The 144,179-nt window shown below is 39.0% G+C and overlaps 2 protein-coding genes across 5 annotated transcripts; one reads left to right on the forward strand and one right to left on the reverse strand.

Annotated features, from left to right (window-relative positions):
* Positions 1-11,695: 11,695 nt before the first annotated feature.
* On the forward strand, positions 11,696-13,285 carry POU3F2 (POU class 3 homeobox 2). Its single transcript, XM_054568871.1, has one exon. The coding sequence runs from the start codon at positions 11,696-11,698 to the stop codon at positions 13,022-13,024; it is 1,329 nt and encodes a 442-aa protein (XP_054424846.1). The 3' UTR covers positions 13,025-13,285.
* Positions 13,286-41,381: 28,096 nt separating this feature from the next.
* On the reverse strand, positions 41,382-107,830 carry FBXL4 (F-box and leucine rich repeat protein 4). Of its 4 annotated transcripts, none has more exons than XM_054569741.1 (10): positions 107,693-107,830; positions 105,268-105,346; positions 93,264-93,371; positions 92,055-92,638; positions 83,537-83,879; positions 76,567-76,811; positions 68,412-68,625; positions 50,183-50,254; positions 46,322-46,634; positions 41,382-42,873 (listed from the first exon to the last, which is right to left on the reverse strand). In XM_054569741.1, exons 4-10 carry the CDS (start codon positions 92,564-92,566, stop codon positions 42,710-42,712), a joined length of 1,863 nt encoding a protein of 620 aa, XP_054425716.1. In that variant the 5' UTR covers positions 92,567-92,638; positions 93,264-93,371; positions 105,268-105,346; positions 107,693-107,830; the 3' UTR covers positions 41,382-42,709. The 4 variants fall into 4 exon arrangements, with proteins under 4 accessions (XP_054425716.1, XP_054425713.1, XP_054425714.1 ...); XM_054569738.1 differs by having other exon boundaries at positions 83,537-83,882; XM_054569739.1 differs by lacking the exon at positions 105,268-105,346 and having other exon boundaries at positions 83,537-83,882; positions 107,693-107,813.
* Between the last annotated feature and the right edge of the window lie 36,349 nt (positions 107,831-144,179).

Raw genomic sequence — 144,179 nt, forward strand, 5'->3', positions numbered from 1 at the left:
ATATTCTTTTTACAATGAATCCTATCTCATCAGGCCTCATCTTCCTAAAACACAGTAGGGCAGTGTACCACACTAAAAATCTTCCAACACCTTTAGTAAGTAGATGGAAAGAGAGAGAAAAAGGAAAAAAGTAAGGAAGAATGAAAGAGAGAAGAGGGGAGGGAGGGGTTGGGTGGTGAGGAGAGGGGAGGAAGGGAGAAAGACACTCTTTAAACTCTTAGTAGTTAAAAAAAGAAAAAAATCTATGTATTTTATTGTTGCTTGACTTTTTCTTATAGTGATCATGTATTCATGAATCCCTTTGTAATTTATAATTTAGTAAAATTTGTAATTAATTGATTCTACAACTAAAATGACATTTGCTCTCACACTGGGGGTTAAACTTGAGGGAGACTGTGGCCTAGATAAATGCTGAACACATAGATTAAAAATATATTTTACAAATGTCGCTGCTGGCTGAATTGACCTTAAAAATAGTGTTCAAATGATATAAAGCCAAGCTGAATAAAAACACAAAATACTCCACTTCCTTTTACACCTACTTTTTTTTTTCTTTCAAAAAGAATTAAGTGCTGTTCTTGAGAGTGTCATAAAGATACAGGTCGGTTATGCTGCTCCCCTGCATAGGTTTCATTCGGTAATAAATGGTTTTCTGAGAGGCCTGAGTTAAAGCTCTTATGTAAATAGAGAGAGGCTTACATAATGCTCTTTAAGCTAGAACTTTGAAGACAATCTGCAGTAGGCATATAAAATCTGTCCATGCTGCAAATGGCATCTGAAAACTAACAGGAGACAATCCAAGACGTGGTTTAAGAAAACAGGAAGAATAAATATCCACGGTGCAAGCTTTTAATCATTTAACCAAACCTCAACCACGGCCAAAGAATAGGTAAGAGGTATGTCTAGGGCTTATAGTAACGCTATTAACCAGAGCAGCGCGCAAGTATCGTTCATTGTAAATTTCTATGTAAAACTCTCCAGGGGCTGGAGCCAGGCCTTTGGCCGTTTCCCTCCCTGTAAGGTTAGTGCATCATCTCATGGAAGAAGCTAAACTAGTATTGATTTTCCAATTTCTAAAAGAAGTAACCATTTCGAGCAAAGGCACGCTGGGGGCGTGGGGGCGGGGTGTCTGTGTAACGGAGAAACACAAGTCAAACCGAAAGAGCAACGGAGAGACGAGCTGGGGTGAGCCCGCGGCGGCTCCTCTGACAAAGTAGCGGGTCTACAAAGTTCTCGCCACAACAGCTGCGCAGTTGTAATTCTGCGGACCTGCCAGAAGAGACGTTTGTCTGCCAAAAGAGAGAGATTTCTGTATTTTTCCGGAAGGCGGGATGGACAGTGCTCTATCCGTTTCCACTTGCACATCATTTTCCCACCGCACGCCTACTCCCTCCCTGGAAAATCCACCCGAAGCGGGGGCTGGGGGGGAGTGGGCGGAGGGAGAGAGAAAGCGCTGGGTACCGAAAGTCGCCAAACTTTCCCAAAGCCCGGGTCTCCAGCCGACTGCTAGCAGGCGTCCCTGCCGCCTCCCTGCCCGGCAATCCATCCGCCACAGACTCCGTGCGGAATTGAGCGGAAATTTGCCTGCCCCAGAGAAGTAAAGGGTAGGCTAGTTTTCAAGGCAACCCAGAGACTGGATTTGCAAGGGGCTCGGAGTTCGCTCGTTACCTGCCAAGTCTGAGCGCGCGTCGGGCAGAGCGCTGGCTGCCCGCGGCGGGAGGGACCTGCTGGGCTCGGAGCTTTAGGGGGCGCCTTCCGAGGCCCCGCCCGCTGGGCGCGCCCGCGGCCCCACTCCGGTCCGCCTCCACTCTCCCTTCGCTTTTTGGTGGCCCCGGGGGAAGGGTGACCTGCAGGCAGAGCTCCCTCCTCTGCTCACATCTGCCAACTTTCCTCACACCCCCTTCCCCCGCCACTCGCACACGATTTACGACCGCGTAGACTCGCGCTTACTTTCGCCTGCCCTTTCTCGCAGAAGCCTGAAAGTGCCTGAATGGAAACACTGACACGTGAAAACTCTATTCGGAGTGATTTAGAATCCACCGCCGTGAGGTTTTAATCTTGCTGGGCTCATCCCACCGGGTGCTCAGGGCAGCTGTCCGAAAGGTCCCCGGCATTCTTTACTATCTCTAGGGAAAATGAGGCAGGGAGGAAGGGGCAGGAAGAAACGTGAGAGGTCTGGGGCCACACGGGATATCCCAGGGAAAGCGCCGCATCCTAATCCCAGGAACTGAAGTCCTAGGGCATTGTTTCCAAACCAAATGTAGATAGCAGCATTCTCCGGAGCCCTGGGACCTCCAAGTCGCCTCTTAGGAACGGAGAGAACGGACGCGCCACCACCGACCATCTGTCCTGAGAGTCGGGGCGGGGGTGGGGGACTGTGCGACCTAATCCTGCCCTTTCCCTGCCCCTTTTCATGCCCCTTTTCATCAGCAACAGGTTTTCAAATATGAGACACCCCCTACCACTCCCCACCCTGTGGCCACGCCCGCCAAGTGTTCACCCCAGCCAGGGTCAGACAGGGAACGAATTGGCCTCGCCAGCGTGGGCTCCTGTGGTTAGAATGGTGTAAGATTTCTAAACGTCAGGGCACTGCTGGGGAGATGATGGACAGACCTCTTATAAACCCCTTCACGAAGGAAATGAGTGCTCTTGTCTTAGCCTTGGCTGTTCTTTCCCTAAGAAAACCTTTTTTCCAAATACGACATTGAGGATTACTTACCCCCTTGCACTTCTAGTTCAGACGTTTCTATTCTAAAAGGGAGCGTGGTGCGTTTGGGCTGGGCTGGGTTTTCCTCCCTTCCCCGTCCCTGCAGGATTCTTACGCGCCTAGATTTCCTGGCCTGAGACAGACTGGTGGCCCAGCCTTCTTGGGGCAGCTGCAACAGGTCCCTCTGTGCTCCATTTCTATTTGGGGACCTCCCACCAAGCTTTCTCCTGTCCACTACCACAACCAGTAGAAGGGGGAGAACCAGTTTAATTCTCTATAGTATGACCTCCAACCTGAGGGCTCTTCCTGCTGAAGAGTCAATGGAACAAAGGAAAAGAAAGCCTTGGAGTTGGTGTCTGGACACCCCCAAACTCTGACCTCAGAAAAAGAAAACCCTCAACTATTGCCCCTGCCCATTTTGCATTGTATTCCTGAAAACTGGGAATGAAAATGGAAATTGTTTGATGTATGAGGAGACGTTATCTAATTAGGGCGTAAGAAATTTAATCTTTCCAGCATGCAGGTCATATAATTAATGTTAATTTAACGCTCAAATTCTCAGTCATTAATTTTTATTCTCTTAAATGCAGTTTGGCAGGGGCCCCTGATCCATGGCAATGGATTTTACTGGATGTGAGAGCACACTTGGTCTTAGGAGTGACTCACCGCAGACCTTACCATCCCAATAACAAGATCACATCATGTATGCATTATTAAGCCCTGTAATTGAACGGTCCATAGTTTGCATATCAGACTATTAAAATAATGTGTTTTGCTTTTCTCTGAACACGTATTGTTCAAGCCTCTGCGAATATGTGGTGATTCTGATAATTATCACCAAATTACTGCAAATGTTCTCTTCATTAACATGATTTCTTTCAAGCATTTTTTAAAATGTGAATATTATTATGGATTAAGGAACTTCTTACAAAGTTATATAAACTTTTTAAAAGGGATTTGTCACTGAGAAGGAAAGGATATATTTGAATGGAGGAGGAAGAGAAATGCTTTTCAATATGCCTTTCAAATGGCTTTTCTCTAGTCAAATAAAAGTTTTCTCTCTAGTTTCTCAGGAAGCTTCTAGGCAAAAGGCAGAAAAAGAAGGGGGCTGAGGGAGAGGGAGAGAAAAAGAATTTAAAAGTCACAGGAAAGTAAGAGAGAATATTTTTAAGTCCTTACTATCCAGTCCTTTTTGGTGTAGATAACTTCTCCCCACAAATAAATAACTTTTTACCTGACCTGCAGTAAACTAACATTCCCCCCTTTAAAAGTACCAACTCAAAATTTTCTAAAGGTAACAGCTCACAATTAACTAAATATTTCTGTTTCCCCCCAGTTATTCTGAGCTATACTGTTGGAGAAATTATAAGCCATAAAGAGCCTTTATTGTAACCTTCCCTTCACACACTGTTTTCAAAGTTGAATAGCAAGACATTTAAAAAAAAAAAAACTACTGCAAAATAAGAGTCTCTTTTAAATGTAGAGATTTGCATCTACACTACTTTCTAACAAGATTTCCTTTGGGTGATGTTTAAACTCGTAACAAACAGGTCATTTTGCCGCTGGTATTTTCTCTCCTTCTGGGTACAGAGTCGGCGCCGCGCGCAGGTCGCTGTCCTCCGACGGCGCTTCCAGCGCCTAAACGCAGCCATCAGCCTCGACCAGGAGGGGTTTTCATCCACCGGGAAAGTTTCTAGAGTTTGAGAAGGTTGTGAGATTTTTCCCTTAAAAAAGTATAAAATACGCCGGGAAAAGTGTGGGATTGTGGGGCCAGAGCGAATAGAGAGAGCCTGGGGTGGCTGGTGCATCTGGCCCGCTCCAGCAGTAACCGCTTGGTCGCTCCCTGCGTGGCTGGACACCCCCTCCCCTTGCTCGGTTCCGGAATCCTCTGGGCCCCTTCCTACAGCCCACACTCAGCTCTCCGGGGAAGGGGTGCCAGGCCCTGGGAGGCACTTTTATTTTGGCTGAGAGGAGGGAACGCTGCTCCCAGGCCCAGGGGAGGCGAACTGAGCTCTTCTGTTTGGATTTCCCTCCTCTCTATAGCAACCAGCAGCATCAGGACAAAAATGCGCCCTCCCTGGACAATGGCCCGGCCTCCCGCTTCTCGCCCTCGTCTTCCTCCCCCGGAACGCTACCAGGCCCTGCCTCGCAGCTCAGGGGCTCAGCGGCCGGGAGCGGCTCCACCCCCTCCCCGCTATGTTCCCTAGCAGTCCCTCGGGAGGTCAGGCCAGGGCGCGAGGGCGCCGCAAACGCGTCTCCCTACCGAGCTGATCCCCCGTGTAGGCCGAGGCCGAGACACAGAACCTCCTGGCGGAGCTCGGGGGCTCCCACAGCGGAGTTCTCTGCGGGATTGTGTGAGTGGTTGGATGGCCCCGAGTGGCACAAATTCCAGCTAGCTTTCTTCAGGGTTAAAAAAAAATTGTTAGTATAATGCACAAAGCAGACTACACCCTCTCCCCACCCCCACCCCCCACAAACACATTCATGTAAATATAAGCCTCCAAACCCAAGGTCCTAAACATGATCTCTGACTTTCTTTCATTCTCCCAAGGTTAATTAAGTTCCCTTCCACGAACTGAGCTCCGTGCCTATTCATTATTCTCTCCCTCTGACCTAGGGCGTTAATATGATCAGGCCTGTGACTTGGCCGTGTTCTGTTTTCCTATTTTGCATTTAATGCTGGGACCTGGCTGCCCTAGATTACCATCGAAAACTCGCAGGAAAGGCAAAAGGAGTGAGAGCTGGTTTCGTTGCTTCATCCTGCCTAAGGCTCCCTCTTTCTGCATCTTCTTCCCGACAATGTCAGCCTCTACATTCCCAGGACCATATTCTGGAAATCCGTCTTTTAAAAATAGTCATCTCTAACTTCAGTAAGTCCAAAGGTGCCTAGAATGACAGTTCTGAAACTCAGAGACCTAGCACAAGATTCCGGCCCACAGCTATTATCACTGTGGTTAACTGCTCTCAAGAAAATCTTTGCCGGGGTGCACCACCCCTCCCGCGCTGGCTGCTGACCCCAGGACACTAACAATTGTTAAGTGCACTTTTATACTTTAGAAGAAATTTACATCCATCCTCTGTGTAGCCGGGAAAAAGGAATCTGAAGTTCAAACTCGACCCAATGCAGCCTTGTTTCCCCCAGCGATGGAAACCAGGACCGAGCCTTGGCCACCGCACCAAGGAAATAGCTGAGGACGCCCTTCCCCCGCGTCTGCGCGCAGGTGTTTGCCGTTGCTCTTGCCCCTTCCTCCCGCTTCTTGGGTTGCTCCCGAAGTTAAGACAGGGAAGGGACTGCTGCAAGAGCTTCATCTCAGTACACTTCCAAACGCTTTAGAGCTAAGGTGGTTTCTGTTGAAATCACTTTAAATTATAAAAGAGTTTGTCATTCCCTCCTGGTGGCCAGCCATCCACCTATTTTAAAGCGGGGTAGGAGAACTGGGGTGGGGAGGAACACCTTCAGGCTCCATTGTTAGGAAGTCATTTAACTGTTATTCCTTTGAAAACGAATTTTCAGGAAGGAAACCAGAAGCCACCAATCACGTCGTGTTCTGTTCCTGATATTTCAATATAAACAAGATGTATTAACTCCAAATAGAATTTATCTTGTACATTGATGAAATGTGTCCTTTATGCTTTCTCCCCCATAAGGCCTCATATTCACCACTCAAAATTTAACAGGCTTCCTTTGATAAATTACTCAAGGTAATCCCTGAAACAGCTAGACTGCCTGGGTGATACGGTTTTAGAAGTCTTCATGCCTTGCCTGCCCATAAAATATTCACTTTTGGACTACAAAGGTGGGATCATTTTTAATGATGAGATTCAGAACTGGAATAGAAAGGGAAAGAGATTAGTATCCATGAATTCAAATAATTTCATTTTAAAAACTCAACTTAGAACATTAAATCTCACTGGTTTACACAGCAGTGAAGATAAAATAGAATCGTCTGTATGTGAGGCGTGGACAGACAGAGTTGCCAAGCATATGAAGTACGGGAGTTTTAACTTTCAGAAAACTTTTCCTTCTTCAGGACCACTTATAACATGGAAACAGATGAACATTTAGAAACTTGCAAATTGTATGAATAGATAGTAACATATAAATCTATGTAGGATTTCTTTTTAATCCAGGAGACAATGTGCTACCACATCAAGATGTTAATTTCTGTCCCTTTTAAAGGTAAATGTTGATTGTGTTTCTCACAAGAACTGGCAACTTGGAAAAGCATTTTCCATGCTTCTTATAAATGCATCCCAAGTCTGCAGTTCTTGACGCTTTAAGGAGGTTTTTATTAAAGCAGCCAGCTGCCTCTTTGTGTGGATTGGCTGTTTAAAGCTGCAGCTCTGAAGTGGGAGCCTCAGTTTTGACATTCTGTAGGCCCTTAGCAAAGAAGTTCCATTCAAATATGGGGGAGCTCTCCACCAAATCAGGCAGCTTTTGAGGGCTTACAGAGGAGAAGCAAGCACAGAAATGAATGACTGGGACTAGATAGAAGATGGAGTAGAACAAGAAGGAGAAAGGATTCAAGAAATCCTCCTCCAGGGTGGATACATTTAAAAGAAAACACCAGGAGGCAATTTTACCCATTTAAACCAGTTGCCACCTTCTAACAAAATGTCCTCCATTTCTCTATTTCTATTGTCATAGGAATACATGGATAATAAATTAAGATCTATCAAATGAATACCATCTCACCTCTGTTCTAATAGCAATGTTTTTCAGCTAATGTATAGTGGTTTTTCTTTTAAGTCCTGGTATATAGAAATAACTAAATGACATTTTACATATGGTGTGAGTGCATCTGCTAGATGGACGAGTTAATAAATTAGAGTTCGATCTGGAATGTAGGGATTGGTCTTATTGCTATTACTCAGATGAAGACTTTGGAGGCCCTGGATGAAGGTGCAGGGGGCTACTGAGACAGACCTGCCTCACTGTTTCCAGGAGTGTTACAATGTGGGGATAAATAAGGGTCTTTTGGATTAAGCTCGGATTGGCTGAGCCGTTTCCTCTGCATGCGAGCACCTGGGCAGGAGGGAGTTCTCACCACTTCTTCACAAGGTCAGGATACTGACTGAGTAGAGAGAGAGCCCCTTCCTCAGGACCTAAGAGAAGGGAATGGACTAGCACCCTTGCCAGCATCTCCTTTCTGATGCCCTGCGTTTATTCTTGAGGAAGGGGCCTAGGGGACCTCTCCCCTCCCCCACTGTCCGCCTCGCCGCCCCCCCGCCCCACACCCGCGGCAGCGAGGCCTGCGCCAGTCGAAACGTCTATTCATCCATTGTCCTAGAGAGTGATCTCCGGGAGCTGTGCTGGAGTGAGGGAGACATCGAGACACCTTGTCAGTTCAAAGCATTTTAGGGTTGTTTGAAATCCTCTCCACGTCAACGTAAGCAGCCTCTGTATTTGAACAGCTGCTTTGAACTGTGAAAGGGAATGAGCTGAATCAAAACCTGGAGGTGTCTCCCAGAGACACCTTCAACGTGCCTTTATGCGGGTGGAAAAGGACTCTGCCCTGGCGCGGTCAGAAGTACAGAAAGGCGCAAGCGAGGGGCGGGGTGGGGGGGAAGAGAACCGAGAAACCCCCATCTGCAACCAAACCCCAGGTTTCCGGAGCCCCAGGGAAACGCCGCGCGGAGAGGCAGACGGGAAGCCGAGGCTACTCAGAACTCGGCGTTCGCGCCACCCGGGCCTCTAGCAAAGGGCGGGGAGGCGGGGGTGGTCGGGGGCGGGGGGTCGTACCCAGAGCCACCGTGCGCGCCAAGCGATTGCCCTCCCGGCGATTGGCCCGGCTCTGGGGATGCGGGGTGGGATGAGGAGGCTGAGGCCCAGGGGTAGAGCATTGCTTTGTGTACTCCCAAGGATTTATTGGGTGTGTTAATCCCCTAGAACTACCAGAGCTTACCCGGTTGGGGACGTTACGACTCCGTCGCCTGCAAGTAAAAAGAGGCGTGGGTGGAGGTGGGGGTGGGAGTGGAGTGGAGACCCCAGATGTCAACGTGGGATGGATCTCGCAGCAGTAATTGCCACTGAAGTCCCCTTGCAGACAGGAAGTTTTGATGTACACGTGCAGCCCATTTTTGCCCACCCCACCTACACAGAACAGCGCCCTAAACCCGGAGTTGGGGGGCGGGGGAAGGCAGAAAGAGAGAAGGGTGGGGGAGACTTTTAAACCGACTCCTAGTCCGGCTGCCTCGCTTCCCTCAGAGATGCGTCTGGAAACCTTTTTCTTTGCTCGAGTGTATCACCCCAAGGGCTGCTGTGGGACTTGTCCCTAAAGAAATGTGAAATCAAATCCAGAGAAAGGCAGACACCTGCCCCGAAAGGGGGAGGGGAGGGAACTGCTGGCTATCCCGACACGGCGCTTCCCGACGGCTGGATTCATCCATCTGTGGGAGCTCTAAGTCTCCAAGTCCGAGGTCGGGAGGGAGGAGGAGAGGCGGGGGTGAGGGGTGGGTAGCGGGGTAAGAGGGGCGCGGTGGGCCAGGAAAAGACGCGGCTGGCAAAAGGCCTGTGCGCTCGCAAAGTCCCAGGGGAGCCGTGCCTGGCGTTTGGGACTCCGGGCCGCTGCCAGGAGGAGGCGGTCCTGCCCGCCGCGCAGGCTCTTCGCTCTTAGTTGAGGAGCCGCGGGGGCCAGCCAAGAAGTCTGCGCTCTCCGAGGCTCGGACTTTTTCCTCTTTTCCGAGCTGGGCAAAGTTACGGGATTCTTAGCAACCCTCAGGCGCATGGCCAGAGTGGCTCCGCGCTTGCGCTGGGATCAGGCACAACGCGGTGTGTGTCCTCGCCTCGCCGCGCGGGTGCGCGCGTGGGGGGGATGCAGGTCCGTCCCGCTGGCAGCCTGTGGGCTCGACCCTCCCCTAACCATTTTGCTCTCTCCCACACACACGCTCATAAACACAGGGCACGTGGAAATTCTCAGCCAAAGCGCCTTGCCCTGGCGGGTGCTCAATGTGGTGATTTATAAACAGCTCAGCCACTCCCCAAAGAGCTCCGCTCCTCGTTAGTCATGATGAATTCTCTGGCCCGCTCTACTTTGGTGTCTAGATTAAGATGCTCAGAAGCCCCAAAATGCTCCTCGTGAGCGCTGATTTGGCTTCCTTCACAAACCCACGACTGCCAACAGCGCCAGAGAGGTACAACGGGCGAGGCCAAGGGTGAAATTGAGGGACGCGATCAAGTTCCTCGGGGTCTTTTTGCCTTTTCCGGCAGCAACCTGTGATTCGCTTCTTAGTATAGGCGCCCGTAAGCTTGACCCGATGCTTCAGCCTGGGTCCGCGACCAGGCCTCTCTCCTAGCCGACTCGCAGGCTCCGAACTGCCGCAGGCACCTGCCGCTGGGCGGCTGGGAAACTGACAGTGCGCCGTGCTCGCGCGGGGTGAAGCGGCGCCGCTAGGGCACGGTCCCGCAGTTGGCTGTGGAGTTCATGGCTGAAGACTAAGTAGGCAGCTTCGCCAGAGAGCGCCTGAGAGCTGAGTTAGATCAGCCCCACCAACGGGCGTCCACAGAAGTTACTGGTTAGGAAAGTTCCCCTAGAATCAACCCATCTTCCATCACACACTCTTCATTCTCATCCAGGCAGCTAACGAGAAAAGTTGCATCAAAGAGCGCCAGAATCGCAGGGAAGCGCTCACACAGCTCCGGCAGCTCGGCTACCCGGGGCTGCCCTTGGTGCCTCCACCGCACCCGGAGGCTGAGCACTTCTTGCCTACGCTCCCGTAGCCTCGAACAAGGCAAAGGTCTGCGCGCAGTCTCCCAGTTTTCTACACTAAAAACTGTGCGCGCGCCCTAGTGTGGGAATCTGACAGAGACTTTGAGAGTTTTGTTTTGCTTTCAGTCCGGCCCGCTGCGCTGTCAAAGAAGGCAACTCCGCGCCTGAATAGGAATCTCAAGCTGATGTGCGGGCTGAGCCTGCCTCTCCTTGGGGCCTCTCGCGGAAGGTCTGGTAGACAATTGGGCCTGGCACCTAACAGGAAGAGAGCCTGCACTGGCGTCGGGGTGGAGGGGAAGAAGACCTTTATTGGGGGCAAAAGTGTCCGCACACCCTGGAGCAAGAAGCACACGTGCATTGATATTCTAACCGCGGAGGAAAAGGAGTCTTCAACAGGGGGACAAGTCTCCTTCTGGCTCTCGGTTCAAGAGACGCTGATGTGTGTGTGTCCCAAGGTGAATAAAAATCGGACGCCTCCTAGCTGGGCGCAACTCAGCCTTTCTCTTTCTCCCTCATTCTTTACCGTCCGCCCCCCCCCACCCCCCACCGCCTCAGCCCTATAAGGAAAAGGAGGTAGACCGACACCCCCACCCATCCACCCAAGTCTTCCAAGTGGCTGTGAACGTTAGTGCGCGGGGGCTGGCCCCCGCCTCCAGCCCCCCAGCCCCTCCCAGCGTGTTGGCTGGGGAGACAGATGGGGGGCGGGGCCCATCCGAGACGGTCAGAGGAGGCCGGGGGTGAGGGAAAAGGGGAGGCGAGATCTAAGAGAATCTGAATCGGGTGGCGAGGGGGCACTGGAGGAGGGCTAGGAGGACTCCGCGCCCGGGGGAAAGAGGAGGGGCAGCTCTGCACCAATCGGTGGCGCCGGCCTGGGAGGTTGCTAGTGGTATCCACGTAAATCAAAGGGCGCGGAGCCAATGGGAGGGGGCGGAGGGGGCGGGGCCCAGGCGCGTGCCGCCGCAAGCCGGCTCTGCCAAGAGAGCGGGAGAGAGCTGGAGAGAACCGGGAGAGGGGGGAGCGCAGAGCTAGTCTGAGAGTGAGCGAAGCAAGAAGGAGGGAGAGGAGGAGAAAGAGCGAGGGCGGGCGAGAGGCGGCGGCGGCAGCAGCAGCAGTAATAGAAGGAGCAGTAACAGAAGGCGTCGGAGCGGGCGTCGGAGCTGCCCGCTAGGGGAAAGGGAGAGAAGACAGAGGGCGAGCGTGGAGAGGAGCCCGAGGCGGAAAAGTAACTGTCAAATGCGCGGCTCCTTTAACCAGAGCGCTCAGTCCGGCTCCGAGAGTCATGGCGACCGCAGCGTCTAACCATTACAGCCTGCTCACCTCCAGCGCTTCCATCGTGCACGCCGAGCCGCCGGGCGGCATGCAGCAGGGCGCGGGGGGCTACCGGGAGGCGCAGAGCCTGGTGCAGGGCGACTACGGCGCGCTGCAGAGCAATGGGCACCCGCTCAGCCACGCTCACCAGTGGATCACCGCGCTGTCCCACGGCGGCGGCGGCGGGGGAGGCGGCGGCGGCGGCGGGGGCGGGGGCGGCGGCGGGGGCGGCGGCGACGGCTCCCCGTGGTCGACAAGCCCCTTGGGCCAGCCGGACATCAAGCCCTCGGTTGTGGTCCAGCAGGGCGGCCGCGGCGACGAGCTGCACGGGCCAGGCGCCCTGCAGCAGCAGCAGCACCAGCAGCAACAGCAGCAGCAACAGCAGCAGCAGCAACAACAGCAGCAGCAACAACAGCAGCGGCCACCGCATCTGGTGCACCACGCTGCCAACCACCACCCGGGGCCCGGGGCATGGCGGAGTGCGGCGGCGGCGCATCTCCCGCCCTCCATGGGAGCGTCCAACGGCGGCTTGCTCTACTCCCAGCCCAGCTTCACCGTGAACGGCATGCTGGGCGCCGGCGGGCAGCCGGCCGGGCTGCACCACCACGGCCTGCGGGACGCGCACGAGGAGCCGCACCACGCAGACCACCACCCGCACCCGCATTCGCACCCGCACCAGCAGCCGCCGCCGCCACCGCCCCCGCAGGGCCCGCCGGGCCACCCCGGCGCGCACCACGACCCGCACTCGGACGAGGACACGCCGACCTCGGATGACCTGGAGCAGTTCGCCAAGCAGTTCAAGCAGCGGCGGATCAAATTGGGATTTACCCAAGCGGACGTGGGGCTGGCGCTGGGCACCCTGTATGGCAACGTGTTCTCGCAGACCACTATCTGCAGGTTCGAGGCCCTGCAGCTGAGCTTCAAGAACATGTGCAAGCTGAAGCCTTTGTTGAACAAGTGGTTGGAGGAGGCGGACTCGTCCTCGGGCAGCCCCACCAGCATAGACAAGATCGCGGCGCAGGGGCGCAAGCGGAAAAAGCGGACCTCCATCGAGGTGAGCGTCAAGGGGGCTCTGGAGAGCCATTTCCTCAAATGCCCCAAGCCCTCGGCCCAGGAGATCACCTCCCTCGCGGACAGCTTACAGCTGGAGAAGGAGGTGGTGAGAGTTTGGTTTTGTAACAGGAGACAGAAAGAGAAAAGGATGACCCCTCCCGGAGGGACTCTGCCAGGCGCCGAGGATGTGTACGGGGGGAGTAGGGACACGCCACCACACCACGGGGTGCAGACGCCCGTCCAGTGAACTCGAGCGGGGGGAGGGGCAGAGCGTGAGGCTCCCCCTCCCCTTCGGTCCACCGCCCTTTCCCGGCCCCCTTGTTCCTTCTCTAACTTCTGATTGTTCTTTTATTTTTAATTATTATTTCCCCCTCCCTTAAAAGGAAAAAAAAAAATAAGGAAAGCAACTAAGGCACTGGACTATCCTTTAAATGGTAGCAGGTGTAATGATGTGTTTTGACCTTTACAGGCTAGTACCCAGGCAATGGAGTGGAGTGTCTCATAGAGTGAGGAGAGAATGCTAGAGAGAAAGAGAGAGAGAGAGAGAGAGTGTGTGTGTGTGTGTGTGTGTGAGAGAGAGAGAGAGAGAGAGAGAGAAAGAGAGAGGGAGAACTGAGATAATACTTGGCAAAACTAAATAAATTACCAAAAAAAAAAAATCCATCAAGCCGTGATAAACACAAAACACAGCTTCCTAATGCTCGGAGTTGGCACATGCTGCTGTGTTTACTTAATGGGATCCCCATCAGGAAAGAGGAAAAAATACACACGTTCTTTGATGTAGGCAAAATCTAACCACATAAATTTGCACTGCAAGAAAATTGAAGTTTACATGAACAAATTCATGAACACATTTTTTTTCCTCCCATCGTTAATTTTGAAATTGCCGGGGTTTGTTTTGTTTTGTTTTATTCAGAGGAGAGAGTTGAAGCCAGCTCTTGGCCACTTTCCATTTCTAACGTTCTTGTGTAGCCACTTGTTCTTACTGTTTGTGAACTTCGGTTACCTCCAGATCCCCTCTCCTCCGTTACATTGGTGTGTGTAACTTTTATTTGCTCCTTTTACCAAAGCAAAAACGATTGGCTTCATGCGAAATAATTAATTCTGTGCATTCAGGAAATGTGCATGGTCTACCCTCTGTATCCAAGGCGAGAATCCAGTTTGGAATAAAAAAATGAGAGTCAAGCATTGGTTTTTGTTACCAGACACAAAGTAAACTTCATTTTCAGGCAGTGTTTCTGGGGGAGCTTGCAGAGGGGAGAAAAAGAAAAAATCGATAGTGAGTGACTGATTGCTTCATTTTATCAAGCGGGCCCATTGTGAAAGAGCTCAGAGGATATGTGGAGGTTAAATATATTTTCAGAGTTGTCCAACAGAAAGTGGCACTTTGAAGAGAACTAGTGAAATATATGTCTTCAGACACCCCCTGTATAGTTCTCTGCCTTCAGTTTTAATAACTTCATTTAGGAGGAATTATTTGTGCTGACAGCAGCAGTTAAACTTTGTTCCTGTAATAGCTTCTTTAAGAAAAAAATATAAAGAAAATAATCTGAGAACTTAATTGTGTATGCCTAGACTGTGTTTCTTAGCACACAAATACCCACATGCATACAGAGAATATTTCTACTCTAGACTGGTTTTGTTTTCACTAGCTCATTTGTTTATCAAATTATATTTAAGGTCCCACTCTTCTCCAATAATTTATTACAGAAAATACCAGTTTGACTTGGACAGCTCTCCCCCCCTTCACTAAGGAAGCCAAATGAAATGGGGAAATATGCTATTTTCAATCCTTCCTGTTCTCCCTTTGTTAATAGTTTTAAGTGCGTTTTTTGACCTTATCTTGATGGAAAACAGTTAATTCCCATAACAAAAGAATCTACTGGGAAATGTAGGTGTACCTGTAACTGTATTGAAAATAAATGCCATTAAACTGTGATCAGTTGAAATATTTAAAAATAATCAGCACAAAAGGGCGCTAAAAGGGAAAACACTTTTTATTAATCTTAAAAGATCGGGGCTTTTTTCTGGTTAGGTATTAGGTAAGTTTTTATTTTAAAAAATTAAAATCTCAACACCATAAAATTATGGTTCAGCATCAGATTAGCATTGCACTCAGTAGTTAAGGTTTTAGGGAATATGCTTTATATTGTCTTTTCAAACACCAGTGATTGTTTCATTTTCAATGTTTTTGCAAGATAAATGATGACTTCTAATGGGCATATTTATTTGCCTGTATTTCATTTCCCCCAATGAATGTCACAAGGAGATGGGCATGGAGCTGCTTGGGGTGCATCACACTGCTTGTTCCTGAGGTGTGGGGACTGGCCTTCAGTGAAGCAATCCAGAGCAGGGCAAATAGCCAAGGGTAAAGGGAGGAAATGAATTTTCAGATTCTTATTACCAAGTGGGTAAGGTTAGAAGCTGGAGTTCAGGGGATGTGTCTTTAGCCCTCTAACTCTCAGAGGTTTATTAGATGAAAGTTACCACTGAACCTTACCACTATGTATATATGTTTAATATCTGTCTTTTGAAATGCAGAAATAGTTTAAATGTTTCTTTGTCTATTTTTCTTTTTTTTAATGCTACCCAGGGAAATATTTTCATATCATTTTTAAGTGGCCTGCCTCAATGTATATTTATTTCTTTTAAAGCAAAAAGGTTCTGGAAACTGTTTTTCTGTAGCTTTAAATGAGTAGGTGAGCAAAATCTATATGGGATGTAATTTTTTTGTTCAGTCTCTTTAAAAATACTTTGTTTTGGTACATTTGGTTGTGCTTGTGGGGAAAATAAAAACGCAGAGATCCTTATATATTTATGTTAAAGTAATATTTTATTATCTACATAAAACAGAAATGCACAATACCTTCATAGTTTGTTCTAATTATTGAAATATCTTTATTTTATTTTAAAATAGTGCCAAGTTTTGAGGGGGGAAAACCCTAGACCTTATACTGACTGAGTTGAGTTGTATTGAAAGTACTTCCCTTCCTTTATACTTCATGAAGTTTTGGAATAAATTTTATGCATATACTGCTAGATTTCACATTGATAACTTTCAGAGGCTTTTTTTTTTATAGTGAAACTACTGTTCTGATTCACTTTTCTTTGCAAAAAAAGAAAAAATCAATCCCAAACCATTCAGCTACTATGCCTAAAGCATTAAATTGAAATGGTCTTTGGGTTTGAGCTTCAATTTGTTTGCCATTTCATGGTCTGACAAAGAGATGTTTGTGCCCTTTAAATATATGCAGATATCCCTGCATCTTCTTTCCAGGTTAGCATCATCTTATCCGATTTCACTTTTTTGGAAAATATTCATGAAACTAGATGGACTTTAATCTTTACCTACATCTCCTCACATGATTCGGGATCTACAGAAAAGCAAGGCTTAGTTAAGGGAATTATTCTTTTTAGCAATTTACAAATACCTTTCAACAGAGAAAAACTCTGACAATATGCAATGTGTGTGTTTACCAAGTAGTTGAGGTAGGTCCTACATATTATTGCTGTTAGGTTTACAGAAAAAGATGGATTTTGCAGTGGTTTATACAATATTGTCTATTTCTCATCAGGCAATCAAACAGCCTCTAAAACAAGAAAAAAAATCATATTGAGCACTCAAGACTGTGGTGCTAGTAACAGATTGTTTCTGATAGTTGGAGGTGAAGATTAAACTTATCAAAATCAGTTTTAAGGTTAGTGAGAAATCCAAACAGTGTTGGGTTAGTTTACAAGTTTGCTGATGTACTTAAAATCCTCCTTGGAACGTTGGTTTTAGTATAAATGTTTATTTTGAAAGGTAGTTTTTGGGCTTATTACACCTGATCATCTTTTCTAACACCTCATCAATATTACACAGGTCCCAAACAGATTCAGCCAAATGATCTTATCAATAGTCTGAACTCAAAGTGACAGAAAGAAGAAGTGTTTTGTGACCGCAGACATGCTGATGGGTAAAATGTTTAAGCTGGGTATAGATTTGAGTTCTAGGTCAATATCCTCCCCCATTGTAGGCAGAAAACAAGCAGCATCTGCCCTCTGCAGGGCATTTTAGTGGACCTTGAGAAGGCGTTTTTGTTCTTAGCCACAGGGGCTACTGACTGGAAACCATCACGTGTTAAATGGACGCACCATGGTTTTGACCCATGCTTGCCGTTCAGTTCTAATGCTACTCAGGTGGTTTCGATGCCATTTGGGGGAATGTATTACATGCTAAGATGAAAAACACCATCACTGACACTGGGAGAAATTTGCGGGAAGTCACCCCTAAAATGTTGGCTAGACACAATGACATACCCTTTCTTTACCCTAAAGACAATAATACAGAAGACAGCCATCCTGAAAGAGCTTCTGTGTTTCCTCAAAATATGTCACTTTTTAAATTCATGGTGTAAGATGAGGGAGAAAAGATTGTGTGGGAGAGTTATGCGAAGGTCAGATGAAGGGAATGGCCACAAAAAATATTATGCTTGGCACTTCTAAACATTCTCGGTTCCCACGAAGTTACCTCCTTTACATTTCAGATGCAGCAACAAAAGCACTCTTCTCCTTGCCCTCCTGCTCCTACCAGTAGGAGCCACACACTGGTTGGCAAATTTTTCTGGTAAAATGGCTTTAATGAAGGCACTCCTCTTTCTACTTTTTCTCCAAAAACAACTAATAAAGTGATACATCAGTAACAATGGGGGAATGGCATATGAGTGCACTGGTACCTACCTGCACAAGGAGGACTTTATGTTGCATTAATTTGCCTTTCATTTGCCTTACTTTGGAAGCTGCTCAGGAGTGCTGGGCTGCTGGGTGAGAGAACTTATCTCTTTATCACTGGTCTCTGTGATTTGTCTTTGTTGATTTTTCAATCAGTTTGTACAAGTCTGTTCTAGATTCTATTGAATTCCTAGGCAAGTTAAAGAATGAGGTAAAGAATGGAGCTTGTACTGAAAAAGTCGGAAGGATGGTGAAGTGAGGGTCAAAGGTAAAAGTGTTTCTTTGGGTCTGCTTGTATATTTCAGTGAGGCAAAAGGGACAGTGTCCATTTCAAATGAAAGAAAAAGATGCATCTTTAAGTACTAGAAATGAATCTTGACAATAAGACTAAATGAGGGGTACAGCTAAATTTTATACAAACATTTTCCCTTTCCAGGAAAGTTTACTTTTTCAAAGATACATAATCTATTAACAAGGTGCAGTTGGTGGTGGGAGAGAACCAGAATTGCTAGTTTCTATCCCCACCCTTGATTCAGGATGGAAAATAATTCCAAAGTGGCAGGGGCTTGCTACTCAGCTAGCAAAACAGAATAAACTTGTCCACCCTTGTAGAACTTGGGCCAGAGTTATTTCAATGCCCTCTTATCTAGATGTGGGTACAGGAGTGCCAGAAAATGGCTTTTTTAATTTTCTTTAAGGCTTTGCTTAGTTATGGAGATAAAGAAACAATCAGAATATTTTCACGTTGTTCTTGTATTTGGTGGGAAGCTAGGAAATTTGTTTCTTTTTTTAAAGAAAAAAGTTAATTAACTTTATATGTAGTACTTTCCCTTTACCTTAATAACAACTCTGCTTGGCTTAGCCGTTAGAGGTTTTAGAGACAATATCATACCCCATCAAAACAACCCTGGCCTCTTATTGTTCCTAGAATTCTGGTTGTTGATAACATTAAGATGTATTTCTTTTTAAAAAATGTCTGAAATGTTATTTAATACACCAGTAAAAGTGCATCTATATCTTAAAGTTTATTCCTTCCATGTCTTCTGAGTTTTTACAGCTCTTTGTCTGGGATTTGGGGGGTGGGGGGGACTTCCATATGCGGTTCCTGCGGGAAGAGCCTGGGCCCTGGAGTGGTCTGTAGCTGGCGGCAAACAGCGCTCTGCTCTCAGAATGGGGAGCTGTCATCTAGAAAAAAAGAAGGGAATAAATGCCCCACAAAGATTCGCTTGTCACTGATTTTAGAAAGGGGGGGCCTTCGAACCCCGTCTGAGCAATACGAAGGGGATTTTGATTGTTATAAATTGTGCACGATTAACTCTCTGTGTGCAGAACGGCGGCGATAGAAACCTCGCTGTAGAGTAAATTTGAATCTGCATCCTTTTTGATTTGGGGCATATTCTTTTCCTCTCACCAACGTTTCTTCTGGGTTTGTTGTTTAAAAAAGAAAAAAAAAAGTCACACACAAAAGAACATGGCGAGTTTGGCCAGAGAGCAAGAAAAAGAAAGTTTCTTGTGGGTTTGTATCACAAATTAGCCAGCCACTGTAAATCACTGGGCTTTAAGGTCCAGGCAAATCCTCGTAGGAACTATTGGGAGTTCCTTCCCTCCTCCTATTAAGAAATCTCATTCTGTCAGAGGAATTTTTATGTTCCACAACACATGATTCTGAAGAGAATGACTTGGCGTGAACAACTTTTTGTTTGTTTGCTCCCATAACAAAATATTCCTTCAAAGTTGTTGGAGCCCCTGGCCCAGGCCGGTGAATGTGCTGCCGCGGCATCTGCTCAGCGCTCGGGTGCAAAAGAGACACCCCAGCCTTGCTGTGCGCCCCCACCTCAGGGAGGCCCGAGCCGCTGAAAGGAAGGCCCAGACCTCCGGCCGGCCTCGCAGGGAGGCGACACTAAGTGAGACGAGCCGGGCAGGACGCCGAACAGCTCCTGTTTGCCAAGAACACGGATTTTGGATTCTATGCCGTCCCTGCGGCTAGGACGCCCTAACCCTTAGGGGGATGCTCGACAGCCCCGATGTCTAGGGCCATTCGGTCCCTTTCCCTCTCCAGGGAGACCCCGCAGGTGGGGGGAGGACGTGGGTAAGTGGTGGGCTCTCCCACTTGAGACCGAGGGTAGAGGTGGTGCTTCGAAGGTATGGCTGCCGCCCTTGGGGAAGTTGGTTACAGTCGCGGTGAGTTGGTGGGGCCACGCTGGGTGCTCGCATGACCGTGGCAGAGACGCGCTCAGAGGTGACTAAGGGTCGCCGGGCCGGGGCGACTGAATCGCCTAGCTTTCTGTCTGCGTGGCTTTCCCCTTTGACTGCAAAGTTAGGCCCCGGACGTAGCTTGCTGCAGGAGAGAGGCAACTGTGGGAGAAGGTGCCCCAGTATGAGAGGGTAGAGGAGGCAGCTGCAGGAAAACTGGGGTGGAAAAACATCAGCTACCTGTGGTGTAATGTGGCCTTTTTCTGATTGTTAGTTTGGGGGTGGGGTGGGGGGGCGTGTAAGGAGCGAGAGCTGGAAAGCGAAGTTCTGTCGCGTGTTCTCTTCAGCTCACACCCATCAAACTTCTGGCCACTCCTGCCCTCAGCTCCCTGCCTCCGGAAGAGAGCAACCTGCTCCCCAAGTGCTGAAGCATGGAGGACAACGAACCTCGAAACCCTGGGCAGCCGACGCCTCCCTGCTGGGCCTAAAATCGCTTTTCTGTCTACACTGGAGGATAGCCAGTTCCCTAGCGAAGGGAAACCTGGGAGCCCCTCTGAACACCCCATCATCCCAAGTCAGAGCTGAGGGCAGCAAGCAGGGAGGGACGGCGGCCCACCACCCGAGGCCTAGGGCTCCCTGCGGCCTGGGCACTAGCAGCGTGGACAGGCCGCCCTCTCACCCCACTTATCCGTCCAAGGCCCCTGGGAGGAGTGCCTGGTGGGAGGGAAGCAATTCTTACAACCTTCGCTGGGAGTTCTAAGGCGGCCTTTTGCCTCCGGAGGAGGTGAGGCCCAGCGGGGGACAGGGGCTCTTGGGGACAGGGATGTGCGTCTGGGCAACCGAGGCAGGAAGCTGGCTGAGGAGGGCGGGCAGGCGGCCAGGGGCAGAAGCAGGGGCTCTGCCGGGGCGCAGGTCTGTGCTGGCGCTGGGCCCGGCCTCCGCCCGGCACGCCAGGCCTCCTGCTCGCTCCTGCCGCGCCTGCCCGCGGCCACTCACTGGGCCCCGTGGCCAACCGGGGCAGCGACGCACGCAAACAAGGATGCTTCTATTTACTCGCCTCTGCCTGTGGATTTCTAAGACATTCAGCAGGCACAATCATTAAACTAATTTGTATTTGATTGTTTGGGCGGACGGAGGGTAGTTTTATTGCGCTAAGCATTCAAGCAGGCACGCATCGCTGATTACCAGTATACATTAAATAAAGTTGTTTGTACACATTGTCTTACCACATATAGGCAGAGGCTTATTATTCTAATTACTCTAATTAGTGCATTGAAATGTTTTCTACTTGATTTGAGGAGACAGTGATTAGTTCTATTACTTCTTTTAACTCGTATTTTATGGAAAACTATTGGTGCATGTTCAAATTACTTTATTTGCCCCTGGAATATAACGATGACCCAAACTCAGTGAACTGCACGGCCCTTGTGGGGCCCCAACTTTGATGTGGGCCTGGGCTTGGAAGAGGCGCCTGTTATTTATTTCCCTCCCACCCACGCGGCTGCGTCTCCCAGCTCCAGGCCGCCACCCCCGCGCCCAGCCGGGCCCCAGATGCACGCCCTGCACTGGCCAAGTCCGAGCAGACGCAGATTCGAAACCTGCTCGGACGCCCCATCGCTGGCTCGTTGCCCCGCTCGTTCCGGGGATGCGATTACTTCTTAAAAAACGCCCTTAAGCATATTTTCTGTGAATCTGTTTCTTGAGCTTTAATGTTACTATTAATTGATAAGATCAGCTCATCAAACATACTATTTCGATAGGGAATTGTAATTAAAACCTTAATCCTGTTTGAGACTTTTTTCCCTTTAAATTCCTTTTTCTTATGGAAGGGGTGCAAAGTTCACTATAAAAAGTATTATAACAGGGAGATTAATTCGTTATCTAAATAACAATCTTTGCTATTGATCCAACGTACTTTCCGCCACCTTTTGTGTTGGTCGGGGAGGCCCTTAAAAAGGAGAATATGACAAAGCAGAAGGTTTGGACTGCGCCCTGCAGACTCCGATCGACTTGGCCAAGCGAGGGGTCCGAAGCCCTCCACCCTTAACTACAACCCGAGGAAGCTCCGGAGGTGGGTCTTGGCCTGACGGCGCTGCCACCGGGAAGCGCCTTCCCAGGGCACCGGGCCTGGGGGCCTGGCCTCCTCTGCGCGCTTCTCCCCTGGCGAAAGGAGATCTGCTCAGTTTCTAGGTAAATATTCCACCGGTTCTGCTTTTACTGTTAATATTTAAACTCGGATTATCCCGTCTCTAAATGCACGTTCCTAACCTTTGCCGGTGGCTGGGATGTAATAAACCCTGCTGGGGCCAGGACGTTCGTGAGGCCTCCTCAGTCCCGGCCGACGCTGCCCGCCTCCCGCACCCCGCCACCCCCCGCCCCGGGCCGCTCCGGCCCCGCTGGCCCCCGCTCTCAGTCCTCGCCGCCCGCCACGAAAGCCGCTCGGGGATAAAATCAGCGCCTCCTGGCAGCTGAGGGCTGAGCATCCAGGGACCTGGCATCTGGGGGAGGACGCCCTTTACCCTGCCTGAGGGGTCCTCCGGGCCTGCAGATGGAATCGGGCGACCCGGCGGCGCCCAGGAGGAGAAAGAGCCCGGCTTCCCAGAGGCAGCAGCCCCCAAATAGCGGCAGAGAGCGGGGAGGTTGGGCGGGGTAGCTGGTGTGCCTGTGGGGAGCAGAACCTCTCCTATTCCATCTCCCCCCACCCCTGATGCCCCCTTTAAGAGAGGTCAGCGCCCCAGCTGAAGAAGCCCAAGAATTTCAGAAGCCAAGAGGAGCATCTGTGCTCCTTGGTCAGCTCAGTGGTCCGAGATTGTCTTCTTTTCTAAGAGCTTTCCCCGACTCAATCCCTCCTTTCCTCCTAACAAAGTCTCCTTCCTCCCTCCACGCACAGACTTGTTATGTAATGAAGTCTCCCAGGCGACTTTAACTGGAGAATAAAGAACACCCCAGCCCCACCCCTCCTTTCCTTTCCCTTCCCTCTTTCCTCCCCCCTTTCTTCCCCCAGTACATCTGTTCCCCAGGACTTTGGTCCTGGCACCCAAGGCGGCCGCAGGCTTAAGCGGAGTAGAACTTCGGCGCCCCACAGTGGCGTCGGCTCGGAATTACTCCTGATTTTACAGCCTAATCTGTTCAAATGTTTTGTTTCAGATCCAATCCTCCTGCCCCCTCCTCCTTCTCTCTCTCCTCACTCTGCATATTTCCCCTTAACTCCTCCTAGGCAAATAGTTATGAAGGTGGCTCTACGCATATGACTCATAAAAAAGTTTTAAACATCCAGGTCCAGGTGGTTTCTGAGTAAAGATTTGAAAAGCTTTGACTGGAAAGGCCATACATTCTATACCAGAAAAGTTCTCAAAGGTAAGAGGAAAGAACAGCTCCCCCAGTCTTTGGTTCCTACATGGTTGGACTGTGATAGGTAAGTCTTCAGTCTCTCAGAGAAGCCCCAGCTTTTCATAGGCATCAAGACCAGAATAGCAGGTTGGAAACAAAGCTTTGTATCAGGTAGAATACTTCATTAGGAGAAAGGGAGCCCAGTGAATATTGTAATTCAGCACGGGTTCCACCTGTGACTTCTTCCTGTAGAGTAGGTTTTTTTTCAGTTTTAGGGTTCCAAACTGTGTTTCTAGCTGTCACTTGAACAGAGACCTATCCATGGAAGAACTTTCCAAAATAAGAAAAACATCCCCCCTCCCAACATCTGCCCAAAGTATCAACTCAGCATGTAGAGCTGAACTTTGCTTCATTCAATGCCTGGTTAATTAGTCCTTTTCCCACACTCTAGGCATTTTCCCATGAATGATCCCCCCCCCCACCTTTATCCCACCTACCATGACAAGGAGGGAGAAGAGAACAAGAACCACAGGTGGCACCCTGCAGTAGTAATGGAAGTGGAAATGGGCCTGCAATCAGAACACCTACATTTGTGTAACAGTCCCCGACTTATGTGTGAGCACCCTGGAGGGAGTCAGCTGACACCTCCAAATCTCACTTTCTCCATGTGCAGAATGTGGATAATACCACTTCTTTCTTCACAACAGGATTTAAGTAAAGCTCAAATGCAATAATGTCCATGAAAGCACACGAAGGGCAAATCCAATGTGAACTGTTGTTGTTGCCAACTCCAGTGGAGGCCTCTGCTGTGACTGTCCAGCAAGAAATGTTTTTAACCTAAAAACAATGATTCAGCCTTATGTCTACCAGCGTGCCAAAAGAGAAATGCACGCACAGCCATCCCAACTGCATTATCAAGGAAAGGCACCACAGATTCTGATTAGCTTTAAATCAGGGCTGCCAGTGCACAGGATATTTTGCATTTAGGGTGTTCAGGCCCTGGCTTGTAGCTAAAACCATCATTAGGGCCTCCTGCCCCAACGGCAATTGCAGCGGTGGCAGTGCCGCAGCGATGCGAGGGCTAGCCCGGTACTCCTGCGGACCACTGCCTTCCTTTAACATCTTACAACCTCTTGACGTTTATAGCGTCCTTCTCTGGGTGTCATTTATAGCAGCCTGCATTAGTCAAGAAGGGAATAATGGGATCATACAATTAAAAGCGATCACACACATAAAGCAGCAGCAGCAGCACTAACCACTAGCAGCTGATCATGAATCGTTCCAGGACTCCAACCTGTGGAGAGCTCCAGGGGTTGAGGGCCACATCCAGTCTCCGGCCTTGGAAATACAGTTTGGATCCAACAGCGGCTTGGCGACACACAGATTCGCCCGGAGGGGCGCTGTGGCAGAAGCTGGTCCCCCACTTCGGGGTGCCCTTCGCCACTCAGGGGGTCCTATCCCACTCAGAGCGTCATTCCAACTCTCTAAGGCCCCTTCCACCGGCTTGGGGGTCCCTGCACCGCTCTAGCGCAGGAGGAGTGGCCCCGGTCAGTCCCTCCTTTTGCTTGCGCCAGGAGGCCCCCTGGATGCGCCTAGATGGGTGCGGGTGGCGGGGGTGGGACATAGAGTTCTTCTGGGCGTTTCCCCGAAGTGCTGAAGCCGGGGACCCCTGTGAGGATAGGGTGCAAGCGATGGGGCAGCTACGTGTGAGTCCCTGAGTGGGCGCCCCGAAGGCACGGGAGGGCCGAAGAGCCGGAAATACAGGCGGAGGAAGCGTTTGCCCGGGGCAGCTCCAGGTCTGACTTCCCTCTTCTGCCGGGTGGCGAGGCGGGGCTTCTGGGGCTGTGCCAGTTTAAGTTTTACGAACACTTTTTCTTCCCAGGAGTTCTCCTAGGGAGGCGAGAGGTGGTCGGGGGCTGGAGTGTCCACACGAGCCGCGGGGCCCAAGCATCGCAGCACCATGGGAACCGCGCGGACAAGGAGGTGGCCCGGCCCGGGATGTCCTGGGGCCTACAGTCCGCTCCGCTGGCAGCCCCAGCCGCGTTCCACCTGGACGGTTTCCTTCTGACCGCGTGGAGGTCCCAGAGGCTTTCCCTGCCCTGCCGTCCCGTGGTGGGAGGAGAGGGCAGGGCTCCGGGAGCCCGGGGAAAGGACTGAGGTCAGCACCAGGACAGCCTCCGAGCTTGCCTGTCTAGTAAGAACCAAGGACTCCACACTAGGTGCACCTTCACCTGCTTCTAGGAAAAGCCCAGCCACTAGCCAAAGCACAGCGGGACTTCTGCCCAATGCGTGGAGCCCCTGACCCAAGAAGTGTGGGCATTGCTCCATGCAACAAGGCATTTGATAATGCAAGTTACATGAACGCACATGCATTTCCAAAAGGACAGACCCAAATTTAATTCATAGAGGTCTTAGTTGGAATAATCAACCTTGGAAGGGAAAGGTAATTTAGCTTTTTCTTTTCCTTCCTGCCTCCCCGCCCCTCGCCCACCCTCATTCTTTTTTAAAGATGGAGTGTGGTTTGGTAGGAAGAAGAAAGGAGTGGAATGGGCACTCTAGGTAGGAGGCGTCTGGCACGGTATGAGGCAGGGAAGCAGGAAAAGGCAGAGGGTGAGCAGGTTTGGTCCGCTGGGCCGGAGAACACAACCGCCACCAGCAGGAGAAGGCTACTGAGGGGGCCAGCGTGCAGAGTTAATTGGTAGAGGGTCTTGAAGAAGTTTTAATTAGATTCAAAGGGCAATTAGGAGCCATTGTAGAGGAGTGATCCGATGAAAATCATGCTTCAGGAAGGGAGTTGGTGCAGCGCATCCGCATCCGATAGGTTGGTGAGGATGAAAAGCTGGGAGGTTAGGAGCGGGGTGGGGTAGTCCTGACTCGGAGGGGTCAGAGTAGTCTGGAAAAGGAAGGCAGACAGTGGTGCTGGAATGGCTGTAGGGGCTAAACAGAAGACGGAAAAATGGTGAGACCATGATTATATTTGGACAGGAACAGAGATGAGAACAGAATTGTAGAAATTGTATTCCGTTTCAGATGTGCTAGTTTCACTAGTTTGTCTCTGTCTCTCTGTCTCTCTCTCTCAAACACACACACATTATCATAAAGCCATCATAATAGCAGGTTTTTCCGCAGCATTTATCTATTGAACCCAGCTGTAAGGCTGACCCTAGTAAAAATCAATTTAATTTCAATTCAGGAAATTGTTACTAAATACCTACCACGTCCTAGGCCCTTTCCTCATTGGTGTTTCTGTAACAAAGATGGAGAAAATAGGAAGAAAGAAAAAATGAACACAAATCAGAGGCATCAGAGTTTTCATGTGAGGTAGGCACTATCCACAGTGCCCAGAATCCTCTAGAAGGGCTGCAGCCAGGTTTCTTGAAACTTCCCAAAAGAGGCCTGCTTGAGCCATATCACTCCTCCTTTCTTGTGTCTCCTACCACATATCTTTATCCCAATCTTTTTTTGCTTCTAAGGGAGTTAGAGGAAGGAGTCTCTTTTAAAGAAATTTAGACATAAACTAAACTTTCCTTACTTAACATGTCAACTAAAACTACTAGGGTTTAGATTTTGGGATATTTCTTTATATGAATACTACTTCCCAACTAAAGTGCAAAAGCCACTCTTTAGTATGTTCTAGCGTTCAAAAGATCCAAATGGTATATATACTGGATTACCTTGAGTTAGGAAAAAAAAGGAAGGCAATGTGAATGGAGGCCAAAAGAATACAAGTATGTCAATATTCTCTTGAATATAGTATGAAGTAACTGAGGCTGTCTTAAAAGACAGAACAGACTTCCACATACTTTCTCCTCTTTTGTATACCACAGATAGCTAGCTGCCTTACGTTGGTTCTATTTTCCACTTCCCATTTAAACTCAAGCTAACCAGCAGACCTTGTTTTTTGTTGGTTTTTTTTAGCTTCCTGAGTAATATTCAAAACATAACTTTTCACCTGAAAATGTTTGTTAGAAATTAATACTTTGTGGATGCTGGGGGAAAAAGAGAAACTATTTTCTGCAATATTTGTCAGAATAAGAGTTAGCTCTAGTTAAGGGAATTAAACTTTTCTGGCATCCTTTTGCAAGCATTTTTTTTTCCCCCACATATAGATATACTCCCGCCAGCCCACCTCACCCCCTGCCATATTTTACAAAATGCACCACATAAAAATCCTTTTGCATGCAACTAAGTGGGCTGGAGAGGCTGCTGGCTCCGAATCAGAAGATGTATGTGAATAGTTGAGGAGCTGCTGCATGCTGCCTATCTCTGTGCTTGTCATTATTGTAATTAATTTGGAAAGAAGAGGAAAAAAGTTTTGTGAAATGGTCTTGCATGGCGACTGAATTATCGGAATTATCTGTGTAGTAAGGCAACCTTTTAGAAACCATTAAAATTATTTCTGAAACAGTCCCAGGTCCCATGGATTATGTTATCTTAATCAAGTATAAAATTCTGTTCATAATTTTGCAGTATTTCATCTAAAGGAGAATATAACAAGTAGCTGCATTCCTACCACACCATAAGAAATAAAACACTGTCAATATGTTCTTTGCTCCTCCTTTATGCTTCTTGATGACTTCTCTCTGCCCCACCAGACATAACCAACATTCTGAATTCGGTATTTCCCACCCATGAATTTCTTTGTATTTTTATACACTTTTATTCTTAAGAGATTTTAATGGTTTAAATCTCTGTGTAGAACTGATGAATAAACCACATGTCATAGAAAAAAATGTTAAATATCTCAAATGCAAAAGTCAGGCATCTTGGATACACTGCTACACTTTTCAAGTTGTATAATGCAATATACACATCCCAAGGCATGTATGGCTCTTCCAAACAGTTATGTTTTCAAACACCAAAGATCTATAGAGGAGATTAAAAGACAGAATGGATAATTACAATATTTATGTTTTCCCTTTTTAAAAAAGAATTTATTTTTAGAAAGAGGAAAAGAGACAGAGAAAAATACCAGTATGAGAGAGAAACATCAACTGGTCACCTCTTGTACAGACCTTGGCCAGGGGCCAAGCCTACAACCAGCATGTGCCCCAACTGGGAATCAAACCTGTGACCCTCCAGTTTGCAGGATAACACCCAACCTCCTGAGTCACACTAGTCAGGACTGTTTTTTACCTTTTTCAACAAGAGCAAAACCTATACAATTTCCAGCTTATTTCTGTATATAATCCAAAAAAAATAGCCTGGCATATGTGTGTACTTAACTGTGTGTCCTAATACTTGTCATTTCAGAAATACTTAGTTCCAATGAAAAGCATTTATTTTTCATTTTGAGTACTTTTACAAGTATTAAATGGTTCAGGAAGCATGGCTACTGTATGCATCATAAGAATTTTGAAATAAAAGCCATGCTAGTTTTACTCTCCAGTTATAAATAAAAACAACAGTGAAATAGATCGTTTCCAAAGACGGCCACAAAGGACCTGTCCTGCACACTTTCAGCAATGAGATTTTGCCATTCCTGTCCTTGAGGGGTAGAGTTATCAGCCAACACCCCCCTACCAACCAGTTCTATGGAGGAGTGGGCAAAAGTAGGTTAGTGATAATGAATAATACTACAAGAATAAACTGTTTTGTACTTTTGTCCTGCTATAAACTGGGTTGGTCCTCACTTTGATCAGGAAAATGCAGTCACAGAAATAACTACATGGCTTGCAAGACTAAGCTTTAAGAAACCTTAAAACTCTTATTTTTGCACTCATTGAATCGCTGAAGGAAAAGGAGAGACATGCCTCAAACAACCACCTCACTGAAACTCAGCCCAACCAACCAGCTAGCTGAATGCAATCAGCAGTGAGCTTTTGCAAGAACAGCATTGCCCAATCTGCAGAATCATGGGGAATAATAATGCATTATTATTTTAAACTAAACATTGTGAAGTGGTTCGAATGCAATAAATAACTAAAAAAAAAAAAAAAAATACAAGATGGGTCTGTGCTTTAGGTCTGGTATATTTGAACTGTTATGGTAAAGTCCTAAGAAAATCCTTACAAAAGGAAGTCTTACCAGCTCTGCATCATAGTAAAATTCTTGGGGTGCCATTCCTGCTAGACTCACAGCCCCCTGAGGTATATAAAATGTCAATGAAGCACTTTACATTAAATGAAAAATTTCCAACAACCAATCCAGTTGTTGCTGAGTGTGTGGGGAACCCCGAGCTACTCTGATACCAGTATTATTTATAATTGCCACAGTTTATAATCCAAGCATACAGATACATATCAATTTATAGCACAACTAAACCATATGAATATTATGTGTAAGCTGACTCAATTAGAATTCTTAGTTGGGGAATTCAAAGCTAGAAAGAGTAACAGAAGAAAATGTTTTAGCATTGTTTAATGAAGTGAGATGCTGTGATCTGGCAGGAACAAGAGGATGGTACTACTAAGAGGGGACACTGGAAAAGACTAAGGAAACCTGCCCTTTATAGGAAATGAGCAAATTAGTTCGTAAGAACTTAAAAAGTTTTATATGACTAGTAGGACTCTTTCATTTGCAAATAACTGAATCTAACAGGCTTAACAAAAACAAAACAAAACATAAAAGGAATTCATTGGCTCCTGCAACATAAACTTCTGAAATGACTTGACCTGGGGGACAGATGGCATCATCAAGACTACCAGGCTGTCTTGATCTCCTGGCAGCTGAGCTCCCTCTGGTGACTGGAGCTGCTGGCCTGGTCATGTTAGGTTTGTATTCTGTACTGTAAGGTTCCCCAATTTGAAGAGTTCCACCTGAGGTCCAGAATTAGTCTTATTGCCCTTCCTTTTTAAACTAAGATCAGGATGTGTGCGTGCATGTGTGCCTGTGTGTAAGGACTGCGGTGCTTTGATTGATTAGTCCGGAGTTCACATGCCACCTTTTGAAACCAAGGAATCCGCTCCAGCTGAACTATGTCCTGAGAGCCCGAGAGGGGTTTTTCCCAAAGAAAGTCAGGGTGGTGGTTCCAGAAGGGTTAAAACGTGGCTGAATAGGCAAAAAATAATTTAAAAAATTTTTTAAATAGAAAAATGTTGACTATAATTAATGTACTTTTAATACAGTAATGCTTGTTATTTTACACACATCTAGTCTAAGAACTAAAAAGGGTAAGTGGAGAGCTCTCTTTTCCATCTTGACTTAGCAACTTAAAGAAATAGGTTATATCAATTTTTTATTGTCACTCAGTGACAGTTGTCCCACCTTTTCCCCCATTGCTCACCCCTGCCCCAATGCCCCCCACTCCCACAGTCAGTCCGCCCCCCCCCCATTGTCTGTGCCATGAGTCCTCTATTTGAGTTCCTTGGCCTGCTCCTTCCCCTTCTTTCCCATTATTCCCCTCCCCCTCCCCTCCAGTCACCAGTCACCAGTCACCGTCAGGTTGTTCTTTATTTCCCTGTCTCTATTTTGTCATTTGTTTGTTTTGTTGATTAGGTTCCACTTACAGGTGAGATATGGTATTTGTTTTTCACTGCCTGGCTTATTCCACTTAGCATAATACTCTCCAGTTCCCTCCATGATGTCAAAAAGTGTAGAAATAACAAAAGTGAAGATTGTTAGTCTCAACCTACAGTTCCCCTATTTTTTTTTAACTGTAGAGGTAATAGACCTTTATAGGAAACTACTCTTAGAAGATTAAAAGATTTCATCTAAAAATGTACTTATTTGAAATTCCACAACATTCTTAATGAAAAAAATATTATCTGCATAATTATATTAAATGGCTTCTGGAATACATTACCACTAATGATGCTAATAGAGTTAGTCCAGATGCAAACTATAAAAACATCCATTATCTTTTGTCCTTGAAAGAACTTCAAAAGTTGCTTTTTTTTCCTTGCAAGGAAGCCTACTAATGCTATATTTTAATTCCTTGTATGTTGTTTTGTAAACTGCTCTACAGAGCTTCAATATCTCATAGAAGTTTCTAAAATGATTCTGAGAGTGTATCTCATAATTTTGTACTTCTGAGGCCCAATTTCATATGTAATTGATTTAATGTAGTAGCCAACATATTTGATTTTAATTTTTCTTCCTAGCTTATAGTCAGGCTACAGATATTAGGTAGCACCATAAACAAATATATTTTGTACTATAAGAAAAACATTTACAATTATTAGTAATATATGAAGTTGAAAATAAATTTCATTGTGCATCAGTGTTATGTTAACTAGTAGAGTTTACAAATATTGTCTGTAGTGATAAAGTATTTAATTGAAATTTTCTGGGTCTCAAGTTTATAAAAAAGCGAAAGTTTTATAGAAGTGATGTTAATTAGAAAACAAAGCAGATGTTTGTAATGTAGGCAACAAGATGTTGATAGAAAAGTGTAAACACTTAAAACCCAATGAATGACTAGATCTCTCCAATAAAGTATATGTAACGCAAACTTCGGTAGCTTTGACATTTTGAATCCAGTTAGTAAAATATCTTTATTTCCTCCTTCATAACTGATAGGTCACAAATGTATTGGCCTTGTTCAGGAGTGTATTAGGGTTCTCCAGAGAGACAGAACCAATAGGATGTGTATGTATGCATGTGTATGTGTATAAATATATATTTATATTGTACAATATTATAAGGAATTGGCTCACGAGATCATGGAGATTGGAAAATCCAAAATCTGGACGGTAGGCTGACAGGCTGAACCAGGAGACCAGGAGAACCAATGTTCCAGTTTGAGTCCAAAGGCAGTCTGCAGTAGGACCAAAAGGAGCCAATGTTGCAGATGAAGTGTGAACATAGTCTGCTGGAAAATTCTCTCCTGCTGGGAGGAAGGCCAAGCTTTTTGTTCTATTCAGGTCTTCAACTGATTGAGTAAGGCCCACCTACATTAGGGAGGGCATTCTTTTACTTGAAGTCCACCAATTTAACTGTTACCCAGACCCAGAATACACCGAAAATAATGTTAGACCAGATATCTGAGCAGTCTGTGGGGCTAAGTTGACACATAGTTAACCATCTCAAGTGCACTCCTTGTCAACTTGGCCTCCATATGCATCTCCTGAATCCATGTTAATTCCCAAATAATCTCCATTATTAATCTCCAAGTAAAGAGAATAAGAGGGTTATAATTCCACCTACCTAACATGATACAACCAAAAACCACACTAACCCTTTCCCCAGAAGAGGATGCAAAAAGTTCTTAGGTGATATTTATTCTTCTTGATGTCCCTTAAATATTGTGATGTAAAGAATACTTAAATACTATATGGTAATACATCTGATTTACATAATGAAATGAGAAGAAAAAGATATTTGCTATACACACATTCATAACAAAATAAGTAAATATTCATGCCAATCACAGTCCTTGTTTTTGTAACTTGTCACCTGAGCAGAGCTGGTATTCATACTACTGCCTTCCTCCCATCCCAAATTCCCTTTGCCTGCAGCCAACACTTCAGCTGGTCCCCATTCCTTAGCTGGTGAGGTGACCCAAATTGTTATATCTGACAGTATCCTGACACACAGGACATTTCTAGGCACCACCCCAGGTAGTAAGTAACAAGCAGAGAAGTCCAGGTCATGGAGGAGAAAATGTCCAAATAAGTGCGCTGTTCTAATGTGGTCTAATTTTATTTTACTAAAAAATGTTGTAAACATTGCAACAGCCACTTTTTTCCTTTAGTTTTCAAAGTGTGTTGGATCTATTGTCTAAATAACCTCAGTTCTGTTAGTCAGGCATACTTATATGGGATAAAAACCTCTACCAGTACATATGTTGGTGTTAGAGGGCATGTATCAGAGGATGCTGAGGAATAAATTACCTTTTAGCTTTGTTTTTAATAAAGATTTCTAGTTTGCAGAGGAAATTGTATACTTACCCCATATATGTATCACATGAAGGTAAGTGTTCCATTTTATGGGGATGTAAATCTGGTTCCTTTCACCAACACTGAATTCATAGTTGGAGTTTCATATTTCAATTAAGTAATTAAAACATGTTGAACTAAAATATCAACTTTAAATTGCCATAATTCAAAATAAAGTATCACACATAATTTAAAAATAGACTACAAAAAGATGGAGTTTGCAAAAGGGATGATGAATTTGAAATGCATTAAAGTGACTTTCAAAATAGATGAGAAATTCAGAGAAAATAAAACTGCCTCTAAAAGCTTACTTATTTTATATCATAAAGCCAAGCCAAGCTGTAGATAATCTAAAAAAAAAATACTTCAAGTGTTTACTGAGTACCTACTATGTGCCAGGTATTATTGTGCTTATATAACTAAAAATTATAAAGGGGTAGATATAAATCAATACAAAATATGTCAATTTGTCCTAAGTGCTGTAAAAAAATTAAAGCAGAGTACAAAGGCTAGTGATTGATGGGTGGAAGGCTAGTGATTTATTTTGGATGGATAAGGGTCTCTCTGAATAGGCAGTATTTGAGCAGGGACCTGAAGACAGTGAGAGCTGATGTGGTGAAGACAGAACATTTCAGGGAGGAGCAAGCTGCAGAGGGTGGGGGCGGCGGGGGGGGGGGGGTCAGTTAGGGAGGTAAGATCCTACAGGTAGCCGGGATAAGAGCATTGGTTTTTATTCTGGAACATTTCAAGCTGAGAAATGACATCTAAGTATGTTTCGTAAGGTATATTAAGGCTGTGGAGCTTAGATGGTAAGAAACAAGGAAAGCAGCAGGGAGGCTGGGTGTGTTAATCCAACAGTTCGCTTTGTGGTATTTCATTTTGTGGTAAATCCACCCATCAAGGCACTTTCACTTCAAAGGAATATTAAGATATTTTGGTTTCCACATTTCTAAAATTTATATATGACCATCCAATATACTAAATGTGGTAACAAAAAAAATTGTTTATGAAGACAACATACAAACTCCATATAAAGAATGTGTAATTGAGAAACACGGTATTAACAACTAATTTTAAATTATCATACTAACTATAAAATATCCCAGTATGTGGTATTTTAAACTATTATTACCAAAATAATCTATGGGGCTTGTACTGCTCAAACTAGTTTAGACACCTGGGTGCTTGTTAAAAATGCAGTTTTCTGGGTTCTATCTAAGTCTCAAAATCTCTAGGGGCTTGGGGACTAGAAATTTACGTTTTAAACAAGCTCCCAGTTCATTCTAACATATAATGTTTAAACCAGCAAATCTCAGAGTAACTGAAAAGTATTCATTTGAATACTAAGATTAAAAACAAAGACGACTGTAGTCTATTACTTTATCTCAGACCTGTTTTTGAAGAGGGTTGGATATGAATAAAGAAAAATTAAAATTCCACTGTTCTGTGATACTTCTAAGAAAAACAAAGAGTTAAACTATAATAAAAATTGCAGAATATGCTTTGTTAATTAGATGGCAATAATGTTAAAGAATGACTGTAGGAAGCTGGTGGAACAAGTTCCTTACTTTACAAATGAGTAAACTGAGACTCCAAAAAGTTAATTAAGCAACAGCCAAACAGGTAGCACAGTCCTGACTGTGGACTCTCCGTGGCTCCCACCTCCCCGCCATTGTTTCCACTACCACACCATGTTATCCAGGAACGTTCTCATTAGTTTATCCTGTTTTTTTTTATTTTCCACAGAATCATGTATAGTGGTATTTGAGAAAATTCTCTATTTTCCAAAAAGTGAAATACAGAGAGTGAAGATCCTTCTAAAAATTCTGAACCAAACTATTAAGTAGGTTTATATTTTAAAACCTAATATTAAACTAGGTTTCTATTTGTCATTTTTAAAAATTAGGATATTTCCTTTCATATGATTTTGATATACTCTGGCTCCTCAGAGTGCGTGCACATATTTGTGGCACCTGGGGTATTACTGTTCAGAATTAGTTCTTCCAACACCTTTGGCTACAACTTATATTGGCTCCCTGTATGAAGGGTAGTCTTAATTGCTTAGTGACTGTGCTTGGCCCATGATTTGCTTTGACCAACAGAATGTGACAGGCTGAATGAGTAGTATACCCACTTAAATACTTCGAGAGCCATTTCACACTGCTACCAATTCTCTTGCACCTGCACTAGAAGAACATAACCCAGGTAGGGCCTTCTCTTTCAGCCTGGATCCTAGATGGAGCAGCCTGAACCCGACCCGCTGCCTGGAGGACAGCCACAGCATCCAACCTACAGTAGCCAACATGCCACATGAGTGAGAAATACACACTATGGAAAGCTATTGAAGGTTTGGAGGTTTATTATTCATTGTAGCCTGATTACATACATGCTCTCAAATTTGAACCAAAAACTTGGTACCTGAGTCAGAAAGATATCAAAAGTAAAAATCCTGAGGTCCCCAAAGAATCTGTGTCATAAAGATGTGTACGTATCTTGTCAATGTGCCTGTATAAACATTAGTGATAGAATGTTTTCATGCAGTTTAGATTTTGGTATATGACAGGTATGTATTTGAGTTATGGTCATTTGTGTTTGGAAAATAGGTGTAATGAATCTACATGACAATTTCATAATGTAAAATTGCACTGACGTGCAGAAAGGAAATGTCACAATTTATCTGGGGATGTAATTTCAAAGTCCACAGAAATATATGGGAATGTGTTTTAAAATTACAATCCCACACACACACAATGCTCTATCAATTTATATGACCAATGTCAGATTTACATTAGCAAAAATAATTTGCTTATTAGTTTTGTTCAAAGTTTTCCTTCTTACTGTTCTTAAATCTACTAGTGATTATTGGCTATTTGTTTAGAAAATTTTAATTTATTCTTTTAATGTATTCAGTGGCAAGAAATAATTCCATAGATTTTGAGGGACAACTTTACTACAGATAACATGAACTCTGGGAGATATCTAGCTAAAGATTATTATTCCTATTTTTTTCAGAGATATTGAGAGCCATGTTTAATAATTTCATCTGGTAATGAACTAGAGCCAGTTTATATCAACTCAAAAGACTGAAGTGTGTGCATCTCATCCCAACTCAGCACTGAGTGACTTCACATTGGAAGCTTGAAATCAGTCACTGGGGGAGAATTTACAAGACAAAATTAGAAGGCACTACAAACCAGGGTTTTCCCCTCCACCAGAGTGAGTGGTTAAGCATTGCTCCCTGCACCACTACAATACACCTTCTTTAACATTTGCTACATAATATTCAAAGCATACAAAAAAAATATGGCCTAATTTGACTTCTGAGGGAGTACTTAAGGCTACAGACTTTACACTGAGGCCAGTGTCTTCTTACAGGGGCTTAGAAGGACCGAAGGCACTGAGGGAGGAGGTCCGAGGATGATCCAGGAACGCTGTTGGCTCGCACGCTAGGCCCTGCTAAAGCCAATGCACAAGCACTAGGGAGTAAGACCCTGCACTTCAGCAGGAGTGTACGGAGAGGGGATATCAGAGGACATTTTGGAAGAGAGAAGCAGAACAGTCGTCCTTGAACAATGTTTCTCTTTTCTGGGTAGTTACATGTGGTCAGACACACTGCAGACAAGCTGTTAAGGATAACATATGCTAGGTGCTACATAGATTTAAGACTTGTAAACCAAGTGAACGGCTTCAACACTATCAATTCTTTATTTGGGTTATCTATCAGCAGAAACATCTCAAGTAAGAAAACTGGTGTACCAGTATTAACAATTCTCTAGCTTTTGTTGTAATCTTAGCAGCAATTTATAAATACTCAATAGAACATAATAATAAGACAGAAATATAATTGCCCCCTAGAAAGTTTAACAAAATAATTCAACAAGTATTTTCTTGAGACTGAAATAAATATATGTGTATATGTGACTACGCATATAATACGGTTCACATGACAGTATCCATTTGGCAATCATTCTTGTAATAACTTACCGCCTTCCTTCATTCTCAGACTTAAGAAAAACAAATCCTAGTAGTAAATTGTTGTTACTATACCTAATTTAAAAAAATACATATTAAATTTACAAGTCACTGATCAGAAGTTAATCTAAAATTTCTACATTTTAAAATTCATACACAATTTAGTTTATGGACTAGCACAACATATAAAAATTAAAGCAACTTGAGAATGGAATCCCACATACAAATATTAAAACTCATCAGATGGTACAGAAGTTGCTTTATGCATTCCCAATGACTTTATGCATTTCCAAACTATAGTTCATATTTCACAGAAAGGTAAAGACAAATTCTAAAAGTCTAATATATGAATAAAAATTGAGTTTTAGAAATTATGCGCCAAAATGAAAAGTAATCATGCTCAGAAATACTTTTCTTAACTACATCGCCAAAGTATTAGTGAACTTTCTAGTCTTCTTAAATTATAAATTAAAAATATCTTTGTTAGAAATGAATTACAATGTATAATCTTTAGAAAGTATATTAAAAGTTACTGTAGTGAATACCTTTCATAATATACCATATGATACTAGAAGCATTTTACAAACTGTGGTCTGAAACTAAGTTTTTAAAATATGTTGACAAGCATCCCACCAAAAATTAGGAAACACTACAGACCTTAACTCACCCCACCTTCACAGTGTCCATTAGATGTTAAAGGTTCTGAAATTCAGCAGTAAAGAAACCTGCCTTGGTTGAGTCCATTGTATCCCATACTTATTTCACCACAGAATTTTTTCTTGGCACATAACAATTTCTGAAAATTGCTCTGCGGTTATTGATATGCATTCTGTAAACCCACCCCCACCCCAACCTGCACATAGCATACAGATGTCAATACATCTTTGTCGTCAGTATATAGTGGACGGATGAATGCGTCTTATCTGTTGTTATTTATTCCATTCTAGCTCACCAAATGTAGTCTGGGCATGACTAAGAACTATAGGACAACTTAGGAGCTAATTAGTAATGCAGGAATTGGCTTCTAACAAAAAGCAAATAAATACCACAGTACATGATACATTACAAGTAAAAGTGGGAAAACACTGCATCAGACTTTGGTTTGTTTTATGTGACAAACCAAACTTTCAAGTAAATAAATCCCATTTGGCGGAATTACAGAGAAAGCAGAAAGAATAAATTACAGTATGAAGTCAGTTTATAGTTTAATTGCAGACTTGTGTAATTTTAGAGTCGAAAATGCATCTGAGCTGATGTCATTTCATAGCATGAGGATGGACTGCTGGTGTTCAGCACACAGATGACGGCTCATCTCCCCGGCTGATCCTCATCTTATTTCACAGAGGCTGTGACACAAACCTATTTACCCAAAGCTTCCATTATGTACAGCAGTGTCCTGACATGATCAATTTTCAAAGTGAGCTAATGAGATACGCAAGCTTATCTTATTATTCTAAAGTACAGAATACATCAAACAATAAAAACCATTAGATATTGAACAGCATTTTTCTACAAACAAAATTTAAAACATCTCAGTTGTCTGTACAGATTCTCACTTGAAACAGAAAGAGCTATCTACTCAATTTATCTGATTATATGACTGCTTTGCTTTTAAATTTTTCTTTAAAATTTTCTTAGCTAAGACTGCACTAATTTACTTTACCAAATACATTGATAATAATCTTCCTTCCTCCTAAAACATCAGTTTGGACATAATTACCTTTTTCCTTTCAAACTATTAATAGTATTCACATGTACTAAAATTCAAGCCAAATAACTCATTTATCGGCAAAAATCTTTATTATTTCCATGTGTCAAAAGAAAAATCTTGGCCTCTATCCATATTTATAAAAAATATATAATAAATCACTATCTTTCATTAAAGTATCTTTTACCTTTTGACCTGTAGCTATTGCTGCCAATCATCACCTCATTTGTTTATTGACATTAATGTACCGCTAGAGAACTAGGCTCCAAGTATAAAATGATAGCTGCTAGAACAGTGCTTTGGCAATAGTAATATTCTGTTAAGGGTCATTGACAAAACTTTCACAGTGGCCAAAAGAAAAGCTCTTCTGAAGTACCAATATTAAGTGTGCTAAAAGTGGGGAACTAGATGCAGCACTGATAAATGTGATAAATGGCTTTGAGAATGAAAATTACTGTCATTAATAACATCCTTTTAATACCTTAAAGTAAAAAAATGAAAAGCCAAACATTCATTACTAATATATATGGTAACCAAATGTAATTTTTATTGACTCCTTGGTTAGTATTATTATGCTTGTAAATACAAGTTTTCAGTCTTTAGTTTATTCCTGGGAAGCACCAAAAAATAATCCTTCTGCAAAGAAATCAGTTTATCTTTCTCACGTATTGGCTCAAAGCAAGTCACTCCAAGGGAAAGGAAGAATGTTTTCTGCTATATGTTGTGTACTTTTAGGGCCTTATTTCAAGCAATTTAAATTGAGAGTATCCTGTAATTATGCTCACAGTGTCAGGGACATGTCATCTATTACTAGCCACTGAAAAGATAATTTTACTTTACCAAAATGCTAAGACAAATAATTATTAAAAAATTTATGTCAGCTGACAATACTAATAACAATGGGTCATTTGGCTTCAAATTTGAATGGAGAGGCTGTACATTCACTCTTGTGAAGGAAACCCTGGTACACGGTGGGTGGGAATGTAAACACCAATTAGGAAAAATATTATGGAAGTTCCTCAAAAAATTAAAGCTAAAAGTATCATATGAGCCAGCAATCCCACTTCTGGGAATATATGGAAAGAATCAGGATCTCAAAGAAATATGTGCACTCCTACATTCATTTTAGCATTATTTTGCAATAGCCAAAATATGTAAACATATAGCCTAAATGTCAACAGATGAATGGATATAGAAAATGTGGTCTGTGTCTCTGTGTGTACATGTGTATGTTTACCATTTTATATACTCCATCATAATGGATTATTATTCAGCCTTAAAAAGGAGATATTGGACATTTGTAACAATACAAAAGAACCTGGAGAACACTATGCCAAGTGAAATAAACCAGACACAGAAAGACAAAGCATGATCTCATTTTATGTGGAATCTCAAATAGTCAAATGCTTAGAAGCAGAGAGTATAATGGTGGTTACAAGGGACTGGAGGAGGAGAAAATGGGGAGATGCTGGTCAAAAGGTACAAAACTTCAGTTATGTAAGATGAGTAAGTTCTGGACTTCTAATGGATAACAACGTTGCTAAGGTTAATAATACTTTATTGTATACTTAAACTTTGCTAAGAGGGTAGAGCTTAAGTGTCACCACCAAAAAAAAATGGTAACTATCTGAAGAAATAAACGTTAACTAGCTTGAATGTGGTGATTATTTCACAATGTAAATGTATATCAAAGCGTTAAATTGCACACCTTAGTGTATACAATTCTTAGTATAAATGTATATAATATATACAATTGTCAAATATACCTCAATAAAGAAAATATTCAAAACTTTCTTTTGTTATGGTAACAAGTCTGATTTTCTCTACGTCAATAAAATTCTTCATTTTAAAATATAAATAGTAAAATGAGAAAGATAAAGGCTGAAAACAGGTTTGAAGTGGATTATAAAATTAGGAATGGGCAAATCTGGGTCTACTAATTGATTTGAAAATATTCTAGAACAGAAGTTACAAATCTGTCCACAACCCAAATCCAGTCTATACGGTGTTTCTTTTTTAACATTTTCTAATGGTTAAACAAAAAATTGAATCAAAGGAAGGCTATTTTGTGACACATAAAAATTATACAAAATGCAACTTTTAGTGTCTGTAAGTGAATAGACTTTTATTGGAACATGGCCGCACTCATTCATTTTCTGTATCATCTATGGGTGCTTCGATACTACAAAGGCAGAGTTGAGTAACAGCAACAGAGACCAGCGTGGTGCTTTCATTGTTTTGCACTGCTGCTTATTAGCACATTGCAAATTACAGTGAGGCAGTTATAACTACCAGCATTTTGAATGTCACAGATTGTCATACCACAATATTTTTAAGTTTTTGATTACCAGTGCATACTCATAATGTCAGAACACGAGAGTGAGAGAACAAACTTCAAGTGACACGTGTTTAAGGCACAGCGAGGTATGGATTATTCTCATTGAGTTAGATGGCAAAACATTGTGTTTAACATGCAGTGACACTGTAGCTGTTCTGAAAGAATACTGTATTTACACTGGAATTACCAAGCTAAGTACTCTTCACAATATTCTCAATTTATAGAATGCAGTGGCCAGAGAAATTAGAAAATTTAAAACAAGGTATATCATCACAGCAAAATTTCTTTACAAATATAAAACTAAAGCTGCAAAGTAAATTTCTGAGTGGCTCATTTGTCAGCCAAGCAAAGAAAGCCAATTTTACCAATGGGGAATTAATTAAATTGTTTTTGATTCATTAGCTGAAGAGATTTGTCCAAAGTAAACTTGCTTAAGACTATTAGCCTTTTGGCAAGAACAGTTGCTTGAAAGAATTGAGAACATTGGGGACCATCAACTCAAAAAAAAAAAAAAAAAAAGGCAAATGATTCTGAGTGGTTTTCCTTGGCTCTTGATGAGTCAACAGATGTTACTTATACTGCCTAGTGATTGTTGTTTATTTGATAAGTCAATGCCAAGGCGGAAGCATCTGAAGAGTTCGTTTGTATGACTAGTATATGTGGAGCAATTACAGGTAAGAATATTTTCTAAAAAGTTAAGCAAGCACGATTTCAGCACAAACTGAAGTAGAATCTGCTAAAATGTGTTAGAACTGGTGATGGAAAAAAATGTGTGGAACAAAAAGTAGGCTTAGTTAGTCAAATTTACAAAGCTTGTACAAATGTGAAGTGTTAATATCTATGGTTATATACTGTATTACTCATCAGTGGATACTTTGTGGCATATATTTGACTCAATCTTGTGTTGTTGAACCAGTAGTGTCAACTAGCAGTTTGTTGGTTTAGAAGTGGTAGTTTCATTGTTTTTGAGCTCAGAGCTGATATTTAAATTCTTCTGAATGAGATATACACTCAGCCCCTGAAGCGCTTTAGAATTCAGCTTTTGTTGCAGACTTAATTATGCTTTGTGATGAATTCAACCAAAAATTGAAACAGCGCAAAATAAGGAAAACAGTCCCACTGTATGTGGGATTCACTGGGATTCAGGAAAAGCTTCCAGACTCAAGGAGAGGTCCAAACCAGCAGCAGCAGCAGCATCACCTGTCTGGCTACTTATTTGAAATGCAAATTCTACTGAATCAGAAGCCCTGTAAGTGGAGCAAAACAGTGTTTATATATGAAACATAGGTACTTTTGATGACAAGTAACATCGTTTGAATTATGAAGTGACATCAAGCTGCTTTATATACTTCTTGTGCTATCTTACCTCTTGGTGAGGTAGCACCTTTTGGTAAGACGAAATAAGCAAGATCTCCATTCTCACATAAATTTGCAATGGATTTTTTGAGCTCTGAGTTCAAACTATAGGTCCAACAGCATTTTTTGGACACTGATGCAAGTATAAAGGAAATTGCCATTTTCCATAATCCATTCAGTTGTGCAGCCTCCACCTAATCTTCAACTGGAAGTGATTAATCTGCAATGTAATAACATGCTAAACGGAAATTACCAAGGGAGTTCTATCAATGCCATCCAAGTGATAAATATGCTCAATGAAAATCATATTCTTATGGATTAACACATGTATTTGGCAATACCTATCTGTATTTCATAATATTTCATATTTTTCTTTAAAACCTACAAATGTCTTAATGGGTTAAGACATTCCCACCATTATAGAAACTACACAAAACACAAACAAAACCAACCCTAAGATAAAATCCTACAAAAGCACATTAATTTTATTATAGAACATATAGTAAGTCACTGAGTAAAGCTCTTTTTTATGAACACTTTGGGAAAGCTCATGTTGAATTCTAGCACAGCTCTATTATCAATCTGAGAACAGAAGGACACATCAAGTAAGGAAAGCTCTTTACATGATTCCAGGAGTTTTCTTAAGGATGCCGGACTTACCATTCTTGTTCCTGTTTAAAAAAACAAAACCACATAAAACACTTTAAATAATATTTATATAATGATCTGATAAAGAGTCCCTTTATTATTTATTGTTTAAAATAAACTTAAAATAAATTGCCTTTTAAAAATTAAAAAATATTTCTTAAAAACAAAAGACTTCATATTGAAACAGTCCTGTAAACAAACGCAAACTGAATTCTCCCAGGCAATTTGGCATCTTCTGTCAATACTCTACCCACTATCTTCATTCCTACCTCCTGCCGCTTCCAATCAGTTCCTCCAGACGTTTCTATTTCTGTCGCCCCAGTTCAAAGCTGTTTGAATCTTTTCCCATAATCCGTGGGTCAAATCGGGCAGCAATGCTTACAATGATTCAACCTCTAATTCCATGCAATGCAATTACTGAGCAACTACCCTGTATAAACTTCTGTTTTTAGCACTAGAGATGCAAGGAGCTCAGTGACCAGGGATGAAAGCAAATAACTTCAACACAACCTGGTAAGTCCTACAGTATATAGTGGGTAAAAAGCGGCAGTAGTGGAAGCCAGATGATAGGTGATGAGCACTACTTAGTCCATGTTAAATCTGAAGCGATTATGGGACATTCAGATGGAAGCTAAATTATCACTAGGCTTTAAGATGTCATCTGTTGTCACATACCTTTCTTTAACCACAGCTTTCCCTAGGGGGAAAAGTCACAATTGTACTACCTATTTAACTCTACTGAGATGGGGATGAACGTTCCTGAAATGGTAACTCATGTCTTCTCTCTAAGAAATCCTTTCTACGCCCCTCCCTGGCATGGGCTCCGGACGCTGTAACTCTAGGGCTACTGAGGCTGTGACTGGCCCCTCACCAAACCAATGCAGATTCTCCTGAAAATCCTTAACTGGAATTCAGTAAAGCCTTCAGTGTCCCCAGACCTCCTGCACTAGAGACACGGAAAACTGGGTTGGGTCTGTTATATTTGGCCACGTGTACCCAGAGAAGCAGAGATGACAAGCATGACAAAAGAACAAGGCATACAACTGCAGAGCGCAGAGGCAAGAGCAGGACAGGAAGTGGAAGAAAAACAGAAAAGAGCTTTCTTGCCTTTCGATGGTTTCCCAGTGCCTCCTGAGGTCTGACCATAACTAGCTCCTACCCACGGGATCTGAGACACCTGTATCTTCTCAATAGTTTTCTTTTTCTTATGCTTACCTCGAGTGGGTTTCTGTTATATAAGACCATAGAATCTCAACTAAGACGCTTGGCCATGTGGTGTTTTCCACCTAGACTTGTGATTATTTTCTAATTGCCCGTCTTGGTCATCACAATCTGAGTTTCCTGACAAAATAGGAGTTCCTAGGAGGATGCCTGGAAGGAAGTTAGAGACTGAAGACTGAACGAGGTTAGGCTCCTTTTTCCAGGGCACTTTGTGCTTTTGTTTTATTATTCACTTAAATCACACAATTATGTTTTCAGTTTGCTTGGTTTAACTAAGAATTCTTTAAAAAAAAATAAAGATTCTAATAATTAAGTATGAAAGGAAACCAAAACAACAGTAAAAGTATATGAAATGTAGTACAATGGTTAGAAGCATAGACTCAGGTTCAAACCCAGATTCTCATTAGCCAGGAGACCCAGGGGCGGTCACTGAAACTGCTCCAGCCTGTTTACTCATTTGTGGATAATACTAATAATTACCTCATAAGGCTGTTGTGAGGATTAAGACAGTTAATATACAGTATGCTCAGAAAAATATGAAAACATACAATAAATTGCAGTTTACATTATTATTAATGTAATTAATGTGATTTTCCAACATATTTGCATGATGGCTATCTTCCATCTGTAATTAGTTTTGGCATAACAGATAATGTTCCTTCTTCTTATGCCCATGAAAGTTACAAATATTTTCAAAAAGTCATTATACCTCTTACCTATTTTTCTTTTATATCTCAATCAAGTACTATATACAAGCCAAAGTGAGGCCACCTGGCAACCAATCCCTTGTTCATCACAACTGTGCTGTTGTCTTAGGATCAGTGTTAAAGACTTCTTTGTGGTTCTCCAGCACCTACTTCAGACTAGCTTCTCTTCACCCCTCGTGGGTGAGGTCTTCTCTTCCCTCCTCTCCCCTCCCTCCCTCCCTTCCTTCCTGGGGAGAGTTGTAAAACAGGTTTTAAGCAACAAATAGCACTATTCCTCTGAAGTGAGGCCTGCTGCAATCAATCCATTTTAAAAGGCCCTGGTCATCTTCATTCTCCCTGTGAATTCATGACTTTTTCTTTAACTTTTCAAAATATTTCTCTTATAAACATTTCTCTAGGCTAACTCAAGGGTTAAGGTGGATAGGAAGGAAAAGAAACAAGCAAGGTAAGTGGATTCAATGTTACGAAAAAATGGTACTGACTGGAGCCAATAACCATGAATTTGAATTCTTGCTCTGCTATATATTAACTGCCCTCATCTAGAAAAAGACAATGATGTCCAACTCCCTGAGCTAGGAAAATTAACAAAAATATATGACCTAGATGAAGTATCTGGCCCAAAGTGTGCATAACATAATAGGTAAGAATTTCTCCCTAAGTTTTTAGGCAGAATTTTTGCCTACATGTATCTTAAATAAGTAACATGCAACTATATAAGAAACATACAAATGTTATCATAAACCTGGACTGTGAAGAGATTTAAATTAAAATCTCAAACACAGGTGCTGAAAATCTTCAGGTTTTCCTTTTGTTGAATGTTTAATAAACAGGAAAAAATGCAATTAGAATTTCACGGACGAATCTCTTAGTACTAACAGATTACCAGACAACACAGGGCAAGTGCTAGGTAGGTTCACAAAGTAACAGTTGTCTGGGCGGTTACAGCTGTGGCATTGCTAGTGGTTCTGGCGAAGGTAAGAAGTAGTAACAAAAATTCACAGGGTTCCTGACTGAGAAATTGTATTAAAGACACAAAAAAATCCCAGAACTGGAATGGATTTTCCTTAGATTTGCCTTGGGGTAGCACTATTTCTAAAAACTAGAATTATTAGGAATGGAGATTTTACACTATTTCTAAATCAAGAGTTCAACATCAAGAAGTGGGGTGGGGTGGGGGTGGGGTGGGCAGTGTGTGTGTGTGTGTGTGTATCTTGAATTCATTATAAAAATGGATTAATTTCTTAAATGTCCTTAATAAAAATGGAGAACATAGCTCATATAAATTCACTCTTCTTACTAGGCCAAAAATTAATGGTTAGTTAAGAGTTTTCTGATGGGTTCAACAATAAAATCCTGTGACTCAAGTACAGATATAATTAATCTCCATATCAATGAACCTATCTTGCCCTTCATATCAAACCAAGCGCTCTTATCAAGACAAAATTTTTATTGTATCCAATAAGGTTCTTTTTTTTCCTTGCAAAAAGTCTGAGTTTGGCTTTTATGTCAAGGCTTAAAAAAAATTTATATATTGTATCCTTACCTAATATGTCCAGTTGCCGTAATCTGGTACAATTACATGCTAGTTCTTCAATGTCTGTGTCACACACAGACCTGTTGGCTGTAAGAAAGAGTTTCTGCAAGTTTGGGAGCTGGCGTGCCAGTTTGGTGAAGCAGCCGGTGCTGCTCTGCAGAGTAGGGCACCAGCCGAGGTCAAGTTCCTCCAGAAGCTGACACCCAGAAGCCAGTTCTGCTATCCCATTCTCAGTGATATTCTTACATCTCCACAGATCCAGGGTACGCAGTTTTTTACACTTGGCTCCTATCATGCTAGCTATCACATCATAGTCTTCAATCTGAAAATCAAATAATTCCAATCTTTTACATATTATGCTCAGAAACACTGTTTAGAGCAAGTTAAAACATTCTTAATCATCTCCTATTGTTTGCTCCCATGTAGACATACCCACATTCTCATTAATATAGATCTGCGTACTCATCTCATAGACCTGCCACTGTTTCATGAGACAGCAAGAGTAATCACTTACTTAAAAATCTATTTAACAGAACTCCAGACAGAGGACGTTAATGAATGAAATCCCAAAGCAGTCTGAAATCCTCAGTCTCTCACGAAGAATTTGAGGATTCCCTGTTGTTCCTGTATGCCTACCATTTTGACCTTGCTGCTGCTATTTGCTGACAAGCCTAGCTTCTTCTATTTTACATATAATTAATCAATCATGCTAGATATGTAAGATCTCCCGGTAAAGGCGCACCCTTTACTAGGCTCTAAAACAGTTTGTGACTATGCTGATAGTACCAATGAGGATATTTAAAATTTGGGGGTTAAAGGAGGCATTTAAGGGCTGAATATACAACACAAAAATAATTTAGATTATGGTAATGTTAATCACTGTCAGTTATAGGAGGTGTCCAATGATTTAATTCAAGATCACAGGATAAGCCTTTACTAACCAAGGATTAAACATTTTTTTAAACAAATCTTTAACAAGGATTAAGTTCACAGACTTTGTATGCTTCAATAATGTTTCTTTAAACAGGTTTCTAAATTTTAAGAGGTTCATTTGATTTTGTTATAATCAGGTATCAAAATTATCACCAGAAGTCAAAAGGAAACAAAACAGCAAACACTTCCAGATTATTGCCTTTTGTTTTTTGCTTAATCATATTCTCAGCTCCTACGTGCCAACACGACTCCAGATGCTAGGAACAACAGTGAACCAACAGAGACTTTGTTCACATTTTTGGGAAGGACCTACAGACAAATAAATGAGCAAAATAAATTCAGAGAGTGATTAGGTCGTGAGAAAATAATAAAACAGGGTTATGTGAGAGCAGCTGGAGTGTCAGGGGTTGAGGGGAGGAGCGGGGTTGCTGGGCTCTCCAGGATGAGCTCAGCGCATTCAAGGAACTAGAAGTAAGACCAGTGTGAGCCAGGGTGGTAAGGGAGCGGACAGCTGCGAGGGCAGAGAGTTATGCCAGGGCTAGGCCACTAAGCCAAGAAAGAGTCTGATTTTTATTTGAAGTGCTAAGGAAATCAATGGAGGGTTAGAAACAATTATGATCTCTATTGAAACAAAACAAAACTCCTCTTAATTCTACCTGGAAGACAGTCCATGGTGGGAAAGAATGGAGCAGGGGGCCCAGTGAAGGGGCCTGCACTGGCCTTGAGGAGAGAGGGCAGAGGCTTGGATGAAGGACGCAGCAGTGAAACTGGAGAAAGGGACAGATATGGGGCTCTATTTTGAGTCAGAACCAAAGGCTTAGGGACTAGACAGAGCAGTGATGATTTCTAAGGTTCTGGTCTTTAGAAACTGTGTGTAGTAGAATCATGCAGAAGCCATGAGAAACAGATTGGGGGAAATAAAACTATTTAACGTTAGTGAGCACACCTGAATAACACAAAAGTGGAGCTTTAATAGTGCAGCCAATTTGCTTCTTTAGAAAGAAACAATTTTAAACCTTTCCAAAACCCATGATTTCTGATTGCTATTATTTTGATAGTCAAAAATAAAATAACAAGTTGACATTTTGGTCATTTGACAGAAAAGAAACTGAAATAACAAAGTATCACCCAAGAGCTATCTTACTGTCCTGGTAAACTCTGGACTCACTGTGAAGTAAGAACGGTATTTCTATGACAAGTATGAAATGTTTCAAGCATGACAGTAGTAGTAGTTTTAGCAATATTGGCATTATTTCTGAACCTTAATGTCAAGTCTTTAATATTTCATTTCCTGACAACAAATATCAATAGTAACAATATGTTACTAGTAACTACATACTTCAATTTTAAAATAGCTTATCTTTCTAAAGCAGCATTTACTACAGTATATTACATATTAACAGATGTAATATGAAAAAATGGGTTTGGTAGTCAGGTAAAGTTGGAAAACACTGGTTGAAGCAAAGGAAAAATATGTATTCGACAATAAATATTTTGGGGCCCATCCAGAAGAGCCACTAGAGGGACCTCACAGAAGCTCATGAAATGGCTTGCTAAGGCAAGAATCTGGCCAGAAGTAAGGAAAATCTAATGCTGAATTAGTGGGCTCCCAGCCAGTGACCAAGATGGCCTGAGCCCATGGATGGGGTTTAATCGGGCCTAACCATCAGGAATAAAACTGATGAGGACGTGGAAACAAAGATGTCATTATAATGGGCCTCTCCAGCCTACATTGCCGAACCTGGGGGTATTGCATTTAGAAGCCATTGCTGAATTTTAAAAAATGTCCAACTGGGACTATTTTAGGTCAGTGACTGTGCCTATTGACTCCAAGTCTAAGACACCTGGAGAACCTCCCTGAAATCTTGCAACCATCCTGCTTATTCTGGTCTTCCTAATAAGTGGAGGCAAAACTGGAATGGTTGCAGACTTCTAAATCTCCCTTGAAGAGGAACAGACTGCTCACAACTATGTTGGAAGACACATTTCCTGTGAGTGTGCACACACGCCCACCACACACACACACACGCGCACACACACACACACACACACACACAGAAAGTTCTGCTGTCCCTTCAGTGTCAGTATTATTTATAAGTCATGTAATTTAGATGAAAAAGATTTAATTTATCCCATGACTTCTTTCAATGGCACATAAAAATCATAATTTTAAATATGGAAGGACTTTAAAGGCTATCTAGTCAGACAGTTCATAGGCTTTTGGATTTCATGGACCAGTAAACTTCAAAAAAATTTGAGTTCCAACACAGAATAGCCATCTTTTTATCTCACTCAGCAAGGCCAGTAAAACAAAAAACAAAAATAAATCTATGTACTATCATCAGCATTCCCAGAAATAATCTCAGAACTTAAAAACTAAATTCAGCTTTGTGAAAAACTTACTGAACTATTGGCATTTGGTACGCTGGATAATTTATAAAGAAATGCAGAGCTCTAGCTGGTGTGGCTCAGTGGACCCTGTGAACCAAAGGGTCGCTGATTCGATTCCCAGTGTAGGGCATGTGTCTGCGTTGCAGGCTAGGCCTCCAGTGCGGGGCACGCAAAATGCAACCACACATTGATATTTGTCTCTCTTTCTCCCTCCCTTCCCTTCCCTAAAAATAAATAAATAAAATCATTAAAAAAAAAAAAAAGAAATAGATGTAAATAACTTGTCTGAGGTAACATCTGACTTCAGGCAGAACCAAACTCTTTCTACCACACTGTATTTCTCCTTTTGCTCTCATGGCTAAATATCAATGTTTCAAAGACACACTCTCCAATTTAAGAAAAACATCTGAAAGTGGGTCCAATAGTTAACCATTTATCCGAAAAGCAGTGAGTGGGTGTGGGTGGGATGAGTCAGGATAAAATTCACCCGTGGGAAGAGAGAGAGAGAATGAGCAACTGAGTATAAAAAAATTTTCAAATACTTACCATTACACAACTACCCAAACTGAGGTGCTGAAGCTCTGAACAGAAGTTCAAAATGCTGAGCAGCGCTGTTTGCTGCCATCAGGGACCACATCAGAGGCAAATATGGAATGTGAAACAAAGAGAAGAGGTCAATTAGACATTAAAGGCTGTCACTATTTCTCCTGAAATAGAGCTCAAAGCCTAGGTTACAGACACCACAAATGCCATTTAATGAGTCCCCAGGTGCTCCCATCATTGATTGGCTTGGAGTCAAGGTAATCATTACCAGTCTCCATGTAAGTCTTCACTCGGGATATGGTTTTGTGTGCCCTAAAGATATCCATATTCCCTCTGACCCCTCATTTCATTTCCCAAAGGTAAGCAATTTGAAAGTCTGGTTAAGACTGAACAAGACAAGCTAAACAACGCCTCCCTCCAAACCGCCACCCCCCCACCCCGCAGTGGGCTGGTGACACTCTGAAGAACAGAGCTGCCGCTCTGACATTCACCGATCAGTTGCAGACTGATGGAACTGCCAATAGTCACCTGAAATCAGGATTGAGCTGGTGCCTTTAATGTCAAAGGATTCTCTTTGCTGACAAGGACCCCAACAACCATTGAGCACCTGTCACTAGCAACATGCTGACGGAAACATATATGACGTGCACTTTCTAGTCATGTTGCTGCCATTTCAGCCCATCTATCCTGTGCAATGCAATGAAAACGGTCTCACCACTAAAGAAACCCAAAGAAATGCTAGACTGGGACATAATCCCGGTACCTAAAATATCTCTAAATAGTCACAGCTTCATTTGGTGACATGTCTCCTAGGAAAACTTGTGAAAAACAATGCAAAACATTCAAATTTCTAATTTTTATTTTGTCAATTAAGAAAAAAGTTACTCCAACTTCCATGGCAGAATTCTTTCTAAACATTTGAATTCAATCATATCTAACAAAATTAAGATATTATACAACTTATGTTTAATCTGTTTGAAGTGTTCAGAAACTGACAAATATCAGTTGGGAAGGGATGACAAATATGTCAATGACAATACAAAACATCTGTTCAAACGCAGATAAAATTCTCACTAAGAAAATGCAGTAATGAAGTATTCAAGATAAAATAAATTTAAGGCAAAAATAAAATAACAAGAGTTATAATAGGCCCTAGAGAGATACTAAACTTAAGACTGTTTCACTTCTGGGCATTTCTTTAAAAGTTTACATTGAGTTTATGCTTAAGTTTTAACACAACTTATATACAAGGCAATCGCATGTAGCTCTCAAAATGTTGACATTAGAAGAGATATGTGAAGATGAGTTAATTTTCAGATTCTCCATAATACTTAGCTATTTTAACTTACTAATAGATGGGAAAATGACATGAGGTTTGTTTTAACTGAAGTACCAGAAGCTTACAAGGTTTTTTGCAAGATTTTCCCATGAGCAAGATCCAAAACATATTGGAGAATTTTTAGAGAGGATCCCACATATTCTTGTGCTTAAGAAATTCTCAATTAACACACAAAAGACACTCAAATACACACATACTTCATCAAGGAATTTGTATGGTAATATATTTTTAATTACAATGAAGAATCTCAAATATATAGATTAGTATAGAGTCCAGTATAACAAACATCCACTTTGCCTTCTTTGCTTATCTTTATATATTTGTGTATCCCTCCGTCCAGTCACATACTTCGTCAGAGGTAACCTTTATCATGATTCAGTGTTTAAAAACATGCCTGAAGTTTATATAATTTTATTATACATTTTGTGTCCATAAATAGCATATAATATTGTTCTCCATGATTTATATATAAATGGTATTCTATTGTGCATATACTTCTGCATCTTCCTTAACAGTGCATGTGAGGGATTTGTCCATGCTGATACTCACAGCTTTAGTTCAGTGACTTTTTAACTGTTCTGTATTATTCCATTATGTACATATACTAAAGCAAGTACTTTCACTCGATGAATATTTGGTTTGCTTATAAGTTTTACCGCCATAACAAAGAATGTTAGAATAAATATTCTTATAATGCTTCCTGTGCATATTTAGAATATTTCTCTAGAACTCATACTAGAAGGAGAATTTCCAGGTGTTTCTGTATGCTGACTTTATTAGATTTTCCAAAGTAGCATTCCTGAGTGACTCAATCAATTGATACTTGACCACCTGTGTAGAGTGTGGGGTCCCCACATCTTTGCCAGCATGTAATCTTCTCATCTTTTTTATTTTCTGCCTATCTGATGAGTATGGAATGTTATAATTTGAATTAGTATAATTCCCAGTGAGGCTGAAAATCTATTTATATGTGTATGGGCCACTCATATTTCCTGTTCTGTAAATTGCTTAATCATATCCTTTGCTGATTTTTTTCATTAGGTTGTTTCTTCCTTCTTGACTTGAAGGAATTCTTTATTTTTATGCTGAATACCAATCTTTGTCAGTTTCATGCATTACAAATATCTTCCCTAAATCTAATACTTGTCATTTTGCTTTGTTTATAGAATCTTCTGAGACATGAAATTTTAAATTTTAATACAGTCACATCAATCTTTATGTGTGTACTGTTTTTTCTAAAAAGTCCCTCTTTACCCAAGGAAGAATATTCTTCTATTATTTTTTTTAATGACAACTTTAAATTTTTCTTTTTTGCACTTACATTTTAGCCCAACTGAAATTGATTTTTATACATGGTAAGATATCAAATTTCATGATTGTCTCCTTAGGAATAATTACTTGTCCCAGTTCAATTTATTGAAGATTCTACCTTATCCACTGATTTGTGATACTTTCTGTCTTATATAAAGTTCCTTTATATGTGTGAGTCTATTTCTGGGTCATTTTGTTTCACTGGTCTATTGGCCTTTCCCTGCACTAATACTTCAGTCTTAATAATTACAGCTTTTAATAAGCTGTAATTCTATGCTTATAAATCTATAGATTTATAAGCTTATAAATCCAGTAAGGAAAATACCCTTTCTTCATTCTTTAAAACTCTAATGTTTTTGGCCTTTGGCTCTTTCTTATTTTAGAATCACCTTAAAGATTTTAGTTTACTTTTAAAAAATAATATAAAAGATTAGTTTTTCTTTCTTCCCCCATGATCATCATTTAATTTACTGGTACTTTATCAACTTCTTTGTCATAATTGTTTATTGTATCTTACACCCTCTTCCTGAATTTTTCTTCTTGTTGAAAATTACTTTTTTTTAAAGATTTTACTTATTTATTTAATTTTTAGAGAGGGAGAGAAACACATGCCTCTCACAAGCCTCCAATTGTGACCCAAGCATGTGTCCTGACCGGGAATCAAACCTGTGACACTTTGCTTTATGGGAGGATGCCCAATCCACTGAGCCATGCTGGTCAGGGAAAGAAATATTTTTAATAGTTCTTTTAGCAAGCACTCATGAGTGGTAAAATCCGAACAAACATTTTTAATTGAGTAGCATGTTGACATTGCTGTAAATTCTTTATATATATTAATCCTCACAACACCCTATTCGTTCACTTAATAAATATTTATTGAACGCCTACTATGTGTTAGGCTCTGTTTAGGCCCTTGGGCTAAGTCAGTAAACACAGCAGAAAATAACCTATAAGGTAGATACCAATATTCCCATTTATAGACAAGGAATCTGAGTCACAGAAAGTTAAGTAACATATTTAGCCTTTATATATCTCCTCAATCTTTTTAAAAAAGATTTTATTTATTTATTTTTAGAAAGGAGAAGGGAAGGAGAAAGAGAGCGAGAGAAACATCAATGTGTGTTTGCCTCTCAGTCGCCCACTACTGAGGACCTGGCCTACAACCTAGGCATGAGCCCTGACAGGAACTGAGCCAGCGACCCTTTGGTATGCAAGCCGGCACCCAGTCTACTGAGCCATACCAGCCAGGGCTATCTCCTCAATTTTGAATAAAAGTTTATCCAGGTTTATCATTTTAGGATTATAGCTACATTCTTTCATCATTTTGAAAGTATTACTCCATTACCTATCAGCCTCTATTATTTTGATAAGAAGTCTACTGTCAGTCTAATTGTCCTCCACTGTCAGTCTAATTGTCCTCCACTGTAAGTAATATGTCTTTTGTCTTTGACAGCTCTTGTCCCTTTATCATTTATATTCTGCAATTTCATCACAGTACGTCTAGATAAAAATTTACTTTCATTTATTCTGTTTGGTATCTTGAGTGAACATTGATTTGAAGACATATCTTTTTTCATGAACAATCAAGATTCTTAACAATTCTCTCTTCAAATATTGCTTCTCCATCATTTCTTACATTTTTTTTCTTCTGAAACTCCTATTAAATGAATATTGGAGTCTCCCAAGTACCAGTGCCTACAGTAGTTTAAAAAATATGTTCACAAATTATTCTATACTCCTTCCTCCTAGAGGTGGAACTTAATTCCTCCCTCTTTAAGTATGGGCCGGACTTAGTGACTTACTTCTAACAAACAGAACACAGCAGAAGTGACGGTATGTTAGGTTATTGTGATGGTTAATACTATGTATCAACTTCACTAGGCCACAGGGTGGCCAGGTATTTAGTCCAACATTATTATGGGTGTTTCTGTGAGGGTGTTTTTGGATAAAGTTAATATTTAATCAGTATACCAAGTAAAGCAGATTATTCTCTAATGAGAGTGGGCCTCATCCAATCAGACTAAGACCTGAATAGACAAAAGATTGACTCTCCCCCAGGTGAGGGAGAATTCTTCCAGCCAGATGGCCTTTGAATTGGGACATCCTTATTCCTGATTTCAGACTCAAACTGAAACATCAGCTCTTCCTGGGTCTCAAGTCTGTAGGCCTTTAGGCTAAACTGCACCGTTGGCTCTCCTGAGCCTCCAGCTTTCTGACTCATATAGGACTTGTTAGGCTCCATAATCACATGAGCTAATTCCTTATAATAAAACCACATACATATACTCCCTCTTATTTCTGTTTTCCTGGAAAACTCTGACTAATACAGTTATAAAAGAGCTGCGGCTCCTGTTGGGTTCCTTCCTCCCCCATTGCTCACTTGGGAAAAGCCAGCTGTCATGTCATAAGAACACTCAGGCAGGAGAGGCCCAAGAAGAGAGAAACAAAGGCCTCTGGCCAACAGCTAAAGAGGAACTCTGCTAATAGACCCACGTGCGAGCTGGAAGCTGATCTTCAAATGCAGTCCAACCCTCAGATGACTGCAGACTGCAACCTTGTTGGAAACGCACAGACAAAACTGCTCAGCCAAACTACTCCCAGATTCTGGACCTACAGAAACTGTGTGAGATCATGAACACAGGTTTTTTTAAGCCACTAAGTTTGGGGGTAATTGATAGACAGCAACAGACAAATGAACAGAGAAACTACTTAGAGCAGTGTCTGACATTCAAGGCTTTTACAAATTTAAGTACAAGCCTCAGCATTCTCTTTCAACTTAGCAATTCTTTGTGTCTAATTTAGAATTTATCAACTTACTTTTTTAATACAATGACTATCGTTTATTTTTTAGATTTCTAATCAGATCTTTGCAACAACTACTTATTCTTGCTGTTTTAGGCTACCTGTGGTTCGTAATTTTTCTTTTTAAAAATATTTTTCCTTGTTCTGTTTAATATGTGCTTTCATTTACTTCTTTGACCTCCAATCCCCTGCCCTCAGTCTTTATTCTTCCCCATCGAAGGGTCCTGCAGATTGCCCTCACCCAGAACCAAGACTTCTACTGAAAGTGCGACGGCCCTGCTCTGCATAGCTGTGGGGGATACTGCAGGACCGGTGGGGGGGGGGGGGCCTGGCTCAGCTATGACCGTGAGGCATGGCCCATGAGGCATGGTCATTGCATGGTTTTTGGTATATCTACCGAGGCCCAAATACTCTCCTTTCTCTAACATTCCTACCCAACACCCAACCCTTGGAGTGGCCTGGGTAGCCATGTAAACACAGTCACCTAGCTCTGACTAACCACCCCCATGCTGAGATATGATTCTTTTGATATAGTTTGAAATGAATTCCCTGTAGAATGGTTCTTCTAATTAAAAATGAGTAAGACAAAAAATACTGTTGTCAAGAATACCATGTTAACCTATCTGGACTGTTCCTTACAGGAGCTCTATCTATTGCTTATTGTCTATTTTAAAGATTATAACTTTAAGACACAAACAACTGTGAAATTAAGATTCTAATAATTATATATTTAGAAAACATCTTGTGTAAGGGTAGATGCATTCTGGAGAAATTTCATGTCATAGAAGAAGGACTCATGGCACACTATAAATCAGGCAAATATTTACAATAACTTAAACAGTCTGAACATTAAATTGGGAATTAAAAATTCATTTAATAGCATAGAAAACTACCATTTTTCATTACTACTTTTAAAAAGAAATAACATAGAATAAAAAAGGTATATGTTGAATGATATCACACATCTTTGCTAAATAAAAGATGTGAGATCAAATGCTGAGACCAAGAAATGAGGGGACAGAGGTGACAGCTAAAGAAAAAAGCAAGGTTGACCTTGGAAAAGATGCTGTAAGGTCTGTAGCAAGGAGTCCAGTAGAGATAAATCAAAGGGCTGACAGGCAGCACCAAGGTGAGCAAGCGCAAGTGAACAGTTTCACGGCTCTGTCCAGCAGTGCTCATGACGAGCCAGAGACTGTGGGGTTACTGAAGTTTAAAAAACACATCTATAGACCAATTTGCATTGTCTCTAAATCCAGTTAGATAGTTTTCCTCCTAGCATATCTTTAGAATAGTCTTTCAGTATGCTGTTAGCGTTCGGAATTAAAGTACTGCTATTCATGTTAAAGCAAACAGGAGAAACTAATTCTTCATTTCCAGATATAAAAGGGCTTGATTTTGTAGACCAGGCTCAATAGTTTAGAACAGGAGTTGGCAAACTACTGCCCGCAGGCCAAATCCAGTCACTAGCTGTTTCGTAAATAAAGTTTCACTGGAACACAGTCACACTCATTCATTGATTTATTGTCTGCGTATTTTCATACTACAACAGCAGGGCTGAGCAGTTATGACAGAGACCCTACGCAGCTACAAGGCCTAAGATATTTACTACTTTGCCCTTCACAGGAAAAGTTTGCCAACTCCTACTTAAAAGAACAATTCTACTGTAATGAGTACTTGCAGCACTTCTAGAACACATAAATGGATGGATTAAAGCTACATTAAGTGTTTTGTGAAAAGGCATTCAGATATAAAAGTGAAAATTTTTAAGACTTCCCTATTTAAACTTAAGTTATCTTTTAGGTCCCCAAGTCCCAGATTCTGCTATGGTTGGTTCTCTCAAATTCATTCAAGAGAAGTATAAGAGTAGCTCTATAAATTTAAAATACAATTTAAAGAGACAGTAACTTGTGTAATGCAAGGCAGCTTTCATTTTCAAATGAGTTCTCAATTTTTAAACCAAGGCCAATGCTCTTTAAATCACTGCAGAATGAAATTCACTAAGAAATGACTGATCATATTTATTTCTTCTATAGAATTATCAAAGCATACCTTAGGTGAATGCTGGCATCTGGTACTAAAATATATGTTCATAAAGAAAGAATCCTTTTGCATTCCACCTAAAATCTACCTACTAACCCAGTGCATCAGCTTTAAAATCCAATGGTTAACTATAAATTAAAGATAATTATTATTAGTGCCTCTACTTGTTACAAGGAAATTTATTAAGAGGTAAAAGAAGGCAGGACTTGAAATGTTCATTGACAGCCTTTTAAGAGATGCTACCCATAAAGAACAAACTGACAGTAACCAGAGGGGAGGGGGAGGGAGATAACGGGGGGGAAAGAAGGGAGTCATCCAGGAACATGTGTAAGGGACCCATGGACAAAGACAACAGGGTGCGGGGGAGGACTGAATGCGGGAGGTGGGGGTGAGTAGGGTGGGGGAGAGTGAGGGAAAATGGGGACAACTGTAATTGAACAACAATTAAAAAAAAAAAGAGATGCTACCCATAAAGTTCATTATATCCCATCCTCCAGACTTCTAAAGAGCTAAGTAAAAATAGTTAATAAAATGATAACTGATGTTTATTATAGTCACTTATAACTTTTACACAGGCCATATTTATGGCTTAGAAGAGTTATATTATGTATATTACGTACATTTTATAATATCATGAGACAGTATATAATCAATGCATACACTGCTATTAACTATTCTATATTTATACTTGCTATAAATAGTTTATAACTTTTGTTCAAAGTTTTCTGCATATTTTTAAAAAAGATTTCATCAATTTATTTTTAGACAGAGGGAAAAAGAGAGGAAGAGAAACATCAATGTATGGTTGACTCTCACACACCCCCAATGGGGACCTGGCCCGCAACCCAGGCATGTGCCCTGACTGGGAATCGAACCAGCGACCCTTTGGTTCACAGGCCGGTACTCAGTCCACTAAACCACACCAGCTAGGGTGCTTATCTTAAATAAAGAACGCAACCCTTAATTATAACACTCTTAGGTAGGATTCCAATTCAATATTCTCCACTTTAATACATGATTCCTAGAAAGCATATGAAAGGAACATATACCAAGTTTTATATATTACAGCTATATAGTAGCTAAAATATAGAGACTAGTAGCATCACCTGATCACAAACATGACACATTTCAAACATATCAGAGCAATATCTGCATGTAATGAGATGGGTTGTATAAATGTATATTCACTAAATAAAAATTCATAAGCTTGCATAATGAATACAACCAAAGAAATCCTAATACCAAATCACTTAATTATTGGAATTTAAAATACACATATTGTGAATTTCTTTCTCTTAATTTTTTTGCCTCCAAGTTCCAATCTCAATAAATCTGGATAAGGAAAATATAAAAGTTGAAGTATTTTGAGGACTACTTAAAATACTTGAAACTAACTATATGTAGAAATAAATATCATCATTCCAGAAATATTTTAATTCAATTATTTTACACAGTTTAGATATGCAATGTGGTATAGGTTATATACTGATACATAATCACAACTTGAAAATAATAGTCTTCTACAAGTTAAACTTTAAGATCAATGTTTTGGTAGAAACCCTAGACTTCCGATTAGTCTCCAAAAAGAAGCCGTTAAAGACCACATGTGACATAATAAAGCTCTTACATTGCCTTCAAGGGAGGGAAAAAAAAGGAAACTTCTTTAAACTAACTGTAGATAGTGAAAGCTACAGGCTCAGAAATTTGGCTCTATAGTATGTGATTAAGTATAAGGTTCAAATTATTTGTTAAATTCCAGAAATGCATGTGTATAATAGACAAAAATCTAAGACTAAGTCACACATATCTTCCTTATCCTATAGTCTTATTTCAGAACCTATGTTTACCATTGTGGTGGATCTCTCCCATAACAATACAGAATAATAATAACAACATCTTTGCTCACAGATAACTGGACTGATCAATTGCCATAGCAACCCATAGTAAATGATGGCAGAGATATGCTGCCAAAAAGTCATGGCCGTATGCACACCAGCTGGACTTGGCAGTAACCTTATTGATTACATGAAGAAAGAGTGTTTCAATCAAAGGTGTAAGGGTTAGAGACTGACGGAAGCATGCAAGAGGAATCTCAGGCATATGTTTGTTGACACTGCTTGTCTAAATGATGCCCAGTTAAGAGTAAACTGGTCCAAAAACCTTCTCTATCTTCTTCCAAAAGTACTTCTTTTCTTCCTGATATGGCTGTCAATCCATTCTGTGATGATGCCCTTAAGCATTTGTCACATAATTCTCAGTGTTCTCATTCTAAACTCACCACATAAGTCTTACTACTATAATTTGGTTTCCCTTGTGACATGCCCACAGTGACAGAATATGGTAATCAGCTCTGTCATTTCCAAATAGATTTCTTTTTTTAAGGACTTTTATTTTTATTCTATTAACAGTTACCCCAATTTTTCCCCCTTTGCCCTCCTCCACCCATCCTACCCCCCCAACAGTCAATTCCCACAATGTTGCCCATGTCCATGGGTCACTCATACATGTTCTTTAAGTAGTCCCTTCCCCTTCTTTCCACCAATGTCCAAGTAGATTTCTTCTAACCTGGTTTAATGGTCACTGTTATGAATGTGTTTGTTAATAAGTCTGACCCTCCCCGGTAAGAGCCATCCTCCTACCCCTGCTATACTGACAAGTCGGACTTCTTGACCCTGGCTGAACCACAGCCCATTCCTTAGATCACATTCACCCAAATCCCATCAAAAGCCTCATATTCCTATTGGAACTTCTATTAAGCCAATCAGGAGAGAGAGAAGTATAGATATATCCTTGCCTGGAAACACACAGACTTTTTATAAGTTTGTTCATTCTAGTGTATGATAAGTTAAATACAAGTTTTCTTAAAATCTTTAACCCTTGATTCTGTTTAAGAACAAAATAATTAATATCCTTTTGTTTTACATGTTACCTAGTTAACCTGTTTGAATTATACTGCATTTTAGGAGACAGTTAGCTAAAGACAGCCTGTATTAGTCAATTTAGGTGACCAAAGTGGGTTGTTCCTATTTCAATTTCTCCTCATGGTCTTGTTTAGTTACCAGAACTGGCTCTGTGAAATGAAAAACCATCCCTTTCATTTGCCACCCAGTTTGACCTTACGGTCTGAGTTTGTTAGCTGCACTGGCTCTATTAGAAGAGAGGCCACCCCTATTTCTACTTACCAATGTACAATAATGTGTCCTTCAAATCAAATAAGATTGCAGTTAAGAAGACCACTATATTTATGTATCAGAAAGCAAATTCGTGGCACTAAACCAAATCATACGTTTTTCAAAAGACAGTTTATGTATCATTCATAGGACTAGATGCTTTTCATCAACAGACAGGGTGGTATGTATTTTTACTTGTATTTCCATTGTGCCAAATAAACTGGCACAGAAAGAAGAAAATAGGAGGAGAGTGTTGATATGCAACAGAAGTAAAGATCAACTACTTTTGTTGTCTTCCGGTTCATGAAGATGAAGGCAGCAGGGTCCTTGAAACTGCTGTCCCAGCCCAGTAGGCCAAGTAAACAGATGCTGAACCATACTTATGGATTACTGTCATACACTAGTCCCCCACAATACCTATAATCAGTTTTTTCACTTCTTCAGATTCTTTCAATTTATGCTCTATCATTCTTGAAGTGAGGCAATCAAAACTGGATGCAGGTGTTCCATTTATAACTTCAACTTTTAAAAACCACTCTCAGTTTTCTTGTCTGCTGCTAAGCAACAGAATGACATTCTTACTGAGCTACCTGTCATGCCCCATCTCACCCCTACACCAGATACTTTTTTTTCCCCAAAGAAAAGGTAAACAGGCTCAAATTTCTAACACTAATCCAGACTGTTTTAGTAAAAGCACAGGACTTCACTTAAAGATACTTTTTATGCAATATGTTAAAAAGTTATTCTTACGCCATCCTTTACAAGTTGTACGAGGGGTGACCCCCATAAAAACCCTGGAATTATCTTCCGGAAGGCAGGCCCCTTTGTAGTACAGGCTTCTCCCACTAGGTGAGTGTTCCAGTAACCCAACTGTATCAGTGTACTAGCTGACACTGTTGTGAGAAGCTGCTTTTGGCTTCAGTGAATTCTCTTTTGAAGACTCTTGCAACACGTTTGCCTATTTCATGATGGGTGATTTATGAGCACACCTGCCCACACTGTGCTGAGTGTTCAGCAGCGTTTGATGAGAGGCATGACCCTGTGCCACCCTCCCTATCCACCCGATCTTGCCCCGGGTGACTCTTTGTTTGTTTCCCTGGATGAAAAAAGTCCTCAAAGGGAAAAAAACATATTGCCAATGTGGAAGAGGTAAACAGCGGAAGCACTAAAAGGCACCAAAATCGACAAGTTTAAAAACTGTTCTGAGCAGTGGCAAAAAGGTTTTGATAGGTGTATTGAATCAAGTGGAGAGTAGTTTGAAGGGTACTGAAGTTTAAACATGTAAGAATAAATACACAATTTTTCAAAAATAAATTCTGTTTTTTGGGAGTCCCCTCTTGTACAACTTTGCTTGCTCTGCTAGAACAAAGTACCATAGGCTATGTAGTTTAAACAACAGAATTTAATTTTTTCATAATTCTGGAGTCTAGAAGTCTGAGATCAAGGCGTCAGCAGGGCTGGTTTCTTCTAAGGCCTCACTTCTTGGCTTGAAACTGGCCATCTTCTTCCAGGGTGTTCATATGATTTTCCCTCTGCATGTGTCTCTGTGCTAATCTCTTCTTATTAAAGACAACAGAGATTTTGGATTAGGGCCCACCTTAATGGCCTCACTTAACCCTAGTTACCTCTTTAAAGACCTTACCTCCAATATATTATGAGGTAGTAGCAGTTAAAACTTCAACATAAGAATTTTGGCGTTGACACAATTCAGCCTATAACACAGTAAGAGTCTTTTGCAGACATATGCCCCTATTGGGGTAAAGGAGAATTGTATCTTCTACTTATTTTCAAATGGTTCAGGGGAGGAAAATGCATACGGTAGGGAAATTTACTATTTATGCAACTTTTTGCGTAAAACTTTTTTTTACTTTTTAAGTCAAATTATTTCAAAATAAAAGTTTTTCCTTTAAGTACTTAAAAGTCTACTTAATGAATTAAATTTTCACAGCACTCCTCTCATGAAAATACATCATCACATGTCGCTAAAGAAGTGCTTGCAATCAACGTTTATCATACATAATAAGAATCTTACGAATAGAGAAGGACCAAAGCAACTGAAACAAAGTTACTCCAATCATTATACATTGGATATCTAACTCTACTATAATTATTTCTTTGTCACAGATAGAAGGAAAAACTAGGTACAGTTAAAGTTTCTTTCCTGTCTGTTCTAAGTTCCCATCTTTTACCTGAAGTGTTGCCTACATGACCCCCAAAGATCCCCCAAATTCAGTAAAAATGAAACTACCCAATTTACCAACCCATCGCACTAATTATTCTGGGATCATACAGTAAACGTGATATAAATCTCAACTCATACCATATGATCTCACCTATAAGCGGAACCTAACCAACAATGCAAAGAAGCAAGGAAAATATGACCAGCAACACTGAAAGGAAAAGAAATCAACAGAGACAAGAGGGAAGGGGGGGGCAGGGAAAGGGAAGGGAAGGGGAAAGTGAAGGAACATATAGCAAGGACTCATGGACAAAACCAAAGGGGAAGAGCTGAGGGAAGGAAGGTGGGAGGGGGCAAGGGAAAGAGGTGGGGGGAAGGCAGAGACAAATGTATTTAAAAAGTAAATAAATTAACTAATAATTTAAAAAAATATAGTAAAAAAAAATAAATAAATCTCAACTCTACGGTTATTTCTTCTAACAAGGTTTCCCAACGCGGACCATTCTCCAAGAAAGTACAAACACGTGACATTGTTAGCATACACTGGGCTTCTTGTAAAGACAGTTACTCTGTCTCTCTTTAATGTAGTAATAGCTTGTTCTTTACTAGGCATATATTTACTGCTTTGAGTCTACTGAAATTCTACAAATGTATACCACTAAATTGCAAATAGCTTATTTAAAGATTATATTTTGTTTTTGTTGATGTTATAAGACAGTTGTTATTTCTCTGACAAAGCGATTTTTCATCGCAATCTTAAACACATCTAAAGAAAGAAAAAGATCTCATGAAGTAAATTAAAACAAATTGAACTATATTTCACTATTTATTAGGGCTAAAAATTCTGAATAAATACAGTTCAAATATTTTTTTTACAAGAGTTTCAAGTTGCTGATCCACCCACCCATCTACTCAGTAGATGTGGTTATTCAGTAGAAAGGCAAACTTATGCTAACTTATCTAATAATGAAAAAACGGATTGATAAAAGATAGCTATTGCTCATTCATTCAACACAAATTTACTAAGTAGTTACTATATACTACGGTGAATACCAGATACTATTCTAGGTACTAGTTGTAAAGAACAGTCAAACATGTCCCTCCCATTACGGAGTTTACAATTTTGGAATGAATATTCCTTTTACCAGAAACAAATCTTATGGGTGAAAAGAGATAATGCAGATTAAATCTCTCTTAGCACTTGGTAGAAAAAATAATCCTATTGAGGAAGATCTGTAAGAATACTTCATGGAGGTAGGGATAATTGTGTAGGAATATACTCAGTAAGTCTATACTATCACTTCATATCTACACAAATCCATTTAACTTATAAAGAGTTTTTTTTTTAACATGTATGACCTAATATGGTCTTCTTAAAAGCTTATGTAGTTGGGTAAGTTTTTTTTTAAAGATTAAAAAAACACAAAAACTTAGTGTAAGTAACTTACCCAAGCACACAAATCTTTCTCATGACAAAGCCAAAATAAGGACAGTTTTATGACTTGAGACTTTGATACAGACTAAATAATAAATATCTCCCCAGTTTTTAAATTACCAAATAATATGTGAATCAAACAGATATTCAAACCTCAGTGCTAAACAGTTTAATAATGGCTAAAGTCTCAACAAGATCCTATTGCTGCTTTCTCTCACTGTGGAGTGCTAGCCATAGTACTAGCCAAAACAGTGGAGCTGGGACAGAAAAATCTTAATGATCTAGGCCACCATAAAATGTTGAGCTCAAAAGTTAGTGACGATGCCACCTGGGATTTGTTTTAAGGTTGCTCTCATTTTACTTTATTACTAAAGCAGCAATCAAGCAGTACAAAGGATATGCACTGGGACACACCCTTGGTTCTTGACAAGGTTATACATGAGGCTACGTGGTCAATGCAGCAGCCATGTTGGTAGAATCTATCAGGTAGAGAGAAGGCCAGTCCCCTGGGCCCACTTCCTATTTCACCACTGGCTCATAAAGAAGCCACATTAGCATGCCAGGTCCTACCTACCAGCATATGAGGCAATTCTGACCCTACTACTACAGGTTCACTCACATTGGGTCATCAGACCTGCAACATGCCTCAGCGTTCCTAACCACTTAAAGAATACACCACCTAGACATCAACAATACATTATTTTACAGACCAATAAAAACATGGGCTAACATTATCTTTACACTGGCATTCACAGACTATATAGTCTTCTCATTTTACAAACAGTTTAGGAACTTGAGAGACAATGTGACTTAACCTGGATTATTAAGCCTGTTACTGGTAGGGCCGTAACTATAATCAAAGTCTTCTTTCCATCATACCAGGTCACCAGTTAAACTCTAGCTAAACATTTTCCCCAAACCCAGGAAGGCTGCATTAAACAGAAGCTCTCATACTCACATACTTTCAGGCTTCCATAGATTAGAAAAAAAGCTATGTCTAGAAAAAGGTACCTACTCTGATTCACCAATTTAAAAAAAGCTATACACCCAAGTGGTTTTATAGGTAAATGTTATCTAACAGATAATTTCCATTTCTTCAAGTTATTTCAGATCAGAGAAAAAGATGGGCATTTCCCAAATCCCTTTGCTATGCTGTCACAATCCTAGCCCTGTGCCTAGTAAGACAGCATGAAAAGGAAAATTTTGGTTCAATCTCACTTAAAGAAGCAGACGCAAAAGTTATTTAAAGAATATTTTCTATTAACCAGACACTGTTGTAGACAAATCATGTAATCCTCACAACAACTCTCTGAGATGCATACTATTCTTATTTCCTTTACATACTTTATAAAATGGAAAGCTAGAGCATGGTGGGTGAGGAAACTTCTGCAAGGTACACAATTAGTAAACGATAAAACTAGAATCTAAACCCAAGGAGTTTAACTTTAAAGTGTTAGGAAATTAACCTAGCTACGTATTAAATTAAAAACATGTACAGATTACTCCAGGAAAGCAAAGACTATTCAGCATAAGCCATTATGTTAATAAATAAAAGAAAACAGATGAGTGTTAATAGAGGCTTTAAAAACTTAAAATATATATTTTTTGATAAAATATTCTTAAACAAGAATGATAAAGACTGCTTATCATAAAACACCATCAAACAACAAATAAAATTAGTAAGCTACATGAGGAATTGCCTGTTTTGTTGACTACTAAAGTCCCAGGGCCTAGTAGTGCCGGGCACAAAATATGTACTAAATGTTTTTTTGTATAAATATAAAAAACATAAATCATTGAAGACATCCCATTATATTAGAAATGAAATAAGACTGGTATGCCCCCGGCTAGTGTGACTCAGCTGGTTGGTGCAGTGTCCCACAAACCAAAATGTTAACCAGTTCAATTCCTGACCAGGGCACATGTGGGGTTATGGGTTCGGTCCCCAGGCAGGGTGCATTATGAGGCAACCAATCATTGTTCCTGTCTTACACAGATGTTTCTCTCCCTCTTTTTCTCCCTCCCTTCCCTTCTCTCTAAAATAAAAAGGGAAAGAGGGAGGGAGGGAGGAGAAATTAGACTGGTATACCTGTTGTGACTCTATTATTCCACGTTATTTATTAAGTTCTATCTAGTGTAGTAATGCTTTAAATATTGGAAAAGAAAGAAAAAGTATTATTTCTGGATAATAACTCTATCATTAAAATCCAAAAGACTAAGTAAAAACTTATTATAACAATTATGAGCATGTAGTAAGGTTAGCAGATATAAAATAAATATACAAAAACCTAATTTTCCTTTATACTAACAATAACTAAAATTAAATAGAAAATAATATCTGAGACTGTAAGATGGAAGAAATAAATTTAACCAGAAAGATATAAAACTTAAGTGAAGAAAACTATAACATATTCTTGGACATAAAGCAAGAAGCTACATGAACAGATGACAAGCCTTATTAAAGAGCAAAATGAATTATAATGAATGTACTTTCTAATAAAATCCTTGATGAAAGATACATCTGGAAGAATAATATACAAGGATTTATGGAAAAAAAAAACATTAAAAAAGACTAGAGAAGTGACTTGCCTTACCACATGGCAAAACATACTACAAAACTGTCATGATGATATTATCACTACTACTACTGTTATTAAAAGCTAATACATCTTGAGAGTTTACTATGTTCTAGGCATCCTTCAAGCACTTTACATGTAATTTAATTCCTACAATGACAATATGAGATCTGTGTTTTTATTATTTTAGAGATGAAGAAACTGAAATACTGAGAGGTTGAATACCTCGATCAAGGTAAGTATTTACTGAATGGGTAACCTTTACCAAGTCTATTCTAGATGCCGGAAACACGGCAATGAAAAAGACAGATTAAGGCTCTTACATTCACGAAATTTATCTCCCAGTGAAAGCAGATAGATAATAGCAAGAAAAACAGCAATTTCAGAGTCATAAAGATGCTGAGAAAAAAGAAAAAACTGGGTGACATGAAAACTAGAAGCAGGGGGTCACCTTTTACCAATGTCTAAGAATCCATCTCTGAAAATTAAGTTGAACATCAAGCTAAGAAGGAGGCAACCGTGTAATAGAGCTGGAAGAATACTACAGATAGGCAGAAGAGAAAAAGCCATGAGCTGAGGCCAAATCAGAATGTTCAAGGCACAGAAAGAAGGCCAGCGTGACTGGAGTGGAGGAAGCAAGGACGGGACAATGAATGGGTGTTTACTACAGGGGCCCAGCACATACTCTGACCTGGCAACACCAGCTACAGGACTCCATCCCACAGCAATAATGGCATGCCAATGTAAAATTTTGTGGTAGTTTGTAAAAGAAAAACGACCGGAGAAACCCAAATGTTGATCATTTGGGGAATGGTTGAATAGAGCATTGAATAACATACACTAGCCAGTTAATGAAAACAGTCAGGTGGTATATGTAATGACCTGGAAAGATGTCATAGAGATATTACATGGAAACAGCCCATAGATCAATATATGAGACATAATTCCGTTTTTCTTTACCGAGACTTGTAAAACAGTATCAGAAATTTTAACGCCTAAATCTGGTCCTGGAAAAATTCCACTTTGCTTCTTCCTGCTCCAAGCAAATGGCCTCCTGCATGCCATGCTCCTACTCTTTTCTCTAATTCATTCCCTATCAGCATTTCAGCTCACTTCAGCCCACTGCTTGTTTATTTACCTGGAAACACGAAGAGCATTACACAAATTTTAAGAGCACAGAGAACATCTTCCTATAACTAAAACAACAACAAAAAAAGACTCTAAATAGTCTTGAAATGACTGAATCAGTTCTAATGAATTTTGAATAGCCAGGTGCACCATAAACTTAATCTATATAAAAACCAGAAATCACATTATTATGAGCAACTAAATATTCAGTTGGCTATTACATTAGCAAATATGTAAATGAGTTATTCTTACCTCTACTTTTGTTCGATAGAGAGTAAGTCGTTTAAGGCCACATAATTTAGCAATGTGGTTGAAAGCTTGAGGTGGCAGTTTATCACAGGATGAGAGATTTAACTCCTGTAGGTTTGGACACATCTCTGAAATAATCTCCAAGCAAGTTTCATTTAGGAAGTGGCTGCACGATAATTCAAGGCGGACTAATTCGGATCCACAAACCTTCAGAAACCTGTAAAAATAATGATCAACATCTAGGTTTTTCCTGTGAATTTTGTAAAACTACAAGTATTTTTTTTTTGCAAGTATTTTGGAATTGTATCAGCTCTGGCCAGACACCTTCTGAAGAATGGATTTCTATTAAGGAAAATGTAAAACTTGCTTCACTTAAATACTCATTTACTACATACTAAAATAGGCATGGTTAAACTAAAAGAAATCAACCTAAGAAGAAAAAATGAACTCACATCACAAAAAAAGTCAACTAAATGGAAATTAAGAAAGCAGAGCATGTGTTTCTCCTATGTACACAAAATTCTCATCTACATTAGTAGAGCCAAAAAACAAAATGCAACGAAACTCAAAACTCTGGGAAGACATTACCTCCTAAATAGTACCCATTTAATACTGGATAATTTGCTTTCACATGGTACGCAAAGTGACAGCTTTAATTAAATGACCTCAAAGCAAATCAAACTAGCTTCCTCTCAACTCAGTATATTTCTGGGTTGGCTTAACTGTACTGTTGTGATATGTTCCTTGTAACTTACTATTTAGCAGTTGGACTAATGTTGAAATTACTACAAAATATTCCATTGCAGCCTCACATAAAATACAGAGAAATAATTCAGTGTGGAGGACATAAAATTCCTTCTCATAATAAAAATAACAATATTTATCTTAGCTACCTTAAAGATGGGGAAAGACATTTCTGTCCAAAATCATCATCTGAAAATAATCTAAAAGTAAACACGATCTAGGAGTATCTGAATTCACGGAACTATCAACTAAGCAAACTGAACCTTAAACAAGTGCACCAGCCACCCCTGTGCAGGTCTTTTGACATTCTCTTGCTCATCTGAGGGTCACAGCAGTAACGTGCTTTCAGTTCATGGCAAGTCTTTCTCCTAAAAAAATTTAATTAGCTTACAAATACACACACAAAATAAAATTAACAAATCACTTGAGTAAATAATGGAAGTAACACTGGACTTCTAAGTCCAAAGTTGGAATTTTTGCTCTGTTCCGCCACTTCCTAGCATATGACCTCGGGAAAGGCAGCCAAGTCTCAGCATTTCCTTGGCTGTATAAGGCCGACCAGGATCACGTAACAGTGCTCAACACACTACCTCATGGTTTTGAACATCAAACAATATGTGAAAGCAGTTTCAAAAGATCAAAGCACCCCACAAACACTGAAATAAAAGTTAAATCTTCGCCAACTCACACTCAAACAATAAAAAAGAGTTGCTACAAATTTATTTTAAATATTGCAAATAAATCTGTAGCCTACACATCTTAACACTTGAACACACATTTATTCTTAATCCATTGCAAAATGTGTCTACTCTCCCTAAATTCAGCCTTTCTTTTTAACAGGCAAGTTCAATGGCCTTTCTTTTCAGTCTTTGTACTACTTGACTTCCTGTGGCATTTCAAACAGCTGCCCACACTTCCTTAAAATTCTCTGACACCTCTCAAGCTACTCTCTCTCTTGGATTTCTTCCTACTGCCTGACTACTGTTACCTCTGCTGGTTGTATAAACTAAGTTGCAGTTTGCATCAAGCACATTCATTCATTCAACAAATACTTACTGAACTCCTACTATGACCTAGCATTACTCTAGGCACTGAGGAGTTAGGAGTGGATGAAACAAAGCCTCTGCTCTCATTGAGCTTACTTATGTTTGGGTAGGAGAGGTAGACTATAAACAAATAAATGAGTAAATACTATATTAAAGAGTGAAAAGTGCCAAGGACGAAATAAAAGCAGGGAAGGGCGATAGGAAATATTGCCCAGGGTACAAAGGATAGTCAGAGAAGCCTCAATGAGAAGGTGAGTTGAGACGCAAAGGAAGTGAGGGGGTGAGTGACGCAGGTATCCAGCAAAGAGAGGGGCAAGCACAGAGACTCAGGGACAGGTAACACTTCCGAGTAAGAAATGTAAGGAGGCTGATGCAGGAGGCACAAAGTAAAGGGGAGATGAAGAACAGATCAGAGGTAAAGGGTAGTTCATACAGTGTGTCCTATAAACACTTTGGCTTTTATCTTGAGGGAGATGGGATTCTCAATCATAGGAGGGATGTGAGCAAAGGAGTGACATGACCTGCTTGCATTTTAACATGATAACTCTGGTTTCTGTGGGGATAAAAAACTGAAGGAAATGGGTAAAACAGAGGGACCTTCAGGACACCACTACAATATTCAGGGAAGAAGGATGGGGCACTGGATGCAAGTGGTGGCACTGAATGTGGCTTTCAGTATTGAGATTACAGATCTACTCCAAACATAGACAATGTATGAGGTCTGCCCAGAAGGTATCCAGCCATGTACTATGAAAAAGAGGCATTTATTGAAGAAGAAACAAGATACAAGAAACAGTGTACACAGGACAATGACACCTCAGTCCCCTTCAAAGTAGGCACCTTTGGACCTGATGCAGTTCTCCCAGTCACCATCAGCTGCCCCATCGTATTTTCTTGAATCTCATTAATGGTCTGAAATCTCTTCCGTTTCAAAGGTGATTTTAGTTTTGGGAAAAGCCACAAGTTGCAGGGTGCCAAATCTAGGCGGTAGTGGGGCTGAGTCACCTGGGTGATCTCATGTTTTGCCAAAAAGTCTGCAAGAGACTAGATGAATGAGTGGGCACACTGTCGTGATAAAGCTCTCAACACCAGTTGCCTATAGCTGCGACCTTCTGAATCATCTGAATAGTTTCCGCGGAGGAATGTTCAGGTTTAACGCAAAATGTGATGCAGATCTGTTGCTCTATTCACTCAGTCATTTTGAATGCGATGACCACACAGCACACATGCTGACACAATGATGTCTACCACCCACACTGACTAGTACAGTGAAGTTGTTATTGTTCACACATGTGCATTCCAGTCCACTCTCCTTGGCCCCAGGATACATCTATGTCCCGCAAACTATTCTAATTATATTAATAATGGCCGGACTCTTTCCAGACAAACCTCATATACTAAATTAGGCTATATCTTCTAAATACTGAATTGAATTCTGAGTCATCTATTTCTCAACAACTATTATTCTTCTCTTAATGATAATTTCCTTACTGACTAATTTGTTTATATTGAGTTTTATAAGCTGCCTAAATCATTTGGCATTTGAAACAGATTCTTGGTGTACCCAGGACTTAGCACAGTATCAGACACGCAGAAAACATTTGATGAGAGCTTGGCGAATGAATCTTCCAATTATGAAAATTCACTTGAAGAATTTAGCCTTGGCTGAGGTGGCTCAGTGGATTGAGTGCCAGCTTGTGAACCAAAGGGTCACTGGTCTCACTCAGTCTCACTCAGGGCACATGTCTGGGCTGCAGGCCAGATCCACAGTTAGGGGTACATGAGAGGCAACCACACATTGATGGTTCTCTCCCTCTCCTTCTCCCTCTCTTACCCTCTCTCTAAAAATAAATAAAATCTTTTAAAAAAAATTTAAAAAAAGTATTTAAGTTCCCTCTATTCTGGAACAAAGTTCAACAGACTCGGGATATTATTCCCTTAATAGAGTCAAACTATTCCCAAGGAATATGACAAAATTAACATTTTTACCATACTTTGAATATACACAGTAGTTATAGCTGGTTCATTATTTATAAGCTAGCAATCTAGAAATAACTAGACATAAAATTTCCGGGAACTAAAGATACCTCATTTTGACTGATACTTCTGAAATGAACTGTAGATCATGGAAGTTAAGTGAGTATATTAACTCTCTTAAAATTAAAATGTTTAAGCATCTTATCTCTTAAAGGTCTTCATTATTTGACAAAGCACTTTGTTCTACCATTCTTTTTCATATTGGACTTGGGATACTTTAACATTACTTTTCTCCTCACTCTCATTACTGAACTTTTCCCCTCTAAAGGGTTTACAGAGTGACATCAAGCCAATCACCAACAAGCCAACCGTTAACAGACTAGAAAGCTTCCCAAAGGGATTTAAAGAATGACAGAATTTGAAAGCACAATAAAGATAACAATCATGTCTATACTGCCTCTGAGCAGATTATTTAGTCAATATCCCTATATTCTCTCTTCTTAAACTTACAGGATCTACATTACCTTCTTTTTCATAACATGTCTATTCTAAGAATGCAGAAGTAGCAGCAGACCCAATTAGCTGAATACAACTCTTGTTTCCTTCCTTAATGCTGCTCATGTCACTTTTATTTTAATGCATAATTACATAGTGCTTTTGTCTTGATCATGTATTTATTCATGGCAATTGTGTTACTGGTATTCCTTATTTCCTACAGCCTATTCATTCCATGTTATGAATTCTCATAATTTCTTGATATTGAAGGTATTATGAGAAGACCTAAGTTCAGACAAACAATCCCAAACTAGGTCTCCTGCTATGAGAAAAGGAGTCTCTAGAGAGAGAAATAAATTGCTTATCCTTATGAGGTGAATTAATTTGTCCAGAGTAATATAAGTATATAAGAAGTAATTTACTAAATGGTAACTTGCACCCTAAAATAATTAACATCACATGAATGAATGATTTAATCTGAGTTTACTCATCACAAAATAAAAGACACTAATCCTCACAATCTGCCTGACACATAAAGGTAAGGAATTAGATATAAATAAATATCCATCACTCTAATTCCTAATCTTACATTTTGTTAGCTAAACCTGAATTTTATAAAACAGTATATTTAAGATAATTTTTAACCCCAAATAACTTGGAACATTATTTATTAAATCTGGTCCAAAATAAAGCCATTAAAAACAAAACTTCCTGCTTAACTCTGTATGGTGCTATCCAGCAATTGTAAAAGGAAGTCTAAATTGTCTCTAATCTCTAGGTATTGACAATCTGAAAGAGACAACTATATGAAGTACAGGCAAGCAAATGAATAAACTAACTTATGAATAGGTAATAAGCTCTTTATCCCATAAAACTATAACTCTGTGTCAAAATATCTAATATAAAGTTCTTAAATCTAGAAAGCATCCAAGAATGTTTTCAGAAGGCAATAAGTGGAGGGTTTAGGGGTAAAAAATCTCTACATAACTAATGTGGAGATCAAGGTAATTAGTTTGGGTAACTATCTAAAGAAAATAGTGGTGGAAAAATAAACCTAAGGCTCTCGAACATCGGAATGATATGATTAAGGAATAGCTAAGACTTTAGGGAACTGTATTATAAAAGAAAAGTAGAAATATAATAGATGTAATTTTAATGAGTAATAATATACCTGAGCAGTATTTGAAGTTGCAAATCACAAATCTGCAGACAGGATTTTAATAACTGATTAAAATTTTAAAATACTTGTTATTCCAATTTAACCGATTTTCTTACTATTTTGGATAATAAAAAGTCCTAAAAAATTCTTTAAAATCCACTTAAACAGTTCCAACTTGTGAGAATAAGGTTTTTAGGCAACAAAAACAAACTGTATCAAACTTTTCCCAAAGACCTGCTCAAAAAGTAGCTCATCGTCACTGGTCTCTAGTTTAAAAGTATACTTTTTTTCTTTATTATAAATAAGTCTTCTTCACAGTAATGAGCACAAATAGACCATACTTATTCATAGATTATTCATTAATAATCAAGCCATGAATATTTATTGTTTATTCTGGGAAAGCTGCCTACCAGCCATAATGACTGTCAATTCAGCAGGCATGTCAGGGGGCCAACAGCAATCAGGAGGCAAAACTCCAGTGTCTCCCACCCCAAAAAAGATTCTTTCCCTGTTATTTAAACTTTTGCTTTTCTTAATGGGAACAATGGCTATGCTGAAAAGGATGCTATGAAGATTTATGGTTTTACTGGCTGAAAACTACAGTAAAATATGAAAAACTTAAATTTATGTATGTGTACTTCTGTGATTATTCAAACAGTCCCACAGCAACTAACATGGCTGAATGAAAATGAAAGAGGAATTGCTAGTAAGAAAGTAGATTGGAGCTTTAACCTTGCAAAAGATCTTTATTCATTATGAGTCTAGAATTTAAAAAATAGCATTGCTAAGTTTTCTTCTTTCACCTTACATTTCTGTTCATGCACCAGAATGAGTTACAGAGTTTTAAAATATTGATTTAATATTACCTTTACATTTTACTCATTATATCATTATTATAGGTAATATATTGCCAAAGAAGCTGGACTTCAGCCATTCATTATCAATGTTTCCTTTGCTGTCTATATTCATTAATTGCCACCCTGTTATTTTTAAAAATGTAGAAAGGATATATTTTTATGTTTATCTTTATCTTTTCTGCAGCCTGATGGCAGAAACTACGTTATACATCTCTTTACATGGTCTCAACAACACTTATTAAAATGTCTTTACACATAAAGGGTTGAAAACAAACAATAAATTCCTAATAGTGTGAAAGAGCTATGAGGGTAACTAAAATACCAGAAAGGTTGTTATAATGTCAGATAATACTTACTGACACCAACTGTTCTATTTGCTCTCGGTTTGTCAGTTTATAATCCAAAGTGTATGCTCTAAATACCCATAGTCGTCATTAGCTTCAGTTCTCCCTGATCCCATTAGCAGGGAAGATTTGCGAATGAAGTGCATGTTTGGGGAAGTAGAAAGAACTAAATCCTGCTCCACTAGATAGTAGTCATATGTCCAGCAATTTTAAAAAATTCACCAAAATCACACTGCTAAAAGGAATGCCTTATTTTTTTCTACTATATATATCCTCTCTTAAGCAAATTTACATGATGAAAAGGAATTTTGTGTACAGAGCATAGTATAAAATCTTTAGACCCTCTGACTGACAATACTGCAAAGTTTTATGGAAGAACTCCTCTCCTCCCCCCGCCCCCCAATTTCCATTTCTAGCAGAAAAGAAAGACAGTCAGTGCATGCATGGCTTCAACATGTGCTATAAGCAAGTGCCTGCTTATGTGTATATATTTTACTTTATTGCATAAACTGTCAATATTAGCATTTTGAACACATTTTTCCTGTTTCAAACACTTATTTCATCTGAATCTAGTGCTATCAAATATTTGTTTTGTTTTCTGTAATTGCATGTTTATTTTTTGTAATGTAAGTTGAGGGAAAACAAGGCTCAATATACAAATTTCTAATTCATAAACCACCATTCAAGAATGTAGCCACTAGGGATGTGTGTACGGAGAGCTGGAGTTCATTTTAACTTCTAAAAACAGGATAGAAGATTATTCATTAATCAAAAATAATAGGTAATTTTCCCAAAGTTTCTACTCTTTCATTATTTAACTTAATGAAATGATGGGGGTAGATTTTAACATACATTGAAAATAACCATCATCAAGGTTAAGAGAAAAACATCTGTTTGTAGCCTAAGAAAAATTACTATGGCATTACTAAATGAATATGCACTGGTGCAAGCTTTCCCATGTTTAACAGGTGACATTTAATAGTAAGGAAACTAAATGCTTAAATAGAAAGGAGCAGAAACACCTGGGCAGGTCTGCAAGTGTGGTCGCCTGTTTAGCATGCAATTGCATTTTCAACGTAATTAGTTTAAATATGCTTCTAAATTTGGGTGATGTATTGCATACGTAATTAAGATTTAATTAAAAATGCTCTATAATAAATTGTTTTCCATTTCTGGCAAATCACATTAGAGAGGTAGATTTTGATTTGAAAATAGTTTTTTAAATGTGTTAATCATCTGTGCTGAAAATATGAGAAATAAAAAAAGGAGCTCTGTTGAAAGTTACTTGGGATTTTAAAAATATGAGGTAAAGGGCATATAGTTTCCCTTCATATTATCATGAAGTTTAACTCAAGAGGATAGTGAAACTCATTCACTTTTATAAGCCGAAGCATTCTGAACAGGACGATGCACAAAATATATTTCTTCTTTATTTCTGTAAAGTACATGGTATATGATTTAAAACTTCATTTTGGACACTACTACAAAATAAGTACAGCCTGCTGGTGAAATAACCTCAACAAGCTTGGTACTAACCTGCTAAATCCTGCAACGGAGATGAAGCCCCTATTGCCAGTCCAAGATAAATTAAGCCACTGGACGAGAGTGCAGCGAGTCTGCAGAAACTCCAGTGAAGTGTCATTTAGTTTTGCCCAGTAAGGCTGCAGATTGAGATGGATGTACTGGAGAGGATCATAGCAATGCTGGTTCAGCAGTTTGCAAGTCTGTGCTAATCTACACAGGTCTGGTAGCGTAAGATGATTCAGAATCAGTTGAATGAGCTACATAAAACAGAGAAACCAAGATCATCAAGATTGAAAAACAGAACAGTATCATATATTTTATAACACTTTTTTCACATACTAAGAAAAAGAAAATCAACATTCCACCAAATTATCCAAAGCAGAAGACACCATACCTCCTTAAGGCTCTATTACATTTCAAAATTGCTCAAAACACACTCAGCTCACTCTAATTTTTTATAGGGCCGATATATTTTAGTAATCTATTGAATAATACAATTTTTCACAGATTCAATATTTACTACCCATCAAACACTGATGATAGAAAAGAGTTCCCACTTTTCAAGTTTGCAGAGTCCAGTGGGGCTTGATGAGTACAATGCTATGTTTTAATAGCCTTGAGAGAGAGCAGCACAGACTGCCACCAGAACCTAACACAAGACGTGGGCCTAACATTAGCAGGGTGAAAGGACTTGTAACAGGAAGGCTCAGCTTTAAAGGGTGGAAAGCAAACTAGGAGAAAGGAAAGAGAGGTTACAAAAAGCCTCACAGAGCAGCTGGGATTTATTCTGAAAGCAATGAGGAGCCTTCAAGGGATTTAAACGGCAGAGTGACATGGTCAGATTTGTGTTTTAGAAGGATTATTGCAGGGGGTCCTCCTGGGGACAGGGAGGCAGGTAGGGAAAGCAGCCAGGGTGCTACTGCAGAATTCTGCAGAATACTGCAGAGTAGAGAGAAAAGAGGAGCCAGACTCAGGAAGCTGGCAGCAATGACAGAGTGGCAGACAGATACAAACAAAACAAAACAAAACAAAAAAAAACCCAGAGAGAGAGATATCAAAAAGATTTTTATCTCTAATTAAAAAGTTTCCTTGAGCTAGCCCAAAATTTTGTTTTTCTCTTAAGGATGAACAGTTGGGGGCTTCTAAACTAATATTCAAAGAACTACTGCTAAATAGCCTATTCTGAACCAAGCAACATTAAGGGGGAAAAAAAAGATAAAATATTTGCTAAATGGTAAAAATCGTTAGATGAGAGAGAAGATTGAGGGTTTTCTTTGCTTTTCTTTTTGTTTTTACTTAATGAAGCATATTTATCCAGCTACACTTTCTTTTTGCCAAATATGCCCATTAACATAAATGTTCTTTTTCAATTTATTAAATTCAGATCAGAATTTCACTTTTAGGCCAAAATATTATAAAATAATGATAACATGATATTTAAAATCAGTTTAAAGAGTATATACAAAACCTTAGCATTGCTGACAAATTAAATTTATTGAGTATGGTAAAGCTTAGGGTATTTTTGCTACTTATTTTTGACATTTCAACAGGGCTTTTAAAAAATAAGATTAAGGGTGTGTGCGTATGTGTAATAAAAACAGGGAAATATAAGAAAAGTAAAAATTAGTCTGAAATCTCATCGTTCAGATAACATATAAACTATTGATATGTAAAATATTACACAAAACAAAAAAAGAAAATTCAGGTAAAACATAGAAAACCCAAACACTGTGAAAGGTAGAAAATAAAGTTTCTAACAATCCCTTTCCCCATTGGTGTTAACAGTGTTCCTGATCTCTTCCAGATAAATACGTAAGAAATTCTATCCTTGGATTTACACTAGAAGAATGATACTATATATACTGTTCTGGACCTCACTTTTCTCATTTAATGATAGATCCTGTAGATATTTTTATAACTGCACATGCGAATCCAACCCATTCCATTTTCTATTATGTGATATACTAATTTAACTCATTTCTTATTAATATATTCCTGTTTTTTTCCTCACTGCAAATATTACTTCAATTTCATTGTGTATATGTATATCTTGGCAAATTCTACAAATATACCTTAGGGTAAATTTCATGCATGTTAAAGTTTGATGTAAGCACAAAACTGTCCTTCAGAATGTTTGCATCAATTTACCACAAATAGTGTATAAAAGTAATCACTCACATATCCTAGACAGCAGTGGCATCAATTCTTTAATTTTTATCACTCTGAAAAGCCGAAAAAGGAAAAAAAAAAAAAAAAAAAAAAAAAAACAGTTCGGCACTGCTTGTTGTTGTATTGTTTTACATTCCAGCTCCTTTTTTAAAAAACTACAGAAATCTAACCCTTGGACAATGTTTCTTTCTTGCTTGCTGGTTTGTTTCTAGACCCTCTTCTGTTCTATTTATTTATTTCTCTATTATCTTTCCCATATCAATAGCTCTCTGGGTCTAATAAGTGTATAGGTACCATAGTTATTTTATGCTAAGTGAAATAAGCCAGTCAGAGAAAGACAAATACCATATGATTTCACTCATGTGTGGAATCTAATGAACAAACAGAACTAAACAAGCAAAATAGAGACAGACTCATAGTTGGAGAGCAGGATGACAGCTGGCACGGAGGGTAGGAGGCGGAGGGGTTGAGCAAAAAGGAAAAAGGACTCATGGACATGGACAACAGTGTGGTGATTGCTGGGGAGAGGGGGGTATAAGGGAACTAACTGGTAATGGAAAAAATGCAATAAAGATTAAATTTTAAAAAATTAATAAATATCCAAGAATTCGAAAATAATTCTATTACCAAATAAATAATAAAAACATATCACTTGAGGTATTTAAATGTGTTTTTTCCCCTTGAAATAATTTGTATTAGCTTTAAATAATTTGGGTAACTTTTTTTTTAACAAAGTTTCTCTTTTTACTCACTGTGAGATCATTCAGTGTTTTGCAAACTTAACTCTTTGCATGTGCTATTCTGCTTTCATCCTGGCTAGTAAACGTCCTCCAGAACTGATACTGATTCTACCTCCTGGTTTCTTCTACATGACTTTGTTGTATTGATTAAACCCCTTGCATGTTTTGGGAACTTTCCCTCTCTACTGGCTCCTTCCCTTCAGCATATAAACATGCTTAAATCTCTCCCAACCTGCATCACAAACGGAAACTTTCCCACTTGGCTGCATCTTCCACACCACTCGTCTTTTCTCCCTTTGAAATGTTAAGTTAGAAGAGATGTACCTGTAATAACTTCATACGCTCCCTCATTTTGACATGCCCCTTTTTTGAGTGCAACACAAAGGGATGAAGTGTTAGTCAGCATGCCAGTATTATTCATTATTGGTAGATAGTCTTACCCATGTTACAGCCCATATTAGAGTATATTACCAGAATTATTTTTCTGCTTAAACTGGGAGATTAAGCCCTTTTTGTCTCTGCTCTTTCCCCACTTGATGCCTTAACCAAATATGGTAAAGTTTTCTCATCTCTCATCCTATGGTCATGGTTCCACTGAACAGATAATGGTAAAGGAATATCAAAGACCAAAACCAGCGGGCACTGTAACTTACTCTCTGCAGCAACGCCACTAACTACATCCTTTTAATGCTTTCTATACATTAGATTCCTACCACTTTGCTTTTAAAACTATCTCATATTTGTCCTGAGTGCCTTTCATAACTTGTGTTCCTCCGTGCAATTCTTAGATGTTAGTATTCCCAAGATTCTATTCTCGGTCCTTTATTCACACTTCACAGTTTCAATGGTCAATTTCATCTACCACGGTGTCCCTCCTCTCTCTCAAGTAGACTCTCTCAAATGTAAAATCAGACCTTCCTCCTGAGTTTCAAACTCAGATAGCAACTGCCTACTATCCTTAATCAGACAAGCCTGCTTTGATAAATCACAGGCACCTCAAAGTCAACGTACCCTTCCCAGCTTCACCCACTGTTTTATGATAATGGCATGTCCATCCACTGAGTCATTCCAACCAGAAATTTAAAGTCCCTCTGATGTTCTGTTTCACCTCCATATTCACTAGTTGCCTTTGATTTCTACCTTCTGCATCTCTAGAGTACTTCTCCCACTCATCTCCTTTTCAAAACTTCCAATACTCAGGGCTTCATCATTTCTTGCTCTAATTACTGCAGCACCTTCCCAACTTGTTTTGCTGCCTCCCACCCGATCTCCTTTTGGTCTATTCTTCATTTACCAACAGAGTACTCTATAACAGAAGTCTCTTGTTATTCCCTTTTTAAAATAAATAAAATAAAGACTTCAGTGTTTCCCTACATATGAAAGACAAAATTTACATGATGCCAAACACCTGGGCAATTTTCTAATTGTGGGCCAAAGCATGTGCAAAAATGCCTGCACGTTACGGATAGTTCCTGGAATGCTAGCTATTATTCCCCACGTTCTCTCCCATTTAAAAAAAAAAAAAAAAGCCTAGGAGGAGTACAAAAGAACACAAGAAAGTGAGTGTGAAATTATTACAGGTATAATCCTGGACCTGCTCTCATTTTTTTTAACCAGAAGTGAATTATTTATAATATCTGAAGTACGTATGACTCTCCCAACTGACTTTGCTGTGTATTGGAGAAACACAGAAGCTTGAGGACACTGGCTGAAGGGACAGAATGCAAACCTCTTGGTAAAGCCCACAGAGACCTCTGTGAATGAAAAAGTGGAAAAGGATGAATTTTGTTTCCAGCTGAAGGATGAGATGACAATGGCAGGAATCACAGATAACATTCACAGTGTTTCTCTGCTACTGTATCCTCATTTGAACCCTGAAAGTGAAGGGTGGGAACCAAAGGCCTTCTCTTGTCTGTCAGAGTCTCTCCAGATGCGGTCTCAGGTAGAACTTAAGAAATGAGTGTTTAAAGGTCTTCCCCACATTCCTTACTTGTGTCTCTGCAGTGAGTTCTTAACAGGGACTCTTGAATTTGAAAAAAACGCTGAAGGCTTTCCATATTCCCCAGATTCGTAAGATTTCTCTCCAGTGTAAGAAGAAATGTCTCCTAAAGACAAAGGTTACAAGCTTTCCACAGATCTTCTCTTCACAAGGCTTTCTTGCCCATAGGAATTTTCCCATTTCTGTAAGATAGAGTGTTCAAAGAAGAGGTCCCTTCCCATATGGCCTCTTTAGGCATTCAGTATTTTGAGAATAAAGTTTTATGATACAGCAGAGTAGGCTGTGCACTGACATGGGTAGGATGTCCCAGTCATTGCCATCTACGTGAATAGAGTCCTGTGGAGTTCTGAACGGAGGCAGCCCTGAGCTTGCATCCAATTTCATCTCTTGCAGCTTCTGCGATCGAATCCTGTTCCAGCCATACTGAAATGCTGCACTTCCCAAACTGGCCACTCAGTTTCACTTCTTACCTTTGCACATTCTCTTCCCTCTCCTGAACTTCCTCTCAGTTGCTCATTTAAATACTATGTGTCAAGTATTTTGACAGGTCTGGACAAAATTCAATAAACTGTTTAAAATATATTTGCTGAATTTAAATTTCTATTTTGTAGTTTTAGGATATGGGTAAGAATCAAGGAAGTGATTTAGTTTCCTCCAGATGTACTGCTCTCTCTTGGGAACCCCTGGGGAACAACTGTCACTACCCCATGCTCCTTCTTCCCCAAGTCAACTCTTCCTACATCTTCCTTCTTCCTCCTTCTTCCCTCCTCCCTCCTCCCGCTAAGGGCCAGAGGGTCTTGTCTATTCTGTGAAGCTTCCTTTCCATAACACAAAACTGGACCTAGAAAGCCTGGGATGGATCCTGGTCCCATGGCTTATTGACTGAATTATCTTGGATTCTTTAATTAATCTTTATGTGGCAACTTTAGCTACTTCATAGGATGTACCATAGCATTTTAACTGTAAAATGTTGTACAGGCATTATGGTTACTGATTAGCATTGGAGAGGCTATCTTACTGTTCCATGCATGGTAAGCTACTTGTTTTTACGATGAAAACTGAAATACCCACCAATTTGGAAGGAATATAGTCTGAATTGGTTAAAATTTGAGGTTGTAAATTTTTCCTTTAAATTTTTTATTATTCTTTTTTAAAGATTTTATTTATTTTTAGAGAGAGGGGAAGGGAGAGGGGAAGAGAGGGAGAAAGGGAGGGGAAAGAGAGGGAAATACACATCAACGTGTGAGAGACAGGTGGAATGGATCCATTGCTCCTACATGCCTTGTTATCAGATGCTCCCAGCTGGGGACAAGGCCCACAACCCAGGTATATGCCCTGACTGGGAATCAAACTGGAGACCTTTCAGTTCCCAGGTCAGCACTCAATACTCCAAGCTACACCAGCCAGGGCAATTATATTATTTTCAGCTCTCAGCAGGGGACAGGAATGCCAGGCCCCACCCCTACCCCAGAGGGAATGCTACTGGCATCAGATGTCTGGGAGCCATGGATGTTAAATATATACAGAAATGCCCCTGTAGAGGCTCACTGAAAACAAGACTTTATGTAAAGGCACTCTGTGCCTGCCTCGAGCAAAAATTAGAGCTACTTAAAAGAATAAGAATAGAGTTGGTACAGAAAAATAAACGACATTGAGAGAAACTGTGGACTATTAAATAGAACAAGTATTCCTCTTGAAACCTTATTAATCCTCTTATTTTTAATAGCAAATCATCTTTAGCATAAAGTTAAGCACATATTACTCATATTTACATTGTGTAATTATGAATTAGAGTATAATTTTTGGTTTAGGTATTTCAGTTATTGTTAATCAGTGATATAAAAACATATATTTAATAGTTTATTAAACTATTATTAAAATTAATCCAAAACCAAAGTGGTGAAATTACTCAACATAATTTTGTCTAGTTTTTCCAAAATGAAAATATACATCAGGTTATGTACACCTTACCAATGCTTCTATTTCTTCAGTATCTAGGAAAACAAATATTAACATGTAAACTTTTAAAAATTAGTGTTATATCCAATATTGCTACTGAATATATTTGGCTTACCTCATAAGGTAGTTTGTCAAAATATCCATTATTTGGCCCAGCCCTGAGGGCAGTGCTAAGCTTTTTGTTAAGATTGTCCATTCCACAACCATCCTTTTCTTCATAGTCTTCTTCTTCTAGATCATTCATGTCAATAACTGAAGTCTTGAGAGAAAGCACTGGCTTGTCCTTCGTACCATGTAACACAACTGCATCTAATTCAGTGTAATAATCCAGAAGAGAACTATTTACTTCCAGCCGTATAAGATTTGTGGGAAAATTTATCTGCTTAATACAAGGTTTAAACTGGCGAGCCTGGGAAGCATTCACCTTCGTAGGTCTCTCTGACCAAAGAATCTCCCATCTGCTAAAGAAAGAAACTTCCCTATAATACAGTTTAGAATGAGTTTCACTGTTACCTTAAGGCTATGTCCCATGCCCAATATGTTACAGTGTGAAGCAAAGGCATTAAACAAGGCGAAGAGAACCAAACACAAGTATAGTTTCCAGAACATGAAAAAAAACCTTAAGAACTAAATGGCATAGACCTTATTACAATACTTTAATATTTTTACTACTTCAATTACTTTTACAATTCCCAAGAAAGTCCTTCCTGGCAGATTTCATATTAAAAACTAGAAAGGTAGTTAGCTATATAGGAAGGACAACACTCAGTTTTACTTAAAAAAAAAAAGGCAAACCCAAACTAAGAATAAAGCACATAGGATAAAGCTCTGCTGTGTGCATGTCTTCAGTCAACTGAAAACTACACTGATATCTTGCCTCACAAAGGTCTACTTTTCTAGCTTTTCCATTTCTGTTATTACTGTCATACAAAATCAAAATTTCACTTTGATTTTTAACCCACTCATTGTTTTTTCAAAATTTTCATGAAATTGTCTCTTGTCTATGTCCTTCTTCTAAATTTCCATTATTGTCCCCTTTTAGTCATCCTTGTACCCTCGGTACCTAACAAAAATCTAATACATAACAGGTAAATAACATTTTCTCCTATTCCTCAAAAATGAACTCCTCTTTTCCAGCCAAATTAAACATTACTTTCCAAAAAATAAACTTATTTCTACTTCTGTGTCTTTGTTCATGTTGTCTCCCCTGACTGAAATACCCAACCTACAAATCATCCTATTCTTCAAGACCCAACTCATATTCTATCTCTTCCTGTATCTTCTTATAAAACAATTTTTCAAATTTATTTAAAGATTCCACATAACATAGCATCATTAGGCGTATATAATATTTTCACATATATGCCGTAAGTACTCATTTCTTTAAGGCTGTTTCTTAACATATCAAAGAAATTAGAAAAACAGAAAAAAATGCTCCAATAAACACCTTTCCTCTATTTCTAATTTAGATACTGTAGGTAGCAGAATTTTTTAACAAAGATTCTATGTCAAAGACTAAGAATATTTTTAAGTCTCTTAGTACATACAACAAACTACTTTGCCAATAGTATATAAAAATGACCACTGAAACAATTACTTTTAAAAATAATCTCTAATTTCATAGTGAGCCATGCTTCTCTGTATGACCTAATTTATAATTCACTGATCACTAATAACACTTAAAATGTTTTATACACTTATTAACCACATGAGGATTTTCCCCTACAATATATTACCATTTCATTTCCTTGGCCCAAAGATCTATTGAGATCTAAGTAAAAACTGATTATGGCAAGTGTTTAGGAAACTGAAAAAGACAAAAGAAAGTGAAACTGAGGGAAGAAATCTGAGCCCAAACTATGGAAGTCATCAACACACAGGTATCCTGATGATCTTTAGGCTAAGATGGGATCAAAAAGGGCATACAGCACCAATCTCAGGAGAATGGAGAAGGTAAGTATGGTAATTTCCACCTTAACGAATAAAAGCACAAGGCAGAAGCTCAATGGGGATTTTAGTAAACATATCATTAATCATAACAGTAGGAACTTCTGCAGTTTCTAGAACCTTTATAGTCACCCCACATTTGCTGGTTTCATTGATTTCCTACTGAAAATTAAGAATAAAACTAATCAAACATTAGAGCTTCTAAGTATTTGTATTTGGAGACAACATGAAAGTAGGAAGAGATTGTTCCCACTCTAAAACCAATCTTGGGAGGCAGAGGTAGAATTCTAAGGCATAGAGTAGGTTGTGGCAGGTTTAAAGAGGAAAGGAAAGCAGACTGGGTATCTTCCTCTTCCTGTGACAAAGTAGAAAAGCAAACGTGGAATGCTAGTCTAGACCTAAAGTGATCCTAAAGTTTAACTGCAAAAGTCTTGAGGGTTCTTAACAATGGAATTGATTTGAACACTCTAATGTAAATCCATGCAGGTAAATAGAGATAACCATATAGGTACAAGGGAACAGAAGTATCAAACATTTAAAACCATGTTAGTGGGAAAATGCATTCCTAATTCTGGACAGTATAGTTCCAAGAATCATGAAGTAAATGGCAGAATGCATGAGAAAATTCAAACATTGGTTTTACTCATCCTTTTTTTGGCTACAGCAAAATGACATCAGATGATGCTGGAAGAACGACTCATGTCCAAGAAACAAGGACCATAACTGCCTATACTGGCTCACAGTACATGTGGACTAAATCGGCCTATTTTTCAGCTTCAATGAGTTTTTATGAGGCTTATCAGAAACACTGAAACTGTAATATAGAAATTACCTCTGCCAGGTCCTCTGCAATAAATAAACACATGAACATGTTCTTCAGGTATAGCTTGATTTGCAGTATAACATAAATTACATTATAAAATCACAAATATAAGCCTAAAGAAAAGCACTGATTAGAGCAGAAATAAGTTATTTTAATAATGTATTAATCAAAATAGTCACAGTGACTAAAACAGTCACTATATTGTGACAATAGTCACAATACTGTCAATAATATTGTAATAACTATGTATTATGCCAAGTGGGTATTAGCAATATCAGGGGAAAGCTCTGTAAAGTATATGATTGTCAAACCACTATGTTGTACACCTGAAACTAATACAAAATAATATTGAATGTAAACTGTAATTGAAAAATAAAATTTAAATAAAAAAATAATGTATTAGTTCTCTCTATCTACCTTGTAGAATATACAAGGTTAAAATGATGCTTTACTTTTATTTTTTTTAATATTTAAAAAATTGATTTGGGGGTATCTGAATCAAAGTGAATTTTTGCTTAAAAGTCCATGGTAGAACTAGAATATATTATTTCTTTTTAATTTATTCTTATTGTTGTTCAAGTACAGTTGTCTTCATTTTCCTGCCACCACTTTCCCCTGCCCCACCCACCCCCACCTCCGACCCTGAGTCTTTCCCCACTTTGGCTTTGTCCATGCATGGGTCCTTTATACATGCTCCTTGACTTGACTTTTAGAATATATTATTTCAAAGTTAGAAAGAGAAAGGTATCTATTTTAGCAAACAAGAATATGACAATATCTTTCTATTCTAGAGAAAGAACGCCAGAATCTTAAAAACTAGTGAGAACAAGCAAACAACTGTAAACAAATGTGCGTATGTGCACACACAGATACACATATACACTTTTCTATGAGAAAGACCAATTTTTTAAATCCTCTAGCCCCGGGACAGAGTTGATGTGTGATTAAGCTGCTTGAAGCCATGGCCTTTGTAGTCTGTGCATTAATGTACTACATATGCTCATACACTGTATTTATCTACTGGACAAATTTGCCAAACTCTAATGTTCTATGTAAGTATTCTTAGTGTTCTAAGTCAGTATCACACATGCAAAGCCAGCTTGGAATCCCTCTTCAGGCTCTGCTTCGTTCTGCACCTGGAGCATTAATCCTTGGATGATAACCATCAGACTCTCTCCACCGGAACACTCATTTCTCCTTGTGTCGGCTTGTGCAACATGCCTTCTATGTGTCCAGTGGCTGGAAACAAAGCAACAAGCCACTCTGCAACTGCTGACCTGTTGTTACCCCAGTGAGAATGTCTACAGCTTACTGAAAGCAGCAGGTAGGTAAGAGAGGAAAAGAGATGTTAATCAATGGAAACCCAAGAAAACAAGTTTTCTAATGTAGGTTGGAAGCCAGGCACATAAATGCAAAAAGTTTCCCTGTAATCAAAATTTCTCCTGGTTAGTAAGCATATCTAGTAGCCAGCACAAAGAAAGTTCTCTTACCAACACCATTCTATTTCACCACATGAACAGTAAAGCAACGAGAATAAGGAAAAAGTATTCTGATGGGTGTACCTACTCACTTCCCTGCTTCCCCAGCCCTTCTCTAATTGGAACTAACAAACTGGCATCCGCTTTAACAAAAATCAACCAGTAAAGGGTCTGGTCAATTGTGACTTAAATGGCCAAATCATGCTTGCTGGCCCACAAAGTCAAGGGGACCAGACCATGACCAATTTGTGAAATTGTTGCTTAATTAGGCAACTCCTTTTGGCAACAAATTCTCCCTACAACAGCCACTTTCTTTTCTCCTTGCTTTTTAAACTTCAGTATTATATGGTTAAAATGCTTTAAACACACACACACAAAAAAAACACAAACAAAAAAAAACCTGAAAGAGATCCATACCACTAAATTTTAGCCCCAAATAACTTTATTCCAGTTTCTTCAATATGACAATTTGTCATTTTCTTACCTCCTCTGTATCTCTCTTCCCATGTGTAACTTTGTGCTAGCCTATTTTCTGCCTCTTACCCAAGTGCCCATTAAGATCTTATCCTCCTGGCCAGGACACTCTCTACTACCTTTTTAAAAATTTTCCCTTAATAGGGTACTCGGCAAGAAGTCAGAAGACACTGAGATCTTATAGAACTACCTATAACTTTCTACTTCACTCCTTGAACAAAGAAATGCAGGCAGATGAAATGGGGAAAGTTTCCTTCCAATTCTGAATGTTCTGGACTACAAGTCCATTTTCTGCAAACAAATTTCGGAGCTACTCCAATACACATTCCCATTTGCTAACTCCTAAGGTGGGCGTAAAACTGTGTGCTCAATTAATTATAGGCAGAATAGTCCAGTGCTACCCGAACAATAGTGAGTGATGAAGGTTTCCATGGCTAAATGTAAAAAATAAGGAATATATTAATATATACATAAAAGTATGCACATAAACACGTGTAAAATTGCCAACTGTTCTTTTTTTGAGATTCTGATCATCCTAACTTCTCAGTATTAACTGAGGTCTTAATATGAGATGAGAGTGATAATAAATGATGTTGGTATTTCATTTGCTTGCCTTTTTAATGTATGTTTATTTAGCAAATAATCTGACAACCCTGTATCAGTTCTCTAATTTTTATTATCATTACTATTATGTTCACTGATTTATCGTAGCTGACTTTTCCAACCTGTGCTCCATTTAGATCTACTGGTCAGTTCTTTGGGCCCATCCTTCAGATCTGCTTGCTTCACTAAGGGCTTCCACCTGCAGCCTTATTCAGAGAACTACCTCTTCATCCAGAGTGCGGCATGTGCCTGAAAGATTTCCATGCCCATAGCCCATAGCCCATAGCCCATAAGCCCATAGCCACGGCAGAGAGCTGCAGGAGTGTAAGAGCCCACCTCTCTAGCAACTCTGCCTTCAGGCAGACTGGGACTACACACAGAAAACTGCATCCTTGCCTGACTTCCTCCCTTCCCCAAAGTACTTTCCCCACTCTCATACAGGTCTCTCCAAGGAGCATTCCCATAACAAATCATTTACATAGGAACAGTCTTCTCAAGGTCTGCTTCTGGGAAACTGGATCCAAGGGCTCTATGGATCCCAAAGTCTGGAAACCACTACTTTAGATCTTAACAATAGCATTCCTGTGCTAGTAGCCCTTCAATAGTCTGTTTTCTACACTCTTGGACTTTCACTTCTTCAGACACCAAGATCTCAGCTCATGATTTCATCTTTGCATGTGCTCTTCTCCCTCTACCTTTCCTATCCAAACTAAACCCTCCCTGAACCCTCAGGTCTCAAAGTCACTTCCTCAGGGAAAACTTCTCTGAGCCCCTTAAGTTATTAGGTTCTTCCCTCCACCAACATACGTTCCCTATAATCTCACAGTTCCTTTCCAGGCTGGCCTATAAAACTCAAAGAACACAAGTCAAGTTTGTCTGACTCTGTTTTGTTCCCAACATGAACTGGCAGAACAATCAATGTTTCTGTCTGTCCAAAGAAATTGCAAAATGTTAACAGTTACTGAATCTGGGCAGAAGAAATGTAAAGTTTTTTTTCCCTGTATATTTTCTTTTTTGGTATTTCTTAACAAGCTTTTTAAACAATGAAACATCTACTGATTTCATAATCAGTAAAATTTAAAAAGGTCCTTTTTTATTCTGCAATAATAAATGTTGACTAGATTCTTTCTCTCCTAAAATATAATGGTATTTTCTGTAAAATAAAGCTAAACATCAGTTAGGCGCATTAGAGATCACTGTAAATAAAGTTGTTACTTTAGTCACAATCATGCACTAGAGCTCTCACCTAGGAACCGAAGAGCATAACTTATACTCAAAATCAGTTATGCACACATTAAGTTTTAAATTAGAGGAAAGACATTACATGTTTCATAGATTTCATCCCCAAATTTGTTCAGCATTTAATGAAGAAAGTGCGTAACTTTGTAGGAAAGAAGCAAAGAATGACAGCCCAATAAATCAATTCTCAAACAAGAAAGGATCCTGCTCAAAGCACTTTTTTTCCTCTCAGAAAAAAATCTGTATATTAAAAGGTGCTGGTTTTCCATGTTTAAAGTAATTTGATTCATTAATAACATTGCTCACAATGAATTATCAAGGTAGTTCTGAGAAGAACAAGTAAAAATTACACCAGCAGTCTCCAGCTTGAGTTAAGCTCTGTATTTGTTTCCTGGTGGGCTGGGCGGTGTCCCTTAGAGTTGAGGGAACTGGGACTTCAGGGAAGCACCATGTTAGGTGGCAGCCGATCACTGCCCCACTACTCCTCCACTGGCAGCTGGGCTCCTACAGTTTAACGGGTGACAACCAACTGCTCTGGGGCCAGAATAGACTCCTAAGGGCAGGGTTTTTTTGTCTGTTTTGTTCACTATTGTATCCCCAGTACCTAGAACAATGCTTAGCACATGGTAGACACACAAATATTTGATGAATAAAATAATAATGCTATAAAGATCTAAAAAGTTATAAATCAATAAGTAATAGAAAATGGGCAAATAATATGTTCAGATAGCTGAAGGAGAAGAAAATATCAACAGCTTTTGAACATGTAAAAATATTCAACCTCAGAAATAAAATAATTTTAACTTAAAATTAGCATGAGATAACATTTTTTATTTACCAAATTGACAAAAATATTAAAATGTATTAATACACTCTATTGGTGGAGCTTTGGCAAAACATGTGTACACATTCATTGTTATTAGAAATACAAATAGGCAGAGCCTCTTTGGAGGGAGAGTTGACACTATACTGAAATTACAAATACACAGACCCTTGGCTCAACAATCCGGAGAATTTATTGTGCATGTGCACACAAGTACGCTTATAACAGCAGAAGTATGGAAACAATTAAGTATTCATCGATAGGGGCATTGTTAGTAAGTTGAGGTACATATACACTGTGCATTACCTGCAAATGTAGAAAAGAATGAGTAAGTGTTCTTTGCACTTATGTGAAAAGGTCCAATATAGTCCATTAAATGACACAAATAAGGTACAGAACAATATAAATAGTGTGCTTATATATGTGTATAAAGAAAATAAGAATAAATTTGTATTTGTTTGTCTTTGTATAAATAAACTCTAGAAAAAACAAGGGATGTGGATAAAAGTGGGGTGTTTTGTTTTGTTTTGTTTTTTAGGGAGGGAGAAGTCGGTCTCCCCCGTTCTGTGCCTACAGTAGGCACAAGGAGGACAAGATACATGCAAGACTACATTACACACTTTTAGGTTACTGAAATGTTAATATAGTGGTCAAATAACTGTATTTTAAAAAATAAGCAGGCTGAACTACACAAACAGGAGAGAGTGAGAGAGAAAGAAAGCGGGGCACTGCTGTGCAAACTAATGATGTAAATAAAGAGGCTTTTAAGGGGAATGCATGAGTTACTTAAAGCGTATTTATTTTTAAATGAATGTGTTTGTTATAAAAAACATTCACCTAATATTAAAGCTAATCTCCTAAGGACCTCCTAAAAGTATTTAAAAGCAGTAACATGATGCCTGTCTGAAAATGTTAGAAATCATATTTCCTCCTAACTTCTCAGATTTGCCCACATCCCAATTAGTTCAAATCATTCTTTTTGTTTATAGTAAATTCTGGGACACACAAATTTCACAATCTATGAGTATTATGGTGTGAGGTGTTATAGGTATGAAAAATGTTTTAAATCTTCATATGTGTAATCTTTTTTTCCTATCAGAAAAACTAAGAAAAATTTTAAAAATCAGACTTGTTTAAATTAAAAGAATGCTTCTAATAATAATAATAATTTTTAAAAAGCCCTGCAATATTAAAACAACCAAAACCTTTCAGGGATGTAACATAATCATTAAAAAATGAGTCTTACCTTACTTCAGCTAGTGGACTTGGGGAATAGGGGTTTGCAGAGCAAGCTAGAATTCTAATGACTGCTCCAGGATGATACGTCTCCAGAACATGAACAGCTGTAGGATACACCTGTTGTTCAAAAGTAAGTTCCACATAATCTTGGCTCTGAAAATTAGGCGGTGTCCTCTTGAAAGGCGAGGAAGCACTAGGACACTGATCCCACCATGTCCCGTAAGTTCGAAACACAGCTGTCTGAGTGAAGTCACCAGAACTTGGGAATACATTAGGTACACCTGCCAAATTCCACATTGTGTAGGACATACTATTCTCGCTTCCATAATGGGAACTAAAATCCACTACTTCTTTGGCATACTGGACCACCTCTGCATTCAGAGGGGAAGTCCGGCTGTTTGATTCTATAGTTCTATGGCTGTTCATCATTTCTCCTCTTGTAGCTGTCCTGGCTCGGCGCCGAAGGCATAGATAATAAAACATGGTCAGAACTGTTAACATGGGGAACACTGGTGACATCTAGATGTGAATTATGAAGCTTCAAAAGGTCAGGTGTCCTCTGTAAGATGCATGAACTCTTTGAAGGATGTTCTAAAAAATTGAATGACTCGATAAAGTAAAATAATTTAAATAAACAGAAAAATGCATGAAAATAAGATAATAAACAGGTTTTTTGCCCAATGTAATTTCCCAGAATGAAACAATATAATATGAATCTTTGGTATAATCTCCATAAGGTATTCTTAAGAAATCTAACTATTACAAGTGTATACAATTTTATGCTCTATCAAAAGCAAAACTAATATTATAAGGCAATAGAAGATGTATGACCCCAGACCTATTTTACACAAAATTATAATTATCCTTCGAGAAATAGCAAGTCCTTCAACTTTTAAAATTATTTAAAATATATAGTGAACTGTTAAAATACTGCTGTAAATCCAAGACTCTTAGGCATTTTATAATTTCACTTTTTAACCAAAGATTCCCTATTGTTAATTATTCATTATGTCCAAACATGCTAAGTACAGATTTCACATTATGGGAATACAGTTTTCTGGAGCTGACAGTTAATTCAGACCAACTAAATTAACTGCCTTACACATTACAGATGACCAGAGAGTGTTTAATTTATAACCCTTAGCATTATTTGTTAGGGCAGTCCACGGCTGGCTGGCATCTGGTGTGCTGCCAGCTATTCTTAGAAATCACTCACCCCCAGATAGAAAGGTCATAGGAAACGCAAAATTTGGCACTCATCCATGCGGCCTGAAAATTGCATGCTGATTTCAGGTACAGATGTTGATATGTGACATTCTTTTACCTGTAAGATAAAAATTTTAGAAAATATTCTGACTTCCAAATTAGGAAGCCAACTATCCCAAAAGATTTATCAGAGATAGACACAGAACTTTCAAACTGAACAAGTTACACTTTACTTTGTGGACCATTATGAAGAACTAATATATTGTGAATTTGATGAAAAAATATAAAAATATAATACTGAACCCTCTCTATATAGAGGTTGTAAACCCAGAGCTTATAGTTAAACTATACCAACAGATATTTTATTGGCACCATATAGTGTTTTTTAAAATTTGGACTAGTTTGCAACTTTTAACCGTCAAGAAGACCCCAGTTAGGAGAGGCCTGAGCTCTCTGGGTGGCTGCCACGGTTCCTGGCCAGCTCTACCAGTTTACAACCCCGGTCTGACCCCTGTCCACATGCAGTAGTTAGCCTCTTGTCTACACAAATAAGGAATCAAACATACTTATTTTTGTACCTGTAAAGTCTTAAGCTTAACTTCTCCTAAGTAAAATAAGAGGAATATACCAACTTTTCTTTAGTAGAGCAATGTGCTAGCCTTTCAAAACTTTAGGATAAGATTATAAATCATTATAACTTATGAAACACATAAGTAGGCTTATTTTTTGGTATCTGCTGGCATCACCTTTATATCAAATATATACCCTAGCTCCACCAGGGTCCACATAGGACGAAGTTTCTTGAAAAAGGGAATCTAGCCAAAGATCTTCATTTCTTTTCTTTTTTTAAGATTTTATTTATTTATTTTTAGAGAGAGGGGAAGGGAACGAAAAAGAGAGGGAGAGAAACATCAATGTGTGGTTGCCTCTTGCGCGCCCCTAACCGCGGACCTGGCCTGCAGCCCAGGCATGTGCCCTGGCTGGGAATCAAACCAGTGGACCTTTGTTTCACAGGCCAGCACTCAATCCACTGAGCCACACCAGCCTAGGCATAAGTCTAAAATAATTTAAAATTACCTAACAGCATTCTTTCTGCCTCTCAATCAATCCCAGGAAGACCCAAATACACTGAAATGCCTGAAAAATGTAACAAGTAAAACAGTAAATTAACAGCTGAGCTTGAAACAAGTGAAAAAAAATTCAGAGTTCAGAGAACAAAGAGGAAGTCAAAGAGCACAGCATAGGAGCTAAAGCTAATGTGGCTTATGGAACCAGCTACAGGCCCTAATAGTAGAATTTCTAACGCCCATGCAGAAATGTTATTTCAAGCTACAGATCACAGTTGGAAGTACCTTCATAAAGCTGAAACTCAGGAAAGATCACCCTATCCATGAAACCAGGGATATGAAAACAGCTCACTGGCCAGGAAGCCCAAAGAGACGTGACATGGACTTAGGCAATGAGGGGAAAAGTCACCAGAGTAAAATCAGAACCTTTTTAGGCACATACCATGCAAAAGAATGTGAGCCTAAATTCATAATACCTTCATGGTTTAGAATCCATACTCCATCCCCCAGTCAAAAAATTTAAAAAGAAGTAGTCCTGAACTGGTAGAACATTAGGAACCATTAGGGGCAGATGGTAAACCTTTTTGCAGGGAGGCTTCCACAACACAGTACAAAGAGTAAACACTTTTAAAAGATGTATCACAACAAAAACCTACAGACCACAAGAGAAAATGAGCCACAGTGAAGGCCAGTCCATAGGTAGACTCACTAAATGGAAGAACCTTTAACCTAAGAACAAGAAATACAGAACAATCCAAACAAGACTTTTCCTGGAGTAACAAAGCATTTATTAAAATGACTAAGGTGTTTCCATGATACATCAGCACATGTTCCTAGTGCTGATGTATCATGAATCAAATCAGATTCACCTCAGGACATAGAACACCAAGTGCAGAAGTATATATAGGTCATACAAATGTGGGGAAAAGTAATTAACTAGTATCACTTGCTTATGTAAGCATTTCATCCACAAGTATAAATCTGTCAAGAAAAGCATTTTTTTACAGCTGCACAAATCTCAAATCTTACACCAAAATTTCAAAGGATATGGCTCTCTCTTTCACCATATGTATTTTATTACAAAGGAGGCCCCCCCAGGTAAATTAAGAATGATAATTTGCCAAAGAAGTTACTTGGTCTCTTTCTTAAAAGAATGAAATAAATTTAAACTATAAAAATGAAATTTAGGAAATGAACAACAATGTATATGTATCCAAGTCAACTGACTGATCAGCTAATTTGGAAGACTGGATGTTTTATTCCCGTAAATCTTCAAGACGAGGACAGAATACCATCTGCCAAGGTGGGATGGATGAATTTGACCGTATGATCTTTGGATATTACCTCTCACTCTACAGTCTATAAATTGCTTCAATCAAGCTCTTTTCACTTTCTTTATAAAACTACATTAGAAAGTAAAAGTTTTACAAAACCAAAAAAATCTGCCAAATAAGATATCATCATTTACATGTACGTTCATAACTCTTGGCAAAAAAATTAAGACAAATTGTGAAAGTCAAATTCTATTTGACATACAAACCACAAACTTCTGAACTGTTTCCAGCCAGCTTTTACCATGTGGATTATGGGATAATATCAAGAGCTGCAAGAGTGTCATATCGGCAGTATCATTTTTAGGCTGTGTTAAAGTTAAATAAAATTTTGCTTTGAGGCAACATATATAAAAATGAGTTATAAACTGTCAATATATGCATTATATGTTCAAATATCTTCATTGTACAAGAGAAATGTAAATGAATGCTTTATTTTTTCCAACTACAAATAATAATCTTTCATTTTTTGTAAGATAGTTAAAAATGACAAAGAATTTTGTGAAAGCAAATATATTTATTCTTTTACAGCAACACTATTCCAAAAAACCTGATAAAATTAAAAATTTTTGAAAATAAACAAGGCACAGAAATTTTAATAGAAAATGTGTTAACTCATTGTTATTAACATCTTTAGCTGATTCTAAAGCCCCTTCCAGTCAACGAGGATGACACATAAACGAGTTTCGGAGTGGGGAAGAATACATGGAGAAGAAGGAAAATGCATAGCACTTTTCCTTGGGAAATGAGGCTGAGAAAGGAAGTGGAGGCATAACCTCAGCAATGACCAATGCTGAAGCCCAAACAGTCCATGTACTGTTTGGACTTCTGCCAAGGTGTGGAGGTGATTTGTGATAACCAACGAATATCCTAATGGGCAATAAACCAGTGCAAAGGATACAATAACTCTATTTTGTAAGGAGGATGGGATTCAAAAACAAAATTACTTTCCCCTCCTGGTGCAAATAAATAAATATTAGCCTGGTACACTAAATTTTTCCAAAACGGTGATTATGAAAATATACCTTTTGGGAGACATCTTCCTTTCCAGTTCATTCAAAACACTCCTTTAAAGATTCTTGTAACATATACAAATACTACATTCCATTTATCAAAATATCGTAATTAGGAATAGGGCGACCTTTACTTTATTAGCTGTTTAATCCAATCACTTATCTGCAATGATTATGTGGTGAAAAATTCTCGGCAACACACTGAACTTTTATATTAGCATAATCAAGGAAATAAAAACAATAGTCATTTTAACTTGTATCATGAGACTTTCATACTCTTTGGGAAACAACGTGCTTTATAGGACATGATTTTATTATAATACAACTTTGTCTTCAACTATGTCTTTCATATTACAAAATGCTTAACAAAGTTTAATACAATTACAGAGAAGGCAGTAACAGTGGAAAAGAGAAATTAAGAGGTACAGACAAGGGAGAACATATGTTTACTACTGAGATTTGAAGTGAGATGGGGAGTCGATGAGGCGGAGAGAAGCAGGATGGCAGGAACTGCAGAGAAGGTGGTTTGTGTTCGGCAGAGGAAAAGGAAGGAATGGACTTTTCATGAAATAAACAAAAGGAGGCAATGGGAGTGAACCTGAGCCAGGGCCACACAAAGGCTAGGTTCATAGTGTGATGAAGGAATCTGGAAAACGAGTTTAAAACTCAAAAGAGAATTCTCAACTTAAAGTGAAAAGACACAGAAAAGGACCAGCAATCAGGCAATGTCATATATTGAAGGCATCATAACACAATACTTACCTGCAAAATATCCCACAGAAACATGTCAATGAAGTGAAAGGAAAAAAAAGCATTTAGGCAGCTTTGCAGCACCGTACCAAAAGGTCATAGAGTGAATAATGTGGTACCAAATTAAAAAAACGACCAAACCTTATATGTTATTTCTGAATTCTGCTGCAACTGATCAAGAGACACTGTTTCGAGGAAAGGACTTTGCTCGTTGCGTCCAGAAATCAGGACATGGGAGAATGGAGGAAATGATCAATCAAGAAGAGTGGAATTACAGTTGAATTTAGTCCACAGCTGATGCTCATAAGCAACCATCTTTCCAGTCCCGCCCCCTCTGGGTTTCCACAGCAGCACAAGCTATTAAATCTCCTTCTACCTCTCGGCTGCTTCTCAGTCTCCTCCTGGGTCTTCTTCTCCATCATTCAAATGTATAGAGGCGCCAGTAAAGGAAGGCTGTCTTTCTGATGAAATGATACACCAGAACATTTCGCCAATCTTGGCACAAGCCTTCTCCCACCACACTTGCTGTATACCCACCAGAACTGCACCTGTGCTTTTCCACCGAGGCCGGGCTCCTCTGGAATGCCCTCGTATCCCCCAGTGTGGCATCCTCTCATCCATCCTTTAAGGTCAGGTTTAGACCTTATCCGCCACCTCCTTCTTTGCTCTTACATGTTGTGTGTCATTTCCTACATGTTGAGGTCATTTTCAACCCTAACAGACAATCCCCCAAGTTCAGAGAATGTGTCTTAATTATAACTACACCCTAGTACATGCCAATATATGCTCAATAAACATTTGTTCTGTTTTTTTAAAATTGTCAGAGTAGATGGTAGAAGATAATTAAAATAAGCACAGAAATAAAACCAGTGACTCTTCAAAATAAGGCACATGTAGTACAAAAAATGAAGCAAAAAAAGTTCCATATCTTGATACAGTGGAAAAGAGGGGAAAATGGATAATAAAAAATGAAACACAATAGGTGAGAATCAAATGTACGAACTTCTTTGAAGCCATTCGATAAGGAATCGTATACATATTGAAATTTTACTGTTCAAAGAGAAGGTAAAAAAAGTAGTAACTTCTCTCAGTATAAGAGCAGCCCCTGAATATGTAAAAGACTAGATTTTGGCCACAAAGAAACTCTGATTGAAATTAAAGAAAGATTCATAGAAGAGATGGTTGGAGAGTTAAAAGAAAACTATTTTCTCAAATACAATGATTTTTTTAACACTTCAAAACTGTGCTAAGACCATAGGGTGATTATGGGGAACTGGAAAAACTATGGATGAAAAAGAAATTCATCCACAGAACAAGAGAAAAGAGACAGCACAAGAAAAGCAATAATATAAGAGCAAGGATAACAAGACTGGTTGATACTGTTATTAGCAAAAGCATCTTTTTCCTTCATCATAATTATTTACATTTCAATGTACTATATCAGTGACTTTCAACCTTTTTCACCTCAGCACACACATAAACTAATTATTAAAATTGTGTCATACCAAAAACAACTTTTTGCCAATCTGACCAAAAATAGATATAATTTTGATTCACTCACACAGGACAGCTATTGTATTAGCTGTTGTCATTTTTTATTAAACAATCTAAAGAAAAAAGGTCAGTGCCTCTGACTAAATAGTCAGGCATTACCTGTTTTAAAAATTCTTGCTGCACACCAGTTGAAAATTGCTGTATTATATTGAAAAAATGTAACAGTGTCTGGGATGGAATGTATGATGACTTTATGTGCCTCTCTTCCTGTAAGCAAATTCTCCTCCAGTTGAAACATTTTTATTATGATTATAGTTTTTAATCAACAAGTTTCCAATATAGAATAAATAGGTAGACTCCTTAACTGAACCAGCAGGATGAACAGAGAACAGGGGTGAACAGAAGAATACAGCCTCCCATCCAGCTTTAAAGCTTCCTGGAATCCAGGTAAGTAAAGCAGAAGGAGGCGGCAGGGGGAAAAAAAAACTGTAAAGGCCGAGGAAAAAGCTTGAAAACCAGAGGCAAACAATACCTCTCTTCCAGGAATATACAAGAAGTATTGAAACACAGAGGGCACTTCAAAACGTCTGTTGACTTAATGAACAAATGGCGAGGACTTAGCAAGAAGTGCTAAAAAGTCAAACTAGGAATGGACTTGTCAGAAACAAGAGATAAGATTTAGAATTAATTTAAACTAGAAATTAATAATGGTTTCTGCAGAATGTTTTCTCTCTTTCCTAGACTTTCTTAAGCATATTTAAATTTATGAAACAGTACAGGGGCACTTTTAGAGCTGGCAGGGATGTTAATAATCTTTAGTAGCGAGAAAAAAGAATTGTCAATTTTTTTTTTTTTAAAACAAAGCAGAGCTGTAGGATAAGTGGATTGTGATTTTCTGATATAATAGATCTGGAAGCCTTCTTCCTGCCCAAGGTACTATATCACAAAGTGACAAGGAAGGGCATGTTTCTAATTACACAGTTATGATAATATGAAATACTTTTGATACAAATGTCACTATGATCTGACTAAATATGCTCTGACTATATATTTACCCTTTTCTTCACTGTTTAATGATGAGTAGAAATAAACCATCCAAATGGGAAGAACCGTGCAACTGGAATAATCCTAAATCATCAGCAGATATACAATTTATATTTAACTAAAACCTGGATTATTAAAAATTAGGGAGTCCTGGCTGGTGAGGCTCAGTGGATTGAGTGCCAGACTGAACCAAAGGGTCGCTGGTTCAATTCCCAGTCAGGGCATGTGCCTGGGTTGTGGGCCATGTCCCCAGTAAGGGGCGTGTGAAAGGCAACCACTCATTGATGTTTTTCTCCCCCTCTTTCTCCCTCCCTTCCCCTCTAAAAATAAATAAATAAAATCTTTTAAAAAAGAAAATAAAAATAAGGGATACTTGGTTGAGGATAATTTTAATGGACTCACTGAAGAGAGAAAAATATCTCCCTCTACCTACTAAAATTATAAAATATAAATTTACTTTAGCCCAATACTAGCCATACATTTGTGTACATTAAAATAAAGAGCATTTTACCTAATAAAAGTATACTAAATTTAGCTTTCCTAAGAAAAGTCCAAGCACAAGATCATAGGTATGTTGCTGCTAGCCATTCGAACTAAAAGAGTAATTAACTAAAACAGCACGTAATATTATTAAATTAGCTTTGGGGTATAATTTATGTTCCAAAAAATGTACTCCATTTTAAGTGTATGCTTCAGTGACTTTTGACAAAGGCATACACCAATGTAACCACCACCAGAACCAAGATACAGAACATTTCTATCAGCCCAAAAGCTGTCCTGGTGTCCCCTCCCAGTCACCCATCCACTCTCTGCGCCTAGTATAAGCTAATCTCCTTCCTGTCACTATAAATCAGACTGCCCTTTATTCTAGAGTTAGATATTAGTGAAATATGTATTCTTTCATGTCTAGTTTATTTTGCTCAGTGTACCTTTGAGATTTATCTCTGTTATGTATATCAGCCATTTGTTCCTTTTTACTGCTGAACCATATCCATTATATGGACATATCCATTCACCTGTTAATAAACATTTTAGTTGTTATTAGTGCCAAAATGTCTCCAAAATGACTGCAGCATTTCACATTTCTACCAGCAATATACAAGAGCCCTTTCTAGTTGTTCCACAACCTCACCAATAGTTAATATTGTCATGCATTAGCCATTGCAGAGGGTGGGTGTTGATATGTTGTGGTTTTAATTAGCAGTTATCAGTTGACTAGTAACGCTATGGAACATGTTTTCATCACCTTATTTACCATTTGTACCTTCTTTAGTGAAATGTCTATTTTGCCCATTTTTAAAATCAGATTTTTTTATTATTGATTTGTAAGAGTTCTTTATACATTTTAATTACAATCTTTATCAGATATACGGTTCACAACTATTTCCTTCCAGTCTGTGCTTGCCTTTTCATCTATCTGATAATATCTTATAAAAAGTTTTTAACTTTTATTAAGACCAATATACCTTTTTTAAAAATTTTATGGCATATTTTTGTATGTCCATTTTACTTAAGTAGGAAACATCAAGCATAGTTTCAAAAGGGGAACTCTGGAACAGGCAGTATTTAATATCTGACATCTGAAAACAGTTAATTACAGTTTAATAAAATTTTAAGATGATATCAAATTGCATGCTGCAAGCACTTCCAGCAGAAATGCAAAATGACAAAGCCACTCCTAGATGTTTACCCAAGTGTGTTGAAAACCTACATTCAACCAAAAATCTGTATACAAAAGGTTATAGTATATTTATTCATAATCACTCCAACCTGAGAACATTCGAGATGTACTTCAACAGGCAAATAGATAAACAGTGGTACAACCACATAATGAAATACTACTCAGTAATAAGGAATGAACATTGATTCAGGCAAACAGTATAGATGAATCTTAAAGCATATTTTGTAAGTGAAAGACAGACCCAAAGCCTTCTTTGTTCAATTTCATTTATATGGCACTCTTGAAAAAGCAGAGCTATGGGGAAGGGAAACAAATCAGTGGTTCCCAGGAAGTCAGGGGAAAGATAGTTGACTATGACAACTAAAAAAGGGGCCACACAAAGGAACTCCTAGGGTGATGGAAATGTTCTATATGCTTTTGTTTTCCATCTTCGTTTTACACTAAAACAAGTCAAGTTGGAGATTTGATACCCCATATTGGTTTGTTTATGGGCCTGGTTTATCAGTCTGTTCTGACCAGCACACCCTGAAAGATATCTGCTAGTTGCTGTGTCCTGCCCATTCATTATGCCCAAGGCAAAAACTGATCTCAGAGCCTCAACCACTTACCTGGCCTTAGGAAACTACCAGTTTGGAAAAGAAAACACTGACTTTCATGACTTCAGAAAGCTTCCTGACCAGAACCAAATCAGTTATTATAGATGTGCACTGATATACATACATATGTGTGCATGTGTACGGAATTAGCCATCTTAAAGACGGGGGAAAAAAGTTGGGCAATTAAAGCAAATGGTCTCTAATTAAGGTTAATGCAAAAAATAGGAGAATGGTTTTAAAATAATAACTCTTTATCTTCAGAGTGAATTAACAAGGAAGGTCCACATATAAGAGCAAGGTAATTAAAAAAATTTTTTAATTTCTTAGAAATTATAGACATGATGGTCAAAAAAAACCCTGAAAATTAAAATTGAAAAAATGTGACCTAGAACACAAAAGCAAGAAACCTAGTATCTATAAAAAAAAATTCAAGAAGAGTGAAACTGACCAAAATTCAAGAAAATGCTGGATCATGTAATACTTTAGAAATTCTAAAGGGAAAAAGTTGACTAAAACTCTTATTCACATAGAAGACAAAAAGTATTTCTGGACATGCTGGTATACTTCCCATCACTCTTCTTAAAAACATTAGTCAAAAAAGTATTCCAGTCAACAAAAAAATTTAAATAAATCATATTTAAAAGGGGAATACAGAATACAAAAGTAACTAGTTACCTTGTAGTTAAATCTAAATCGTTACAGATACAGTACTGGTAAAGTTGAAAGGGATCGTTAGGGAAAAACAGAAGTAACGTAAAAAGGAAATAAAATCAAACCAAGAATGGGGGGGAAGGCAAGGAATCGAGATTTCATCTTATTAAATGGAAGTGAGAGAGTAACAGAAAATCAATTATACATGGTTCTAGAATTTGCAAACTTTCAGGGGAGGAAAAAATAGTATGAATAAGTTAAATTTTTCTGTTAAAAGATAAACCCTTTCCTACAAGGAATCCTTGTGATGCAACAGTTTGTATTTTGGCTAAGGTGGTAGTAACAAAATCTACAGAAAATTGCAGAGAACTAAACAAACACATGTACATATAAAACTCATGAAATCTGAGTATGGTCTGTAGATTATATCAATGTCAATTTCCTAGGTATAATGTTATAGCTATGCGAGATGCTACCATACGAGGAAACTGGATGAACTGCACATAGGGTCTCTCTGTACCATTTCTCATAATTAATTGCATGCAAATTTGTAATTATCTTTTTTTAAAAGAGAGTTTTTTTACAGTGCAAAAAAATAATGACAAACTTTCGGACTGAGAGGAGTGAAGACTGAAAAGAGAATCAAAGTCCAGCTGTATGAAGTTTGATGTATAAGAGAGGTAAAGCAAAATGATGTAAAAAGGCTGAAAATCAACATATGGGCAATAAAGATCTATCTGGTACACAAAATACTGACAGAGATGGTAATAGTAATATCAGACAATGTAGACTTCACGGCAAAAGTCATTAAACAGGGCAAAAAAGATATATTTTGAAAGACTAAAATCCACTAAGAACAAACAACTACATACAGTAATCTATAAGAATGAATTCAAACAAATTAATAGTCGCTGTAAGAGACAAACATATTTTGCTTACTGATTTGTCAGTTTTGAGAAAACAATTAATAAGAATATAGTATGTTATAATGAATGTGCCAAATCAAAACAATAGGGAAAGGATAGCTTATCAAAAATGTTTTAGGACAATGCCCAGATATTTAGAAAAGTAAACACAGATTTTCATTGCAACCATTTTTTAAAAATCTAAATGCAAAATACAAACTATTCAATAAGAGAATATGTACAAAAAATATTTTAATAATCTTGGGGTGGAAATTCAGAGGTCATAAAGGAAGAGAATAGCAGAACTGACAACATACATATTAAAGATTTCCATACAGCAAAAGCTTCCAGAAACAGAATAAACTATAAGAAATACTAGCAAATGATATGCCAAGTCATTAATAGCCACTATATGTAAAGACCTATTATAAATCAATTAGAAAAAGAGTAACACTTCAACAGAAAATTACATAAACATAAACAGGTAACAAAAGAATACAAATGGCTAATAAACACAGATATTCAACTCTGTCAATAAGCAAAGAAATGCACAATTAAAGCAGTAATAAAATAGTATTTTTCATTCATAAAACTATATAAATGTAAAAAAATGATTGTATGATTTAGCAACGGTTTTGAGACAACTCCTCACAGGTCTCTCACATTTCTCCATGTCCTATAAGCAGAGCTTTTTTTCCAAACTATCTTTTCAAGGGTGTTTCTATAGCAAACATCCTTCATAAAAAAGGTCTCCTTTTGGAGGAGAGGGCAGGTTTATTTCCTATCTAGCATAATAATAGCTAATGTCTCTATCTAGGACAAAGGTTAGGCAGGTTTACTTGCAGCCTATTATGAAAGATTCAGGTTCCCTGAGCTGAGGTTTCCTCTCCTGTAATGTAATCTACTGTGCATGCTAGAATCATCTGGCCCTCATCACATCACCCACTGTAAATTAGAGTTCAAGGAAGCAGCACAAGAAAATGATGATCCTCTGGCTACTTTTATAGCTGTGATTTGTCTCTGACGCAGGAGTCTCATGTCTTCTGCCAGCTTCCATTAAGACTGTTAGCTAGCAAGAAACATAAAATCTCAGTCTTGACAATTCTTGGCAATGACATGGAAATAGAAGCATTGTCATAAATTGTATAAATTTGCTCTTTCAACAATCTTCTGAAGAGCAATATGGAACAATCCATCGAAATTTAAAACATAGCTATCCTTTGACCCAGCATTTCATGTTTAAATTTTTACACTAAAGAAATAATGAACGTGCAAATATATATGTACACAAAAATGATCCCTGTAGTTTTGTTTGTAACAGAAATAAATTTGGAATTGGCTAAATGTCAATAGGGGATTGGTTATATAAAAATTATATATAAGGAGATTAAAATTTTTGGTTATTCCTACAATGAAATACCAAAAAGTTTAAAAAGATATTGTTATATGCACTCACATAGACTGTCATCAATTATGACTTACTGGAAGTTATAGTTAGTTATATGTAGTCCACCACCATTTATGAAATGACTGTAGGCTTACACACATTTATTTCTAATGTCTGAAAGGAGAGAAAACAAATGATTAAACAGTGATAATCTCTAGGGAATGGGGTTATTGGGTAAGTGGGCACATACTTTCTCTTTTGGCTATTTCTGTATATATTATTTAACTTATTTTTTAAAAAAAGAATGTATACATTTATTTTATGATCTCATAAAGTTTCTAGGTATCTATTATAGCAACACATGAAAATTCATTATATTTAAGATGCCCAGTTGGGATGACAAAAATACAGACAGACATGGGGCTGTTCCAGGGATCACTCTATAGGCATTTACCCCTTAGAGCTGCTGAAACCAGGTGCATACAGTCCTGAGCTGATGAGGGGAGAAACACCACACTTCAAATACACAGTGAAAATCAAAAGACATACAGATTTTGAATTGAGCTGCTTCTCCATGTATAACTCTGAGGAGCAACTCCACGTGGAGAGCTGTGAGTTAGCCAGGGCAAGGATTTAACAACAGTTAATGATTCAACTGACCATGAGAAAAGCAAGCTAAAAAAATTATCTCAAGAACAGGCAAGAAGCTTCAAAAGGAGGCAGGGTTAAAAAAGGAAATCAACTTACCTGACTAAATGTATTCATTCCAAAAATATTTAGTGATATTAACAATATGCCAAGTATCGTTACAATCTCTACACATTAAAACACATTATAAATCTAGAATAATAAGAGCTGCATGGTATAAGCAAAGGAAGCCAGACAAAAGTTCAGAAGTGCCAAGGATAAATAAGAAATAGGGCCTAGGATAAATATAGTATTTGTTATCAGCTGGGAAAAACTGAATTCAACATATAATGATGGAGTCACTAGTTAACAATTAACAAACGGTAGAGCCTTACTTCCTTTCTTACCCTAAATACTGTGGAGGTAGGTTAAAGATTTAAATAGGAAGAATAAGACGACTGAAAAATATTAGAAGAAAACAGAGGTGGATATACACAATCCATGTTAACAAATGGTCTAAGAAGATACCAGAGTTAGAACCATTAAGTTAAAATGGATTATATAAGGGGATGGGCAATGAGACTAACACAATAAAGAAAGGACAGTTTTTGTTCAATGACCATAGTTCGAAACAAAAGATAGGCCGTTAGCAACATTTTAAGATGCCATTACACAGATGGCTATAATTGCATTAAGGGATCGTGGCATTAGTAAAAAGAAATTAACCTTCTTACATTGAGCTGACCTGATTTTCAAGTCCAGAACAAAAAAGAAGAGCATGAAAATGCACGATTCAGAGAAGCCAATACTTGGCACAACGGTTAAAAATTTTTTAAAGTTGGTGCCCAAGAAAGAGGTGTAGGAAGAAGCGTCCAATTCAACGAATGATTTAAAGAGTGCCTATTATTGGGTGATGCACCTTGCCACTGGAAATGTAAGTGCTGACCCTTTTCCCCGAGAACTTAATCTGTAGGAGCGTTTGATGTATCAGAAAAATCTCCCTCTACTCAACCAACAGGCGCAATACGTAATACTGCCAAAGGAAGCATGAAGTGAGCTTTAAGGGCGGGGGTGGGGGGGAATGTACCTATAATCTGAATTTTAGAAACCAAGGAATGCACACCAGAAAACAGTAAGAAGGCAGCCTGTGTCCTGGAACAAACCAGAACAAGCAAGATCCAGCACCTGTTTGAGTCGTCCAGGGCTTAAAATCTACGCAACTGCCTGACCACAAATGTGTATGGTCTTGACTTTCTAATCATTTGTGTATTTCAATTAGTGAGTGCAACCCGAGACTACGGCAGTAAGTACTTGGGATACCATCAAGGAAATGTGCAAAACCACTCCCCTTGCTAACATGTTGACAGGGACGCAAAGTGGATGTTCATCATTACTCTAAGGACACTACTAAACATAGAAACAAGGCTGCTGCAGGGCATCTCGTGGCAGTCCTGAACGAAGACACGGGCCTGGCCAGGCAAAAATCATCGGACGCCACAGGAATATCAAAGAAGCACACACAGGAGCAACACACACAGACGCGCAGGGGGCCAACGCTGGGCTGCAGGGCCACAGAGGGGCTGCGGAGTCACCAGAACCCGCTGACGCCGCAGTGTAAACACTGTACACCGCTCGCTAGCCGAGGCAACACCTCACGTCCTGCGGGCAGACTAGTGGGCAGAGAAGAAGCGCCCGAGGGCTGAAACTGTTTTCAGGGTCCCCAACAAACCCCGCAAGCGCGGCGTGGGCGGCAGGGGAGGGGAGACGAGCAAGGGACCTCTATAGCGCACCCAGGCTCCCAAAGCGCGGCGCTCCACCAAGGCCCGGCCCGCCCCAGCGCCGAAGGAGGAAGACGGAGACTGGCGTGAGGGAGAAATAAAAAAAGGGCCGTACCCTGGAGGGTCCGGGAGAGCGCGCCGTGAGCTTCACCAGCGACCGGGCGGCGCCGGGAAGCCAGGGCGCAACGGTGGCCCCCGAAATCCCGCACTGCTGCGCAAGCCCGCCGAGCCCGGCCCTGCGCGACCCGGAAGCGTGACGCGGTGGCTGCAAGGTGGGCGGGACCAGAAGGAGGCGGGGCGGGGCGCTGCTCCTGCTAGAGGCCCTCGGAGGCGTAGGGACCGCCCTCTCCCAGGACGAGGGTTCCCCGTCCCGAGCGTACCCTTTAAATTGCCCAGTTACTTCCGGCGGAGAGTGGTTGCAAGCGCTCTGCCGGAATGTTTCTTTTTGGAACCGCCGTGCCGCCTGTAGTGTAGTCCTGCTAGGTAGGGCTTCTTCAGTTCAGAGTTGGTGGATCAGGTGATGCCTAGGGCTTGCGGTTGGTAAGATCTTCAGAAGAAAAGTGAGACAAAGTCCTGTCTTCTAAAGGCATAATTCACCAAGTTTGCAAGCCTTTTCTGCCCCAGATACATATCCTTCCTGCACGCTCACGTCGTTCCCAGCCTTCAGAAGCCCGTGATCATTACCTCCAGTGGAGAAGATACTCTCAGGATCTCCCTTACTCAGTTGTTTTTTTCAGTATATATCTCACCTTTTTTAAAAGTTTACATCATATTTATCTTATTACAAGGTTTCCACTGATAGAAAAACATTTAATAATGATATGTTGAACTACACATACCTGCTATCTGTTTGCTCCTAAAGAGGTAAAATAATGATATTTATATATATGAACTGAGCTCATATATGATGTGCAGTATAGATTGCATACAAAACGGGAAATTATACGGGAATTGAAACCTAATCCTCAACTCCCCCTGAGTGTAGGCAGCACTTAATGACTTACTTCCAAACAATATGAAGGAGTGGGAAGTAGCTTTATTGTGGAGAAACCTGGTAAACTCTACGTTGACCAGATGAAAGTTAATACCATTAGTGATAAACCAAGTTGATAGCTTGTACCCTGATATGGTGTTATGAGAAGGGCCCGTCATCCCTGTGATATTCTTCCTCCAAACCCATAAACGCAGTCAACTTTGAGATAATATCAGAATACCCAGATATCCTACAAAATGCCTGAACAAACTGTCAAGTTAATGGGGAAAAAAAGGAAAAATTGAAAAATTGTCAGACCAGAGGGTGTCTTAGGAGACAGGACCAGAAAAATGTGAATGGTGTTTTGAATGGGATCCTGGAAGGTGAAAAGGACATTAGTGGGAAAAGTAGTGAAATTGAAATAAAAAAGTGGAAATTAGAGAATAGTAAAGTATGTACCAATGTTGGTTTCTTAGTTGTAACAAATGCGCTATTATAATGAAGTGAATGAGTGGTATATAGGAATGCTTTGTACTCTCATTGCAACTTTTCTGTAAATCTCAGTCTATTCTAAAATCAAAAATGTTTTACAAATAATAAATGAATGTATTAATAAGTAAATAAGCCTGATCCTTTTATGGTTGCCAGTGAATCTTAATTGAGTTGATGCCTTCAAGGCACTCAGACCCAATCTAAAGCAGTTTCTCATTTATAACATAATTCCAAATAAACTTTTTATTGAAATATATATTTAGAAAATCTGAGCAGTTTCACATATTCACCACTCAGATAAAAATAAAAACGACAACAGCACCCATTTATGATAAAAAAAAAAAACACTCAGCAAAGTGGGAATAAAGGGGGCATACCTCAACATAATAAAGGCCATATATGAAAAACCTACAGCCAACCTCATACTCAATGGTCAAAAACTAAAAGCTTTCCCACTAAGATCAGGAACAAGACAAGGATGTCTGCTTTCACCACGTCTATTCAACATATTATTGGAAGTCCTAGCCGCAGAGATCAGACAAGAAAAAGAAATAAAGCCATCCAAATTGGAAAGGAGGAAGTAAAACTATCATTGTTTGCAGATGACATGATAGTGTACATAGAAAACCCTATAGTCTCCACTAAAAAACTACTCGACCTAATAAGTGAATTTGGTGAAACAGCAGGATACAAAGTCAATATTCAGAAATCGAAGGCATTTTTGTACACCAAAAATGAAATATCAGAAGCAGAAATCAGGAAAAAAAAAAAAAACCTTTGCTATAGCAACAAGAAAAACAAAGTATCTAGGAATTAACTTAACCAAGGAGGTAAAAGACCTATATTCAGAGAACTATACAACACTGAAGAAAGAAATTAAGAAAGACACAAATAAATGGAAGCATATACCGTGTTCATGGATTGGAAGAATTAGTATCATCAAAATGTCCATACTAACCAAAGCAATTTTTAGATTCAATGCAATCCCTATTAAAATACCAATGACATATTTCACAGATATAGAACAAACATTTCAAAAATTTATATGGAACCATAAATGACCCCAAATAGCCGCAGCAATTCTGAGAAAGAAAAACAAAGCAGGAGGGATCACAATACCTGACATCAAAGTATATCACAAGGCCACTGTAATAAAAACACTCTGGTACTGTCATAAGAACAGACACATAAATCAATGGAGCAGAATAGAGAGCCCAGAAATAAACCCATGTCTTTATGGTCAATTAATATTTAAAAAGGGGGGCAGAAACATAAAATGGAGTAAAAATAGCCTCTTTGACAATTGGTAATGGGAGAGCTGGACAGCTACATACAAAAAATTGAAATTTGACCACCAACTTACACCATACACAAAAATAAACTCAAGATGGATAAAAGACTTAAATATAAGTCATGACACCATAAAAGTCCTAGAGGAGAACAGTGGCAGGAAACTCTCAGATATCCCACGCAACAATATTTTCATCAATATGTCCCCTAAAGCAAGGGAAATAAAGGAAAGAATAAACAAATGGGACTTCATCAAAATAAGAATCTTTTGCACAGCTAAAGAAAACATAAGCAAAATGAGAAAGGAGCCAACCATATGGGAAAATATATTTGCCAATGTTACATCAGACAGGGATTTGATCTCCAAAATATATATGACTCTACTCCAGGAAGATAAACAATCCAATTAAAAAAATGGGCCAAGGGCCTGAACAGACACTTCTCCAAGGAGGACATAAACAACCCAGAGACGTATGAAAGGATGCTCAGCATCACTAGCCATCAGAGAACTGCCAGTTAAAACCACAATGAGATACCACTTCACACCAGTCAGAATGGCCATCATAAATAAATCAACAAACACCGGTTGCTGGTGAGGTTGTAGAAAAAAGAGAACCCTAGTCCACTGTTGGTGGAAATGCAGACTGGTGCTGCCACTGTGGAAAACAGTATGAATTTTCCTCAAAAAGCTAAAAATGTAACTGCCTTTTGACCCAGCAATTCCACTGCTGGGATTATACCCTAAGAATCCCAAAACACCAATTCAAAAGAATCTGTGCACCCCAATGTTCATAGCAGCACAGTTTACAATAGCCAAGAGCTGGAAGCAACCAAAGTGCCCATCAGTAAATGAGTGGATAAAAAAACTATGGGACATTTATATAATGGAATACTATGCAGCAGAAAGAAAGAAAGAGCTACTAACCTTTGTGACAACATGGATGGAACTGGAGAGCATTATGCTAAGCAAAATAAGCCAGGCAATGAAAGACAAATATCATACAATCTCACCTATATGTGGAACCTAATCAGCAAAGCAAGCAGGCAAGGAAAATATAACCAGCAACATTGAAAGAAAGAAGAAACCGACAGGGACAGGAGGGAGGGAGGGAGGGAGGGAGGGGGGTAGCAGGGAGAGGAAGGGGAAGGGTCAGATCAAGGAACAGGTGTGAAGGACACATGGACGAAGCCAAGGTGTGGAAGGATTGCGGGGGCGGGGGGAGGAGGGGAGGGGAAAGTGGTGGCGGGTAAATGGAGACAAATGTATTTGAAAAATTTAAAAAAAGAAATACATTTAAAAGAAAAAAGAAAAAAAAAACTACTAGCACTCAGTAGCTCCTCATATGCTATCCTAAACGTCCACCCTTTACTCCTCCCCAAAGGCAACCTGACATTGTCCTGACTTTTATTACCAGAGATTAATTTTGCTAAGTTTTGCTTTTATACATATAGATGGATTCATACTTTATACACTCCTTTGAGTCTGGCTTCTTTCTCTCAACATTAGGTTTGTGAGAAGTATTTACGTAATTGAGTGTAGTTGTAGCTTCTTGAGTTTTTATTGTATAAATATACCATAATTTCTTTATCTATTCTAGCTCTGATGAGCACTGAGCTGTTTTTAATTTTGATTATTACAAACAATGCTACTGTGAACATTCTTATAACTTTTGGTACATGACCCTCTATACATTTTTCTTTTTATTGATTCTGGATAGAGGGGAAGAGAGGGAGAAGAGAGAGAGAGAAACATTGATGTGCTGCCTCCTGCATGCATCCTGACTGGAGACCAAATCAAAACCCCGGCATGTGCCCTGACTGGGATTTGAACCTGCTACCTTTAAGTTTTCAGGACAATGCCCAACCACCTGAGCCATACTAACCAGGACTACCCTCCATACATATTCATGTCTCTGGTGTTAAATAGATGTAGTAGTTGGTGCTGTTATTTTATTTATTGTTTTTATTTCATTTGCTTAGTTGTGTTTTTAAAGGCACTTAAAGTGCTTCTTGGAAAGTATGCAAGTTTATATTTAAGGAAAGGAAAAGACTATAGCAAAGTTGCATTTTTGTGACTAGATGGAATTTTGGTCATCGTTGCTCAATCTACCCTCCCTCCAATCCTATTGTCTCAAGAGCCATGCCATTGCCATTCTTTGTTTGCTGGGCAGAAGAGCCAAGTGAGGCCAAGGAAAAGGGCAATACTTATCAGTTAGTGATGGTGCTGATTTAATGGGTGAACTAATGCCTAGTTATTAAATGGAATGTTGTTTGCAGCTGAATAGCATCCCACGCCATAACAGCACTATTACAAATAAAGAAAGTCCCAACAAAGCTTAATTGTGCATAAAGCCACCAGCTCAGCAAGCTGGTTATGATCCATTCTGTGCTAGCTTCAAAAGTTACAATGTTCTACTCAGACGGGGAGGCAGGCAAAGAAGGAGCAGGTACAAAACTCTTCTTTGTCTCTAATCTTGAAACACTCATCATCATAACCCTTCACTATTTTCAAGTGATTTTTTTTATTTTAAAATGAAACGTCTACTGATTATAAACTTTCGGGATGAGGAGTATGCATGACAATAAGATGCTATATCAGAGAAGTAGAGATATCATTCAGCACACTGCAGAAAGGGCCAAAAATGTCTTCACAATGAGTTCCCTTAGGTTTTCTATCTTTGGTTCCCAAGTAGATTTTTCTATTAAGACAAGATGTCTCAGAAAAATGCAACTCCATGCATTCTCAAATAACTCAGCTGAAATTATTTACCCCGCTAAGAAATCTTCACGAGTTTGTTGGAAAGTGGTGTTCAGTCAGTAATGTTAGTTCAAGGTTTTTAATATGCTGGTGGCCAAAAAAGCATGACTAATATTCAGTAGAAGTTGTCCCTTAGCGTACTTTTTAAAATTTTTCAAATAAAGTCAAAAAAATTTCATTTTCATATTAATTTATCAAAATATTAATCTATAAACAGTTATAGTCATGAAGAAGAAAATAAAAATTTTAAGCAAGAAATAAACCCAAAAGTCATGTAGTCCAAACCCCTTCTTTACAGATGAGAAAAATGAGGCTCAGAGAGGTTAAGTGTCTTCTCAAAATCATAGTGTCAGAACTGTCAATGAAACAGTTCTGGCTTTAAATCCAGTGGGTTTTTAAAAATTACATCACATTTCTTTATGATTTAACAAAAAGTTAACTAATCATACTCCCTTACCACCATCACCTTGAAGTAGCCGAATACGGTAGAGAGAAAATTGAGCTTGGGAGTAGGAAGACCTGTCTATCCAGCTTTGCCGTGTATGTACCTCTGTGATCTTGGCTTAGTTACAACTTCTTTGAGCTTGTTCTCACTTCTGTGAACTATGCCTGACTCACAGGCAACTGGAGAGACTTAAAAGAGACCATATATGTGGAAAGCACTTTGTGAGCTATAAAGTAGTATGCAAATGTATGAATATTATTAATATTTATTAAAACGCGTTCAAGTTCAGAAATTGAGTCTTTCCAGTACAAATTGACAGAATAGAACTTTCACATTTATTCTAGTCTAATCCTTTCCATTGTTGCCAGAGGAGAGAAAAGCTTAGAGAGACTAGATAGACTAGATAATTTACTCAAAAATTTATGGCAAGTTGCTGGCAAAGCCAAGTCTTGAATGTAGGTCTCTTAACTTATGGTTTCCAATAAACAATTTCTAATATCTCTGATAAAAAGAAACCAGCAATATGTTTCAAAATAATCTGATAAGACTTTAGACGGAATTTGCACAGGCCTAGGGGGAATATCTTTAAATATTTTGTAAAAATGTTTTTTAAATAAAACCTTATTTAACTAGTATTGACCGGTGTGGCTCAGTTGATTGGGCATCATCTTGCAAAGGGAAAGGTCGCCAGTTTGATTCCCAGTCAAAGCACATACCTGGGTTGCAGGTTCGGTCACCAGTTGGGACACGTACAGGAGGCAACCAATCCATGTTTCTCTTCTCACGTCTGTTTCTCTCCCTCTCTTTCTCCCTCCCTTTGCCTCTCTCTAAAAATAAATAAATAAAATCTTTTAAAAAACTTGTCTAACTTATGCTGTTTGTGTTGTTTTGACTCATACTTTGCCTTTTTATATAACTTGGGTCATTTTCTTTAAAACTTAGCATTAATGAAAAATTGTCAGTGGTAAAGGATAATGTAGGAGAAATAGCACCTGGAGACAGAATAGACCTCTTCCTGAAGTAATTTCATGCCTATGGTTCTTGCCGGATGAACACACAGCCGTGAAAATGAAGCCTGTGGCCATTGCCCCAGGTAGTCCCTCTTCTCCCTATTTTTTCCATTTTTAAGTGAACTTTTGAAAGAGTTCCTGTGTATCTGTAGTAGGCAGATCCCTTGTCTATACAAGTAAAGAAGAAGTGATATGTGTTTATCTGAAAGTTTCAATATTAACATTTCATAATTCAAAGTCTTCAATCTCTCACAATTATTTTGTCCTCAGTGGAAGATTTGAGGGGACTACATTGTCCAGATAAACAAGCAATACTCATCCATTTATTTGTGCCCTTGCACAACTGTGAATTCCCTTCCCTATTGTAACATAATCTGTGTATTTAAAACAAAAAATTGATAATAGGATTTTCTGGGTTACCGATATTTTTGGAGCATAAAAAAAGTGTATCCAGACAAGACCTTTATATATGCTGTCTATAAGAGACTCACTTCAGATTGAAAAACACACACAAACTGAAAAGTAAAGGGATGGAAAATGATATTTAATGAAAATGGAAAAACAAACAAACAATAAAACGCTCAGGTAGCAATACTTACACCAGACAAAATAGACTTGAAAACAAAGGCTATATATAACAGGAGACAAAGAAGGACACAGAAATTCCTCTTCTGGGTATTTATCCAAAGAAAGTCAAAACACTAACTCAAAAAGACATGCATCTATATGTTCATTTCGGCATTATTTACAATAGCCAAGATATGGAAGCAACCTGAGTGTCCATCGAGAGATGAATAGATAAAGAAGTGGTGCATATGTACAATGGAATATGACTCAGCCATAAAAAAGAATGAAATCTTGTCATCTGCAACAACATGCATGGACCTAGAGGGCATTGTGCTGAGTGAAATAAGTCAGATGGAGGAAGACAAATGCCATATTATTTGACTTCTATGTGGAATCTAAAGAACAAAATAAACAAATAAGCAGAACAGAAACAGACTCATAGATACAGACAACATTTTGATGGTGCCAGATGGGAGGGGGGTTGGAGGGATGGGTGGAAAAGGTAAAAGAATTAAGATGAACAAATTATTAGTTAAAGAATAGTCACAGGGGTGTAAAGAACAGCATAGGGAATATAGTCAATAATATTGTAATAATTATGTGTGATGTCAGATGGGTACTAGATTTATTGGAGAGACTAGTTAGTAAGTCATATAATGTCTAATCACTGGGTTGTATACCTGAAACTAATAGAATATTGTATTTCAAATGTAATTGAAATGTAAAAACACTAAAGTGAAAAAAGAAGTGTATCCTATTTTTTGAGCTATAAAAATATTTTTTATACTATAAAAGTATTTTCCCATCCAGTTAATATGAGTAATAAAACATATATAGTATATAAAATTGACTCTGGTATAATTTATTAAGCATCATTTAAAATGAAATCTTTATAATGATTGATGAACTTTTGTTATAAACCTTTCCCCAAACCCAGTACGCTTTTGTGATGCATTTCCTTCATCTAGCAGTTCTGTATCTCTCATGGATAGTGTGAAAAAGGACAAACATAATCTGGCAGAAACATAATTTTGCTCCCCAAACTGCATCTTAAAATGCCATCTTTTGTGACACTATAACTGTTTAGGGGGGTTTGGTTGAGTACTAAACATCTAATTGGGAAAAATTCCTCTATTTCAAAGTTACTTAGAAAGAGATATAAAAAACATATAAAACAAGGCTTGCCTTCCCCCGCCCCTAGTTATACATTAATAGAAGGGATTCTGAATTTTGAGGAGAGCTTGACTTTCCACTCTAATGGTTTCTCAAAATGTTACCAAAGATAAAGCTCCCTATTCTATACTATTGCTATTTTTTCTTGCTTATCATTTCAGCCTTTAATGTTGAGATATTTAATTGCTTTAGAGGAGGGGTCTTTTCCTCCAAATCAAATGACTCACGAAGTCACTAAAAGAAGAGGGTGAGAAGCCAGGATGGGCTGCTGGCAGCGTTCCCCCTTCCGGCCGCCTCCTGGCCTCCTGCCCCCTGAGAAGGCCTGCGGCTGCGAGGACAGCACAAACTACTTGGAGGTGGGCCAGGCAAGATTTAACAGTGGCCTGTTGGGACCGATCAGTTATGGAACTGGGCACTTTATTTACTATTTACTAAATAGATTGCTATTCATATGGTGTTGGACTATTTTATAGGATGAGAGGCCTTGAGCCAATTTCATATTTGTGTATCCTATTTCCCTAATAATGAATATTTTTCCATATCCTTTAGTGCAGCTACAAAGTGAGCTTAATGCAATCGCTCAAAAATAGCTCTTTAGGGAACCAACACAAGTATTTGAAATTCAGAAGAGTGGGTGTTTTAGCTACTTTCTTTGAAGGTCATATTTTGAGGATGAGAGGGGCCCATTTTTTTGTAAAGACAATATCAGTATTTTACGCTCCCACTAATAAGAATTTATGTTCATTTAGACCAAGAGTTGGACTTCACATACAAATTGTGTTTGGTGGTTTTTTTTCTATTCCAGTTTTGCCTGTACCTCCAACTATAGATGGGACTCTAAGCAGGTATTGTTTTATGTGGAATGCCTGACAAATACAATTTACAGTAAAAATAATAAAAGTCCTATAGACCAATGCTTCCCAAACTTTAATGTACAATGATATATTATTCAGCCATGAGAAAGGAAGAAAGTTTCCAATTTGTGACACCATAGGTGGACCTTGAGCACATTATGCTAAGTGAGATAAGTTAGAGAAAGACCATTACTGTATATCATTTATATGTGGAATCTAATAAAGTTAAATCTGTAAAAAATAAAGAGTAAAACAGTAGTTACAAAGGGATGCGGGAGGGAGAATGAAAGTGATAGTGTTTAAGGGTACACACATATAACAAGTAGTAAATAAGACATAGAGACTTAATTCACAGTATAATAAATATAAACAATAATATTGTACTATAATCATGTAATTCAATAAATATTGCTACATGTAATGCAATCATATTATAATATATAAATGCATCATATAATACATTGTATCAATAAATACATTGTATACTTTAAACTTAAACAATGTGATATGTCAAATTTATTCAATTAAAAACACAACTTTAATATACACATGAGTCTCCTGGGAATTACATTAAAATACAATTTCTGATTCTGGATTGGAGCCTGAGTTTTGAACTTATAACAAGGTCCCAGATGATCTGTAGGCTACTGAATTCTTAACTATACTTTCAGTAAAAAGATTTAGGCCATTTTACTTGCAGAATGTTGTATCTGAACTATGCAGATTTACCATGAACGGGTACTAATATTTCAAAGCAATACCTCAACTCTAACTGGAGACTTGAAAAAAGTAAATAGATAGACTCTTATAAACATTTGTGTTGACTCCTTCAGATAGTTTTAGAATTCCCTGGGAATAGAGGAAGCTAATCCATATTCTATTTTGCCTTTACTGAAAAGGCAGGTAGGTGCAAGAGAAAAATCTATGCAGCGATGGCACAAGTGGGCACCCCTTTAGTCTCAGAAGACTATGGCTGGCTCATCTTTCAAGAGAAGCCAATAGTCAATATTAGAAGAGTTTGGGGAATAGAATTTTAAGCATATACCAAGACTACATGACCAATTTACCTTTCTATATCAAAGTTCTCAACCAATGTGTCACATCTCCAGCTGCTATTCTGCACCAGCCTGCCTTTGTTTTCACCAAGTGAAACTGCAGCACAGAAATGAGGGCATGAGAAAAACATCAGATTTTATATTCACAGCAACAGCTCCAAGCCCAGACAGCTCCAAAGTAAATCTGAACAAGGTCTTGCTGTGACTTTGTGACCAAAAACTTAATGTTCTCATACCATTAGTGGGCTCTGGCACTTTATCAAACCTGTGATATTGACTAACCACCAGTAATTGCTGATTTATGGGCAGAATTTTCTCAGCCTTGTTTTCTTCAGGACTCTAATATAGCTTCATCTTCTGGAAACGTGTTGAATCAGTCTGTTCACGTGCTCTGTGAGCTTTGCTGTTGACTTATCTAAATAGAGGACATCTTGCTCTTTTACCTGTTGCTGTTAAGATGACCTTGTAATACTTTGCTTGCCTTAAGTTATCTCTTTAAAAAAAACTACCACACTTCTCTGCTTTCAGGGAGGGCAATTAACAGGATATAGTATGTGGGAAATAATTTTATTGTTCTATAATTTTCAAAAGCTTTTTATTTAAGAAAGATAAGATAATGCTATAACTAGATGGATTTATAAAGAGGACCTAGCCCAGGATGACAAATGGGTGTCACTTCCAGTGCCCTCTGACAGAGGAATGAGGGTGGATGTGCCTTTGATTTTCCAGCACAGATATAGTATCAACCCTAGATTCTAGTCCATTTATTTATTTATTTATTTATTTATTTTCTTCCTTCCTTCTCTTCCTTCCTTCCTTTCTTTTTCTTTCTTTTCTTTCTTCCCCTCTTTCTTTCTTTCTTTCTTTCTTCCTTCCTTCCTTCCTTCCTTCCTTCCTTCCTTCCTTCCTTCCTTCCTTTCTTTTCTTCCTTCTTTCTTTCTTTCTTCTTTATCTGCCACCACCTGCATAGGTACAAGTATCAACCAGGCTTCAAAATTACATCTAAGGAAGGATTAAGGTCATATCAAGAGACTAGGACAACTCTAGGAATTTCAACATGCTTTCAAATCTCCTCTACCCCTATTCCACAATTAAGCAATATCTGGTTAATCACATACGTGCCAATCTTGGCCCTCAAGCACTTCCAAAGGGGTTAGTGTTACTACTGGGTGCTTTGTGCCTGATTCCATGCTCATGAATGATCATGCTACAGCACCTCTTCAAACCATTCTACAGAATGTGTATGACCAAGCCACAGTTCATAATCGTTGGATACATAAGTGTGTCTTTGGTTTCCATTTATATCATTTTCCAGAATCAAGGCCTCCAAACCCTTGTCAGGTGACTCCTCCCCCTCTTCTATACTTCCTTGTTCATTGGAAACAGCTTTGGGAGGGAGGCAGAGGCTGATGACAGCACCATTTGAGACCATATAATGTCTTCCAAGTATCCAAGAATAGAAACATATTTTGCCCTGTTTATTTCTGGATTTAGAAGAGCACTAATTGCAGACAAAACATTGAGACCTGATTTAGATTTCTTTCTGGCAGTGTGACCTTGGTTGAGCTGCTTTGCCTTCTTGATATTTCATGGATAATGGCATCTGCTCTGAAATGTGGTTAATCAAAGAAGAAATGCAAAAGAACTTTGCTCTCTCCACAGGAAGGGTTCAAGTCTACATAAACACAAGGAATTATTAATACTGATATTTTCAGGCCAAGTTAGGTGTGATTGAATTTTACACCATTAAATGTGTATGTTCAGTGATGTTGTTATTCGTGGGCTGATTCTTGGTATGTTAATGAAGACCTATGTATAGTTTTCTTGATTAACTCATGGCTTAGAACTTGTTACTTCAAGCACCCGACAAGATTCAATTTTTGAGGCATTACATCCAATATCTCAATTATTTATCTTAGGAATTAGTGTAAAATTAACACAGATCCTTGTTCATGTGGAAATAGATGGGTATGTTAATTGAAATGCTGTAGCTGGAAAAAATCTTGCATAATGAAAAGATTCATACAAATATATTTGAATGAAAAATGTAGATCATATTGTTAATAAGGTGTGATTCATTCATGTGTACTTGCTGTAAACAATAATTTTATGTAGGTTACCTCAATTCCAAAGAGAGAACTATTCAATATACCTAGCAAATATTTTGAAACAGAAATATGCTAACATACTTTTTAATTTAAAGTAAAGCTATGGTTAAAACACTTAAATTTCTTTCTTACTCCTTTTTACCATATTTTCTATCACTTTCCATGTTCAAATTTTCACATTCAGTTGCGGTAAGAGTTTATTAATTCTTAATTATAACTGAATAATTAGGGTATACTTCCACTAACTATCCAGATTAAACACTACATGTGTGATAGCTTGCCATCACTAAAACTCTCTGGTTCTCCCAGGTAGGTCCCTTGAGCCTTTTCTGAGTTTGTAAACAAAGTTAAGCCTAAATAGTGGGAACAAGGATTTATTGAAATGCTGAAGGAAATGAAATACCACATCACATATAAATATGTATATACATATATATGTGCATACACACACTCATGCACCCTGAACTCCAGTTGAGTCTTCTAATCAGTTTTAAATTTTTGAAGCTTATTATAATATGATATAACAAAATATAGAAATCTTATTATAATATTATATTCTTTTTATGATTTTCACCATTAATTTTCATTTAGAAATTTAATTCAGAAATTTAACACAATAGCCCTGGCTGGTGTGGCTCAGTGAATTGAGTACCAGCCTGCAAAACAAAGAGTGGACAGCGTGATTCCCAGCCAGGGCACACGCCTGGGTTGAGGGCCAGGTCCCCAGTAGAAGGTGCTTGAGAGGTAACCACACACTGATGTTTCTCTCCCTTTCTTTCTCCCTCCTACCCCTTTAAAAATAAATTTAAAAAATATTTTTAAAAATTCTTTTAACAAACAGGTATTAAGGGTCTATTAGGGGGAAAGCATTCTGCTAAATGTTGTAAAGGAAATAAAAACCAGTGAGGACCTCACTATGTGTGTGTACAAATGTCCGTGGGTATAGATATCTTAATCAAAAGAAGATTTGAAAGCATTATAAACAAATGGTGTGTGAGCATAAAGCTGAACAAGATTGCCACTGAGCATGACTACTGAAAGGAGTCAGCATGTTTAACTGAGCTAAAAAGGTAACAACTTTTGGGACTATCAGGCAAAGGCAAGGGCCTGAAGAAAAGCCTGTGGTGGGGGGCGGGGGGCGGGGAAGCGGGGAAGGGCAGACAATGTTCTGGGACTGGCGATAAGAGAGCTGCAAAGAGTACAGCAAAGTATCTCCTACCCCTTTTCCACCCACAGCACTTTATTATAATTTTACCTCCTTTTCATCAATGTTGTGAAAATATTATTTTAATACAGACTGATACGTGAAGAAATTCCAAAGCAGAACGTGATTTTCCATAGAGAACACATACAATAATTTCACTGCTTCAAACTGCCCAAGATAGCTGAGGATGAAATTAACTAACATTTATACATTCACCAAGGCCTAAGGAGTTCCCAAAAGGAAAAAAGAATCATCTGGTAGTACAATGTTGGCATCCATCTGACAGGCCCAGCGCACAGTGAAGACAGCTGCCAAGGCATAAGAGGCCAGCGGGTGAGAGTCCTCAGCTGAGACTGCAAATTCAGGCATGAAGCATCACTTCATACTCCCTGTAGTGAAGGGGGTAGGGGGCTTGGGAAAAAAATATTGAGTAAGTAATCATAACATGGAGGGGCTTCTGCAACCATTCTAACTCAAAATTAAGGAAGGAAGACCCCTACACACGCAATATATCTACTTTTTACCCAAAGAGCTTGATCCACTTACTATGACTGCATAATAAATTACTCCAAAACTTTGTGGAGAAAACAACAGTTGACTATGCTCAGATTCTGTGGATCTCATTTCTGACACAACCCAGAGGGATCTGCCTGCCTCTGCTCTAACCTGTCTGGGCCTCAGCTGGGAGACTCGGAAGAGGAGGGCTGGCGTCATCTGAAGGCTCATTCACTCACTCACGTGTCTTGCAGTTAACACTGGCGTGGTCAGCTGGGGCCAAAGTTCCTCAGTAGTTGGGCTTCTGCATGGGGTCTCTCTGCAAAAAGGCTTGTTTGACTTCATCACATTGTGGTGGCCGAGTTCAAAGGGCAAGGGTCCTGACAGAGAGAGCCAAATGCAGGCTACATTATCTTTTGTACACCCTCGCTTTGGAAGTCATAGAGCATCACTTCTGTCATATTTTACTTGTGGAAGTGGTTATAAGCTCCTGCCCAAATTCAAGTGAGAAAACAGAGACCTCACCTCTGGGGAAAAGGTATGGCCAGGTTCCAAAGACCATGTCAGGCCAGAAATACTGCCATAGCAATTTTGGAAAATACAATCTGCCACAGGGCCCTGGAGAGTTCATAGACCAAACACTGCTGCCCCTCTCTCCTTCCCTTTCCTATACCCTTCGTAACTGTTGCAGTTTCTTCAATTGAGAGAGAAGGCAGAGGGCTTAACAAGAAGCCTGGACTCTGTTAATGGAATTATTAACAAAGTTTATTATGGGTTTTCAATATTTAAGCTCAATATAGATTAATATATTTCTGAAGCATGAAAAAGATAAAAGTATTTGGAGAAGTGGTTTGGTATAAATCCTTGAGGACTTTAAATGCCATACTGAGAATTTAGGTTTAATGCCAGATGCAGGACTTTGTTCTGTGGCAATGGAGAAATGGTTACATGTTTTTGATCAGAGGAGTGACGTAATCATTTAGGAAGATGCACTTTTTGAAAGTCCTAGGCAGGGTAGCAAGAGATTGAAAACTAAGAGAAAACAGAAATTCTCTTAAATGACCTCCTCTTAACTGAAATGCCTTATTAATTTCTGCTCTTACTGTTGTCTCTAAAATCCACGGACTGATTGGCACCCTGGAGGCTGAGGCCAGTCAGACACTCTCCGACACTCCCCTCTATTCCTGCTCCCTCAGATGAGCTGCTTGCTTACCAACAGTCAGGGTGTTGGCTCCTAAATCAGCTTATGAACTTTAGTTACATGATTTCATTGAATATTTTTAAACAGAATTAATTATGAGGGCAAAAGAAATGACGGTGGTTATTTCAATAAAACCAAACTACCTGCTTTCAGAGAAACTAAATAAGGATTTAATAAGTGCTGCAGGAATAAGGGTGGGTAGGACAAGGGTAAAAAATTGGGAACAAATGAAAATATAGAGGGATGCTATAGGCAGGTTATTTTGGAAGAATCTTTTCAAGTAGCAGAATGGTTGTGAGCCGAAGAGCTAAACTTAATGAATTCCATGCCAGGTCTACCATTTGCTATCTATGTGACTTTGGATAATTCACTTAGTTTTTATGTGCCTCAGTTTCCTTATCTGTAATATAGGTGTACTAATATTCTCTCCCTCATGGCTTACAGTGAGGATTAATAGAGTTAAAACTTTTGAAGTGCATAAAAGAGCATCTGCTACATAGAAAGTGTTAAAGGTGAACTATTATTACTATTATTATTATGCACTATAATATAGCTTTTAAAAGAAGGACAGTGCAGAAGGTCAATAAATAAATTAATAGGAAAAGGCTATGACCGCATCAGAAGATACTGAGTGACTGTATGAGGTCTGTCCAGAAAGTATCCATCCACATAATATGAAAAATAGAGACATTTATTGAAGAAGAGACAAGATACAAGAAACATTGTACATAGGACAATGACACCTCACTCTCCTTGAAAGCAGGCACCTTGGGACCTCACACAATTTTCCCAATCACCGTCAGCTTCCTCGTCATATTTTCCTGAATTTCACTGATGGTCTGAAATCTCTTCCATTTCAAAGGTGGTTTTAGTTTTGGGAAAAGCCAGAAGTCACAAGGTGCCCAATCTGGGCTTTTAAGGGGCTGAGCCATTTGGGTGATTTGAAGTTTCTCAAAAAAACTCTGCATGAGATGTGATGCATGAGTGTTGTGATGAGCTTGCCAGTCACCAGTTGCCCATAGCTACAGCCTTCTGAATCATCCCAACAGTTTCCATGGAGGAATGTTCCAAGTAATGCAAAATGTGATGCAGATTCATTGCTCTACTCACTCAGTCATTTTGAATGCCATGGCCATACAGTACACATGCTCACTCAACGGCATCTATCATCCCCCACTAACTAGTACAGTAAAATCATTATTCACACATGTGCATTCTAGTCTATTCTCCTTGGCTGCCAGGTTATCTCAATGTCATCCAAACTGTTCTCATCTTATTAACAATGGCTGGACTACTTCTGGACAGACTTCATAACACTTGTCTTTTCATAAGGTATGTGTGTCATAATTTTTATAATTCCCTGTTTACACAGACTTAAATATAATATCGACAAGTCATTGGTCCCATTGATTTCAGACAAGAGAGCCTTCTATGCCTGGAGGGCTCTTGTCAGATGGGTGATGTTAGAGGTCTAGGGCAGAGACAGGGAGAATGAAGAGCGAGGGGCAGGGAGGAGAGACCTGCTGAAAGGGAACGCAACCGGGTCTAAAAATTGTTTGTGCACAAAAGGAGAGCCAGGAATGTGACCCCAAGTCTTGAGCCTGAGTACTTGAGAATGTATTTATCAGAAGAGAAGATGCAGTTTGGCAAGGAAATGATGAAAACACTTTATTTAAAAATAATTGCTTTTTGTGGGGGGTAGGCAGAGAATAATATATTTGAATAAATAAATAAATAAATAAATAAATAAAAAGAAAAAAAATTTAAAAAAATAATTGCTTTTTAACTTTGGTATTCCCCAGGATGTGATCCTGAGCTCTCTTTATTTCTTCTCTGAAATTCTCTCTCTAGGCCAATGCATCTCATGGTTTCAGCTGACATATTCTAACCATGCCAAAATTCATAACCAACCTCAAACCTCTTCGCTGAACTTTAGACTCATATAGACATCTGGTTCCCAAACACAGCTCTTCTTGAATGTTCCATAGAATATTCATTGAACATTCAATATGTGCAAAGTAATTTATCATCTTCCTGCTAACACCTGTTTCTTCTCCAAATTACCTTAACTAATGATGTCATTATTTACCCAATTATTCAGGCCATGGATGATCTGAAAATGAATCTAAATGTCTTCCCCCTACCTTACCTCTTGCATATAATTGCTCTCTAAAACTTGCTATTTCATTTTTTTGAATGATAATTGAATCTGTCCCTTCTGCCATTCCAACTCACTTCCCTGCCTTTGTAACTGGTATCTTATCCTTCATGTTTTCTCCCTTCTAACTCATGCTTCACATTGGTACCAGAGATAGATTTATAAGATGCAATATTACCATATTATATAAATGGTTAGAACCTCAATAGTTCCCCATTGTCTAGAGAATTGGGTCCAAAATTCTACAAATGGTACATAACATACATGATATGTGGTCTGTTTTCTGTCTTTCTCTTCAGATTCATCTCTACTCCTTGTATCCTATAATCAGCCATGCGGAATTGTCATGAAAATAACCCCACCTTCCAGAATTTACCGTTCAAAAACCACACAATGAAATTTCCAAGGAGATCTTAACTGAATCGGTGAAGAGCATCTCTAATTGCTTCAAGGAAACTTTCAAGAAACAGAAAAAGACAAACTCAATCCAAACTTTCTGAATTCATTTTAAGAAGCCTACCTAGTATAATTCCACAGGAAAAAAGTCCTCAAAAAGGGATGTTTGCAACCTAAATTTTATTCCAAATATGTGTTTTATGAACCTATAAATATGTGTTTCTAGTTACCAACTATATTTTGTATTTTGCTTGCATTTACTTCTATGATTAATTTTGGTATTTTTATAGTATTAATGGGTCAGAACTCTGATTTTGTTAAATTTTATCTGTAGAAAAAAGAATTCATCTAATAATGATTTAACGTCTAACAATCATAGAAGAGCCAATTATGCTGTCGGAAGTGCCCTATACACAAAGTTAGAAATGAAAAAGAGATCAGAGAGGATATTAAAAGAACTCCAAGAAAATAATTTACATAGCTCTATAATAATAAAATCTACAAGAAATGAACAGTAGTCTAAGAAAATATAAATTGCCCAATTTGGCCCTTGAAGAGATAGAAAATCTAAGTAAGTCATTTTTTATGGAAAAAAGTAAAGTTATTGTAGAACTGCTCCTCAAAAATGTGTAAGACCCAGATGGTTTTACAGATGAATGATTTCAAACTTTCCAGGAACAAATTGTTTCTATGTTATATAAACTGGTCCAGAACACAGATAAAGAAAGAATTATCTCTTTTATATGAAGTTAGTTAGCATCATCTAACAAGGACAGCACAAACTTCAGACCAACAGCCATTAAAAGCACTGACAAAAACTTCCAAGTAAAAGATAAGCCTGTTTACTTTAAATATTTAAGAATATTTACTTTAAATCTTTAAGAATGACTTAGCAAAGTTAATTTCAAAAATGCAAAGATAGCTCAACAGTAGAAAATGTATTAATAGGTTCCAAGGGGAAAATCTTGTATTGAAAAATGTTGAGGGCAGGGTGGGAATTTATTTTGATAAACTTAAACTGGGAAAATGCACGGATGCTCCAAGTTTGGTATGACTATCACCTACTATTGCAAGAGGAATGAAATGGTTAAACAATGAAATGTTCAGAGTTTATGATACCTTGATGACACATACGAAGTGTTGCCAAACAAACCACTCACCTAAGTCCCAGCGTCCAGGGTTTTTACTGGAGATCGGTTATGCAGGCTTACAGAACTGAATGAACAATCACAGCTACTCAGAGTCTACCACCTGCCCAGGCATTCTCCATAAATCACATTTTATTTTTTAAAAAATAGACCTATTTTTTAGAGTAGTTTTAGGCATACAGCAATATTAAGGAGAAGGTACGGAGATGTCCCATATACCTCCCGGTCACATACACACACAAAGCCTCTCTTCTTATCAATACTTTCCACCAGGCCGGTGGTACCTTTGTTACAACTGATAAACCTACATTGAAAAATTAACATTCGTGGTGTTGTACATTCTATAGGTTTGAACAAATTTGTAATAACATATATCTAGCATTATAGTATCACACAAAGTAGTTTCACTGCCCTAAATAATATCTGTGCCTAGCCTATTCATTCCTTCCTTTCCCCGGCCCCTGGAAACTACAGAAATTTATATTGTTTCCAGAGTTTTGCCTTTTCCAGAATGTCATATAGTTGAAATCATTCCGCAATCTTTTTAGATTGGCTTCTTTCACTTAATAATATGCATTTAACTTTCCTCCATGTCTTGATAGCTCATTTCTATTTATCTATTTAATAGAAATAGATAAATATCCATGAAGGATATCTTAGTGGATTCCAAGTTTTGACAATTACAAACAAAGCAGTTTATAGACATCATGTCCGGATTTTTGTTTGGACATATGTTTTCAGCTCCTTTGGGTAAATACCAAGCAGCATGTTTGCTGGGTCAAAGGCAAGAGTATGTTTACTTTAGTAAGAAACCAGCAAACTGTCTTCCAATGTGCCTGAACCATCTTGCATTCCCACCAACAGTGTATGAGAGTTCCTGTTGCTCCACACATACATTACATTTTTTAAGGTAATTATATCTGGTAAACAGATGCAGCATGGCCCAAGGCCTCAGGCACAAAAACAACTTTTATTACACAGAATATTCCAAGGTCTCAGAGGTTATCTCCCAGGAGTTGGCCAAGGGCCAGCCCTGAAAATGGGCCTTGAATTTGAGCAACCAAGGCCTGCTGGGTTAACCCTAACCCCAGAGCCCAAGTCCTGAGAGCCCAGCTGCTCTCAGTACGAAGCCGATTTACACACTGCACCATAAGAGGCAGTGCACTTTGACTTGCCCCCAAGCAGCCTACACAGGGAACACCACTAGCTGAAATGCTGATCCTTCTCTGCTGAGAAGGGGTGTTTCCATTATGCCTCGTGTGACAGGACTCCAATCCCCAATTCTCACTTTTATTTCTAACTAATCCTGTACCCTCTAATGCCCTCGGACCAGAAATGCAACCTCTCCTTATCCACATGTCCAAGAGAGGCTGGAGGGAAGCATTAAAGCTTTCCTAAGTTTGATTTCAAATTAGTGTGTCAGAGTTCTTGGGAAGGGAACCATTTAATTAGAGGAAAAGAACCTGACCTCACTTCCTTCTTTGGAACTAAGCAAAATAATAATCTTCAATTGACTACTTTAGAGGCAATCCTATGCAAGGCTGAGATGTAACCGCACTGAATGAAGCATGTACTCTGAGCTGGCAATGCTCCATCTCTCTCATGCTCAGAAGGTTTGGATCTGGGACACGAAGGGTCCCAGAGGTGAGAATGATACCATTCATAATGACATCTATGCACCCCCTCTTGACATTTCAGGTTTGACAAGATCAGATAAAAAAAAAAGTGCATTCCATGTTAAGAAAGTTAGATTTATCCTGATGGTAATAGGAAGCTATTAAAAGAATTTACAGGTCCATCAGACTAAGATTTATATTTTATTTTTTATTGGCAAAGAACTTTCTTTTTCAATTTTAATTATATTTTGTTTATTCTATTACAGTTGTTCCAATTTTTCCCTCTTTGCTGCTCTCCACCCAGCCCCCTTACACTACCTCAGGGGGCTGACCATGTCCATGGGTCAGGCATGTATGTTCTTTGGCTACTATTCCCTATGCTGCGTATTACATCCCCATGACTATTCTGTAACTACCAATTTGTATTTCTTAATTCCTTCACCTCTTTTGCCTATCCTCCTGACCCCCCTTCCCATCTGGCAGCCATCAAAACATGCTCTGTATCAATGATTCTGTTTTTGTTCTGTTTGTTTGTTTATGTATTCTTTAGAATCAATTGTCGGTATGTACTTATTGCCATTTATTGTTCATATTTTTGATCTTCTTCTTATTAAGGAAGACCCTTTAACATTTCTTATAATATTGGTTTGGTGGTAATGAACTCCTTTAGATTTCTCTTGTTTGGGAAGCTCTTTATCTGTCCTTCAATTCTAAATGATAACTTTGCTGGGTAGTTATATTTTCAAAACATTGCTCTGAACACAATGAGTACTGAGAGGAACAAGAATGGATGCCAATTTAACAGGCGATTACTGCATTAATTACAGCAAAAACGGACTGAACTAAGACTCTATCCATGGAACAGAAATAATTTGGGTAAGAGATATTCAGAAAGTAAAAATGGCATGCCAGAAAGAAGATGGCATGAAGCCCATGTTCTGGGTTGGATAAGAGGACAGAGAATCCACCAGTCCAGGGCCTCCAGCAGAGAATATAGAGGAAGGAGGACCACCTAACATGGTGGACCACATATAGCGGGGTTAGTACATTTTTAGTAAGCTGAATGTTAGAGGAGGAATTGTAGGAAGATTATCCTGAAATTAATAAGTCACAGGCTCTGCATAAGAAAAAACAAAAGCCAGAGAGATCTCAATTAGGGAGTGACAGTGAAATAGAAAAGATACAAGCATCCGTGAACTTGCAAAAGAAAAATCCATAAGCTCTGATGTTTGATTAATAGAATACACTGTATGAGGGAGAAAAAAATGAGTTAAAGATGACTGCTGTTTTCCAACTTTTCATTCCTCGTTAAAGTACCAAAGTCACATGACTGAAGTCTCATGGAAAAATAACATTATTAATTCTAATAAGAAACTTCAATGTGAATTTTTATTGTATGGCTAAATTATTTTTCTCCAGTTGGCACAAAAGTCTCATTTTACTTAACAACCATTATCCCACTGGGAAAAGAAGTTTTCTTGTCTAGAATTAGACTGATTTCCAAATTACCATTTGTGCTGACGATGTTGAAGTGCCATAGCTTTTGTTTCTACCTGACTCTTGCTCCCTGATGAATGGTGATTTAGTTTGTGTAACTGTTTAATACACCAAGTTTTAAAGACTGATTGTAACTTTTAGTTTGAAATGTTTGACCTTTTATCCACATTTAAATATCTGAAAAACATTTGGAAACCTCAGCTAGAAGATCAAACAAAATTCTGTCACAAAAGTTCCTGACCTTTCTATATTCCCAAGTAAAGGAATTAAGACGTCAAGCTTTCTTAATACACATTTGAAACCAAGTTCATTGATTGAGAGCTTTCTGTTCTGCATTTGTCTCCTTGGCTTTACCTAATGTCAGTGTGAAGTCTGTGGAGCTCCATCCATTATTTTCTCTTTTTCTCTTCTAATCTCTACAACGTTCAAATGACTTGCAGTTGAGTGACTACAATTTCAGATTCTGTTTAGGTTTGAGTATGTATTAACAAAGTGGTCAGAATCTTATACTAGGAAGCTAAAGCTAGAACCCTAATACTGGTTGGCAGAGGATTTACTTAAATTTGGAAACTCAGTATTGTTTTCATTTTGCTAAAACTGAATATTTTCCACTTCTTAATTTATCCATTTAATGACCCTTATGGAGGCATACTGTGTGCCAAGTGCTTGGGGTACAATAGTGAATTAAGACCTTGCATTCAGAAAGCTAATAGTTGAATGGAGGTATAAAACAATTTATAAGCATTACAAATAAGTGAACTTGTGACATGTGAGGAGGTAATTAGTGCTCCAAGAAAAAGAGCAGGTAGAGGAGGTAGAGCAGGCCGAGGAGGAAGTGGAGTACAGGAGTTGCTGTATTAAATATGGAGATCAAGGTAGACCTCGTGAAGGAGGTGATATAGGAACACAAACCTGAAGCATATGAGGGAAATAAACCAAAAGATATATGGGGAAGAGCATTCCAAGCAAAAGAAACAGAAAAAGCAAAGACCCTAAGGCAAGATGGTGCCTAGAATGTTCCAGAAATATCAAGGAGTTGGAGCTCAGGGGTGGTTAGTAGAGGATGCAGGCTGTTGCAAGCATAGGCATATGTAAGTACTCAGAAATGCCTGCTGACAAACTCAAGGCTCCATTTGATCTAGTCATAAATGTGCAATCTTCTGTCATCTCCCCACAGTAAATTTTCCACTTAGTAAGGTCATATTTTCACCATGCCTCCAAGTCATTCATGTCTACTTCTGCCTCTATGCTTTGGTAGATTCCTCTCGCACCACACTTTGTATCTTACTCCTGGTGGCAAAGACCTCTCCTTTGCTCAGGTCTACCTCATGGTTCATCCATCCTTGGTGATGATTTTTCTAGCTTCACTTATACATTATTTTTAATTTACTCAGTGCCACACCTTCCATCCCTTATGTATTTTCTGTCTTGTGTCATTCCTTTATTACATTATGTATGGTACTCTTTTCTTAGAGTATATGTTTCATGAAGCCTGAGATCACATGTCATACTTCATCTGTATTTAGGCTTTGGAGAGTGTTTATGTCATATCAGGCACTGGTTATACAGAGATGAGTAAGACCCCATCACTATTCTGGTGGAGTTCAATCTGGAGAAAAAATGACTGGCAAATCAATAACAAGATACTATAGCATCAATGTGCAGCTATGATTCTGAGTAACAGCACTCTGAACAGAGGGGAAACAAGGAACCAAAATGTATTTCCTGCTGCATGTTATATAGCTGAGTTCCTACAATAGTCTGGTAGATACAGGTTATAAACCTCATTCTAGAAAATGAAGAACTTGAGGTCAAGGTAGGTGAAGTTTCTTGACCATAGTTACTCAGGTAGATAAGATCAGTCTTGGGACAGGAAGTAGGCCTTTGATTGTCATTTGACTACCCAATTCTTCCACTTGCCTGCTATCCTGTACCAATCCAAAGAATACAGGAACTAGAAAAATGAAAATAAACAAGTCAAATAAAATAGCGATTTATTTATCAAATAAAATAGTGATATCTTTATTTGGTCTTATGGTTCCCTTCCAAATATCAGAGGATGCCCATGGTAAACAAACTTTTTTAAAAATTTGGAAACTTCAATCTTGTCTTTCCACAGAGCTTAATTTAAAAAAAAAAAAATCTAGCTCTAGATAAATTTTTCTCTTACAATTCCTATTATGTTTAAAGAACAGTTGTGAAACGAAAATGTCACGTTAGAATTTTAACTCATCCTTTCGTTTATTATATGTTGCTCAATTTAGTGGTTTTGGGTCATTCCATTTGTAACACAGAGATATCAATATGAGGACCTTGGTAGAATTAATTACTATTTTAAAAACATCTGATACTATGCAACTAAAAAATACTAAGTGAACAAAATTACAGTTTTCTTTGCATGTATAGAAAAGACTGTGGGATACATGCACTAGACAGTTGGTTTCTCAAATAACTTGTGAAAAAAAAACAAAGGCCATCCAAATGAGAACAGAGACTTTTTATTCAGAAATTGCTGTACCAAGGGAGTCAGCCACCATTTGCACTTTGGCAGAAACTCAAAAGCAGGTGAAGGAGTGGGAAAGCCTAGTAGTAGATAAAAGAAAACTTTTGGGTATGCCCTGATTGGATACTGTTAGCATGGGGAAGCTGTAGAGAGGATAGTTAGAAGTGTGGTATCCTAAGTGATTGGTTAAGAGTTCATATTTGGTTTTCTCTGGTTGATCCTTTGTTGGGAATGGGGATAAGTATTAGGGAAGCTGTCAGTTATCAATCAAGTCATGGCCATTTTGTTACAGAGGCTATTGTTTGGGTTTTTGGGTCAGTTTCTAGGGATAGTGATCTGACTTTCTACAAGTCTGATTTAGCAGGTTGCACCTTCCGGGCTGGTTATTGTAGATAATGGGTTGATTTCCTGGTCTGGTTGCTGTAGGTTATGGATCAAAGTTCTATTTTTACATATGACCTGACAATTGTCTGTTTGTATATTCAGTCTATCACTGTATATCTATCAACAGTTGATTTAGTAAGTCTCAATGATTTATAGGATTCTATATATGCTTTAACAAATTGGCAATTATTTAAAACTTTAGGTCCAGAACCATCTAGTGTATATGTACCAATTTTTCTAAGCATTAACTTCATCAAATTTGACATAGTAATAATTTGAGTGTTTCCTTCTCCTGTCAAAACTTTAAGCTAAATATTCCAAATGTGACCTAAAATTTCTATTGTGATTAATTAGACACTATTTATAGGCTAGAGATGTCATTGTTAGATCCTAAAAAGTTTATTACCACTGTTAACAAACATTGCTGATTAGCTCTCCAAAAAAAAGCTAGGCTGCCTATATATGTGTACATATTTTTCAAAGCTTACAAGAAATTTTTTTTAAATCCCTAAACTGGGACTTAAGTGCTACACATTAAACAATATAAATTTTCTAGAAAATTAAATCATTTTTATAACTCTCCACAACAAAAATCATAGTAGCCAACATAGAAAAGGTAATTCAGATATATGCAGAGAGAGTCATAAGACTACTACTATCAACATCATGGCTATTCTCTTGGTCACTTCACATGAAGGTGGCCAGAAAGACAGAGTGGACATTTGTTGTCTGCCTATTTGGATAATTTTTAATTAGCAATGCACCCCTCATCTTCTCTCAGTTCTCATTGTGGGGTGAGATGAGACTCCTCTCCTTCCTTTAGGGGGTAGACCCAGGCCTAAGTTAATCAATAAGTCAAATTTCATAACTGTGGTCATTGGTTCAAAGATGGGCTTATGGCCAGAACTGGTCCTATCAGAGTAAATGTCGGAACTTTTAATGAGAAAGCTGGAACACATACTCTCATATATTCCTGGCAGGCATGAGCCAAGAAGACCTTACCCCAAGGGCAGTTGACAGCAATCTTGCACACCCGGAAGAGTGCAAGTCTGAGAATAAGGTCAACAGAGATAAAGCCCATCCCAGCAATGTAATAATAATTTTTAAAAACCCTCAGTTTTCTAGCTTCCTATGTATGGAAAACCCCAGATCTTCCCTACTGTTTCTTTCCTGTGAGTTTCCTTTATTACTCCACAGAACACTTTACTTCTGACACTTCTGGACACTTCTGGAAAATGTTTGGACATTTTCCCCCTACAACAGGCAATTCTCTCATATGAGCTGGTTGTCCTACCATTTAACCCAATTCCAACACTATCTACCTGGAGATAGTGTCAGTTCCCACAGATTAAATAGACTGTAGCCCCTTCTCCCTTTACGCATGCACAGACTTCAGATGTTAGTTTGTCACCTGTGCTTCTGACCAACCAGCCATAGATCGAGGGTTCCAATGACCCCCTCCTGGGGTTAGTTAATTTTCTAGAGCAGCTAACAGAACTCAGGAAAACATGTTTACCAGTTTATTAAAGGATATAATAAAGGACAAAGGTGAACAGGCAGTTGACGAGACACATAAAGGGAATCTGGGAGAGTCCTGAGCACAGAACTTTCTGGAGTTGGAGTATATCACCCTCCCAATGTGAATCTGTTCACTACTCTGAAAGCTCTCCAAACCCCTTATTATTAGGATATTTATGGAAGCCTCCTCATGCATGCATGATCAATTCTTCACTCTAATTTTAGCCTCTCTCCCCTCTCTGGTTGAAAGAGCTGAGCTTCTAATTAGGATTTGGTTTCTGAGGTGACAAGCTCCTCATCCAGGAGTGATCCAGGAGTCAACCCAGAGTCACCTCAATGGAACAGAAGATGTTCTTAGTGCTCCAATCACTCAGTAATTTACAAGTGTTTTAGGAACTCTGTGTCAGGAACTGGGGGCAGAGAACAATATATATTTCTAGTTTCTCACAAGCAGTAAAGAGAGAGAAGCCAGCAACTGATAGCATTTGAATCTGAGTATTTTCTGAATTATAACTTCATAGTCTTTTTTTAAAATACAAAATAAATATGGCAAAACATAAGACCAATATAAACAAGTTTAAAGAAGCAAATAATCTCACATATTCTTATTATCTAGAGATGACCATGCTAACACTTCAGAGGGCTGAATCTCAATAGTCAGAGTCAACTGGATGAAGTTTGTAGCTAGAAAATGAGAAATATATTTGGTGAGTAAATCAGAACAGCAACATATGTAATATTTACTACCAGTATCAGTAGATTATAATTGCCATACAAGCTGAAACAGCTCCTTCAGCAAAAGACCTGTGGCAAGGATGGTTATTTCTTGTAAGAAGCAGCTATGGCCACAAACAGAAAAGCAGGGTTTAACTACAGAAAATGTAAGAAACATGGCTCGTGCAGCCCAGGTTTGATTAGACAAGTATTTACCTGTAATCTCAGTGCATAAGCAAAATTGCAAAGTCATTCTGCAGCCAAGGAAAAAGTACTTGCTCTGAAGGGGAAGACCTATAAGGAATCCCTGTCCCCAGGAAGCTTTCTACCCAGAAACAGTGTAAGGAACCTCTGGGGCAACTTTAAACATTCCAGCATTTGCATCATGGTGGTGCCAGAAGAAGAAGAAAATGAGCAAGATACTGGAAACCTATTTGAAAAAATAATGAAAGAAAACTTCCTTAATTTGGTGAAGGATATAGATGTAGAAGTCTAGGAAGCACAGAGTCACAAACAAGATGGACACAAAGAGGACCACACCAAGGCACATCATAATTAAATTGCCAAAGTTAAAGATAAAGAGAGAATCTTAAAAGCAGCAAGAGAGAAGCAGAGAATTACCTATACAGGAGTTCCCATAAGACTGTCAGCTGATTTTTCAAAAGAAACTTTGCAGGCTAGAAGGGACTGGCAAGAAGTATTCAAAGTGATGAATTGCAAGTACCTACAACCAAGATTACTTTACCCACCAAAGCTCTCATTTAGACTGGAAGGGCAGATAAAGTGCTTCCCAGATAAGGTCAAGTTAAAGGAATTCATCATCACCAAGCCCTTATTATATGAAATGTTAAAGGGGCTTATTTAAGAAAAAGAAGAGGATCAAAACTATGAACATAAAATGGCAATAAATGCATAAATATCAACAACTGAATCTAAAAAACAAACAAGCAAACAAGTAAAACAGAAACAAGATCACAGATATGGAGAACATTGAGATGGTGGCTAGTTGGGAAGGGGGCCTGAGGTAATGGGGGGAAAGGTGAAGGGATTAAGAACACAAATAGGTAGTTACAGAATAGGCAGGGAGATGTTAAGAAGAAGTATAGAAAATGGAGTAGTCAAAGACCTTATATGCATGACCCATGGACATGAACTAAAGGGGGTGAGATCACCAGAGGGAGCGGAGGGGAGCAAAGAGGGAAAAATTGGGACAACTGGAATAGCATAATCGATTAAAAAAAGAAAAAGAAAAAAAAGAAATGCGCTTCTCTGCCCCCCCGGGAAGTGAAGTAGCAGCCATGCACTTAGTGTGATTTCAGGACAATGAACCTTCGTTAGATCAGAAAAGTGCCTATGCTTCAGGCTTTTGTATGCCATACTCTTAAGTCAAAAGCTCCCACCCACAGAGACATTTCTGTGCACTAGGAGACCAAAGCCTTAAAAAAAAGAGAGAGAACAAAGCCTAGGACATTCGTAGTAGAGAGTTGTTTCTTTTTTTACCTAAAAAAGAAACAAAATTTGAGTGAGCTAGAGTTATATAAACGAGCCAGAGACAGCCACGTGTTACTTCTTCACGTCAGGTAATACCATTAGCCCAATGCCTGCCACTCTCAAACTCGAATTCTCACACATTCCACTGCTTTAAATAAAGTCCCAATAAACACACTTTTAGCCAGTTGGAGCATATGTACTTTACATAATCTCATAAACTATACCCAGTATCTGTCAATCATAGATAGGACAAGGCCTGTAGCTAAAAAGGACACCAAACTGCTTTTGCCTTTCAGAGTCTTCTGACCCAGAAACTCTCCACCTTGCTGCTGAGCAGCATCACCTAGGCACAAAGCTTCCCTGGGATTTTCACTTCTGCCCTGGGCGTTCCTTCGCCCTACTCCTCTTTTGGGTGGTGGCCTTGTGTTGCTGAGTCTGGAAAGTCTTTTGCTAGAAGGGGCTTTGCTTGTCATGCCACCTCATCCAAGCACTCCCCAATAAAGCCTATTGTGCGTTACTGCCTCTTGTAATCCTGTCTTTTCTTTGTTCAGCTCTGACATCTCTGAACTTTGCCAGAGCCATCTGAGTCTAGGCTTCTGTAACACATTTGTACCATTTTCTTTGGAAGAAGTGTGTCCCCCAAATCTTATCAATAAAGCCAATTTCATTGTATATTAATATTAATATTAATATTTTTTTTGGATCACCCAAGTTCTGAACCATGTAAGATATAAAGGAGCCAACAGGGGGCCCAGAGTTTAGGCAGATTTACTCACTGAGCCTCAGGAGGGGCTGGAGATCCAACCTTCCCATTCCAGGGGCAGATCAGAGCTCATGCTTTTTCCAGGCAGCCAGGCAGGTACACCTCAAGTGACAGGCAGGGAAAGAGGCTCAGACTCTCCTAAGTGCACCAGCCAGAGAATTCACTGAGTGATGGGTAAGATATAGGCCAAAAGTTTCCTCATGGACAGTCCTCCACATAGAAGGAAGCAGCAGTGTTAGGAACGAGTGTTCTCCCCTAGAAACCATATTCTCTTTTGTAATTGCAACTTATAAAGTGGACATATTGCTGTGAAGAAAGTTTATATCCAAGATGATATGATTTTCATTGAGATCCACCACTTCTACAATTGTACATTTAAAGAAAGTATATTTCTTTTGATAAAATGCTCAAATCATATCAATAAAATGACTGAATTTATTTTATGTTCAGGGTCATAACATACATGCCTAGAAATAAGTAAGCTTAACTGAAGGAAACAAAGTGGACTAACAGTTTAGTTGATGAAAATTTCATATTGTAATCTATGGTAGGAAAACAAGTCACAGTTGTGGGTTTGTTTAGAACTTCCAGTGATTATGCAATAGTTACTTTCTGGCTTTTCAAAATGAACAGTTCTATCTTGGTTCTAAGAAAGAAGAGTCGCTCAATTCCAGCAGTAGTGACAGCCTAAAATATACAACAACCAAAAAGAAAGCACGTGTGGGAAGACAGCACCCTAACTGCCTCCAAGGCAAGTTGTTGTACGATGTTCATCAAGTCACAATCTCAATTACAAGTTCTGTGAGCTCACATATCTGCCTGGCATGCTTCTGTAGTTTCAGGTATACTTATAAATACCAGTTGGGCATAAATTAAACATATAAAACTGAAGTCACAGGAAACAAGAAGGAGAAAGTTTTGAGCACATGAGAACAAGAGATTGTATGAGGGTACTGTGGCTTTAACACTAAGCCCTGAAAGCCTGAGCGTGTTGTGACACTGTTGTGACATTTAAGAAGAGTTACACCAGACAATTTAGATTTCACTGTGACATATGCTGTATAAATTCTTTAATGTTTAGCTTATCTTGCACTAAACAGCAGAAGAATACTTAGTAAGTGCAAGTAGGTCAACATCACTTTAATTTGCATTATCAGTTCAGAAGAACATTTTACACTATATGTGTTGTGATAAAACACTGTGTCATTTCTGTCACCCAATGCAGAGTATTTTTAGGTTTTTGCACATTGTGTGTAGAGATATTTGGTATTGCCTTTAATGTAACTTGCCATCTGTGTTCTAGTTTCTAAGCATTGGCAGAAGTGAGCAAAAAGTATTGGCCAAACTTCAAGGGGTTAAGGTTTTTGCTAACAAATATGGACTATTTGATATGAAAACCATCATTGTTTGATATGTCAAATAAAACATTTGTCAATCAAAAGTCTTTAAGCACTGGGCTATGTGACATTTACTCTTTTATAAACCAACAAAGTCCCTAGTGGCATGCCTTTTTTCCTCTCATTTAAATAGTGGTAGGAGAACAAATCATACTTCAGGGCAAGTTGATAACTGCCAGTCACGATTCCTGCCTTGTTTACTATAATGAGGAGGGTAATAAATGCATCTGACCATTTCGGCTGGCATTTGCATAGATGAATGATTTGTCCAGTCAGTCGCTCTCCAGCGATTTGGGTCTTTTTGTCAGCACAAAGAGCATTCAGTCTCTCTGGAATTTACAGCAGCCAAGCTCTCATTAGCAAACATCCTTTACCATGAATGATTCAAATAATTACCACTGAAATAATAAACTGTTTCACAAAAACATTTTATTTGATGGCTCCAAACATCAACTTTTCTGAATTGTTGACATTCAAATAAGCCAGAGAGCTGCATTGTTCAGGAACAATGGCCCTCTTGTTAAAGGGTGGGCATTGTTTTACCTCCCATAGACCTTTAAACTTGGCCAGCTATCAAATGAGTCCCTCAGACTGCCAGCCAACATTCTGGGTAATCAGAGGGCATGTACCAGATGGAGCTGTTAAAACTTTACATATTCAAACTCCAGGAAATATCCTTTCGATTTTCTTTTGAGGTTGCAAACCTAGAACTCCAGATTAATTAGCAGCTGCTATTTGTATCTTTTTTGCACCTATTGGAGCCAAATAATATTAAATGTCCTCACTTATACGGAGCTATTCAAGTGCAAGTTCTTTGCTATAATGGTATTCTATGTGTATAATTAAGTGCTATTTGATATAGTTTTGGAGTTCAAGCAAATGAGCAAGCAACAATTATACCTTATTATGATCTTCTCTAGTGCATAGCCATAGGGTTGCTCTCAGTGCATTACCGAATTCATAGCACTAGGCAAGCAGCAGTTCCTGTTATCAACTTTTTTCACCCTCTGTGCCATGCATAATTTAGAGAGTTTTATTAATTTTGAGCTGGTTTAATGTATGCGCATGTTCTAAAGATCTAGGTAGATTGTATGACTAAGTTTAGCTTTCATAGTGCAATTGTTTATGCATGTAAATGTCTGAAAAATATTTTCCCTCAAAGCTTAAAAAGCTATGGTTTCATTTAAATAGATTAACTTGCACATTGCACCTTCTTCCTTACCTGCAAGAAAAAATTCAGGAAGGTAACGGATGGAATGTATTTCTGGGCTTTGCAAATTTCCCCATTACTTTGCTTTTACTTTCAAATTTAGACATGTTATGTATAGCAAGAATGGAAAGTCTCAGCAATACCGAAATACCTTGATGTTCATAAAAATTACAACATGATAACAGGAAAATAATGATCATTGCTAGACAAAAATTTTCAATGTTAACTTTGAGGAATAGCTTACGGATATTAATACCAAGTAGGTTTTATAGATCATAGAGCTTCTCTCTCATAGAAGTATCCTTCAAGATTGCCTCATGTAAGTGGCCACTTAAAATGGTATACAATTCCTTATGCTTCCATTTCTATCCCACAAGGATAGATGCAAATTAGAAACATAATTAGTCATATTTAACATAATTTACTTTGAGTTTCTCCTTTGCCACTAGCTCAGAGCCTTTGGCTTCGCATGGCGTGGCTTTTTTGTTTCCCCGTCCCCATGCTGCCTGCCCTGCTTGGTAATCATGGTCAAGACTACAGAACCCATTTTTCATTTTGTTATTTGGCTTGTCAAATCAAAGGTCAGGAGATGATGAAGAAACTCCAAAATGGGCCAGGATTGGCAGATTTTCCCCCAAGTTTTCTAACAGAATTTGGTGCTTATGAAAGTGAGGGAATAGAGAACTGGCTGGAGCCATAAATCATGCAGGCAAGAGCTTTCCAAGTTCTGCACGGTTTCACTGCCTAGTGCCCAGAGGCCCAGAAAATAAAAGCAGGTGTCCTACCATTAATAGTGTCATTCTCATGACCTCAGGGCTAGGGGCATGTGAGGACAGCTTTCTGACATCGGCTCATCATTTATGATTAGAGATGTGGACAAAGAGTAAGTGCAGCCTTAACTCTTTAGCTGTGATCCCTTTCAGACATTACTTGATATACGAGGGATACAGCATCGTAGAATGTTAGTGCCAGGGGCGACATCAGGATCACAGTGAGCAACAGAACTTGTACTTGAATCCAGGTCTCTTGACAGCAGAGGTCATTGTCTTAGAGTTAGACCACAATGATATGCCTCTAAGGCTTGATCTTTCTCACTATAGTTTATACAAGTGCATGTCCTATTCATGAGAGGACTTTTGGTCATATTAATAAAAATGATTCCACTAAATGCTACTCCTGGTCCTCAAGTCTTTTAGTGATGTCACTCTAAGTTCCAGGACAAAAATCATTTATAGTAGTATTGCCAGTTCTTCCCCAGTGACCCAAAGAAGAATTGCTTGGTATTGTGCTAGTAGAGTGAGGGGAATATGTTCTTTTAAAAAGGCTGAGATTTTTGTTTATTTGTTTAACAAAATATTCCAGGGGCTGCTATAGTAGTCAAGTTGCCGAGATGTTTTTAGGGCCAGATCTTCAACCCATGAGGGCAAAGTTTTGTTTTCATTTGCTTTGGAGAGGGAAAGAAAAACTCGGTAGTTTCCTATGAAACAACTAATGCAACCTCTTGAATTGTCCCAAAATATTGATGTGTTTGACATAGTGCTTTGGTCGTAGAATTTATGCAAGAATTTTCTCTTTAATAGGTGCTCTGATAATATTAAATTTTGCTTTAAGCTCTGTTATGGGCTAAATTGTGCCACCTCCCCAAATTTATATGTTGAAGCTCCAATCCTCCAGTATCTCAGAAAGTGGTGGTATTTGGAGATAGAACATTTAAAGAGATCATTAGGTTAAAATGAGACTGTTAGGGTGGCCCTAATCCAATCTGACTTCTTAGTCCTGGATGTTCAGCCTCCAGAGCTGTGAGAAAGTAAATTTCTATTGTTTAAGCTACCCAACCTGTGGTGTGTTGTTACAGCAGTTCTAGCACACTAATGCAAACTCCTTGAATGTACAGCCTTCTTTAAACTCTAAAATAGTCCTTGCTGAGCCCTCTACCTGAAATGCATTTCTCCCATCTTTGGCTGGCTAACTCTTACTCATCCTTCACATCTCAGTTTAGGCAACACCTCTTCCAGGAAGACTTCCTTCACTGTGCATCCTTGGCCTGGTTCTCCTCTTTGAGTGCAATAGTACATCACAGCACTTTTCTCATGGCACTAAATAGTATACCTTAAGGTTAATGGATTTGACATTTGACCCTGCCTCACCCAATTTTAGTGGAAAAATGCGTTATGTTACAGATCTTAGTGATGTTGTTGGCCTGTTCCTCTGTAGGGAAAGCAAGAAAGTTCCAAGTACATGTGATGAGACATTTCCATAGAGATCATTAAAAAAATAGTATAACCAAAGACTTAAAGTTAGGGTAGGCAAAAAAATATTTCAACCAAAGGGTTTTATAAAAGCAAGAAGATGTGTTAATACCTACATGGGAACAATATAAGTTTGAGAGAAATTTGGGGAAGTTCTACTGTTAGAATACATATGCAATGGAAAAATGACCAATTTGAGAAATAGAATAAATAATAGTGTAAAACTAGGATTGTTCAAGTCTTGGACTTAGGCCCTCAGACTTGCAAATTCCCATAGCAGGCTGACCACTGCTCTGTTAGAGCCACTTACACATATCCCCACTTACACACCTATATACACATATGCATGTACATGCATACACATGAGTGTATGCATCTGAGGGAGGGGCAAACCAGACAATTCCAGAAGGAAGCTGTCTCACTACCTAAAAATGTGCATCTTCCCTGCTCAGAACTTTATTAGCTGCTTTGAGACTACTTTTCATATCCAATCTAATGTAGTAAGTCTTCTAATGGAGCAGCACTTAAAGAAGAAATTAATGTACTAGAAATACCTCCTTACCCTGAAGTTCCCTGAGAGTAGGAACCGCTTCCACCACATCCTCAGTGCCCATGGGCACGGGACCTGGAACTCAGAAAGTCCCCAAGAAGTATTGTTCTTGAAACGGAATGAAATGAGTGAGGGAGAAAAAAAGAGTAAAGTCAGGAAAGAGGGAAAAAGGGCAGAAGGCTTTCTCATTTTTGTTCATTTCTCAACAACTTGTCTCAAACCCTACAGCCTTCAGTATTTGCATTCGTTTTGTACATGAACCTTTATTAAATGACCATGTTAACATTTATTTTTCATTTTGAAAAGGATGGATTTAAATCCAAGTTGTCTGAGTTAGAAAGACAAATTCAATTTTTCCTAGCTTACTGGATAAATATACAACTACAACCATTCCGATACCTTCTCCTATTTGACTCTGAATGGTTATCATGAAATAATTATAGATGCTTTCTCCTGCTATGTGGAATAATTGCCTCTCCCACCCCCGCCGCTGAACTTATTCGCTAAGCTTTAATCATCACAAAAAAATTTATTTATGCAAGGAAATAGCAAGTTATTCACTCAGCTCATTTTATTCACCATTGTCTTCTGATTTCTTCACACTACTTAATTTAGCACGTCAAGGTGAAACGATTAGTTTATCTCACCTTGACACAGCTATAGTCCACTGACAAAACGTGTTTGTGACACTCTTGTTGGACTTCCTCTCTAGTAGTAGCTATCCCCTTAATTACTTATCCTTGCTTGGTATTTCCAAATCAAAATACAATGTGACCAGCAGATAAATCTGGTCAATAGTAAATCAGAAAAAGGGCATCAAAGAAAACGCCATCTCTTTGGACCACTACACATGGTATAAATGGTTGTTTCAGACCAACATCTGCTTTTCTTCCTCTTGATGATCAGAAAAGCCCAATTAACACCCACAGTTGAAAAAAATGCAACTTTTTATTTATCTAAGACTCTACTGCTAAAAACCTTGCCAGATTTACAATTCTAAAGACAACAGCTTTTTGGAAATGTGTTTTATTTGCAGTTATAATATCTATAGTTAAATAAGTTCATTAAAAATAGAGTTGCAAACTATCTCCCAAAATGCCATATTTGAGTGTTTAAAACAAAAATGATTAAATCATATGCTTGTACTGCATTTGGTTAGAACTGTGAAGTCATCTAGTATACAAAATCACGTTAGATAGGAAATCCTTTTTTTAATTAAGATGAAAGTTAGGACCATGTAATTTTTTATGACACATCTAGTCACTCAACTCAGAGTTAAATAAGCCTTATCCCTAAGCAGTTTACCATGGTAATATTCGCTACACTTAACTTCTAAAAAGCTATTACCTGCCTAGGTCTCAGGTCAAATGAGCAACAGCATAT

This window comes from Pteronotus mesoamericanus, unplaced genomic scaffold, assembly GCF_021234165.1.
Source record: "Pteronotus mesoamericanus isolate MK-2021 breed Mesoamerican mustached bat unplaced genomic scaffold, CSHL_Meso_final contig_20, whole genome shotgun sequence".
Classification (NCBI taxonomy): domain Eukaryota; kingdom Metazoa; phylum Chordata; class Mammalia; order Chiroptera; family Mormoopidae; genus Pteronotus; species Pteronotus mesoamericanus.

Bases quoted from the DNA above. Each gene is read 5' to 3' on its own strand.
- POU3F2 (XM_054568871.1), top strand. From the start codon at position 11,696: ATGGCGACCGCAGCGTCTAACCATTACAGCCTGCTCACCTCCAGCGCT.
- FBXL4 (XM_054569738.1), bottom strand. From the start codon at position 92,566: ATGTCACCAGTGTTCCCCATGTTAACAGTTCTGACCATGTTTTATTAT. The intron at 83,883-92,054 runs GTAAGACTCATT...TTCTTTCTTTAG, and splicing joins AGTCCACTAGCTGAAGTAAG to CAGATGGGAGATTCTTTGGT. The intron at 46,635-50,182 runs GTAAGTATTTGA...TTTGATTTTCAG, and splicing joins GTTTGGGTAGTTGTGTAATG to ATTGAAGACTATGATGTGAT.